We start from the raw sequence: 144179 nt of genomic DNA on the forward strand, positions 1-144179 counted from the left end.
GGGCGTAAAAGCTTGGAGTCATTGACACTTCAATCCATAAGAGTTAATCCTCAGAAGCTTCATTCTAATTGCAAACAAGTAATTAAACCATAGAGTCATCTTGTGCATACATGTGACCCGACAACTAATTTGGCACACCCTAGCTTGGTTTGACAAAATACAGATATTTTAGACAACACATACAAGGAGAATAGAAAGGGAGCAATGGAGAAAAAATAATCCAACCGTCGCATCATGTGCTTCTTAGGCCACATTTGGTATCACTGAAATCATAAACAGCTATTCTCTTTGAAAATACACGTTGTAAAAGCCAAGTCAAACAATAATTTTATCTACTTAATTCAACATTCAAAAGTGATTACATGTAGCTTAAATTTGGTTACTTCTTCACTCATCTCTCTTTAGTTCATAAAGGAAAATGAAGTCTCAACACATATACATGAAAAAGATGCTCAATGAAAAGAAGGTTTATAACTATGTAAATTCATGTGATAACAATAAGTCTTAACCCGACTTTTCTGCTATTTCGTTATTCTGAAAATGTTAAATATCGAGTTGCATCAATGAAAATAGTAAAAGTTACAAGAAAGGCGAGCGCACACACACACACAGAAACAACAACGGGAGGCTCCAAGGAAGCAGAGATCAATCATACCACAACCAGTTTTATATTTGTAGTAGTATGAAATCCAATACTAACAGTAATAACAACACTTAAAAAATCAAATCACAACACATGGAGTAAATAGATCTAACAAAAAAATAACTAATAACTATCAAGCTTCTTTTGTATAAAAGATGCATCTTTTATCTGATAATCCAAAGTTAGAAACCCATAATCAATTTTGAACAATAATTTAAAGGGGGAGGACGACTTACGAAGTGAGGAATCGAAACCTTAGCCGACAACACCTCTCCACTGGTTTTTCTTTCTTTTTTTTCTTCTTCTTTGTTATTCTTTTTAGAGCATAAGGTTTAGATGAGCAGAAAAACTCCAGCTGAAGTTTTCGTTATTTCTTTTTAGTGTGATTTTTCTTTTTCTTTTTCAACATAATTCTTCCCTAAGGCTGAGTCCAATGGCTCTCTATCCCTTTAAAAGTAGTGTTAAAGTCAATAAAGTAGAGCTAAAGTCAATAAAGTAGCTCTAAAATAGAGCTAAAGTAGAGCTAAAGTCAATAAAGTAGAGCTAAAGTCAACATATTTCACTCTCTATCTCTATTTTACTCTCTAACACTACTTTTAAAGGGATAGAGAGCCATTGGACTCAGCCTAACACTAACGAATACTGAATGACAAAATATACAAAAAAATGTTACATAATATTACCAACGGCAGATGTATATGTGTTACTAATGAAAAACCTCATTGGTTGCAAATTAGTCCAAATGGTGTAGCTCTACGGAGTTATGTATTAGGAAATTGTGACATAACTAATTGAGCTCAAACCCGACCGGTATAAGAAATAGTTTCTTAATGCTCAATTGATGTTAAATGTCAAATTGGATCAATTAGACATGGAAAACAAATTCCAAATGGTCTAATTGTGAATACAAGTAAGGTGGAGGGACTTAGATATAATTAATAGTAGGAAAAGACTTTCTTGAAAGTTCCAATGGCTTTATTGTAAATATGGATTTGTTAATGGGCACTTTTCATATTAAATAAATATATATTAAAGGGTTTTAATATAAGATACAAAATTGTATAATGAGGACTTGTCTTTTTAAGATAAGATTTGGAATCCTAAGTGGATCCACTATCTCAAAGTTTCTCTATATAAGAGAATAACTTTTTGGAGAAAGGGACCATTAGTCTTTCCAGAAAAAATATAACTAAAAGTAGAAGAAAAACAAAAGTGTTTTGTGGGTGAAGATTAAACTTTGGAAATTTGGATTGACTTTGGAAAGTTTTTATTTGAATCAATCTCTTTTAATTTTTTTTGATCAATACTAGCTTTAAAGATGGTATTTTGTAATCTAACAATCAATTTGCCAGATTAGTGTTGAAGTGGGAAAATCGGTTATCAACTAGGCTTAAGTCTTTGGAAACCTTTTCACCTGGTTATTCCGGTTTGCACCTTGCGCACCCTAGACGAGACTTAGAAACTTATTCGAAATTGCCTGTTTTTATGTGTCCAAATCCAGTGGACTATTTAATTTCCTGGGCCGTAACGGGCCGGGCTTAAGTCCATAAACTCATACGCTAAAAAAACCTAGGGGGTCTAGGGTTTATGCACCATCATCAGCTTTAAATCCCCATCGTTAACAAGTCTTTCTTTCTTGTTTTTTTTTACTTGCTCTAGTAGTTTTCAAGAGAGAGAGAAAGATGGCATTGGAGATACAGAAGAGAGAAGACATACAAATGATGTTAGCAGCATCTGTTCATCTTGGTACCAAAAACTGTGACTATCAAATGGAAAGATACGTCTTCAAAAGACGCTCTGATGGTAATAACCTTGTTTGTTTTTTTTTTTAAATATTTTTATTAGATCTGTAATATGTTTTTTGATACGTAGGTATCTTCATTATAAACCTTGGGAAAACTTGGGATAAGCTCCATCTGGCTGCTAGAGTTATTGTTGGTATTGAGAACCCTCAAGACATCATTGTCCAATCTGCAAGGATATATGGTCAGAGAGCTGTGTTGAAGTTTGCACAGTATACTGGTGCACATGCAATAGCTGGAAGGCACACACCTGGAACTTTTACTAATCAACTTCAGGCGTCATTCAGTGAACCTCGGTTACTAATCCTCACTGACCCAAGAACTGATCACCAGGTACGACCCTTTCACAGTTTCACTATTACAAGTTGATGGAACTGGCCTTTACTTACTTTTTTGTCGTGTAATTACTTGCAGCCCATTAAGGAAGCTGCTCTGGGTAATATCCCAACTATTGCTTTCTGCGATACGGATTCTCCAATGCGCTATGTTGATATTGGCATTCCTGCCAATAACAAGGGAAAACAGAGCATAGGTTGTCTATTCTGGCTGTTAGCAAGGATGGTTCAGCAGATGCGTGGCGCTGTTCTTCCTGGGAAAAGATGGGATGTGATGGTAAAATATTTTCTTGAACTACTATTTTTATACTTTCTAGATTTCATGTGTATATCTTTGTTCCCTTTGGGGTAGTATTAGTAAATGCATAACTGAACTGTGGAAGTTCTATCTGTAATTCTCTGGAGTTCAATAGAGCCATTTTTTTTGCTGTGGGGTTGTCTTTGCTTTTTCGTTTGTTGGGCACTTCGCTTTTTTTGGAGTGTCCGGCTTGTGCTTACCCGAGTAATAACTTCTGGGTCTACCTAATGACTTCACTCCCATTCTAGTCCTTGGCAACCATGGCTAGACTCTTAGGAGTATAGGAGATGATGGGAACGTATTCATTTTTGGTTTGACCCACTCATTGCTTGGTATAGGTTAAAGTCTAGTGGATTACCTGCTTATGAATGAGGCAGCAAGTAGTTTGATTGATGAAACTCTGACTCGTTTTACTATCATTAACTTTTAACTGAGAATTTTTTTCCAGGTGGATCTGTTTTTCTACAGAGAACCTGAGGAAGCCAAGGACCAGGAAGGAGATGAAATTCCTGCAATTCCTGATTATGCTGCTCCAGGTCTTCAAGGTGCTGATACTCAGTGGTCTAACCAAGGTGTCGATACCCAGTGGACTGCCGATGTTGGTGATGCCCAGTGGAATCCAGATCTCATTCCCATTCAAACTGTAACTCCTGCTGTGGTTGAATATACACAAGCCGCAGGTAAGGAAGAATCCTGGCTTTCTTTTTGTACTGTTTAACTTGTTTGTGTATGTGTATTTAGCTGTGAAGGGAATGATAACATTGTCATTTTAACTGTCAAACATGTTTTTATTTTATTTTATCAGGATGAAACGGTGTCTTATCTGTCTAGTGTTTCCTAGCGTATAATTTTTTAAAAATTTCAGTTGCCTTCTCCTATTGTGCTTCCCTTGCGGCAAATGATTTTGAGTTGTTTTATTATTTTTACCATGTATGCATGTCAGATGTTACTTTTGCATTATCAACTGTTTTGTGACTCAATTTCCAGCAATCAGCCTCATCCTAAATATATTCAAATGTGACTCAATTGTGTCTCCGTCTTGTTAGTACGGTTTACATATAGACCTCTAGGAGTCTAGGGAGTATGTGTACGAGGTTGTGTGTACAGCTGCATTTTGGCTTGTCGTGAAATTTTTTGGCTTGCAATTTATACCTACTATAAAAGAGCGTATGTGTTACATTGTTTGACACTGTAATATGTTATATGCATATAATAACTAAACTAGAGTGTGTATCAATATAATTTTGTAAATGCTACATTATGCTAACAGCTTTGTGTTTTCTTTTTAATGATTCTTTTTGTTATTGTTATCTACAGTTTCGCAGGAAGCAGATGAATGGGCTGCAGCTCCAGCACCAGCACCAGCACCAGCACAAGCCCAGGCAACTAGTCTTCCTCCTCCTAGCTGGGATTGATTAACTTAAATGTTGGGTTTCCTTTTCACTACGATAAAGTTAATTTAGATATCATTTTGGCTGATTTTCATACATAAAGTGACGGTAGTTTTCTTATGCATCATCTTTGAACTGTTGGAATGATGCATCTTTGGAATATTATGACTTGTTTAAATGCTGGCTTTTGTAGTGGATTATTTGTATTTGTCTGATTTTGAATCCTAAGTTTATCTGGTTACTTGTGATCGAGGCTTCTCTTAATGGTTTCCATTTCACTTTAGTTATGGTGCAGTACACAAAAAGAAGGTAGGCTCGGATGGGATGTGTTAGGTTCCAATTAAAGTGATTGACTATCCATTGCAATATTGCGTTGTTTTCATTTCAATCTCAGTTCCTCCACAGAAATTGTTCAATTGGGCAATTGGGCATTGGACCTTCCATCGGTTTAGGGTATTCAAATTATTGTACTCGTTTATTTTAGATTTTCTTGGACGAGAAATGAGGTCGTTTAAATATAACTACTATATTTATCTTGAGTAGACATCGGCTCACATCGCTTTACCACAAAGAAGCCTTATCGAGGGCGAATTCATTGGCTGGGCAAAACAGTGACACGATTTGAAGCTTAATTGATAAAAACAATTCTGGAAGTTGTCGCACCATTTCTGAGCTAGATATTCGCCGGTTGGCTAGTGCCCAACCAGTCCTACGAAATATGAATAAAATTTTCACCCTACTTTTGGAAAATGTGAAGCCAATTGGATATACAAGAATGCATTATGCATATCATGGATATCAGTAGCGCAGTGTCTTTTAGAGTTTTTGTCACACCAATTTTACCCGTAGCAGCAACCAGATAAAAAGTTAAACTGCAATGACAATGTGCTTAGAGTGGAAAGACAATGGCCCAGTTCATATAATACTATCCACATATAACAGACCTTCAAGTGTGACTTTTTCAATTTCGGCAAATAAAACAGTTGCTAGAAGAGCCACGGACATCAATTGTCGTCAATATAGACCGACTTCCCTAATGCAGTTTTTTTTTTTTTTATCTGTATTTTGCTGGAATCCCAAAACGAAAGGAATTTCACAGCTTTTCCATGAAGAATTTATTTTAAATTGTTAAATCTACAATATTGACTACTTTTGCCAGTCACCAGTTGCTTCTCCAGGTGGAGAGTATGTGTGAAGTTTTATGGCTCTTGATGAATCTACGACATCGACTACGACAGCATGCTGAATAAACAACATAGTGCCCTGATTTCTTGATTAATTCATGCAGCAAGCTCAATAAAGCAATCCCCTAAAATGGTTACCAGAATCAAGTTGATCATAATCTTCATAACTCCGTCACATGTTGTTGTTGTTCAGTGGTTACCCTTTTTTCTTCTATGTTTCGTAAAATGTAGGTAAGATGGGGCTGAACAAATCTTTGTTCATTCCTATGTTCAGCTAAAAGAAGGTTAAAAACAACATCTACAAGCACAGAATATAGGGGCAAAGCTTTCAAAAGGGCGGATCACTCGGCTTTTTAAAAACAAATAATTTGGTGTTACAAACACCCTTGATTAAAGCCACGTCCATCCTAGTCAAGTTGATGTGCACCAGCACGACTTGCATCAGGTGGATGTCTAGGAATGTTGGAACGCCCAGGGAAGCCCTTGCAGTCTATTGACATATTCTAGCCTCGGTCTGAGAAAACAATAAACAATTTGAGTTTTAAGGCCCTAGTCCCTAGAAATGAATTCCGAGGATCATAAAGCACTTTTGGAGCCTAGATTACCATCATCTGACATGAATCCGGCGCTTCCTCCATTTTTAAGCAGCAGACCCACTACTGAATCATTGTCGGACAATGTTATCATTCTGTGTCGTTCACATTTTCTCTTAAACAAACTCACCCACCCACACAAGAATTTAATGAACATGACCTACAAGTCTACACTTGTATAAAGGACATCCAGTTGAAAAACAGTGAGTCAGTAAATATTTACAGGACGGGAAACTCCATGATCCATAACCTTGTGGATGAAGGAATAGAGAGCTCCAAAAAGAAAGAATTTAAATGTAACTATTCATTGTCATACTTCTGTACCTGAATTTGACGGATATTTCATCACCAATCAATGTTGCAGATGTGAGAGCCAAAGAAGGGCCTTCCTTAGGGAGATATCTTACAAACAATTCCATGCTCCCTTCGTTCTCACTCTTTTCTTTTTATCTCCTCTTCTGAGGATCAATATCCTTAAGAGGGATGTTCAATGAGGTAGGAGACTAATATTTGATGAGAATATAAATCCTCTCGGCTGATATCAATGCCACAAGGTCTCTCCATAGTTTACCCACTGCACGAAGCTATCTGAAAACTCGCCAAGATCATCAAAATTCTGGTCTGTGTCATGCGAAAGTTTTATATCATCCTGTGTTATTCCCTGCACAAGGGGCAGAAAGAATTCTCACATGTAATCCGAACAAAGACTCAGTGAGTTGTACATTAAATGTTGATGCACTTCGCTCTAAGGAAAAGGAAAAAATCTATTAAATGATGTAGTAGTTCATAACTTCATACGAATAATGTTTGTTTCACACCAGACTTTACTGACATTTGTAATCAGACCAATTAATCAGTTTATGCAACTGATAGATTCTGAATGCGCTAAAGTCAACATATCTTCAGCATCAGAGATAGCAAACTGAAATTTCAGTTAATCAGGTTCAAATTGAGAAATGGAATAAGGTAGATTGGGTATCTGGATTCTAAAGGAAATTCATAACTAATGGTTAGATCTAACTCAGGTCAGCTCCAAATTAAGCAGGAAGCTTTTAGTTACATGTTTAGCTGTCACAGATATGAGCATATTGATTCCAGTTTTGCGTTGTTTCACTTTGTCAAAAAGGCGCACTACAATTATGTCTAGTAGACCAATCTCGGATAGGGTAGTTGCTTACAAAGTGAAAATATTAAAATCACAAAATTTCATTAAAACATCCTTAACGACAAAGTTCTATGGAATCTTGTGTCCTTCATATCTCAAAATATGATCAATCATGTTAATACAATCATTGGATAGGGTTGTTTCCTGTACTACACTACTCTTCTACCAAAGTAGATGGAAGTAAGCCATGTAAAACATGATAGATATAAAAAATTGAATAAAAAATTCTACGTACTTTATATCATCGTGAACAAATAAAAGTAGCACCAACCTTAATGCTTGATCCATTTTCACTCGCAGTTGGCGTTGCTTCACCGGTTATTCCATTTACAACATTCTCCATTGACATGCCTGTGACTGGAGAGTTCATGAGAGTTGACCTGCACCAATGAAAATGCAGAGGTTCTACTTAATTCTTGACACAAATAATATGCACATTAAACCACCTATCTTTTTTTTCTCAAGAACCAATCTCAGTTTCATTATTGCGTTTTGGAAATGGCAACCTCCTCAGATATTCAATAATCCTCAAGTGTAACTACCAACAAACACTGTCAGAATCTTCAGGGAGTACCCTGTTAAAGATCAGCCATACCAGTTCTTCAAGTGAAACCCACTGCTGATCAGGTTTAAGCACCAGTTGTAACACACTAACACTTAAAAGTTGAAGCCTACTTTATTCTTTCAGTTTCATCTTCTTGTTATCTGTACAATAATATCTAATCAATGGAGAGGAGAAATCATAGAGATGGGATCTGCAGGTATCTGGATGGAACCTAAGATATCCTAAGTTCCAGATTAGGACGGCCACCCTTGGCCAGTCCTCATTACCTGCTAAGGTGAGTAGCATATAGCAAAATAACTTTACAGATTTACAGTACAAAAGAATCCCAAATGGAATCTATGTTTTGTCAATAGATCTGACACTTGAAAGCAAAATTATTAAATTTCACAGAAAGGGGTTGGAAACTGAATTTTATTTTGGGATTCGCTTAACATAACTATAAACAAATACATTGAAAAAAGTTTTAAGAAGAAAAAAATCTTATAAAGCGCTTTCGGGATTAACTCTAACGAAATACATTACCTTTCATATGGCTCTTCCTCGCATGAATTTCCAGAGGAAGAAAGCCAGTCAATATCAACAAAATTCGAGCAGCTAGCTGATTCCTCGTCAAAATATATATGATCACTTTGCACATCTGCAAAGAGATGCTTGCGACTCATCGAAGGTGTGTATCTACAAAAGTGAAAAAGAACAATATGCACATTTTAGTGGCCTATGAAAGAGTTGGAGCTGATGCACACTTTTTTCCAAAACCCAAAAACATCACTTTTTTTCATATCCAAATCAGCATTCATGCACTTATAGTCAAATATACACCGTCAAATACGAGATTATGCATTAAGAAAGCAGAGGTATGGAATATATATTTATGAGTCATAATTGTTCCACCAGTAAATGCGATTTCTATCACAAACAATAATGAAATGCTCCAAGAGAAATTATGTTTATATATAGTAAGAAAAAGAAGGGGATACGTCCTAAGGAAAACAGAAAACAAAAATAAGGATCAATGATCCAACAGAGTGAAGTTGGTAAGAAAGACAACGACCATGGAGTTCAATACCACCAGCAAGGAAGGAATGGAGGATCCTTGTGAAAGATGAAGAGTCAAAGTTTAGAAAAAGGTCTCCCTACTGACCGATATTTCTACTATTGACCAATCATGCAGAGTATATGCATGGGAATAGAACTGAAACCTCAGATCCATTAACTTTACTGTATCTCAAATAATACAATGATCCCCTGGGGTACAGCAACCAGAATAACCCTTATCATGCAATCATACTTTGCTTTGAGTAAGTTTGTGAAATTATTTACCAGAGAGTTTGGAATGATTAATTGAGAAGAAACAAAAATAATTAAATAAATAGATAATAGCAATGATAGGCATAGTGAAGTTAGCTGACCTGGAGTATGATACATCGCTTCCGCATGTTGAGATTTCTGGTGTCGAATCAGAAAGACCATCACCACCATGAGTTCTTTCAGGCAAGGATGTATTAGCAGGTGTCTTCCCTGAATTTGTGGCTGGCATTGGAGTACCAAGAATATTGCCATCTGATAAGGATCTTTTAAATAATGACCTATAGAGACATTGAGATCGCCGATTAATAAACCGTTTTGGAAGAGAACCGAAAAATAAGCTTGATAAAACATAGTCTGATTCGTTCCTCAATGTCGTTGGGACAAAAACTGAATTAATGTTGGACAAGAATTCAAACTTTACACGTTTACCTCGCAATTTCCCCAGAAAAAGTATGAATACCCCTTCTAGCATTGTAGTGTTGGTCTGAATCCAGTTCCCATAGTTGAGGTTTACCCGGCTGAGGTTGGAAATGCCCCAGGAACCTGCTTGTTTGCATACGGAATAGGGCAAATAAATATTAGATAGATCATTTATATTAAAATAAACAACTAAGGAAGTCCTAAGATTAAGTTGATTGAATGACTGTTGCCCATCCAGAATCCATGTTTATGTACCACTAAATTCATTCTTTTGTATGGAAAGAAGAAAGAGACAGATAAAGAGGTCACAGCAAGCATTGAATTGGCTAATTCTCAAATATAAATATCCATGTGGATCATCAAGGTATGTTTGTGCATTGTATAAATGAAGAATCAGGTAATTAGAAAAAAATAACTTTACAGAAAACATACACATTTATTGCATCCTGCTTCTCAGCATCCATGTAGGCATTGCTATAGTACCGCTGAAGTGTTCTGAAGAATTCCTGTGACTGGGTAGCTGCTTTCCATTGACCTCTTCTCTCGGAGAATACCTATTTAGCATATTAAACAAATATCAGAACGCAGAGCTAGAAACCTGATTAATAAAAAATGAATTAAGTATTACAGAAAACAGAATACCAACTATAAGAGAATACCATCTACAAAATATAGTTAGTCTATAATTGCGTGTTCAATCACAAAATGCCATCTGGAAGAGAATACCATTTCCATATGGTTAGTTCAAAACGGCCTAAATCTCAGTGGAAAGCAACTCTGAACTAAGCATATGGAGACAAAGTAAGCATATGCTCTGAGATAATGCATTTATTGCTCACAGTGAGGAAATGATACTCTTAATAGTTCATAACACCACCATTCCCTTATCCTGTTCTTATAATCATTAGTAACTAGAATGGGAGAGGATATATTTTAACGTGTGACAACCCAGAAGAAACTATGGATCACATCATTTCCAGTCAGATTTTATATAGTGAATTTGGGAATTCATCTTTCAATAAACCACGGATTCAACTTTGGGTAACAACCTCATCTAAGGCCAAGTGGCTGGTGGAGCATATACCCAAGGCAAAAGTATGAGCCTTGTAAGAAGGTATGTTTGACTACAAAGAAAGCGACCCAGATATCATCATACTTGACGTGAAAGAGGTTTTATTTTCTTTTATTATGATGGGCAACGGGGACTTCAAATTTAATACAGCTGAAAGTACAAGGTTCTGTCTGCAACCCTTGTCTTTGGAGGCTCAAGCGGAGGCTCGTTTACTTATGTTTTCTCATATGAATCTCGTCTCCAGCCATTGGAGATCCCATTTCTGTACCAACTCAAGATAAGCTTATTGGACTCTATGGCGTTCTATTATGATGTAGCTTGTGTTGTTCATTTCTGGTGATTAGTTTCTCCATTTGCTTGATTTGCCACTTGTGTGTCTTGCTAGAGGAGTAAGAGGTCTGATGGTAAAGGAATGTGCGGCGATTAGTCTCTCCATTTGCTTGATTAACGAGAACAAATCTAAACACATTAATTACTTATGAATACAAAAGGTTGTAACAGTTTGGACTCTATGGCGATTAGTCTCTCCATACAGTTTGGACTCTATGGCGTTCTATTATGATGTAGCTTGTGTTGTTCATTTCTGGTGATTAGTTTCTCCATTTGCTTGATTTGCCACTTGTGTGTCTTGCTAGAGGAGTAAGAGGTCTGATGGTAAAGGAATGTGCGGCGATTAGTCTCTCCATTTGCTTGATTAACGAGAACAAATCTAAACACATTAATTACTTATGAATACAAAAGGTTGTAACAGTTTGAGTAAGAGTACTACCTTGTTGTGGGCTGCAGACCCGCCATACTGGTGTGCAAGAGTGTCACCCATGGTCTCATAAAACCGCATTAAATCATTAGCCAAAGGAGCATCCAGATCAACTTTTGGAATATTTATTAGTCCCACGGAATGCAGCTGATGTCCAAGAGCAGCCAAACCATATGCATATTGAGCAACATTTGTGCGATCCAAGCAATCTATGCAATTGGTCCTTAGGACGCCCTTTTGAAACGTACATGGCTTCATTACATGGTTTCTACTAGTATCAGCGTCAGCATTATCTTCATCTGGTCCTATTTCCGAGTTATCTTCATTGTCCATTTCATTGCCCGAGCACGTTTGCAAAGACAAATCAGCTACATCACTATTTCTGCTATACAATGCATTTTTATCAGTCCTAAAAGTAACTAAAATTGCAACAAAGAAGTACAGAAGCGCTAGAGCTGTTCCAAAATGCTATATTTCTCTTTCTGTAGTACCGTATCTCCAAAATTTTGGAGTATGTAAGTATGTAACAATTCCAGTACAGAAAAGAATTGTCGTTGGCTAATTCCACTTGAGCCCCACAAACACATTGCAGATCCATTGTCAAGGATCTAACGGATTATTTTGATTGATGGGACAATATTTTTCCTTAAAAATATAAGATTGGATTTGTAGCTCAGTCGACTATTTACAAATTATGGGACATTGGGACTTAAGGAAATGGATGTGTAACAGATGAATGAAATGCAGAACACGGCCGTACTATTTTCCACGAGACAACTCCTTCTAACAGTACTTACCTGAAGTGAGGATGTTCTAAAGGCCCATCAAGCCTCAATTCCGGTGTTACTTGACAGTAGAAGAAACCAGTTAGGTTCAGCGCAAAAGAAGCCACTTTGCCCAATAGTGCCAACACATTTGTAGCTTTGCTGAAAAGGAAACAGATGCTTGAGTTTTTCATCATAATGCTATGTTCAGAAAAAGAGTATCAACATCAGCAATTTGGAAGCCAAAGTAGAAGGTGCAGCCAAGTACCTCCTACAGTGTTTGTGGAGATCCCAATGAAGAAACTTTAGGCGGTTCTCTTCTGATAGATCTTTATTGATAAATTCAATTGCATTAGCAAACTCTGCACGGAGTATAGACTCTCGAGGCTTCCTCTCACGTGTCTGTCAAAGCCAAACACGATGAATAAGATGGGATTATCATATCAAGTGCATCAATTTTGGCTGGGATACTTCAGAGTTCAAGCATTTCATGATACACCAAGATAAAGAGTCCGAAATATAGCAATAGTAAGAAAATGCAGCGCATCAATTGGTGTAACAGTGGACCAGTGGACCAGTGGACACCCAAAAGGCCATAACCAACCATTTTATCTCAAGAAACAAATGAGAGAGGTTCACATACTCAAAGATGGTAGCTATAGTAGGGAAGATATTATGATGATCTAGAATGCAACGTAATAAACGATGGCCTTATGTGAAAGAAAGTTGATAGAGTGACTTCAGAACTATTGACGTGGAAATGAGTCACGTCATAGCTGAGTCAATCCCATGGGTCGCATGCATTAGGCGAGCCCCCATATAATTTTGGTCCAATTTGAATTGTTTTAATTAGTAGCGGGTCACAAGTCTTATTCCTATCGGCTTTGCTTTGTCGTCAGTTAGTATAAATAAGAGGGATTGTAATTAGGGTTCAGTTAGTTAGTTTTTTCGTTTAAGAAATTATGAGAAGAAATAAAAAGAGGGACTTTTAGGTTTTCTTTGGTTTGCTTTTTTAATTAAATTGTGGATTTTGCTAAAATGTTGCTTCCGCCAGTTTAAGAATCTACATTAACTATACTAGACTATCATTCCAAAAAATACCTCACACTGTAAAGGCAATTTAATAGAACAAACCTAGCAGAAGCACATCTTGGTGTGGTTTGTATAGATCAGAAATGAAAACCTTCCATAAACATAACGTAGTATTCATTAAAAAAATTAAACAATGGATTTGTAAAGTTAAAAGAGTGTGGACTTCATGGTGCATCCAGAGTTATTCGATTGAATCCATCGAAAATTTGTAGTTTCAAAATGGCAATAAAGCGTTCATCCTTTAGAGTGATTTCAAAAAAGAAGGAAAAAATCCAGATAAAGTGAGTGTGCACGAGAAGTTTGAAAGAGGAAAGTTTCAGGTTGCATCATATCCTTATTAAAGTTTTTGAAACAAAAAATCCAAAAAGCAAAACACAAAAGCAAAACATAAAATTAAAATAAAAAAAAAAAAAATATGTGTGCATGAGAAGTTCTGAAAAGAAAGAAAGCAGACAAAATAGCATAAAGTTTCAAGAGCAGATTCGGTACATTTGGTTGGAAAATATGACTCTAAGATAGAACTGAGTGGAGGAACAACATACTGACATTGGTGTTGATACATATGAAAGTCTAATTATATCAACGATAAGAAGAATTACCTTAATCAAATTCAAGATAATTATAGGGTTCCCATATCTCTTCACTAGGTTTTCAAAATGAAGCCTGGTAGCTTCATAATTTTCGTCCTTCTTTGACACTGAATTAGGAGAAAGAATGTTAGCATAAAGATGAAAAGAGTTGTCCCTCTGTGTAATAAAATTAATTAGCACAAGACTTACACATTATATCAGGCTTTATATTCAAGCGCGAAGTTTCCTGTGACCAGAAGAGGGGAATGGATCCCCTGTTCTGCACTATCGAACTTACTTGTGTTGGATTTCCTTCAGGAACATCTTCAAACACAATCTGTTCTGTCTCAACATCATTAGCTACTCTACCTTTCTCATTTACACCTCGCTTCAAGTATCTGTAGCAGAAAATACAGTAAGGAGAAAACACAAATTTTCAGTATATATGTCAATACAAGAAGTAAAGGAAACCACGGGTATTTTTAAATGGCAGGTATTTTTCCCCCTCCTCATGTGTGTGACAAAACACTTGAGACAGTAGGTTCACCAGCAGCATGAGATGGGTTAACACAGGATTCAACCCAACCAGCACATAGATCTAAGGATGTATTATCAAGAAAAAGTATATATTTTTGGCTATTAAGACCACCACACAATTGAAGTGATTTAAAGATCACAAGTATGGAATTTGAACGTATTCAATAGTACACAAAGTATAATTGATAGGACTAGTTACATATACCAATATATCCTTCACAACAAAATAATTTCCAACCTGGTTCCAGCATAGTGACGTGAACGCCTAGCAATTAGTGTCAATCTGAAGTCCTTCCCAGATATTGAAAGTTTGGCCTGCAATCAAAAAAATGTTCAGACCTATCACTATCAGTTACAAAATCCTTTCTACAAGAACAAAAGAAAGATGCCATAGAATTGTGTGTCCAATGACTCCTCGATTCAAGGCTCCTCCAAATAAGCACAATGCAACAGGAGGAATTTTTTTATCTACCAAGAGAACAGATTTGACATAACAAATAATGTCTTGCCATTCAGGTTAGTAAACATTTTGAAGAGGGTCATTTCACTTGATGTTGGCATAAGAACACCATTTTGATCATGGCGTGACTCAATGATTTCATTATATTAGTTTATTCACTAAAGCAGCTTCTATCATTCTCTAAAAGTGTTTACCTGTTTGAAAAAACCATATACCAACGCAACAGTCCATAGAGTGTTCTTGAGGTGATTGCGGATACCTCGTGTCAAGAACTCATTCCAGACGAACATTGTATCATAAAGGACCTGCCCTGTCTCGCCATCAGACAAATTCTTTTGAAGACTACACATAGCATGGTATGAGTAGCTGAAAAAGAAGTCCTTTGTAAGATCCACTGTGCATAGGAGCTTCTTGTATCTATGCCATCAATAAGAGAAAACAAAAAAAGCACAAATTACATGAAAACATGCCCACCAAGATCAAAATTAGATTATATAAAATATGAATCAAATGGCTAACAAAATAAAAAACAACAAGAAAAAAAGAAAATAGTGTAGCCCACAAACCTTGGTGATACTTTTGCTGTTCAAACATGTTATAAGGACATCATGATTCCCTTGACAGATGTACAGATACTGATAACTAATGCGGATGTGGTCAATACCTAATGTTTTTAATGTAATTATCATAAAGATGATTATAAGAACTATACTGCAGTATCAATTTCTTACTGATTTGCCGTTAAAAGGGTTTATCTAAGAGTTTGCATGTGTAACTGCAGCAACATATGATATAACTATTGAACTAGTAATAATACGTCCAAGTATTTCTTGCACCAAAGTCAAACCAAAAAGTAAAGAAAAAGATTGACACTATACCAATCATTTCTCTAGTTACATAGAAGAATGAAGAATTATGAAGAATGACATCTAGAGTTCTCTTTATAAGTACCACAACATTGTACATTTACATCAAGAATGAACAAAAGACCTGTTCTCATATCTAGAATTAGCCATATTGGACCGAACAGTAGAGTTTGGAAGCGGAATCATCTCGCTCTTGGTGACAGAGTATACTGTGTGGCCAGAAATTGCACCGATTTGTCTTCTTTTCGTGATGACCAGCATATAATAAGGACCCAAAAATTTGATGAACCCTAAAAAGAAGATAACAAAAACAACATGAGTATGTAAAAGACGACGTGGTGGATAGTGTTCTCAAACATAAATGTGATTTGACATACCAACGATTCCGTAGCACGTAGTAACAAATTTAAGTCCCCCGGTAGACATGTTTCCTTCGTGTATCCGCTTCAAGAGATCGTAACATTCACCTTCCGAGTAAGTAGTAGAATCCTCACGAATGTTTAGCTCGGTAGGATCTAGTCTATCAATCTTTAACACTCTCCATAACGTCCTACTCTTATCTCTTCCTACCATATAAAATTTCTGTTCCAAAATAATAATATGAACTGCATCAGTATTAAATTCACAGCTAAAAACACCTCATAATTCAAGTCAACTTTTTCATACACATTCAATCATAAAACAGTAATCATGTGAACAGACATAAAACTAAAGTATAATTAATTAGATCTTGGATCAAGAAAATTAATTACCGATCGAGTTTCGTAAAGTCTGAATTTCTGCAAATAATAGTTTCTAGATGATGCCTCTTTCTCTTCCGCCATACTTTAAAAACCCAAAAAATAAAATAAAAATAAAGATCCCGAGCCTGTTTCGGCTCGGGTCAGACTCAAACAAACATGCAAATAATAACAGACAAAAAAAAGAAAAAAACACTCGGATCTTAAAATAGATAGATAGCTATTTGTCGTCCAACACCTATTTGAGTAATGGTGTTGGGTTGCTTCAAGTATAGCATTATTTTTTTTTACTACTCTAGTTTACAACTCAATAATAATAATAACACTTTAAACACAACTCTCTCTTCTTCCATTCAACAGATCGAGCGAGAGAGAGATAGAAAGTAAATGAAATGAAATGAAATTCTCGTTGGGAAAAAAAAAAGGAGGTGGGAAAAAACGGAGGACTTGTTGTCAGAAAGACAGAGGAGAGAGAAAATGAGAGTTTGAGATTCTACGAGGCAAAAGGAAAACCACAGACCACAGAAAAAGGGAAAATTAATTGGGAAAAATTCAATTTTCTCCTTTCTAGAATACTAGACTAGACTTGCATTATTGCCAATTATTTTTATTTGATTGATGATGTAAGAATGTTAATAGATTGGTTTGACTTTTTTTTAAAGAAATAGATATCTTTTGAGTTCCTCCTTCTTACTTTGACTTTAATTGGATCTATGGATATTCTCGTGATGTTGTAGACTGAAAGTCGGGTAGCTATACAGTGTTTTTCTTGTTATCTTGCAGTTGTAAAATTTGGCATGGTTTTAGATTTTTCTTGTTATCTTTCAGTTGGAAAATTTTTGGCATGGTTTTTTTAGACCCCTCTTTTTCAAAAAATAATTAGTATTAGGTGTAAATGATTTTATATTATATATAAGTCCTTTGTAAAGAACTATAGAAGTTTAAGCTCATTGAGGTAGTCCCGTTAGCTATAAGAAAATATTAAGGAAAACTTAATGAAGATTATTTGGTAAATTGTATTCAATTGAAATGATATTACAATAAGCAAGTTCGCTTAATTTTCAGTACATCTCAATGACTATTCATGTGATTGAGTGTAATATAAGCAATCAAAACTAATGCTAACATTCTACAGCCCATATTTGATCGAAACTAAACATTATTTGTAATATAAGCAATTAAAACTAATGCTAACATTCTATCGCCCATATTTTATCGCAGCACTTATTCCAAATCCACTGTCAAATTGTAGTGGAGTGTAAATTTCACATGGTTAATTACATACAAATATTGATATTACCGGTATTTACTCATCAAATGAAAATTGTTATACATCTCAATTATTTGTGTATTCCGATCATATGAACTATTTTGTGATTACATTTGAACCAATACACTGAAGAACTTAAACAAGCTGTGTCTATGTTGGGGGGAGTTTTACCCATGGTTTTAGTGGTTGATAAACAGAAAACAGAAGAAATGCTGAAGATAGTTCGTGATTCGAACGAACCCATTATTTCGGAATTTCAGTTTTTCAAAAAATTGAAATTTCAAATATAGTATCGAAATAATTGAAATTCCAAATGAATTTGAAATTCCGAATTCTATAGGGTTGAAACCAGAGAAATTTCGAAAAAACACACGTCTCTTAAACCAGAAAAAAACAGAGTGAAAATTTTGTAATTTTTTATTTATTTTAAACAGTTATGTGCACCGAAATAACCGTGTCAAACTTTGTCACGTTACATGTTAGCAATATTATCACGAAATTGCAATTTGGCTGAATCTATGACAACATACGAGAAATGTGGACGGATGAATTTGTAATAACCAGACTTAATGGTGGCTAGTAGCTACGAATAAAAACGTTTTACAAGAAGGTAAAAATGATTAAGAGCATCTCCAATGGGGAGGGCGTAAACCGTATAGAGTTACAAGTATAAAAAAAAAACTATTTCCAATGGGTGGGTACCATAGTATACTATAAGTAATAGACTATTAATAACTAATAAAAATGATGGGGAATTTCCCATCCAATTATTAGGCGGCACTCAAAGAAACATTCATAATAAAAACAAAATCGGACGTTACTTAAAATACTTTTGTTGCTTGTGTACGGTTTTACGTAAATAAGTCTCTCTCCACCGTGACTAATCTTGCAAAGCAAATCCATGTAGTTAGAATTTTTTTTGTCAGACTTTAAAAATGTGTATTGTTTTCCTTGCTTTTAGTCCTTCTTATAATAACATCTTCTCTTCTTCTTCTAGTACTAGTTTTGATCCTAGGTGTGGTTCATTTGTACCCCCATGTTAGATAACAATCCCAACATCACTAGATCTTTGAATAATAATTTTGAATTACAAAAACAAACACCACCTTCAAATCATATTGATTTGTATTCTTAGAAATTTTGTGATCGATAAATCCAAAGTGTTTGAAGGTTTGGGTAGACGCGAATTCATATTAGAACATTCTTACTTGTTTGTTTTCAAAAACTATAATTGCATTGTTGAATTTTTTTCGATTGCCATTCCTAGTTTGAGATTGGGAATTGCCTGAAACAGATGGATTGAAGAAGGAAACCCTTTTTGGTTTTTTTATTTTTTATTTTTTCAATTAAATGCTACTTTAATCAACATATCTCGGTCGAAAAGTCAGACGTCATCTTAAGTGACATTTCAATACATTTTTCTCTTAAACGACACTCAAACTAAACATCCATCCTTGTTTTAGAATATACTATGTTCTAATTTTCCCCATTGGAAACTATTTATAATGTATATTTTGGTTAATACATGAGAGTGTAGTGTGGGGGTGGGGGTAGTAGCACCCATGTGGAGGCTATGTGGAAGTGTAAAATTACACTTTCTATTGGAGGTGCCCTAAGAAACAATATGCTTGTATTTAGCCAATCCATCTATTTGTCAGGGGTTGAAAAAGTCAAATTAAAGTCCATATGTGAAATTTGATTATGCGGTGAGTTCTGGTGAAGTGGTGAGTAAGATTTAAGAGCATTCTCAATACAAGTCACTATGAGGAGAAATTGAGAGTTTTCACCTTTGAATACTAAAAAACTCTTGCCCAATGCAGAGCAAAGTCAATAACTTGTAATTAAGTCACAACAAGGGTAGCACTTGCTACTAAGATTTTCACTAAGTTGTGAGCTTAAAACGGAATGTTTTATTTCGTCTCGTGTGTTTTTTTTAAATTTGTTCGTTTTTTTTTCTAGACGGGAAATATTTCTGTCCCACGTGTTTTTTCGGTTTTTTTTTAACTTCGGACAGAATGTTTCAGTCTGTCTAGCGTTTTTTTTATTTTTACATTTAGACAGAATCAAACATTCTGTCCAAAGTTTAAAGTCACATCTACATTGGGCAACCTTTTATTATTTAAAGAGGAAAAATAGTCCTACGTGGAAGTGAAAAAAAGTTAGTTGCATTCAGGAATAATTTGGTAATCATAATCATTTTCAATCTAATTCATTGCATTATTGAAGTGATATCATAATTCAAGAGGCTCATTTCCATTTTCTCAAGTGCAGCTTGACTAGTCCCAAACATGGCCTCAAGTTAGTAGTTTTCCAAAACCAGATGCAGTTACGAAACCCAGTGATTGTCACTCACCACAGGCCACTGACTAAAATTTCAGCTTGACTAATGGTTCGTTCTTATTAATATAGAGCCTTGAACAGAGTTGATTGGTTTAAAATTATTTCCTGATATGTTAGGTTGGCTACTTGGCTATACACTGTTTGAGCCTTTGAGGCTTTTAGCAGAACTTAATCTCCCAAGAATCCAAGAATTTGGATATTAAACTCGACCTTTCTATAACCTGCCTGCAGATTTGAGATTTTTACTGATGCTCAAAAGTCAAATCAACCATTTACCAGTAATCGCCACAGGAGCACACTCCTTCAACAAAGTGGTGAAAGTGATAACAGTCCCTCATTATGATTTCTCTATCTGTAAGTTTGGATATGAACTTGGTTGCCTCGTGGCAGTCCCCGCACTCTCAGGTCCTTGATGATTCTCAAAGGGGTTCCATTTGGTGTACTGATTAGGCCAAAAGCTATGGCCAGCTTTTCGCTGTGTCCACAGAGGCTGTCCTCCTTCTCGTCTTCTTCCAAATTCTGCAGCACAAAGTTTGTGTCTGGGACATAGCCAAGCTATCCATCATATCTTAGCAGATATCTCATCTACCAATGGGTGTGACGTGTCTCCGACAATGAAGCTATGAACTCTACGTTTCACCTCTATCCAACTGCAACCTGGAGGCTTTGTCACCCCTCTTTCCTTCATCAAGCGTCTTATCATTGCTGCATCTCCCCATCTTCCTGCTGCAGAATAGATGTTTGCTAAGAGTATGTAGTTCCCAGAATACATGGGTTCCAGTTCAAAAAGAAATCCTGCAGCATACTCCGCAAGCTCAGGGTTGAAGTGGATCCTACAAGTACCTAACAAAGACCCCCACACAGCTGCATTTGGTTCAAAAGGCATCTCCTTAATGAGTTCCAGGCTTTCATCAAAATGACCAAGTTCTGCATGGAAAAAGAAGCAGAGAACAAGAGGTGGAGGAAACTTACCTTGGTGGGAGTGTTCAAGTTGGTATGAAAAGCAAATGGAGGTGAAAGAGTTGTCATTTGTAGACTTGTAGTTGAATGGTGTTTCAAAGTTGGATAAAGTTGGGAAGAGAAGTGGATATGAGAGTTCATCTTGATTGTGCCGTTTTTTTCTAATAACGATTTTAACTGACATGACGGACGGGTTATTGACCCACATTTAGATAATTGGGCTTTTTCATTTAGGTAATTGGGCTTAAGATATACTGAATCATCATAACAAACCCAATTCAAGGTCCTTTCACACTACACCAGTAATCGAAAACAAACGGCAAATGAAAATGAAAGTAGCCCCACGCAACTAATAGATTGTCAACCAAGTACCAATAGCTTGTGCATATCAAACAATCTCCTGATTCTTCCAGTACATGTTGAAAGGGCTGAATCTGCAAAAAATGGATACAGCACTTCCCTAAACAAGCAAATAATAGGCTTATGTAGTTTGTTTTAATTTTAAATCTTTTCATTTAATTTATTTATTTTCAAATAAGAAGCAAGTAGAGACCAGATATATAAAATGAAATGAGAAAATTTACATTAGGCTTTCATTAACAAAATGCATAGCATTCAAATTCCTTCCAAAGCAGGATACATAATGAAGTCAAGTCCCCCAACCTATTTCCCAACCCCCAAAATTGTTAGCATACTCTGAAGCAGAAGGAATACAAGTTATCCATTGAAAAGCGCTTAACAGATAACTTTCATAAATGAAATGACCCCCTTCAATCCAAAAATCCGCTTCAAGGTAAATTTTGACACGGATGTTTTGGGCAACAGTTTGTTGAAACTGTGTACATCAAATGTGCAGCTGCTCAAGACTAAACGTGCTTGCAGCTTTCGTTATGAGTTCCTTCCGAACATCTACCTGATTCAAAATTTTAAAGACGGGTTCATTAGGTACAAGGCATTCAGACTTCTGCTGGCTATTTAAGAAGCAATATGAATCAAAGATTTGCTTGCACTTTGAGTTTAGTAAAAGGATAGCTAAAAGGTTTTTCTTACTCATTCCCCCATGTGAGACAAGAACACCATATTTGCTTCCGCAGCATCTTCAACAACCAATTGCTTCAGCATCCTTTTTGCATCCTTTTTCCAGGATCCATTGTTGTTTCCCATAATTGTAGAGGCATCATCTCTCCTAAGCCTTTTTTATTGCACATAGACGAGATAAGAAACTCAATTGGGTATAGATAGGAGATAAACAAAACTCAATTGCACATATTCATGAAATAAATGAAACTCAATGACAAAGCATGTCTCTTCACTTTAAACCTCAAAAGTTTTCTTACTTTTAAACCTTTGGATGTTATATGACGCATTTGAAGGGAAAGTACTCTGGAGAGTTTTAAGCTGTGCCTCGTCATAACAATAGTGTGCCTGTTTACCCCTCTCAACCTGATACACTCAGTATAGACATGAGGAATTTAGAGATGGGCCAAGGCATACAATATTCAAGTATATATAAAAAAATAAAGATGAAGAAAACCATACCTTATACAGAGGAGGAACACCCACATAAATGCATCCTTCATCAAATAGAGCTTTTTGCATTACAAGGAAAAACTTAAATCATTGTTTCAACTGGTACTTGATGATTATGAATGAAAGACTTTGCTCTACCTGATATCTATAAAAGAATGTCAACAAAAGAGTTCGGATGTGAGCACCATCCACATCAGCATCAGTCATGATGATGATCTTATGGTAGCAAAGGCTTCATTCTTAAAATCTTCACCCTAAAATGAACAAGAGTAAAACCATTTAGTACATATAATAGAAACAGGTTGATGAAACAGGAAAACAACTCTAGGAGCAAATAAAATGTTTGTCATAACCTTCACACCAAGTCCAAGGGCAAGAATAAGATTTTGAATTTCTTGATTTTTGTACATAGCTGCCTCGTCCTTCCTTTCAATGTTCAAAATTTTACCTCGTAATGGGAGAATGGCCTGCATCAATAAAACTATAATATGAAATCTTCTCAAAATTCTGCATTCGACAATTTTATCAATGTAGGAAGGAAATTGATTCCACATTGGAATGTAGTCTCACGTACACAAATTATATGGTGGAACTTAAAAAATCACATACATTCAAAAGTAAGATATTGACTTGGCCAAGCAAGTTCAACTGTGTCCAAACGATAAAGTAAATAGCTACCATTAAAGGCGGCTATGCACCTTATGTCCTCGTTTGATTTGAAAAACATGGGGTTGTGCATCTCAGTTCAACTATACTGAGCCTCCTGGATAACACTAGACCATTGAGCCCTGCATCCATACGAATCGTAGTATGTAGTGATGTTCTTTTCCATGACGGTCTAGACAGGTCCACTAGTGGGGTAGTTTAAGGATAGGAATTCTTGGATAGTTGCAACTCCGTAAAATTGAATGTTTTTCTCAAGCCACCAGTAAGTTGATAGTCTGGCATTTTGTCAATCGCTTCTAGTGCTTGAACTAAACAGAACACACAGCTCAGAGCAACCCTCAAAGACACCAATAAAACATTAAAACACTAACAACTCATGCTTTTATGTAGACGGCAATACTACTACATCGTTTGGAACTGGAAAGGAAACAAATCAAACCTCGCCATAACAACCAAAGATTTAGCGACCTCTAAATAAGAATCTTGAACCTCAATCTTCAATTGAATTAAAACCTTTGTTCAACAAATGAACTACAGAAGACAAGAACGATATAGTTGAATACGTTGAACCTCTAACCCCAAATAAAATCTTAACACATTTTCTACAACAAACAGTGTACTAGAAGAAGAAGCACTAAAAGGTGCAAGGGTTCTACGTAAGATCCTCAAACCAGGCACGTTTGTCTATTGGCTGTTCCATAAGAAACAGGAGATGAAAAAAGGGAGACATACAGATCAAATGCTAAACTTACACTCGTTTCAAAATGTGGGATGAGAAGAAGAACAAATCCACAAATAGTTTGTAATTCAAACTTATCATTTTATTATTATTTTATTATTATTACTATTTTTTATTGTTTTATTTTGCGTGTGTGTGTTGGGGGGGGAGGTTGGTTTGTTACACCAGACAGGATTCCGGGCAGTACTGGATCTGCCGAGCACATACGGTTCTTTCGAAGACAACTCTTTCCACGAAAATATGTTTTGCTTCATCAAATGAGCCCAGCAAAGTCAAGTCCGCTGGTTTACTTTTACAATAATGCAGGATGATGGTAACAATTAATTATGGAACACTTACAAAGAGTAACTGAGAGTTCACCTGTAAGCGCCTATCACGACCTTGTTTTGCACTACCACCAGCTGAATCGCCATCAACTATAAAGATCTCTGGTAGAATGTATGGACAATTTATAAATATATTTTTCATAAGAAAACACCATCAAATGTAACAAGCACCCCATGATTAACAAGCACAAAGGTAGTTATGATTTTATGATCATTCATCAGTTGAATGATTTGTTTCATCAGACTTAGACTGAAATAGCTGATTTTAATACCAATAATTTCCCTTGTGGCATTTATAAAGAAAATAATATTCATGTATCCAACTTCTAAAAGAAATAAAATTTTCAGCTAATCAGATTGATCATCCTAGTCAATCTATTAATTGTTCAAATCATCCTTGACATTTATTACACAATTATCATCCTCATCGTAGAACAGTAATCATGAGCGAGTAGAGTAGAGGAAGCAGAGCATACCAGATTCTGCAGGATCTGTAGCTGAGCAATCAGCCAGCTTTCCAGGAAGAAAAGATGATTTTAGAACACTCTTTTGTCTCACCAATTCCCTTGCTCTCTTGGCTACCAGAGCTGCCAAAATAAGGAAACAACATATAATGCATCAAACAAAAGGGTACCGCTAATTGAGCTTCAAAAAATTAGTAAAAACACTTTTATAGAAAGCTACCTTAAGAGCATTTAAAGATTTGGAGAGAATCAAATCTAGTATATCTGGATGTAGTTCTAAGTACTCGGTGAGATACTCTTGTACCGATAGATCGACCACTCTTCGCACTTCTGGATTACCCAACCTTGTCTTTCAGAATCGAAAAGAAGAGGAAAGTCAAATAAGAAATGATAATCTCAAGCGAGCTTTCATCACCATGTAAGAAATGAATATACATTTTGGTTGAAGATTATATGCATGAATAATCTATTGAATAAAATGACGAAACAATATGCCCTTCAAACTCCGGGTTTGGGACCTTTACAAAGATTACACATGTTAATCCCTCGCTTACATGTTCTCCACTCAAGCTAATGTCCTTTTCCTGGAATGGTACAAACCACAAACCAAAAACATTAATTGTACTCAAGAACATACTGGAGAAAGGTGATAGACATAAAATTAGTTATCCAGTTTTTGTTTTTTCTGAAGTTTTAATCAACCACTTAGCTGGAATTCAAAAATTAAAACAAATTCAATCAGTACTTAGCCTAGGAATACTAAAATTTATGTTAGGCTTGCCATTTTAGTTTATTAGTCCATTTGCTTTGCTATGAGTCTATGACATCCCAGGGACACGCAACATTCACTTTATGTAAGTTGAAGCTCTCATCATTTGATTGCCTAAATACTGAGAAAATATGATTGCAACAAAGAAAACCCTATCCATATCACTGATCTTACTTAGCTATTAATACAAGTGGTGACATCATGCAATCATTAACCACAGCTGCCTCAAAATTCTGGTTGGGCCAATGAAATATAAAAGGATTCAATCATAGCTTACAGTGAATACATACAGGGCAGAATGAGTTTTGGATACAGGGCAAAATGAGTTTTGGAGACTGAAACCCAGTGGACAAATTTAAATAGCATAGGGATCGTAATCAAAAAGTTATTGACAAAAGATGATTGGGAGATATAAACTGAGGGGGGTGGGTACCTTGATAAGTTTTGACTTCTTCCCAAGGTTATTGAGTGTTCTTGTCATTGAAGCTTTAACACCATCGATATGTGTACCACCATCAACTGTTCTTATGCTATTAGCATATATATCCAAGCACTGTATTTGAATATGCATCCGAACACCTAAAAAATGACAACAACAAAAGAAATAAAATAAAATTAACAATTCAAATGAACACACCATTACATAGACAATGGAGAAGTTTTGGTCAAGTACAACATTGTCCTTTCTATCTACCACTAAAATAGTTTTGGTATGTGATAGTAAGGTAATTTTGAAAGAGTGTGCGCTACATTCTATGAGATACTTCCATCAAGTTTGAGGATGACTTATAAGACTTCAATGCAATGTAATTTGGCATAAGCATCTCACTGCAGAGTGCTGACATACCCAATACAGCAAGTTAGCAATTGCCCTATTGAAGTATCAGTTTGTATAGTCTACACTCTATTGGAATGTACATGTCATTCCAATAGAGTGATGAGGACTTAAAGTCTAAATCGGACCTTAGAACGATGGACGGAGCTTAGAACGATGGATATAAATATCTTACCATTGCAGAGCTAAATCGATTGTAATGCCTTCTACTTCTTTTCTGAAGCCAACAGTATCATGAATTGGTTTCTGGACAAAAAACACCATTTAGCCATATTGAGGTAAGCATGGCATGGGCGAAAACTTTGATAAAATGTTGAATGCTCTACAACACACGTTGGAACCATGGTGTCTTAACCTATCAAGAGAGAGAGACCTATGTATATTGTTTGAAGCTAAGTTACATTGACAAAGATAGGTGTGTCCATATCCGACACGGATACAAAGTCTCTGACACGGCGAAAATATTGGCGTAATATCAAAATTGAAGTATATCACATGCAATATGTGTCCGACACGGACACGTGAATATGTAGCCGACATGGATTATTCTCAAAATATGGTGTGTCTATGGTATAACATAAAATCGCACATTTAGAAAAAGAAAAAGAAGCTCCACAAGATGATGTATAAACTATCTATAGTACTGTTTTTTTTGGAGTCATGTTTTCTTCATTCTTGATAACTAGAAAATTACAATTAGCTGCATTATCAAAATATTGTATCTGAGTACGGCTTGACTCAATAGATCTTATGTATAAAATAGTTTGAATGACTGAAATTGTTGCTCCATTCAATGAAGTGCTAATAAGCTAGCCACTAGCCTACTAGTGAAATCTAAGTAATCTTTCTACTGCCATATAAGAACATGCCCAACTAAATTATCTAAACAAGGTTAAGAACAATTGGAAAACTTGATCTTCTATAGTTCAAATATATGTATTGAATAACTGACAATTGGCATTTAGCCTCTTTCTAGATAACCATTATGTCTAATGCCAAACATAAGAGTGAGACAAACAAAAACATAAAGAGTAGAAAAAGATAACCAATCAGGTGGCTACATGAAAGATTTGTGGATGTTTTGGCCGGGGAAACAATAATGAGATTTTAGGTCAAAGGTCTTTAGTCCTAGACCATCGTATGAGGATAAGCATGACTCGGAAGCAATAATTAGTCACAAGCTCTTACATTTTTATATAGAGAAAATAGTCATGGTTCTACCGTTGTTCATTTTCGTCCAACATTATTGAAATTGTTTGGGGCATGAGATGTTGATAAACATGTATAGGCATTTAGGCCCTCAATGGGCCTAAATTACATAGTTTTCTCAAACATAAGTTTAATTAAATAGTTGACCTATAAAATTAACTTGTAATGATATTCATGATCTTACTACTTAGGTAATGTCAAATCCACGCCTACCACCCAAGGGAGTAAAAACTTCAATAAAAACTACTTAGATAATATTTGTCATCTCACTACTATGAATTTGCTACTTATGTTGATTTAGATTTGTTAATTAATGTAAATGATTTCGCAGTAATTGTGAGATAAAGTTTCGGTAGTATCTCACTTTTTAAATACATGTTGTATAAAACGCTCACAATTTTTTAGTTTAATAAAATATTGCGAGTATATCAAAGCTTTCTTGTTAACTGACCAACGACTGAAGACTTCCAACAAATCATGTGAGACCGACTATATTCAAAGAGAAGCAAGTATATCAAACCAATCTACTAAAGCACAAGATGAAATACACATTCAGCCGAAGTAAGCAATAATACAAAAGTACAAGCATGGAACCGGATAAAGACATCATAGAAAAAACAAAAACTCACCAGTAGGTAAAGAGATCTTTAAAGAGGAGTTTTGTTTACAAAATCACAGTCCTTGGAATGAGCCTAATTGGAGCCGGAGTTGAAAACTGCGAAGTGGAGCAAAAAACGACATGAAAATCCTTGCACTTTACACTCTTCTAAAATTCTAAAACACAAATTTATTAATTAAGAACTGAGATATAAATTATGGAATTCTTAAAGACCTTGACATATGGAGCTGAAACAATTAAATGAGTTCTTAGATGTCGAAGAGATGGTATAATCCACCTCAAATTCCCAAATACTCGAAAATGAAATCAAATTCAACCAACAACTTTAACAAAGAACACACATACCTTGAGGTGGCCTCTAGTGTATTTAATTTGAATGATAACAATGTTTACGACAAAATTGCCTGAAACTTCATAATTTTATGTCAAAGTCGATACATATGACACGCCTCTTATGGTAAAGATCAATCTGGATAGTGACCAAGGACACCCAGGTCATACATTGCCTTCCAATATCAACCATGAAATGTTGAAAACATATAAAGGAAAAATTCAGCTATTCAACTAAATCAATAAAATTTGGGAACAAAAAATTCAACCACAAAAAATTCAAAATAAACTTCAAATTTAATAACAATACTGAAAATACCACAAAGCAATGCCCCTAAAATCCTTACCAGCTCAATAAGTGTAAAATACATTTTGAATAAGCTACCAGCTCAGTCCAAAGCATAAAAGATAATTGCAAGAGAATGAATGAATGATTCACTTACATCTTTTCACCCATTTTGAGCCTCTTGCAGCTCTTTTTCACTCTTTCTCTACTCAACTGTAAGTCCTTGGTTCAAGGTTTTTTTGATGTGCTTAACATCTAGCGTGAACATCCTATAATAATTATACGCCTCAACAATCTACAATGCAATACATTACATATTGAATCACATGTAACCATTCTGAATGTACCTCCCAAATGCTAACTGCAGATGTCACGCAATTTTTACCAAATGAATTTATTCTAACACAGTGAATGTGCATTTGGAAGCAATAGATTCCGTACAATAAAATGCAAGCAATAGATTTGACAAACCTAGAATGTGCATCTATGGAATATCAATTGCAATGGTTTAGATTAGCGAAAATATCCCAAGGTCGTCATGAAATGTGTATATATATATAAGACTGACGTGGCAGCTCCTGTTTTGGGGAAACAAATTAACACAGTAATAACAGTTTGAACTAACCTCACATGGTAACCAAGAATTATTAGAGTCCATTAGCTTCACAAAAAATATAAATAAAAGTATTATTTTTTTAATCTTTCATAAATTTACAATCAATGTTTTATACAATTTTAATTATAAAAATGTTTTAACTACTAAATGGAAGGATTGATCTCATCAACAACTTTTTTTAAAAGAGAAATAAAGAAACCAAACAATTTTTTTCGGCATAGGAAAGAAATCACAAACAAACGACTGAAAACTTGGAAGGAGAATAGGACATAAATGAAGGAAAAATTACAGAGCAAAACACTAATTTCTTTTGCTCTATTTATCTCTTTTCTATTCAATTATTTAATTTATTTGTAAGAGATGTAACTTTACCTTTCAATTAAACCGTCGTTGGAGTCAGTTACGTTCTTCGTGAATCCTAGCACCAAGAAATGTTTTTTCGATAAAGCCCAATTCTCATCGACATCTCTAATATCCATTCTCTCGACGGTGATTCCACGTAACATGCAACCCGATTCGACTATTGCAAGTCATGCACTCTAGCAGTTTTGTTCTTTCGCGGATCTGTTGATTCTCATAGTATTAGTATCTCCTAAAGTGTCATCTCCTTCAGATAGAATTATTGGATCCACAATCTTTATAAGTTGATCTTGCAAACCGTTGCTAGCATAGTTATGGAGGTTTAAACTGTTTGTAAACATCTCATCAGTTGGTCTCCTTCCTGTGGACATTTCCAACACCAGAATTCCATAACTGTATACATCACCTTGTATGGATGCATTAGCTCCCATACCATATTCTGCAATATATACATCAATCACTAGTTTTTAGTAAACCATTTAAATGAAAAAAATATATATATGTATATTAAGAGCCAGCAGCAAAAAGAAAATGAAACAAGAAAAAGAAATATAATAGTAATACCGTAATGCTTTACATCCATTATATTATAGAGAGATTGAAAAGGTCCTCACAATCATCAGTTAAGATATTAATAAAAGTAACCAAACTAGCTTAATTACCACCACATCCACAGTTCGTTCATCCTTGATATTTTGAATTTTAACTCAACTAACATTGACTGAAAAGAAATTAGATCAAGTTGATAGTTTTTATTCTCTCTAACAACTTTTTATTCACACTAACAATTCATTTTTCCTCTTTTAAGATATCTAAATAACTATGATAAACATCCAACAATCCAAGTCCCTCTTGTACCTAAATTAGCTCGTGCAACTGGGGTGTTAATGGCGTGGAACTTAACACGGAAAAAAAAAAGACAAAAGGATTTGAGTTTCACTAATATGTGGTTGCATAGAAAGATTATAACTAATGCAGTATACCATATATTGATTTCATGCATTTATGAATTGGAAAAAGGACTAAAATCGATCAAAATATGTCAATATTGAAATTCCTACCTGGAGCGGCATAGCCAATAGATCCCTTTACCCCTGTTGAGATACTTTGATCATCATGCAAGTTCTCTATTGATCCCGAAAGAAGTTTTGCTAAACCAAAATCACCAACATGAGCTACCATATCATTATCAAGAAGCACATTGCTTGGCTTTAGATCACGATGAATAACCAAAACGTGGCACTCGTGATGAAGATAGGTAAGCGCAGAAGCAACATCAATGGCGACATTTAGTCTTTGAAGTAGGTTCAAATTCGATTCTTCATCTTGTTCATTGATTTCTTGATGCAGCCACTTCTCTAAACTTCCATTTGGCATGAACTCAAAGACTAATGCTTTAAATTCATTTCCTTCGTAATCCACACTAGAGCAAGAGGTTAGAATCTTAACAAGATTTCTATGGCGGATATTACGCAATGATTCACACTCTGCCACGAAACTCTTTATAGCTCCTCTCAATTGAAGTTTGAACACCTTAACAACAACAACGGTTTCGTATTGGTTAAGCATTCCCTTATACACACTGCCAAAACCACGAACCAACAAAATTAGTGGAGAAAATCCACCGGGCCGCTTGAGAAAGATCTCCATATGAGACCTTGAGATGCCGATCACTAAATGATGGCAAAGAAACCATTTTAAGTTTACTTTTTCTCCTCAAGTAAAATATTAGAGAACATGAAGCCAAAAGAATGAACACGGCCACACTGATCATAGTTGCCATTTTGGAAGGATCGGACCTTCCATGCTTTTTTACACTTTGCTTTTCATATTTCTTAATTCGGCATGGTGGCAATTGTAGTTCAGGTATACCCCCACAGAGATCAGAATTCCCAGCTACTGAAAGATTGCTTGCAATTCTAAAGATTCCGTTCACTGGTACCTCACCTTCAAGTTTATTGAATGATAGATTCAACCGTTGGAGATATGGAAAGTTCTCCAAATATTTTGGAATTCCACCAGACAAGTTGTTCCTTGATAGATCCAACCCTTGGACATTCTTTAAAGAGTTCAAAGATTGAGGAACTATCCCTTCAAACAAATTTCCATCCAAATATACATTTTCCAAACTCAAACACTCACCAAGAGTACTAGGTATTAAACCAGACAACTTATTTCCAGACACCTTGATATCAACAAGATTTTTTAGTTTTCCTACTTCTAAAGGTAGGGAACCAGTTAAGGAGTTCATAGAGAAGTTAAGATAAAGCAAAGAGGAAAGGAAAAAGATCTCTTTAGGTAGGGTACCATTTAGGTTGTTTTGTTCCAGACCCAGAAATTGCAATTGGCTAAGAGCACCAAGACCTGAAGGAATGTTTCCTTCCAATCTATTGCTTCCTAACAACAACTGACTCAATTTAGTATTGTTTTCTAGAGAAGATGGGATTGGTCCAGACAATTTGTTTCTGGACAGACGTAACCCTTGTAAACTATGAAGTTTTCCAATAGAAGATGGAATACTACCGAAAAAGTTATTAGACCCGAGATCTAATATAAACAAACTGACCAAGTTCCCAATCCCTTCTGGGATAATTCCAGATATTTGATTGCGTCCTAGATACAATATCTCCATTCGGTTGGAGAGATTGGTAATAGAGTTTGGGAAAACACCTCCAAAATCATTTTGGTCCAAGCTCAAGAATTTTAGATTACTGGAGTTGGTCAAATAAGTGATAAAACTCAAATCATGAGCTTCTCCTGTTCCTAGATGATTGCCTCCAAGAATTAGTCGTTCAATAGTTTGAGGGAAATGAAAATCCTTAGGAACTGGTCCTTTAAAATTGTTTTCTGAAATATCAAATAGTTGGAGTTTAGAAGCATTAGCTAATGAAACTGGGAGTAGTCCAGAAAGTTGATTTATACCCCCATAGAAACCGACGAGATTAGGAAGAGTGATGCCCATGTCTGGTGGAAGACTACCACTAAATTGGTTACCAGTAATTCCTAATTTATTTAGGGATGAGATGTTGAAAATTGTTAAAGGGACCTCACCAGACAGTCTATTACCTTCAACTCTGAAATATATTAAGCTTGACAGTCTACCAAAGCTGGCTGGAATACTTCCAACCAATTTATTATCATATGTGGATAAGACTTGAAGTGACGAAAGATTACCTAAAGAAGGTGGTAGCACTCCTGTCAGATTGGTTCTTCCAATAAGCAAGAATTCAAGCTTTGACAATGAGTCAAGCTCTGCCGGAATATTCCCTGACAATTTGTTCAAACTTAAATTAATGCTCCTGAGTTCAGTACATTGGGTTAGATTGACTGGAATTTCTCCTTGGAAAGTGTTATTGAATAGATAGAGTCTTTGAAGACGAAACAACCGACCAGTTTCTTGTGGGATCTCGCCGTAGAATATATTGTTAATAAGGTCGATCACCCTTAGGAAAGTGAGGTTTCCAATATGAGGTGATAACGATCCAGCCAAACTCTGGCTGGAAAGATTCAAACTTATGACTCTTTGATGACGCTTGCCGCATTTAATGCCTTGCCACTGACAGAAATGGAAAGATTGGTTCCACGAGCTTAAGCCGCCTTCAATTCCATCTCTGATAGCGATTAGAGAGTGAAGATCAGTCTCATTTCCAGAGGTGGCCATAGAAGGTTTTGTTAGTGAGATCAATTGGTTAAAGAGTAGGAAGATGATGTAAAAGTTAAAAACTGTAAATGGCTGGAGGTTTGAAATCATCTTTGCGAATTGTATAAACTAAAAGATATGTGGTGTAGTTATATATAGGAGCATTGCTTTTTTAAATTCTGATTCTGATTAAAATAAAATAACCCGTCCGGTCCTTTTCATGCCAGTTAAAATCGTTATTTTTTAAAAGGTATAAACATTTTAAAGATTCTGATTACCAAATTATTATTCCACACGGCAGCCAAAAAACAAGGGATAAAATTTTAAAATGGTATTTTCGGTAATCCAGACAAAAGATAAGGGATAAATCTGTAAATTAGGCAGATGCAGCACCGGTCACGTTAAGTAGAAAGACGAGTTATTAAGATTCACTCATCGTTTGTACCACTACTCTTTCTTTCCAACCAATCAACGAACGTCTCGACGACTCAGAATTAACCAAAGCCCTTTCAGGTCCGTTCTCTAATCCTCCCTTGCTTTTAATAACAAATACTTCTATCTAATCCATCTCCAGAAAAAATTTCGTTGAAATCAACCGATCAGACTATTTTTTTAGGGTTATTGAATTTTTACTAATTTTGTTCGTAACTGGAAATCTTATTATTGAAACTTTTTTTGAAATATACCGAAATAAATTACCGATTGATGGGTGGGTTGGTTCTGAAATATAAACAAATTGTACTGGAGGAAAACAAACTAGTTTTTTTTTTTTTTTTTTTTTTGAGATTCTGACTAGAATATTTGTTTTATATTGCAGGAGAAAATATCGTGTATTTTTTTTTTTTTTAAAAATCTGTAATTTAGTGTTGAGATTATACATGCATGGCGGTATCCGAGGGGGTTTCGTATCCTTCAGTTTCCAGTCATAACGAAATTGACAAGTGCAGTTATGATGATTACGGTGATGATGATGCTTGGGATGTGTCTAAAGGTGGGAATGTGTATCCGTCTGTTTCAAAGGTGTTGAAACAACAAGAATACACATATCAATATTCTAATGAACAGGATGATTTTATGGAGGGGGGATATAATTTCGAAGATGATGGGTTTGATGATTCTATGCCGTCAAATGCACCTCCACCAGTGAACTTAAAAAATGTTTTGAGTGGGATATTTTCGATTTTGACTGGCCAGAATAAAGGTCAAGTTAATGGGAAGCTGGAGAGCAGCTCAAACGTGTCGTTTCTGATGTCTGGGAAGAATGGAGATAGTTTATTGCATCCATCTGTTTACATACCAAGTGCTCCTCCACTTCTCGAGCCTCACGGATATAATGCTTATAAAGAGGTATTGGAAGCTGATCCTCCGGACTGGATCCCTGACAGTGCCACTAAGGCCTGCATGCAGTGCACTGCTCCTTTCACGGCCCTTACTCGTGGCAGACATCATTGTCGGTTTTGTGGAGGAATTTTCTGCAGAGCATGCACCAAGGGGCGGTGTTTGTTACCTGTTAAGTTCAGAGAGAGGAATCCTCAGAGGGTGTGTGATGCCTGCTATGATAGGCTTGACCCTCTTCAAGGAATATTGATAAACTGCATTAGCAATGCTGCCCAGGTTGCAAAGCATGATGTGACTGATTGGACATGTACAAGAGGCTGGTTGAATATGCCAGTGGGGTTAACCATGGAATACGAGATATACAAGTCGGCCAACACTTTGAAACATTATTGCCAGGTGCAATCCTGCTCATTACCATTCTTTTTCTTTGTTGATTTCATTTGTTCTGAAAATTTTGTGCTCGATTCCTTTCACGAATGGTCTGAAATCTCACAGAAACTTTGTTGTGTCACCAATCATGCATTTTAGTTAGTCTTGTTCTTGATATCCATTCTGATTAGCTTGTTAAGTAACCAACTCAAGTTTTGACATGTTGTTTGGACTTCAAAGTTGGTTATGGTTATAGTTATATGTCCTGAAATTTTGGGACGTCTTTTGGGAAAGTGTATATTGACATTGCAGTCATATCTGAGTTTAGGAAGTGAATAGGGAATAACTGAATATGCATGCTACAAATTTTACATGGATTTGATTTCTGATTTCAATTTTCCTTAAATTGGACAGGTTGCAAGATTGAATCCTGAGAAATCCATACCGTATACTGTTCTAAAAGGTGCTAAAGGTTTAGCTATTTTAACAGTTGCTAAAGTTGGCATGGTTCTGACGTATAAAGTGGGAACTGGTTTGGTAGTTGCTCGAAGGTCAGATGGGTCATGGTCTGCACCATCTGCAATATCATCTGTTGGTTTGGGTTGGGGTGCTCAGGTAAGCATATAATATTTATTGTCTTTATCATTTGTGTAGAATTCATTTGTGGTGCATTGTTTTATATACGCAAAGGTATGTTGTATACATGCTGCACATATCCATTGGCACCTTATAAAACTTGTTTTGGTGTGGATGATGCTGGTAGTAGTTATGTTATTTTCAATTTTACTTGATGACCCTGTTCGATTTATCATTTTTTCTTCAGATGCTAAGATTCATTTGGCCAACTTAATGTACTTATATACCTAAATAAAGTAAAATAAATTGCGCTGACAAAAACTTTGCAATGTGTTTCATTGAGACCCTCCACAGAATCAAACACTCACATCTTTCCTCTATTGCAAGTTATTCTAGCATTTTCCTTAGATATGGTGTCTTCCAAAGACAATATCAGATTCCTTAATTTTCTACTGTATTGCTATAAGCTTATAAGGCTTGTGTGTCCTTATGTTGATAATTATTTGATAAGCGAAAAAAGAGTGATGCTTCCAGTCAGAATAATACCGGACAAAGTGGATAGAATACTTGGAGTGCAAAAAATTCATTCAAAGCATCCGTTTGTAAACTTAAAAAACACATGTTCTGGATTATATGTTTTGTTCTCATAGGATACAGGATGCGGAATCTTAGTTTCCACTTTTCTACGGTAGACGAAATGTCAGTCACAGCCTATCTACTAAGATGGTCTGCCATTTTCCAACAACATAAGATTAAATCTGGTTTGCAGGCAATTCAGCCATCACTTTAAGGATAAATTTCGCCACAATTAGATAATGGGAGCAGAATCCATTTTATTCTATCTTATAGAAAAAAACTCAATCGAGAGTGAAACCAAATAAAGAAGCCTTACGGTAGGATTTTATCCTGGATTAATACAGTTGAGAGCTATTTATTCAAATATTGGTTCTTGTAGTTCAATTTTGAACTGGATGTGAAGCCTCGTTATGGAATTCTGTAAGAATTTTTGCATATAGTTACAGGACGGATTAAACACTAGCTCAGGGGGTTCGTCTACATGTGCAGCGCGGAGAATGTATGTATCATGTGACCTTGGCTGCATGAATGGAAAATGCTGTAAATTATTTAGAGAAATGAAGAAGAAAGAAGTCGATGGCTCTAATACACTTAAATAAAAAGCTTGTTTAGTATTTTAGTCTAGTGTTATTGTGACCTAATTAATTTAGTTTCTAATATTGCAAACATGATAGTGTTTAAAAAATGATTGGTTAGTTTCTTTTCTTAGGTGGCTTGATATTTATTTTTGACAATAACCCTTTGATTTGACAGATTGGGGGTGAACTTACAGACTATTTAATAGTGCTTCACGATATCAAGGCTGTGAAAACATTCTGTAGTCGTTTGCATTTTTCTCTTGGGGCTGGATGCAGTGCTGCTGCCGGACCTGTAGGGAGAGTTTTAGAAGCAGATCTTAGAGCTGGAGATAGAGGATCAGGCATGTGCTATACTTACAGCTGCAGTAAAGGTGAGATGAGATAGCTTCCGTTTAGTTTTTTGTGGACTAGTTACATTTTCTTTTACATCCATACTAAAGAATTGATGTATGTGATGATGTACTAAACAGGTGCATTTATTGGAGTTTCTCTTGAAAGTAATATTGTTGCGTCGCGGATGGATGCAAACCTATGCTTCTATGGTGATCCGTATCTCACCATGACTGATATTCTTCTTGGGACTGTTGAGAGACCCAAAGCTGCTGAGCCTTTGTACTCTGCTTTGAGAGACCTTTATTCTAAGCTGCAGTACTAAAGGTTACTTACATACATGTCATAGTATCTTGCCACCTGCAAATCAAGATGTAGACTGGTCTCCTACAACAGTGGTGTCGAATGTTAATATTGTGGATATTGTTTAAAGTTCAAAACATGCTTTTTATTTATGTTTTATCTTTTCCTTTGCACGGCTTGAAGTTGCCTACAGTACAGAAGGTGGGAAAAAGAAAAGAAAAAAGAAGGGTTTAGTCATCTCATATGGAAGTGTATCACGTTCCTGGTGGTTTTTTTTTTTTTTTTTACTGCCATTAGCAGAATGTTAAACTGTGGAGAGCCTTTATATTCTTTGTGTATATATACAACAGATACTGAATAATAGAAATTGCCTGGTCGTCCACATTTTGAAACTGTTCTCGATCAGATGTTAGGCCTCTGTCACGGAGTACCGCTTTTACGTTCTAGGAGGTGATTAACCAGTTTTTCCAAAAACATTGTCCAAATTATGCCAGTGTTTAATGTTATCCGTGTAACACAGCATTCTAAGCAATTTTGGATTCAATGTTGGCTCGGATTATGTTTATTGCTGTATCTAAACAGCATAGCATTGGCAGCCTACAGAGCGTCGTTATTCCCACTACAGTTTTACTGATGGTCCAGTGTAAGTCGATTAAATGAACAATTAACCCCTACTTTAGAAAGATGCATAACCACAATAGAAGCCACAATAGAAGGATAAAAAAGAAAAATGCAACTACAGCCTACAAGCGCTTTCAATACAAGATGGACGACTTTGAAAGGGGACCCTAGGCAAATGAATATAAAAACTTTGCTTCCTGGAAATTTGTCTTTCACAATGTAGCTCGGTGCTTCTATTTAAAGGAGTAGATCCGCCATCATCTCTTCTTGTTGGAATTGCTACGTAGCAAAGGTGAGCACTTTTAGAGTTGAACAATTCAGTAGATATGTTCTGAATCACAAAAGTGGAGGGGGAAGAAAGGCCGTGAAGTGTCAAACTAAGTAACAAGAACCCACAAAATTGCTCTAAGAGGACCTTAGACACTACAGAGACCCTCCTGGCTTTCTCAAGATACTCATTTGTTGTGGTTCATCCATTGAAGAGCAATCTCTGTTCTAGCTGCAGCCTTGTATGTGGGACTGTTGCCACCGCTGCTGTCTGATGGTGAAGTAACTGTCTTGTGCAAGACACCAGAAGGTGATGAAAGTGCTGTTGCTTGGGGACTAGTATCCCTGCTCCCTTCCCAATCATCAGTCATCAGATTAAGAGCCCCGCCGCTACTGAAGTTCCTGCTATCGTTAATGCAGATATTACTACGAAGAGCTGATTTGGATCCCACTTGTGAAACAGTTGTTCTTGACTGTAAGACTTCACCTAATGGTCCACCAGGCGCTGAAGTCATCCATGAAACTGGTGTCATCCAGCTTAATGTCTGAGATTTGCTTCCCCCACTATTATCAAATTCAGAATCAGTAATCCCAAGGCCCATTTGAATCTGATCAGTGTCCTCCCCAACTCCATTGTCACCTGACATTGACAACGAAAGAGTTGATGGTGAGAGTTTGCCACTATCATCAAAAGAGGATTTGTTGGTCCCTGTTGGGTTATCTCTTGCAGTTGACCAAGCATCTATGAACTGTCTCGGCATTTGTCTCTCATTAGGACTATAAGATTCTAATTCAGGGTTGAGAAACAAGCAACACGGATCGCTTTGAGGCTGGGATTCCAATTCCCCAAAGCTGGAGCTAAAATCTGTATATGAGCTCAAGTTGTTGTTCTCCTGATAATGCTGCGGAAAGAAGGTGGTGTTCGTACTCGAATTCCCTTTTGCTTGCATCATCTCCCGCAAATCCTTGTTTGGAATAGAAACATTTTGTCCTTTGAGCATCCAGTCCATGCACCTGCAACAACAATAACAAAAAAGAAAGCCCAAATGTAAAAATTACCAAAACTACACAATATTAATACACAGGAAAACAGAAATATAAACTTTAATGTAACCTGGAATCTTTGTAAGGTCTAGCTGTGGCCATTGTTTCAAAAGGAATGCCCTTGAGATCAGGTTTTGAAAGAAACACTGAAGGCTGAGGATAGGGTCTTGGAGATCCAAGTTGATGAGAAGTGGTTTTTGCTGAGAGTTTTGTAGGTGGAATAGAGCTAGTGATATTGCTATTGTTGATCTCAGTTTGTAGTTCCACAGGCTTTCTTGAACGAGGGCGGCTTCGGTGCATGTGTCGCTCGCAGTATTTCTGTTCAGGCGCAACATCTCTTGAACACCGCCATTTCTTCCCATCTGTTCTTCTACATCTACCTGGTTCAGGATCTCCATTGGAGAACCTCAGATTGTAACAAGAACCCCTAGCCACTAGACCAAACAAACAAAACAAACCCAAATCAGATCAAGGCAGAAGAAACCAAAGCAAATTTATATCAAAGAAATGCAACCAGATAGTGAATCTAACAACCCCATGGAGAGAATTGAACAGAATGAGAACAACAAAAAAATGCCATTTTATTAAAACATAGATAACCACAGGCACAGAGTGAATCCAAAAACCACATGGAAAGATCTGACCATAATAAGAACAAATCTGTTTGATAAGCATATAAAACAGTTAAAAAGAAAGAAAAAAGAGCAAACTCAAATCTAATCATGACAATACAAGAAACCCCATTTATTAGTCAAACATAAGTATATATTAAATCCAAAACCCCCATAAAAAGTTTCCAAAAATGAGAACAACAAAACCACATGAAAAATATTAATTGAAAATGGACTGTGAAACAAGTACAGGCCGGTAAGAAAAAAACCACTGACCAGATCATTAAAGATGAAGCACACATTGATGAACTTAAAACCAAAGAAAACAAAAACTGAGAGAAGTACCAGTAACATTGAAGACCAAAAGGAAAAGGACCAAATAAAATGGGTTGAGATAAATTACAAGAAGAAAAAGGAGCAGTAGCAGCAGTATTTGAGAGATATCTGGTAGTTGGTATGAGTAGATCAGGTGGAACAGGTATAGAAGCCATCATGTACTTGAAGATCAAAGCTTGTCTTTCAAGTTCCTGCCACTGTGCCATTGTAAAAGGATACCTCAAAAATGCTGTTGCAGCTGCTGCCATTCCCACTGTTAAAAAACACACCCAATACTTAATTAGCTGAAGTTCTACAAAGATCTCATCTTTAACATAGACACGGAAAGAAACACTCAAGAGTCAAGAAATAAACATAGCTAATGTGTTAACATAGATAAAGAAAGAACAAAAAACCAGACATTATATTACCTGGGGACTTGAAGGCAGTGGAAGTAGTAGTTGTGTTACTGTGAAAAGGCTGCTGCAAGCCCAAACCACAAAAACCAGGAGCAGCAGCATCAACATTTCTCTGCACTGTACTACTACTACTTACCTTATCTGAACAAAATCCATTACTTGTTTCTGTTTCCATGCTCATAAAACCACTTTTCTTAGACAAGAAATCAACTTTTCCCATTAACCTTCAAAGCTCAAAAAGAGCACAGCAAAACACTCAGCTTTTTATATTTCTTAGCTACAACTGTTGTAAAGACTCTGCTACCTAGCGAAGAGACTACAGAGAGAAAAGAGAGAGAGTGAGAGCTTAAATAAGTGTGTTTTGTTTTTGAGTTGTTTTTGAGATTGGGTTTTGTTATGGCCGTCATAGACACCCATACTTTAGTGGTGTTTTGCTTCCATGCTTCCAACATTCGCACTTAGATATGAGTCAAGACAAATTTTGCTACAGAGCCACTAGTAATGTTTTTGTCCTTCTGAGTGTGAGCTGTTAAGGTTGGTGTCAAGGAAACCATATCTGATGGTCCCAGGGTTATTTGTGTCAAGGGGGTCTGTAGACTATAATACTACCAATTCTCCAATTTCTACGGTAAAAAAAAAAAAAAAAAAAAATCTTAAATCATTACTGTAGATTTTATCGTTGTCTCCCAAATTCTGCTTCTTCCAATTTTCGTTGGGGGAAATGCGTAAAGGTTATCGGTCTTATCTGTGCTGAAATTGACATATTTACCGAATCTGGATTGACTTTGATATTTTTAGAGTGTCTCAGTCAACACTCAAGCATAAAATGCCCAATTTTATTGAGTGCTACATTGGTAGAAATTTTGAGATTGTTCATTGTAGGGGTACCTGCGACGTATATGAAGGTGCCCGACCCGGTAAGCTTTAGAAAATTGTCATACTTAGATACGGAAAATTTGTATATCACAAGCAATAATAGAGCAGTACCTAGTATAGATAGCACGAGTATGAACACACATTACTCGTTCAAAGCTCTAATCATAATCAAGATACACAATCTTTTACATGAAGCTACTTACACAGTACATAACTACATATTACCAACTTCATAATTTCATATTTCCACAACTAGAAATTATTTTTCCAATGATTCACAAGTCTGGCATCAAAGCTTTTTCGAAATCTAAGAATAATTGACCTAAGTTGTTAGTGGTTACGACTTACGAGCCCCCATCATAATGCACCTTCTCTGGGGAGTGGGGACCATATATAACTTGTAAATGTGGATTTCTTGGGACAACACACACACCAAATAAAATAAGCAAAAAAATTAGATCACCTCAATTACTTACTTTATATATTGACCTCGAATAGCGTGACGACCGATCATTTCTCCCCTTCTTATCTAAACATCTTAATCTGTTCTCTCTCTCTTGGGTGCTCTCTCACATCTGTCTACCCAAGTTGCTTTATAAAGGCACGTCGTAGAGGGTAAGTAGTTAAGGCATCACGTCAAGTAACCTGTTGCTTATTAGCAGCAAGCCCACAAAAACCAAGTTGTAAAGTACTCTCTACCTATGAAATGAGGCTGTGACTTATGGTGTTTGTTATCGCTGCTTGTGGACCCCAACCCCATACATCTCCCAACGCAACAACCTCTCTTATTTAATGTTGGGATAACGGCGTGTTTGACGGAAAGCGACCAGTGTATAAACTGTGACCGTCAGTCAAATCTGTGTTTTTCCCTAATGAGGTAATTATTGCTTTTCATCTAGCGTGTTACGATCAGTTCACCTGATTGGACCAAGGGAAGGACCAAGGGAGTTGGGTCACTGGCTGAATCAAGACTCCAAACATTTAAGGGTGTGTTTGTTTAGTGGCAAATCTGTAGTGGAAAAATATTAGATTTGCCAGCATTTTTCCACTAGAGTTTTGCCAGGCTAATTTGTAGTGGAAAAATTTCAGTTTGCCAGTGTTTATTTGCAAAAATTTCTAGTGGGAATATATGGGATTTGCCAGTTTTGCTAGTGTTTGTTTACATAGTTTTTTTTTCCTATGGCAAATAATTTTTCAACTTTTTGGAAATATATATTTTTTTGTTTTCAAACTCAATAGTCTAAAAAAAAACTAAAAATAAAATACAAAATAAAGATAATTAAAAACAATACAACTCAACATTAATACTAATAGTGTCTTTGAAACAACTATAAAATAAAGTCAAAGTGCAATACTCTTTAACAACCATTGTTATCCAAACACATATAAAATGTCATTGTGCCTTGGATAAATTTTATTTCTATACTTTCTCATACTCGGATCACGTGCTATGGCTTGATCCCAAATCTCGTTGCTAGCTATGATCTTCTGTTCTTCATAACTCCATTCAAACCCCTGTTGCATTGTTACACTAGCAATATTGCGTGCTATCCATTGTAAGGTCTTCACTTTCATTGAAGTTACATGACTAATAGTCAAGTCGATACCAAATGTAAATGTGTTTTGGAGTGTTTCTCTTGCACGCTCTTTTGATATTGGAAGAAATCCGTTCTCATTCTTATGACCTAGAAGTAACTCGTTATGGAATATACCGATAAGAACATTGTCCATCTCAGTTGTCCATCGCATTGCCATATCTAATTAATAAGCATACAAATTTAGTTAATATACTTAAAACAATGACAAGTTAAGAAAGTGCATTAGAGTAATTAGTAAAACAAACTTGGTTCAAATGTCATTACAACCACATAAACATAAATTTAATTAGAAGATTCCACAGACATATCAGATTAGTACAACTACAAGACGAATAGTAATTTGATCATTACAGCAATTAAAATAACTAAAAACATCATGACCAAGTAGCGGATGTAGACCCAATCGTCGCGTTGCTCAGCTACATGACCTCTCATATTTTCTATGTGAGGTGCATATGGAACTTCTATGTGAGGTGCATGCGGAACGTGAGAAGCTAGCACTTGGGGAGGTAGTGAATTTGTCAAATTGGTCTCTTCGATGGGTGCATATGGAACTTCTATGTGAGGTGCATGTGGAACGTGAGGAGCTAGCACTTGGGGAGGTCGTGTGCACCTACTGAATAATGGATTCAAGACCTCTTACGGCTGAAGGTGAGTGACCAATCTATGTTCAACTTCTTCTATGGACTTACATCCATAGTAATCTGCGTTACTATGACCATTCACGGGCTTCTGATCATCCCAATTTGTGTACACTCCGCGATTCTTTCCCTCGAGTACTACGTAACACACAGGTTTTTCCATTCCTGTCATCATATTAGAAAATGGCCATAGAACATACAATTATTTTTACGACATACAAAATGGCCATAAAACATACAATTAATTTTACAACATACAAAATGGCCATAGAAAACAATTATATATATATAATAATGCAGGCCACATGCATAGGCAGCAACAATTATATATCTACACACTTAAGTTCAAGTGTATTTATTTCTAAGTTGCATTAATGACTTTTATTTGTGCTCTATCTATCAGCCAATGTTTTCCTTCAACTTTTGGAGGTCTGGATTGTGTCTGGAATCCAAGGGACGCCTAGAGAGTAGTGATGGATATTGGGCTATTGGTTCACTTTTTCCATCCAAAGTGGGAGCACGCGGGTCTGCATCATTTGTCTGAACAATATTGGAATTTCATTTTTAGAAGTTCGCATCCAAGGTTGCGACTTTAGAATGGTGGTAAAGGGGTTCATTAGAAGTTCCAAGGTTTAAATCATATATAAATCTTTGTACTGTATTAGCTTCAACAGCTTCTTAACCTTGAAGTGATCAGCGTTGTGAATTGCTCACAATTGGAGGAGCTAGTGGTAGCGGATGGAGATGAGAGTGGTGCCATTCCAGTACTCCCGAGGTTACGTAATCTGGAATTGTATGGATTACCAAAATTGAAGAGCACTTGGAGTCAGCTATTCATGTACAACAACTCTTGGCAGTATGTTAAAATTTCCCGTGTCAAACTGGACCACCTGTTTTCAACTAGGTTATTACAACACTTTCAATACTTGGAAGAGATCAGAGTGTCGGATTGTGCGAAATTGGAGGAACTAATTGTAGAAGAAGAAGAAGCATGTGAAACTGTCGCACTCCCAAGGTTGAAGGAATTGAACTTATGGTATCTACCGAAACTGAATAGCATTTGGAAGGGCGTGATGGTTTGTGACTCTCTTCAAACAGTTGAAGTAGAGGATTGTCCTGAATTGAAAAGGCTCCCTCTGTTCAACCGAGAACACACCACACACACACTGCAACACACACACACACAGCAGCACCACCTACAACACACCACACACTGCAACACACACGTACACAGCAGCACCACCTGCAACACACCACACACACACTGCAACACACACACGCACACATCAGCACCACACTCTGCACACAGCACACTCAACACTCAACACTCAACACTCGCGACTCTGCACTCACCGCACATAGCCACAACCGCGACACTTTGCACACAAAGACTCTCTGCAGTCTCAACAATCGCACTCGCACCACCACCACAAACATTACCAAGACACTCTCGCGACTCAACACTCGCGACTCAAAGACACAAAGCTCTCGCACACCACCACCACCATCGCCACCCACAAAGACACCGGTGCACTCAACACTGCACTCAAGACTCGCACTCGCACACTCAACACTCAACACTCAACACTCAACACTCAACACTCAACACTCTTTCGGCCACCACCACCGCCAAAGACCAAAGAAGAATTGACAACTACTAAACCGACACGCCAAATTGAAGTGAAATAAAGTAGTTGTCGAAAACAAGAACTAGAAACAAAGTCCAGAAATGTAAAGCCGCAAAATAAGAAAAAGTGCCAAAACAGATGTCATATATAATCATACCACTAACAGTAAGGAGAATTAAATCCAATAATCTAACACTTGTACCTCAATACAAAATATCCAGCTAAACTCACACTTGGCCTTACAAATCAAATAGATGCATGTAGGACATAAATAAAAACTTATTAAAGTTGCAACTTGCCAACATAAAACCTTAGAAACATCTTCTGCTCAAAGACCTGCTTGGTGATGCTTCCTAAACAACCAAGCAGCCTTGATATCCTCTTCAAGGCCCAAGAATACCTCCATTAGTGGCAAATCAACTGCCAGCAAGTCAAGTGAACTTAGGTAAAGTTCCGGATTCATATCCGGAAGAGAATGCAAAGCATCCTTCAACATTTCTATTGGCTTTGGGGCAACTACTACTGGTACAGGTTCTGGTGGTTTCAAGGCCTTGGCTAATTCAACTACCGCATCAGGGAACACCTTAAACGAAGGGGGTTGCGGTATATCCTCAAAGAACCAAGACTTCCTAGATTTCTTGGCAGTAGGTGTAGTCATATTCTGAGCACTCTCAGTTTGAGAAGTAGCAGCACCATCAGCTTCGCTCTCAGCAACTTCGGGTGCATCACCCCCACCTCCTTGGGTTTCCTCAATATTATCTAAACAAGTTATAGAAACATAAAGTTAATTTCATAACAAGTTAGATGCACAAAAATCAACTCTATTTACTTCAAAATCAGCTAACCTCCCGAATCTGTTTCCATATCATCGAACCCAGTATTACCCCCTTCTCCAGTTGCATGGTCATTCCCAAAAAGAATACAACATTCATCATAGAAGGGAAACATCTTCTACTTAAGACTACTTGCCCCAGGATGAGCCTATATCCCACAATATATCAATCAATATGACACCTAAAAATTTACAAAGAAAATATATATAGAATATTTTTTTACCTTTATGTAACTCTCCCATGCATTATCATCCGCATCAATTCTCTTGGTCTCTTTGTTGAAAGCTAAACCAAACCCACTAGCATCGACTGCATGTTTGGCAACTAACCAAGCAGCCTTCATTGTTTTCAACCTTGATCTTACATTGTCAGATACAAGATTCATGCCAAGTCGTGAATTGATTTCATCAGCAGTACGTTTCAAGCTTTCTTTCCTCCACCCATTATCAGCCCTCCTGCCCCCATTAGCTAACTCTTCTAACAATACCTCTACCAAAATGGTTTCCATGTTGGGAAACCATCTAATTTGGGATGATCTCTTCCGTTTTCTATTGTCAACACCATTCAAAGGAGTACTCACACCACCTACCATACCTAGTTTGAAGCAATGAACCAACGATGAACATAGCAAACAAACATATCAAATAGCAAACAAACATAACCAATAAACAATATTACATATCAATCAAAGTACAAAGCCGTAGAAGAAGGCCGAGACAATAAAATATTATAAGTAGTTAAACCATTATCCAACAAAACAAGAACACCATAATAAAGTCATAATGTCTATTACAAAAACACCCTACTAAAATCATAATGTTTATTACACAATCTTAACCACGATTACTCCACATCGTTATCTTCCCACATTGCAATTGACAACTCATCCCTAAAATTAGTCCACCCAGTGGCTGGTTGCATATCAATATTCATATTTGGATCATTAAGAGTGTTGTCATCCTCTTCCTCCTCATCATCGAGCTCCTCATCACTCAAAGTCTTGCTAGGATCTTCTTCTCAAAAAAATTGTGCAATGCACAACATGCAAGGATTACCTTTTTGTGTGTGTGGGGCCGTGGAAATTTGGATGCCTTAGATAAGCAAATCGCTTCTTCAAGATACCGATTGTCCTTTCAACAACAGTTCGCAGGGACGAATGGCTTAAAGTTATATTGTTATTTATGATTTTCAGGTTGAACTTCACCTATCTCTCTAAGATGATACCGCGACACCGGTAAGGCGTGAGAAACCCTGGCACTAAAGTTTAACCCAAAGATCCGCAAGATAGTACTTACCATTTGGAATAGTAAGTTTATGCCCTGGACGAGACACTGCACTCCTTAATAACCTTCCATTGTGGCAAGATCCCTCCCACCCTGCAAGCACGTATGTGAATCTCATGTCAAATGTGCAAGCTACCAACACATTTTGGGTGACTTGACCTTTCCTATTATGATACCTAGCCTGATACGCCAATGGCAAATTAATTTGAAAGTGTGTACCATCAACCGCACCCACCACATCCTAACATAAAAAAACTTGATTAATATTGACTAAACTACCAAACCTTGTAATCAAAATGATCCTAACAAATTTTCCAAAAGTTGACTCACCTTAAAATAGCAATGCCAATGATGCGTGTTGGAACACTCGCGAGGAGAGTTCTCAGCGGTAGCATTTGTTACTAACTCTCTAAATAGACGAAGGATTGCAGCCAACACAACATGGAAATAGCGGTGTACTATTTCTCCCAAACGGAAGAATTGAAATGTTTCATTCCAATTGCGCATATCATGCCCAACTGTGTTAAGAAATAGGGCCACTTGCTCTTCCACCGTAACATGTCTGCTATCGGCTAGGCCATGACCACGCAAACGATTGCACAATCGACAAAACACTGACCGTCTCATCCTCAACTGCTCATGGCAGAATCGGTCAGTGGTTGTATACATCCTACGCAAAATAATTCTCCGCACTTGATCATAATTCATACGAGGAGCTCTAGTAAGAGTTGGTGGAGCCCTACGCCTAGGCCTATACCTCCCCATATACCTTCTCCTATACCACCATGTCATCATCATATGGGCACCCATAATTATAATTAGAAATGCCACTAACCTACGCTCACGTTCAGTCATCATTCTACAATACCTCAAAAAATAAAAAAATAATAAGGTATACAAATTATTAATTGTGTGTCCAATATCCACATATACAAAATCATATATCAACGTTCTTAAAGTTATATAGATTTCACAATATGATCTATGAAAATATTTGGCATGATTATTAACAATTAAAGACATATTAATTTCAGCACACTCAGCACCTCCACTAGCACACACAAACAAATTCAAAATAATTTCAAAAGAGATAGAAGTAACGAGTTCATAACGGACACAGTCCCAAAACACAAGAGACAGAGTTCATAAGTTCATAAGTTCATAACAAGTTCATAAGTTCATAACACAGTACCATCAACTGCACCCAAGATAGTAATATCTAAAATAAATTAGCACAAATAAGTTTTATTTTCAAAACATGACCACCCCAAGATAGACCAAAGCCTCACAACCCTGCTTGGTCAAGTGTCCCATCTTTCTTCATTATTTTTAACTTTGATCGGACATTGTCAGATACAAGAGTCATATTTAGTCGTCGATTTATTTCATTAGCAATTCGATTCAAGCTCGCTGTCGTCCACCCATTAATGGCAATATAACTGTTCCTTCTCCCACTAGAAGCCTCCTCCAACAACACCTCAATCAAGATCGCTTCCATATTGGCATTCCATGTAACTCGGGAATTACCACGCATTGAATTAACACCACCACTTGCCATACCTAGTTTGAAACAAATAATATTCGAGGCATTTATGCGGTGAATGACACATAAAACCCTCTAAAACAAATCTAGTATTCGAGGCATTTGTGTTCTTAATATCTGGTAATTTTCATGCATAATTGAACTAAAAATCTAATTTTCATGCATTACAGTGGCATAGGAAAGGCATGCTTGAAAAGGTAATGGACCCTCATCAGATATGAAGGTATAAACTCGGGGTCGCTAAAGAAGTTTGTTGAAGAGGCTGAAAAGTGTTTGGCGGATTATGGTGTTGATAGGCCATCAATGGGAGATGTATTGTGGAATAAAATCGAATACAAATACAAATACCCAAAACAGTTCATAACAGTTACCAAAACAGATGTAAATACAAATACCCAAGTTCATAATTTCAACTATCGAGCCTTAAAATCGAATAAAAACCAACATATCTAAAGCAACATAATTAATTGCAAGATTTATAAACATAGGCCCTATAAGTTAAACCCTCCACGCGACATCAAAAACTTTGAATCATAAACATTCTTATCTACTAACAATAACTAAACGGTACTCAAAATTATAATAACAATAAAAAAAGAAGTAAACATACCATTTGATGATCAACTAAAGCATACTCAATCATCATCCAATCAGTCCTAAAACACCGTCTCTCTATCTCAGAATCTCTTTTATAAAAGACAAAACTAGTTTTAGTCCTCGTATCCGAATTAAATCCCATTACTACTCAAGATTAGCCTTTGCTTTCCAAATTCAAGTGCCTAATACTCATAAGAATGCAATCCATGGAAGTTGTGGTTTTTTTCTTAATCTGAAAAAAGATTTTCTTACTAAACATTGCCTAAACTGAGTTTTTACAGGCCTCAATTTCAAATTGCTAAAGTAAATTTTTTCCCGATACACATTTGCTTAGGAAGTCATGAACTCATGAATTCTCTATTGGTAGAGAAATGCTACGAGGACCCATATCTGTGACTGCCCAATAAATATATGCCACATTCCTTCGCCCCTCCAAAAAAAAGATTTAAAATAATGTACTACTGCCCCCTCGTATTACCTCCCCCCTCCCCTCCCCAAAAAAGACAAAAACCCCTGATTCCTAGCGGTGTTTATATGCCAAGTCGTGTTGGATACTAGCCGAGCAAACCGAAAGTAAAATTTACGACCAAAACACTTGTTCTTCCCGGACCGGTAAAGTCAAAAAAATTTCAGTTCATACACTTGTTTTTCTTGTTACGTTAAAGACTACAAAGATGAATAACTATCTCCAACCAAATATTTAATGATGTGAGGAGTAACCAAATGAAGTTTGAAGTGGCGATCAAACTTCAAGTTTGAAGTGAGGAGTAACCAACTGATGTGAGGAGTTTTAATTTCCAAATAGACTTTGAAGTTTGAAGTGGCGATCAAACAACCGAGTGGTCGGGCAACTAAAGAGTCGAATTAAAGAACTTGTATATTCAATCAAAAATTTGCTGACATTCACTACCACAACTCTACAATGATTCACACAACAGCCCAACAGTCCAACATAGTTCTAAAAAAAAACCAACATATCTAAAGCAATCGAATTTGTACCTAACACAATTTCTTCAATCTTTTTCAATTTCTGAAAGTTACCAACAAAAAAAAAACGTGAGAGGACAGAAAATTTTAATGAAGGAGAGATAGAGAGATGAAGAGAGAAGTGAGAGAGGAGAGAGGAGAGCAGATGAAGAGAGAGAGAGAGATGAGAGGAGAGCGACAAATTACCTTTTGAGTTCGAGCTGGGCTTGAGAGATGGAGAGCGAAGTGTTGCGGCTGTGAAAGAGAGAGAGAAGAGATGGTGGCAAATTTTTATTGCCCTAGTGGGAAAATAAGGGGTGGCAAAAGAGTTTAGGGGGGGAGCTGGATTCTATTTTCCCACTTCTAGTGGGAAAATTTCATTTGCCGGCAAATAACAAATAGTGTTTGCCACTACCCTTAAATGCAGCCAAACACTGGCAAATGGTGCATCTAGTGGGAAAATGTTATTTGCCACCCCCATTTGCCACTAAACAAACACACCCTTAGGGTATGCTTGATAAAAATTCCCACTTAATTAATTGGGCGAATATTGGATAAATTTGGAAATGAAAAACTTATAATAACACCTTTTCTGTGGCAAAATTTATCTAAGAGAGATGGATAAGTTTTTTGCCCCACTGATGCGAAGAAAAATAAGGCGTCAAAAAAATTTGCCAGGTCCCAAATTGCATCCAAGGCAGCGACAAATATTTTTTAAGTGGAAAAATAATATTTGCCAATGGAAAACAATGTTATCAGGGGTAGACCCTTATATCAGCTTTTTGGACCATGTGTTTATGGACTTATGGTGTTTTAGACTTTAGAGTACACAATAGGTGTCACACTCTAAATTTCCAGAAAATTAAAAATAGAAAATTATCCACACCCTATTTCATCTTCTGAAAATTTAGGATGAAACAAAACCCTAATAACCCATAACTGAATCATTCTCAGCTTGAAAGACAGATAGTTCCGTCATTTCAACCGGCATAGTTTCTTCCCAAGTAAGTCATTCATTATATTAACTCATTATAATAACTTAGTAATTGAATTAAATCTTACCGATATCCACTGCTGTATAAGGGTAGGACATCAACCCTACACAAAATATCATTAAGTCATACTCTCCTGCAAAACAAAGTTAGGTTTCCCAAACCTAAACATTTAATTTGTACATCTACTTCTCTCACTATAACCATGAGAAGATACAATCTGACATAATATATCACCCCACCGTATCAATTATATCACGTTAACAATATTTACATTCCTTCGTAAGAAATTATATGCATCATATCATAATACACAACCAATCATATCCAATAACTCGTTCATATATAAAGCTAATATTTTTCTTTAAAACCACTCGTCTATTTATGAAAACGAGAAGAATCACAACCAGGGAGTGCATTCATCCCTCGTGAGTATCAACTCACACAAACCACATAAATATTTCTCAGAAGAAATCATATACATCATAATATATAAATATTCATATGCAATAACTCCATCACACGTATAATCAATATTTTACTTTACTTATTAATTATCTCGTTGACTTATTTATTAAAAGACATATCCCAACCTTTAGTTCCTACTCCACGATTTGCACTACACACATTTGTCAAATCACACATATCCGTGTGCCTCACTCACACCGAGTACCACTACAAAACATATGTCCCAAGCGGGATATCGCCTCCAGAAAATATACTTTCATCTTGTAAACTCGTAACTTGTGAGTCACAACCATCTCTGGGCTTTCCATACACATAATCACAAAGCCTCATTTGGGCATAACAAAATATCATGTCATTCATAGCACATTTAATGAATATATACCTTATGTCATTCCCGCCACATTCAAGGAATACCCATCATAATACTAACAGGTTATTCATGACACATTCAATGAATACCTTAGGTCATTCCCACCACATTCAAAGAATATCTATCATAACACTAACAGATCATTCATGGCACATTCAATGAATACTTTGGGTCATTCCCGCTACATTCAAAAAATATCCACCTACATGCCCGTACATTCAAGGAATACAGCCCACCCACAAAGCGAATGCCTTAGTTCCTCTCTAAGGCGGCTTTTCACATGACATCAATAGTCATAAATATTTCTTTTCTTTTCATCAAAGAGGCATGGAGAGATCTAAAGATGTGGGCGACACATTAAATTTTCACCGGACATTTTTACACCAGATTTTTAACACTCAAGAGTTCTCATTTATTATAATATTTTTATTACAAAACAAACATTGTCTCAAACAATATAATCATTACTAAAGATTCTAAACACAATAACTAATCAACTCACCTCATTATCAATTATATAAATCATAGATATCAATAGGTTTAATCAGGAATAACGTATTAGTTAAATGTCTCGTGAATACATTTTAAACAACCATAATCACGTACACCATTAAGTACTAACATTGTACACATATAATTATCACAATAACACTACAAGAATACTGAGTATTAGCCACGGTCATGAGCTGTGGCAAAAGACCTTTAGCCACGGCTTATAGCTGTTGCAGGACCGTTGCCAATGCGCCTGTGGCTAATCTTTGGCCACAGCCCATGGCTGTGGGGAAAGGTATGTTTTTGGCCACGGATCTAAGCCGTTGCAAAGAAGTCCATTGGCCACGGTGCTTAGCTGTGGTAATAGTGTTGTACAGCCGTGGTCAAGTCACTTTGATTGTATATTATCATTGAATTGGCCACGGATCATAGCCGTGGCAAACCTCTTCATTTTTTTTTAAAAAAAAGCAGATTTCTGTCCCTCCGAATTACACCTGCAACTTTATAATGTTCTACAACCAGATTCCAATGTGACATGCCAAAACCATAATCCTTAATTATTCAACATTTGATTATGCAACTGAAAAATGTGTTAAAAAACTTTACAAACAGTGTGCCCTATATGGGATTCCAAACTACATAAAAAAAACAATTTAGTACAACAACAAAAATTCTATGAAGTTGGCATATACTACCAAAGAAAAAAAAAAGGTAAACCCCAGACTTAGTTTGATCAACTCTATCACCAGCACAAGTTTAATATGATCCGGACATCCTAGTCATCCCAATGCATCACTTTGTTGTGTTGTTTGCAACACTACAATAAGAACACAAAGCAATTAGGATAGTCAATTCAAAGAAAGTTACTTCCTAAACTATAAGAATAGAATCTAACCAACAACAAAATATATCAAGTTTAGACTCTAAATCTTGAAATTCGATAAACAAAAAAAATGTTCTGAAAATAAAACAATGTCCATTGCCCAAGTTGGTCCATCAATTGCATGCATTACTACAATGCATAACACACTCCAACAAAGCAAGAAAAATGTGTAGGTATTTGATAGGATATTGCGCTGTTATGGCCACTAAGGTTCCAATAAGTGTGTAGGATCATACTCACTAGAGTTTGGCTTGTTTAGAGCTTTGGCTTTCATTATCACACTTAACTTTTGCTCTCCAAGCAGCTTGTATGTTACATATACAGAAAAGTTCCCAGGGAAACCCGTTATATATATATATATTTGAAGGCATTAGAAATGTACACTGTCATGTGGCACACTCCATTCTAATCATTGAACCATCTCATCAATTGCAAGGATTTGATAGTACTATAGCATTAGCTACTAGTCTAATATGAGTGTGAAGATGTATATGGTATTCAGATCAGTAATGAGAAGGTTGTTATAGTTACAGTTCTAAATTGAAACAAGTTTGTAAGAATGGATACAAAAACTAATGAACTGCATGTGCATTTTAGCAAACAAAGGAAAAGAGAGATCAGAAGACAAGTATCAAAAGTGAAGCTTACATTGTTCACCATCAAAGCTTCGTAGGTTAAAGTGATATACGGATCACGACCATCTTTTCATACCTGCTCACTCTCCGAATCATATCACCAAATCCATTAGGCCCACCTACACATCAAGCATAAATTAATGACATTAACCACATTCAACGATCTGAAATATTTGAGACTTGCGTAATTAATCTAAAGAATCTAAGAAGACATGAAAGGAAGAATAAATATAACCTTTGGTGAGTATACACCATGAAGCGTATTATTGCCGTCGTTAGCTATCAAATGGTAAGTGATTCCATTCAAAGTAAATTTAGCTCCTCCAATTCAAGTCGACCAAGAAGTGAACATAAGTGTTCTATAATATTCTGCAATCAAAATGTTCATTAACAGAGACATTAATTCATATTTAGGTTTGCCTCTATAGGTTTATACCCCAAATTCATTAACAGTGCCCTTATTTAAAAGTTATTTAAAACAAAGAAAACCTTTTATGTAAACTTAATAGAGAAATCTCCTTGCTTGAGTTCATAGAACTCAACTTCGTGCTCATGTTCATGCTCAGAATTGAAACCTTAATAAAAACACTAGCAACCAAGGTAAGACAAATAACAATAAAAGATACTTTGAACATTTTAGACAAAAAAGTTAGAGATTATTAGAGAGCCGAGTGTATAAACAAGAAAAGTGTATACATAGGCAAAGACTTAATAGAGAAAGGAAAGTAAGGAGAAGGTGTTGAAGTAAACAAATGTGAAGTTTTCTACATCTATGGATTGTTTAATGTAGTTTAAGACTTAAGACTTGCTAGTCTTTTTTTTTTTTTTTCCGACTTACGAAACATTGCAGGCATGTTTTGTAATGATGAATCATAAAGGTTCTTTTCAGTGTATTTACCGCTTCCTATCAATAAAAAAGTAAATCAAAACAAGATCGACAATAGTAGCAATGATGAATCATAAAAAGTACTGATTAAGCAATTTCAATTGCCTAGTCTCACTTTCAAAACTCTGTAATTAAAAACAAGCCCCAATCAACAATCAAATATATTAAAATAAAATATAAAATAAAATGAGCTTACTAGATATGAACCATCTTCAACGAATTCGCTTCCAGCTGGCACCCAAGAAAAATGTAGTTAGTTAGTCTCAATTAATTAATATGCTATTTGTTTGAACTTTGAACAATATTGAGCATGAGGTTATCTTAATCGTCCTATTTCAAGGAAGCATATGGGCATGAGTTATTTTGCTTTTGGATATCTTAACCGTCCAAATCCGAAGAAGAATTATAGTGGTCGGGGACATTTTACTAAAGAACGATTAGAAAGAGTTGGAGTCTCAGGATACAAATCAAAGCTTCATCGAGTTCTAACACAAGTTTGAGCTTGTGCTACTAAATTTGCTGCATAATTTCACATCCAAAGTGCTCCCTATCCTATCAAGTCAATACATGTAAACAAAAAACAACAACCTTTATAAAACACAAAAATCCCTAACCCTAGACATATAAAAAATTGAATGCATAAATTAGGTTGGTGGGGGAACAAAGGTAGCACCTTTAAGCATAAAACAAGAAAAAATAAAGTATTTGATAATGCGAAGTAAAACTTGAGAAGAAGAAAATACCTATTGATCAAATGAACGAGTGTCAATCAACACTGGTGCGGTGGTTCTTTCATTGAGAATAAATTGGTCCTCCTTTGTGAGAACAAAGAAAGAGAAGATGAGTTCTTAGAGGAGTGAAGAGAGTGGTGAACGAGAGGCAACGAGTTCGTTCCTTCAACCGTCAGGAGTTATTTCAGTCTCTAAATCTTTTAGGTCGTGCTCCCCTTACTAAATCAATGGAAATTAGAATACAAGTTCTAATCTGACGGTGTACAGAGAAAAGGACACGACCGTGGCCAAACATCTGTCAAAACTTAAACTATACATGAACTTTGCCACGGCCAGTAAAAGATTTTCCCACGGTGAAGAACCGTTGTAGCCCACCCACAGCTATTGTCCGTGGCTAAAGCTTTACTGTCTCTGTGGCCAATGCTCAATTTTCTTGTAGTGTAACTAATAACTAATAACTAATATATAATATAGTATAGTGTAGTGTAGTGACTGCACTTTTGCTCAAAGCTGTCTACGTATCCATATGTAGGGAGAATATAATGTCTCGATAAGTATAGTTTTGCATTTTAAGTAGTGTTTATTATAATTCTTTTATTATGATTGGGAATGTCTTGCTATTCAAGTAACTTCAATATTATCTTCGCCACATTGGGCATTCTTACAAAATTTCAATCAAACTTCTATTATTAAATAACCTAACAACAAAAATAAGTCGATGAGTTTTATCAAGGTTTGGTACTTTCTTTTTATAGAGAGTGACGCAAAAAAATTGAATGAGTGATTAATATAATTTCCATATCTCATAGATGTGCATAGTTGATAATATTATTTAGAATAATTTAATATAACGACAGCCGTTCGTATGACGGGTTCGAAAGCTAGTTCAATGTTTTTAGTCTGTTTAAGTTAACCTATGGGCCTCAAATGGGTCTAAAAACACCCAAGGTCCATACCTATATCAATGGGTACATTTTAACAATGTTTTCAGGCCCAAAAATGATTCTAAAATACCCACACAAGTTCTAACAAACAATTCAAGTAAAAACAATTTTGAAAAATCAACAACAACCAAACAAATTATAGAACAAGCTAGACTTCATAATATAATAATTATTTTCAATTCAAATAATATAATCTATGTTGTTTAAAAATTGGGGTTGTTATAGTAGGGGTGATAATTTGGCCCTTAGTCCCTCAACCCGCCCTTCAAAACTGCATGTTCAAGCCCTCAAAAGTTGGCCCTCACATATTTGAGGGGCGGGCTGGCCCGGGACTCATGCTTATAAGGGGCAGATTAGGGCCTAGGTTCTGAAACATGAGTCCGGCCCTCACTTGGGCCTCATACATTTTCTTGTTATTTTATATTATATCTACGCATTATACTCTAACTATCTAAGTTGTATAAAAAAAATCACTAAATTAGTTTTCAATATGAGATAAATTAGAACGTAACATAACATAATTTATATGTTTTTTGTAATTGATTGAATGATAGGTATATAAGTCATACATAAAAACAAATCTAACCTAACAACATAGTTAAGTATAAAAAATGTAGATGTTTTAAGAGTATCATCGCTTCTATCATCTTTACATAAAAACAAATCTAACCTAAAAGCATAAGAATTACTTTTGTATACTTAGTTCAAATTAATATACATAATAAAAGTATGATAAAAATAAATAAAAAATCACAAAAAAATAAAAATAAATTAGTGAAGTATAATTAGACCGGGCCCGACCCGGTCCTCATTTGGCCCTCAAAAATGAGGGTCAAGGGGCGGGTTAAGGGCTTGAGTTTTCATGCTTGACCCTCCGACCCTCAATACAAAATAGGGGCGGACTGACCCGACTCTCAATTATAAAGGCTTTAATGGTTTGAGGGCCGGGATAGCCCGGCCTGACTCTTTTATCACCCCTAGTACACACATGAAATTGATGAAACTATTTTGAAGTATAAACTATCCAACCAAATAAAATGTGCCGAAAGCCGAAATCATGTCTCCGGCATTGTGAGTTATGCGGAAGTATCCAAAAATCATTATATTGTTCCCACTAAAAAGTTGAGGGGCAACTAGCACCCTTAAGCCAAGTGTAGGTCCACCCTCGAGCTCCCCCAAATTTTCTATCTTAAAGCAAGTCCAACGGGGGTGCTATATGGCCTTATATGGTTGGTAAAGACCATATAGCACCTTAAACACCAAATAACCATTATAATAGGCCTGCTAGAAAGGTATTAAATTAGGTTGGCGTGATAAACTCAGCTAAATTTGTGACATTTGTCTAGCCCCAGTTGCCATAATTAAATTGTAGAGATAGACGACACAATATTTACTAACCGTGTGTTAAAATGTGATAGACTGTAGAAATTGTGTCGTTTGTGCAATAAATTATAATTTATGTCTTACAACTAATAGATAGACGTCATAAAATGTGCCGACCATATCTATTTAGCACCTCAAGTAGAAACGTCCATTGGAACAATTTTAAAGTTTTGGGCATCCAAATTTAACTCTCCATGCTAAAAGTGCTAAAAAAACTGATGTGTCACCTTTTTAGCAATTGATTTTGGCAATTCTCTATAAAGCAAGTCCAATGGGGAGTTCCTAAATAGAGTTGTTAAAAGGGTCACATATGTTTTTTGACACTTTTAGCATGCAAGTTAAATTCTTGGGACAACACACACCAAATAAAACTTGTATATTTTGACATGCTAAATTGATAAGGACGACACAATTTCTACTGTCTGTCGAATTTTAACACACTAATGATAGAAATTATGTCGTCCGTCTCCCACAACTTATTTTTAACAGTTGTTAGATGAGGCCACAAAATTAATTGGGTATATCACACCAACCAAATTTAGAAGCCTTCTAACAGTTCCATTAGAATAGTCATTTAGTGTTTGGGGAGTTATATAGATTGTTATAGCATATATAACACCCCTATTCAACCTGCTCTTAGAGCATCACCCAGTGCCAGTGGTTCATTTAAATTGTCATTTTAGGTGAATTGAGCCCATAATATACTTCCAATAGTTCACTCGAGTTTTGAGTATTTTTTATATATAAGCACTACACAGGATTGGGCGGGATGTTCAAATGGGTACCCGACCCCGTTTGAACTCGACTTTTCGAGTTTTGAACTGGTATCAGGTTATCTGAACCCGAATCGGTTTAAAGTGGGTCAGGTTCGGAGTTGGGTATTTTGTTGAGAAGTGTGACCAAACCCTATCCTAACCCTATATTTCGGGTACTCATCTAGTCCGGGTAGGATAAAACCTGGTATAAATGAAGAAATAAGATAATAAGAAATTTTATTTGAAATATATATCTACATTTTATTATTTCTTTGGCTATCCATCAATCCTTCAAACAAAATAAAACTTCTAATGAATTTGGAAGTAATTATCACTTATACTCGGACATAATTATTTGATATGATTTAAAAATAGATAGACTCGGAATGAACTATAGACACATGATCACGTGCAATTACTGAAAAAATTGGAAATCCCGACATAAATTTTTTCATAATCTAATATATTAAATAACTCATCATTGTAAACATGAATGAGGTCATAATTCAGATATTTATCTAACTCATTCTTTTATATGAGATTAGTAGTATGCAATTGAAACCAGATTTTGGGTTCGATTTCGGTTCGGGTTTGGTTTCGGTTTCGGGGTTTTTAGTATTTTTAATGGGTTTATGACTAAATTATCGGGGTGGGCTCGAGTCGGTCCGGATTTAGAGAGTGTGACCAAACCCTACCCTATGTATTTCGGTTTGGGTTCGGATTCAGGTTTTGTCGGTAGGACAGTCAATGGATCGATTTGGGTCGGGTTCTGAAAAATCCGAGCCCGAACCGATAAGAAAGTTGGGAATCTGAAACCAAACCGAACCGATAAAAAATATTGCAAACCGAACCCGAACCGAAAACTATAAAATCAATTAAATCTTAAATTAAATCAATTAATTTCAATCACATAATTGATAAACATATACAAAATTAATCATAAATATTACTAAAATGTCATCTTATCGGTTCGGGTTTATATCGGTTCGATGGAGGACAAACCCAAAACCAAACCAATAACTTATCGGTTTGGTTGGGTTTCGGGTCGATAGAAAATAAATCAAATTATCCCAACCCAAACCATTTTTTATTGGTTTGGTTCGGATTGGTTATCGGGTTATCCAAACCCATTGACAGCCCTATTTGTCGGGTTCGGACAGGGTTCGGTGCGGATATTTTGTTCAGGTTTTGAACGGGTTTGGAGAAAGATGGACATCCCTAATATTAACAGAAAACATTAAGGTGGTTCCTATTGCGCTGCCGGGTTCTTTTTCATGCAAGCAGATGGGGTTTGATAGTGACATAGTGTTGCTTAATATTGACTCAGACGTAACACAACTGAAAATCATGGCAGGAAGGTTTGCTACCAAACTCAAAATGCTGATGGCTACTACCAAACTCAAAACTTGAAGTATCTCAACGAATTTCGGACCGTTTTATCAATATTGGACTGGTTGAGCCGAAACAGATCAAAATTAGAATAAAAGCATACCATAGTCAAATGCGGAGCCCACTCAAAAGTACCCAGATCCAGATTGGCTGTTTACACTTTGCACGACCCATTAGGCCATAACCCACTCGTTTAGAAAGCAGTGATTACAGTCCAAAGACAAAGTCCAATAATAATTTCGCTCTAAATCTGTCTTGATTTTTAATTTCAAATTAAAAAAAATTTAGACTGACATCATTCTCATTTTTTACTTATAATTTTGGTTTAAAAACACATTTTTATTAATAATTTTGGCTCAAAAACAAATCGGGTTAACATCATCATATCTAACTTCAAATTTATATATGAAAATTTAAATTTACACAATTTTCTTTATCAATTTAAATTTACATAGTATTTTGTATTGCTAATATAAGCCTTGTGATTTTGGACTAGGGGCGAAATTAAAATTCAAGTGGTTTTAAAGGCGATTTTTTTTGGAAAATTAGCTCAATTACTTGTTTAGAAAATTGGAGTCTATATCCCTCGCGCGCGCGCAAGCACACACACACACAAGTTGCGGAACTTGGGTCACGATAAGTTGATTCTCCTCTTTCCCTTTACACTATTAAATTGAAAGCCGTGTTTCTCATTTTGTTTTAAATCACTTGAAAAGGTTTGCTCACTAGCTGGATGCCTGGATGAAGCGAACTACTGTATTTAAGGACAGAACCTTCTCATTTAATTTCTTTATGGTAAAACTTCATTGGTCATTATAAATTTATAACTACTTCTAATCTTTAGAGCGCAGCATTTATATTGTTATGGTGGAATTGGTACGATGGTAACACCTAAATGCTACTACTGACCTAAATGCTATACTTTAGATTAGACAAGGACGAATGTTTAATGGCGTATGAACTTTGTGTAACTAGGTTAGCGAATATTTTATTCATTTAGATGTAATATTATCTTTCTAAAGCCTGTTTTACTTCCTTCCGAAAAATTAGTCTGATCGTAGGCGTTTTAACTTTTAATGACCATAATTCCCATATAATGATATCGATTTTGTTTTTGGTACCGTCTTTGTGTATACCACTTGCAACTGTTAAGTTTCCAAGTACTGATATAATTGATATCGATTGTTCTTTCTTTTGATAATTTTCATATCTTGTTACGTGTTTTAGATGTTGAGCTGTGGAACCGTCGAGCGTATGAAGCTCCGGTATCTCACCAGCAAGCTTTAGAGTTCTAAAACTTTTCGGAATTTCGATGATTTGTCGATATTTCGGCCCCAAACCTTTTCTCCCCTTTTTTTCTATATACACCTATATAAAGGAAATAGATTAGGGTTTTGAGACAACTTTGAGAGATTCATTTCTTGGGTATTGTGGGAGCTCTATTGAGCTAGGGTTTGAGTGAGGCCTCTTGTTCTTGATTCTTGATACCTCTTGTAAACTCTCCAATCTTTGCTATAAAGGAAACTTGACTCTTGTGTGGATGTAGGTAACATTTACCGAACCACCTAAATCTTTTGTGTCTCTTTGCATATTTACTTCCTTATTTATTGTTTGCTTTGCTATGGGTGATGATAAATTAGTGGCTTTTCTTTGTTTGAGTTTGTTGTGATAACTACCAAAGTTGGGTGGGTGATTTCCTTGGTGTGAGCTCCAAGTTGAAATCATTTGGGATAGAAAGTAACTAGATTGAGGTGTGACTTTTCTAGTGAAATCTCCCAACAAGTGGTATCGAGCTACAGTGGATCAGAATAGAGCTACATGGTGTGTGAGGAAAAGACTCCACCTTTAGCATTGGAGGCTAGGTGTTTGAGGAAATTCCTCCGAGAGGTTCTCCATCGTTGGTTTTGATTCAAGAAAGTCATGACGACGACCGACAAAGAAAGCTACATGATAGAGAAGTTTGATGGAACAAACTTTGGCTATTGGAAGATGCAAATTGAGGGACGTTCTCTATCAAAAGGATTTGATGGAAACATTGATAAGAGAAGCCCGAGGAGATTCCGCAAGACAAATGGGATTTGCGGGATAGAAATGCCTTGGCCACAATCCGATTGAGTCTTTCGAAGTCGGTAGCCTTCAATATTAAGACTGAGAAGACGGCGAAGTCTCTCATGGAGGCACTTACTACGATGTATGAACAACCCTCGGCCCCGAACAAAGTCTATTTGATCACCAAGCTATTTAGTATGAGAATGTCGGAGGGACATCCTTCAAGGATCACTTTAAATGAATTCAACCAAACTAAGGACCAATTGAGTCGGTTGAGATTACATTTAGTGATGAGGTGCTAGCTTTGGCGATACTTGGACAAATGCCTCCAAGTTGGAAGGCTACATTTGCGGCTATTAGTGGCTCTGCGGGAATGACCAAGTTGAAGTTTGAGCACGTTGTTAGTATGGTACTAACCGAGGAAATTCGAGACAGGATTGTCCTTCATCTTCTGGCCGGCATTGTTAATCGAAAGTAGGGGAGAAATTCAAACAGAATCGTGGTAAGAAGAAGTGGAGAGGGGAGATCGAAATCTCAAGCCCCCAATTGCAAAGCGTTGAACACAAACCTCGAGACATAAGTGAAGTGGTGTGCTATAATTGTGGTAGGCCCGCCACTATAGCCCCAATTGTCCCAAGACCAAGAAACAACAACAACATTAATAAGAATAAGAAAAAGAATCAAGAAACTAATGTTGTTGAGATGGTAGATGACGCTTTGATATGTTCGATGGAGCACAAGAAGGAGTCTTGGGTACTTGATTCCGTACAAGATCTTTCCATGCTACCTCACATCGAGTTCCTTGAGAACTACACCGAAGGTGACCTTGGAACGGTCTTTCTCGGTGATGACCAACCTTGTGACATTGTCGGCAAAGGGTGGCGTGCATGTCAAGATGAATGGCTCGTCATGGTTATTGAGGGACGTCCGACACGCCCGGATTGAGGAAGAATTTGATTTCGTGGGGCAATTGGCAAGTGAAGGATTTATTTATCTTCACCGGTGATACTTGGAAGGTCTCGGGCGGTTCATTGATTGTTGTAAATGGTAAGAAAGATGGTACTTTCTACATGACCGCGCACATGGTTGTGAGTCGATTGTCGCGGGCACATGGCAAAGAGGATCCGAATGTTTGGCACCATGAACTTGGTCACATGAGTGAGAAAGGAATGAAAATCCTTCACTCTTACGGTAAACCCCCCAAAGTTACCGCCGACTGAAATTGACCGTGGAGAACCGTGGTATTTGGAAAGCGAAGCGGGTGAGTTTTCGAGAGAATGGGTCGACCAAAGCAAGAAGGCTCGAGTTGATTCATACAGATGTCCGGGGCCGCCTAATGTCTCTTCACTTGGCGGAAAGTCATATTTTGTGACTTTCATTGATGACCATACTAGGAAGGTGTGGGTCTATTTCTTAAGACACAAGTCGAAGTATTTGAAGTATTCAAGACTTGGAAGGCCATGGTTGAGAATGAGACAAGCTTGAAAGTAAAGAAGTTTCGAGATCCGACAACGGTGGAGAGTATGAGGATTCAGGTTTTAAGAAGCATCGGTCGACAATGGCATCAAGATGGAAAAGACTTTGCGGGGACACCTCGTGCCAGAATGGGGTTGCAGAGCGGATGAATAGAACACCGACAGAGAGAGCTAGGTGTACGCGCATTACAGCAAAGCAGCTTGCCCAAGCAGTTTTGGGCGAAAGTGTTAGCACATAACGGCTTACCCGATCAATAGAGGACCATCGGTACCTTTGGATTTTAAGATTCAGAGGAAGTGTGGAGCCGGGAAGGATGTGAACCTTTCCCATTTGAAGGTGTTTGGTTGTGTGTCCTATGTCCACATTAGTGACCAAGCTAGAAGCAAGCTTGATGCTAAGTCACTAAAGTGCACCTTCATCGGCTATGGCGGTGATGATTTTGGGTATCGCTTTTGGGATGATCAAAATCGGAAAATCATTCGTAGTAGAGATGTTGTGGTTTAATGAGAAGGTGATGTACAAGGACGAGATGAAGCACAAACCAAGGAATCGGAAATGAGAGCCGCACGCAGTATGTTGAGTTGGAAGACTTCGATGTAAGTGGTATAGTGGAGCCCCCAAAGGAGGATGACGATAGTAGTGACTCGAGAGAATAATGAGGATACTACACCACCGAAGTCCATCTCCACCTCGCGGCCCCAAGGAAGACATCCATGCCACATGTACCGAAAGTGCACGAGATATCCACCCTCCACCTATGTGAATTATTTGCTACTTATCGATGGTGGCGAGCCTCAATGCTATGATGAAGCATTAGAGGTGAGTGATGCAAGCAAGTGGGAGCTTGCTATGCAAGATGAGATGAAGTCCCTCATCTTTAGTGGCACGCGGGAGTTAGCCAAACTACCCATGGGCAAGAAGGCTCTGAGAACAAATGGGTGTTTAGAGTCAAAGAGGAACATAATGGTTCCCGTGAGATACAAAGCGAGGTTAGTAGTCAAGGGTTTTCAGCCAGAAAAGCAAAGCGTTGACTTCACGAGAGATATTCTCCCGCTGGTGAAACCGAATACTATTCGGTCGGTGTTGAGTATTGTTGCTGTGAAGATTTGTATCTTGAGCGGTTGGATGTTAAACCGCCTTCCTCCATGGTGACCTAGTTGAGGAAATTTACATGCAAAGAACCGGAGGGTTTCATCAAGAAGCGGTAAAGAGAAAATGGTATGCGTGCTCGAAAGAGCTTGTATGGTTTGAAGCAAGCCCCTAGGCAAAGGGTACAGGAAGTTTGATAACTTCATGCAAGGAAATGGCTATTATAAGTGCAACGTACACGACCATTGTTGCTACTTCAAGAGGTTCGACTCACCTACGCCATCCCGTTGCTATATGTTGATGATATGTTAGTAGCAAGTTCGATATGTCGAAATGGGAGATTGAAAAAGAAGTTAGCAAAGTGAGTTCTCTATGAAGGACTTGGGTGCAAATAAACAGATTCTAGGGATGAGGATCAAGAGATAGGCATAAAGGTATTCTCGAGTTGTCTCAGCCGAAAGTATATTGAGAAGGTATTGAAGAGGTTCAACATGGGTAGTCGCGAAACCGGTTTGCACACCTTTGGCAAATCCACTTCAAGTTGTCCAAGGAACACTCTCCCAAGATCGTTGAGGAAAGAAACTTCATGGCTAAGGTACCATACGCCCGCCATTGGAAGTCTTATGTATGCCATGGTTTGCACGCCCCGGATATAGCCCAAGGGGATTTGTCGCCGATGATTTATGTCTAATCTCGGCAAGCAACATTGGGAAGCCGTGAAGTGGATATTGAGATATCCGAGAGGTACTACGAGAGAAATGCCTATGTTATGGAAGGGTGTTGTGAACCCGCAAGCGGTATGTGGATGCCGATTTTGCAGAGAAGTAGATCGCGCGTAAGAAGCACTACCGGTTATGTCTTTAAAGTAGGTGCTACCGCAATGAGTTGGATTTTCGCCATTAAGATTGTTGCTTTGTCTACCACGTAAGCGAGCACGCGGGCCGCTGGAGGCAAGCAAAAGAGATGATCGGTTATAGGGATTGATGAAAGAGCTTGGGATGAAGCAAAGAGAGAAGTGTGTTACACGCTGATACCGAGTGCTATACATCTTGCTAAGAATTCCGCCTTTCATTCTAGGACCAAGCACATTGGTCTCCCGGTATCATTTTATCCGATCTCGTTAGAGGATGAGGTTTCGCACTTGAGAAGATCCAAGCGGAGTGAGAATCCGCGGATATGTTGACCAAGACCGCGGCTCTATCGAGAAGTTGAAGTCAGGTTCAACTTCGTGGTCTTCTTGCTTGAAGACCATGATAGATGAGCCGAAAGTGTTTCTTTAGTAAATTGATTGGATGGAGTTGTTACAATTGAGATGTGATGTGCATGTAGAATCTCGAAGGTTCCAAGTGGGAGATTGTTGAGCTGTGGAACCGCCGCCGCATGAAGCTCCCAGATCTCACCAAAGAAGTTTTTAGAAGTTCAAACTTTTCGAATTTCGACGATTTGTCGATATTTCGCCCCAAACCTTTTCCCCCCTTTTTTCTATGTACACCTATATAAAGGAAATAGATTAGGGTTTTGAGACAACTTTGAGAGATTCATTTCTTGGGTATTGTGGGAGCTCTATCGAGCTGTAGGGTTTGAGTGAGGCCTCTTGTTCTTGATTCTTGATACCTCTTGTAAACTCTCCAATCTTTGCTATAAAGGAAACTTGGCTCTTGTGTGGATGTAGGTAACATTTACCGAACCACCTAAATCTTTGTGTCTCTTTGCATATTTACTTCCTTATTTATTGTTTGCTTGCTATGGGTGATGATAAATTAGTGGCTTTGCTTGTTTGAGTTTGTTGTGATAACTACCAAAGTCTTGGGTGGGTGATTTCTTTGGTGTGAGCTGAGCTCCAAGTTGAAATCATTTGAGATAGAAAGTAACTAGATTGAGGTGTGACTTTCTAGTGAAATCTCCCAACATTAGAAACTCATATATTCATGTATTATTACAAGTTAAAACTGTCCCAAAGGAAATCTTTTATTACTATCAAGACAAAGTTTTTACACCTCTAGATGTTAAACTGTAGAGAAAAAAGGGATTTTTTCTGCTTTTCACGATCGAGAGGCCTGGGCCGTATAGCGACCCGCCAGCTCCAAGATGTTTTGCGCGACCAGCAAAAAGCGGCGCCTTCAGTTCAGTCTCCAGTTGATTTTGGCGACCAGGCCAAAAGCGGAGTGCCAAGGCCAGTCTTTTGTTTGCGGGCCTCGCTACAGTAACCACAATTTTTTGGTTTTAGTATAAAAACAAAATCAGTTTTTTGGAAAACCTAACTTTTCCAAAACCAAGAAAGAGAGTGATTACAAGAGAACAATTCTTTGTGAGTTGAGTGTTCATCCTTTGTGAGTGAATCGAGAGAGACTTGTAATCGCCATCTCGACATCTAGTAAAGCTTGGAACTCGCGAATGTGGAAGTAGGCAAATTGCCGAACCACCCATATATCTCGCCTTGTGGTTTGTTCTTCTTTTACATTGATTGTTTTATTTCATATGCTTGTTATTCGATATCGAGAAGTGTTGGGATATTGCTTGGAGGGTGTTCAAGTCTTGTCTATCGAGAAAGATCAATCTTTGTGTAGGATTGATCCGCTTTGGTGGGTAACGCGTTGTTTCCGCAGCTTAATTATTCACAACAATTGGTATCGAGCGTAGGTATACGACTCCAGGATTTTGAGTTTAGTACTAAAAATTTGTGTAGACAAGGTGTTCGATTAAATTCGAGGTGAAACCGTTTCTTTTGGGTTATTGTGTGTAACTTGAAAGATGGCTCCCAAGATGTCAAACGCAAGGTTTGAAGTAGAGAAGTTTAATGGGAAGAATAACTTTGGGATTTGGCAAGTCCAAGTAAAGGACATCCTCATCCAACAAGGTTTTGCACAAGGCTTTGAAGGGGATTAAATCTAAGGCGCGGCGAAAGTATGAGTAATGATGATTGGGAAGAGTTCGATCTTCAGGCTTGTTCATCAATCCGGTTATGTCTTGCTAACGAGGTCATGTATAGTGTGATGGGAGAAAATACCGCGCCGTATTTGGCTCAAACTAGAGTCTATGTATATGACCAAGAGCATGATGAACAAGATGTACCTTAAGAAGTCGTCTTTATCGGTACATGATGGTCGATGGTTCAACGATGCAAAAGCACGTTAGTGAGTTCCGTCGACGCCTAGCGGATTATTTGAATGTTGGTATGAAGATGGATGATGAGGATCAAGCGGCATGTTTAATATTCACCTTGCCGTAAAGCTATGAGCATCTAATGACTACATTCATGAACAGAGAAGTCGCCGATCTTGACGAAGTTCGAGTGCACTTCTTTCTTATGAGTTGATGAAAGAAGACACGGTAGAGAATAGCATTGATGCAAGTCGAGGGGCTAGTGGCAAGAGGAAATTCGTCAACGTAATTATTCAAGTAATGATAATTCTAGGTCCAAGTCAAAGAAGCCTTTAAAACATGTACGGTGCTACAATTGCAATGAAAAAGGACATTACATAAAGTAATTGTCCTCACCAAGAAAGAGAACAAGAGAGATGGTCGAAGAAAGGTAAGGCAAAATTTGAGGCAAATTATGCTTCGTGCTCAAGAGGATGAGTTCAGTCCGCGGTGTCCACACAAGACTATATGACCGAGAGGTGGATTCTTGATTCGGATGTTCCTATCATATGTGCCCGAATAGAAAGTGGTTTACTTCTTATGAGAGCATTGATGGTGGTTCCGCTTTTAATGGGTAATGACGTTGTTTGTAAGGCGGTAGGAATTGGAACTATACGGTCAAGATGTATGATGGTGTAGTGAGGACTCTAACCGATGTGAGACATGTTCCCGAAAGCTAAAGAAAAGTCTTATTTCTCTTGGTACCTTGATTCCAAAGGCCACAAGTTTGTGTGGGGCGAAGGTGGAGTCCTAAATATTGTTAATGGCTCTTTAGTTGTTATGAAGGGTCAAAAATATGGAACCTTGTATACTCGATTGGTAGTACGGTGATAGGCGATGTAGTGGGGTGCATGTAGTAATGATTCCGAGTGCACTAAGATGTGGCATACGCGTTTAGGGCATATGAGTGAAAAGCGGTTTGTCCGAAGTTGGCAAGCGAGGGTTCTTGAAGAACTTGAAGAAGCCAAGTATGGGGTTCCGCGGAGCATTGCGTCTATGGGAAGCAAAGCAGAGTCAAGTTCAAGTCAAGCAACACGACAACAGGCATCCTTGATTATGTGCATACGGATGTTTGGGGACCCTCCGGTGGCTTCCAAGGGAGGTAACCGCTATTATGTCTCATTCATTGATGATCATACTCGCTATGTGTGGGTGTATATGATGAAATCGAAAAAGATGAAGTGTTTGAGACATTTAAGAAGTGGAAGGCAAGGGTTGAGAATCGCACGATAGGAAGGTAAAGACATTACGGCCCGACAATGGTACCGAGTATACCTATGGACCTTTCAAGAGTTATGTGCGCAATTGTGGAATTGCCGCCGCATTAATCGATAGGGGGCACGCCACGCCAGAATGGAATGGCGAGAGGATGAATAGAACTTTGCTTGAAAGAGCAAGATGTTTATTGTCTAATGCAGCCTAGGCAAAGAGTATTGGCGATCAAAGTGTCCATGGCGTGTTACCTGCATAATAGGTCACCAAGCATTCAGCTATAGATTGCGGGACACCTTATGAGGTGTGGTCGATAACCCCAAATTTTATTATAGTATCTTTGCGAAAGTGTTTGATCGACAGACTTACTACCATGTGAGGGACGAAAGCTAGATCCTGAGCTAAGAAGGCCATATTCTTAGCTTCGCGAAATGGGTAAAAGGATACGATTGTGGTGTCTAGAAGCCCACAAGTTCCCGGTCGCCAGAGATGTTACTTTTGATGAGACTTAGTGTTATCTTCAAGAAGGCCGGAAGTAAAAGTGGGCGAGAATGGTGAGTCCATAGGGTTCAAGCTACCGAGCTTGAGTTGTCCGATGCAGTGCAGATGACCGGTTAGATCATGATGAGGTACCAAATCATGGAACCACAAAGAACAGGAAGAAGAGCATGAGCATCCATGAACTTGTAGTGGCCGACCCCCCAGCCCGCGAGACAAGTTAAAGAAGTGCACAAGTATGGGCATGAGAAGCCGGTGAAACACTATGGTCGTGGATTTAGTGGCATATGCGACCGAATATCGAAGATGATGAGCGGATAGCTTCAAGGAAGCCATTAGAGATGCTCATTACGAGATTGGTTGGTAGCTATGCAAGCGAGATGGAATCTCTTGATAGAAATCACACATGGGACCTAGTTTTATTGCCAAAGCGGCAAAAGGACTATCGGCGACAAATGGGTGTTCGAGAAAGAAAGAGGTCCTTCCCCGAGTCCGACGAAAGATCGGGTACAAGGCAAGAGTGGTAGCAAAGGGTTTTTTCACGTAAGGAAGGCGCCGACTACAATGAGGTATTTTCCCCGGTGGTCAAACATACGTCCATTCGTGTGTTGTTGAGTTTAGTTGGTTTCACTTCAACTTGGAGTTAGAGCAACTTGATGTGGAAAACCTTTCTTGCATGGGGACTTGGAAGAAGAGATCTATATGAGACAACTGAAGGGTTTGTCGTTCTTGAAAGAAGATCATGTATGCAAATTGAATCGGTCCACCGTATGGGTTAAAGCAATCGCCTGCAATGGTGGCAAGCGCTTTGACACATTCATGATGCAACATGAGTACACCCCCGGTAAGTATGACTATTGGCGGTCTACTTTAGAAGGCTTCGTGGTAATGACTTCATCTATCTCCCCGCTTTATGTGGATGACATGCTTATTGCTTCCAAAACCATGGTGGAGATAGACAAGTTGAAATCTCAACTTAGCTCGAGTTTGAGATGAAAGACTTAGGTGGAGCCAAGAAGATATTGGGCATGGAGATTGACAGAGATAGGAAGAAGTTTACGGATAGTTGTATCTCGAAGAAATACCTCCGAAAAGTAATTTCACGATTTGGTATGGAGAATGCAAAGTCGGTTTCTACACCTTTAAAATTTGGGCATTTTAGGCTTTCACCTAAGTTCTCTCCTAGTTCGGTGGAGGAACAAAAGCATATGGCTAATGTTCCTTATGCAAGTGCCGCGGGTAGTTTGATGTATGCTATGGTGTTACTGCGCCCGGACATTTCACGTGCGCGATTAGTGTTGTGGAGCGGTATATGGCAAATCCCGGAAGCAAAGATTGGGAGGCGATGAAATGGGTACTAAGGTACTTGAAGCGGTACTTTGGATGTGGGATTAGCTTATGGTGGAGGCACTTGTTATGTCGGTGGGTTTGTGGATTCGATTATGCAGTGGGTGATCTAGATAGACGATGATCAACTATCGGTTTATGTGTTTATGATGCATGGTGCACCGGTTAGTTGGAGGTCTATGCTACAGCTACAGCTTGCTCTATCTACTATCGAGGCGGAGGCGAGTATATGGCGCGGCAGAGGCAAATGAAAGAGGCACTATGGCTTCGGAGGTCTTCTAGATGATTTGGGTATTGAGCGCAAAACGGTGTTGTTGTGTATTGGATAGTCGAGTGCTATTCATTTGGCGAAGAACCAAGTTCATCATGCTCGGACCAAGCATATATATTGATGTCCGTTATCACTTTATACACGGGATGTCGTTGAGGATGGTGATGTAGCACTTGAGAAAGTAGACACCCATGACAATCCTGCCGATATATCTTGCCGAAAGTTGTCACCGGAGTTAAGTTCCAACTTGTTTGGACTTGCTCCAAATCCTACATGTTTGAAAAAGAGCCCTGGTGTGGGCATAGCCGCTGGGGCGATGACCGCGAAGTCTTCCTTCTTGGCCGGAGGTATTCCTACTTTGGATGTGATCTTCTTTGGATGTGTTCGGCTTGGTTTTATGTGTTAAAACCTCACCGAGGTGGAGAATGTAGAGAAAAAAGGATTTTTTCTGCTTTTCACGATCGAGGCGCCCTGCGCTGGCGAAGAGCGCGACTTCGGCGCTCGAGGCTCAAGTATGTTTGGCCGACCGGCTTCAAAGCGGCAGCGCCAAGGCCAATGCTTAGTGATTTTGGTGCAATTCGCCAAAGGGAGCGCCAGTCTTTCCGTGTCTTTTGTTTGCGGGCCTCGCTACAGTAACCGCGATTTTTTTGTTTTTAGTATAAAAACAAAATCAGTCTTTTGGAAAACCTAACTTTTCCAAAACCAAGAAAGAGAGTGATTACAAGAGAACAATTCTTTGTGAGTTGAGTGTTCATCCTTTGTGAGTGAATCGAGAGAGACTTGTAATCAGTTACTCCGGACATCTAGTAAAGCTTGGAACTTCGAAGATGGAAGTAGGCAAATTCGTCAACCACGATATATCTCGTCTTGTGGTTTGTTCTTCTTTTACATTGATTGTTTTATTTCATATGCTTGTTATTCGATATTGAGAAGTGTTGGGATATTGCTTGGAGGGTGTTGAAGTCTTGTCTATTGAGAAAGATCAATCTTTGTGTAGGATTGATCCGTTTGGTGTGGGTAACGTTGTTTCCGCAGTTAATTATTCACAACATAAACCATCATTTTCCTTAGAAATAGATGATCTGTGTGCAACGAAAGTTATCAGAATTGTTGCATTAGAAAATTCGAAGTGCTAGTATCTTACCTGGTTTATTTTCTTGAGTGAAATTGCATTCATGGAGTGACAGTATGGCAAACCAAGCCTCAACACGTTTGTTTTTGTGTCTGGGAGATTCTTTACCCCTCAAAAAGGTTGTGTTGAATCCCTGGGCTGTCAAAGTCCACACCAGGTGAGCTCTAGAGTCGTACAGAGTGTCAAAGTAGCGCCCCCCGCAACACTTGGATTTAAGAATTTAAGAGAGAACTTGAAAGCAAAATGTTAATGCAGTTAAGGGAACTGGGAGTGTGGGTGAAGGCAGGGCCGGCTCAAGCCAAAGTGTGGCCTTAGGCGAGGCCTTTATTTGCGAGGCCTTTATTTCTCAGGCCATCTATAATCACAAAAAATTCATCGTATATTCACAATTTTATTATAAATTAAATTAAAATCTAGTATCATGACTCAAATGTAAAAAAACGACAAGAACGTGAACCAAATAAACATCAAAACTATAAATAAATAAAATAATAGATTCATATTGAAATAAAAAACAAAAACAAAACAAATTTCACAAAACCGTGAGTATTAGATGATGAATTGATGATTAACTGTTTAGAACTCAAAAGTGAAATTGACAAACGGTTAAACTTGAAATTGGTGAAATAGAACAAGTGAGAGAGAAAGATTTAATGAGAGAAGTGTAATGACAATTTCTTTAATTAAGACCAGTTAATTAAGATAGAAAAGAAGAAAATGCATAGAATGTGGAGATTCTTTCACTAAACGTGGGATTTTCCATTTGTTTTTATTCTTCCAATGAAACAATTTGATTAAATGAGCACACTCCTACAAAAACTGAAATTACTATGCGCTTGTAGTCATTGGATTCATATTAATACATCGAGATGTCATTTGTACGGTGGACTATTGGATTGTATACACTCCACATTAATTCACTCCGAAATTTAGTGCGTGGATAGAAAACCCATTTGTAAACAAATTGACTATCATATCCTTTTTTGGTATTTTTTTTCTTTATAAATTAAGTAATAATAAACAAATATGTGGATAAATTAGAAAATATGAGGCCTTCCAAATTTGAGGCCTTAGGCGGCCGCCTAACTCGCCTAAGGGTTGAGCCGGCACTGGGTGAAGGTACCTCTCGAAATAGAAGCAGCACCATTTGCTGCAAAGATGTTTTCAGAGCTTGGTCTCCCACCTTTGTTGATTGAGCACTTAGATGAGGTTGGGCTTACTGTTCCCACTGATGTTTAGGCCACAGCTATTCCTATGATTTCACAGAATCACAATGTCATAATTCAGTCCTACACAGGTTCTGGAAAGACCCCCGCTTTTACCTACTTCCCATACTTTGCTAAGGTTGGTCCACTAAATTAAAGTTTTCTTCCGAAACTGATGAACCTGATAAGAAGAACGGTATAGAAGCAGTAATTGTGGCGCCCTCTAGAGAGCTAGGAATGCAGATTGTAAGAGAGGGTGAGAAGTTGTTGGGACCTGCAGAAATAAAAAAGGTGGTTCAGCAGCTTGTTGGTGGAGCTAATCGTTGCAGCGAGGAGCTGGGGATCGACATGACCCGCTTCTTGTCCTCGCGGAAAATATTCTGCCACTGGATTCCATTCCTGCATATCATCAGGAGCTGTTTCCACTTCCGCATCAAGCGTAATGACTCATGGAACAGTTGAGAGCTGAAACACTATTACTGTGTGTCAAGAGCTCAACACAAGATTGATACCTTGAGAAAATGTGTACACACTCTTGATGCGAAGTCTGTTATTGTGTTCATGAATCACTCGAAGCGGTTGAAAGATGTTGTATTCAAGCTAGAAGCACGCAGAATCAAGGACTCTGAGTTGCATGGGGATATTGGAAAGCTTGCAAGGTCGACAATTTTGAAGAAATTCAAGGGCGGGGAAGTGAGAGTGCTGGTCACAAATGAGCTGTCTGCGAGGGGGTTAGATGTTGGCTGAATGTGATCTTGTGGCTAATCTTGACCCACCAACGGGATCCATCCATTGTGCTCATCGGGCTGGAAGGAAGGGTCGACTAGGTCGAAAGGTTTGTGTGCTCAGCATATGTGAGGAGCCAGAGGTGTTCATTGTGAACAAGATGCAGAGGCAGCTTGGTGTGCCCATTCATCATTATGAGTTCACATAGGGAAATCTTGTTGTCTCAAACGAAGAAAAGGAGAAAGAAAACACTACGTCTGAGGTGGGAAGGTGACGTAACTTAAATGCACACTCTATCTTACGGAATTTAGCAAAAAAGTTATATTTTTAAACTTTAGCCATTCGTTCATGATGTGATTTTTTCTAAATTCTGATTACACTCTTGTATCAAGTGGTGATAGTTAAGTTTTAATATCCCGAGCGTCACCCGTTCTTTAATCAGGATGAACGCCACTAGTCTGTCTAGTTAAAGATCAGAACATATAGGCGTGCATGTGGGTTGCCCATGCTTTAGAGGCCTTATGTAACTTGTGAGCTCTATTTATCAGTAGACATACTGGTTTTTTTTCCGATAATCTCAGTAGACGTACTGTAATATCTTAATTGTTTTTGAACAATATGTTCAGAACTTTAAAGACAACTTCAAGCGGCATTTCTTCAACAGTACTTGTCGAATGTACTTGGATTTTGGATCCTCAGATTTTTGTCCAATTTGTCTGTACAACACTACAAATAAAATCATTGCAAAAGTTCTTGCCAGTATGCTAACCTTCGCATTATTCAGAGATCATGGGTACCACTTCTTACCAGCCAGTGTGCTTCTTTCCAGATGGACAAATTAGTGGTTACATCATTGTTTCACACGATTCTTTGCAACTGATGCGTACAGACAAGGAATCCTCATGGCTCTCAAGTAAGACATGTCCAAGGCTTAAGTGGAATTCACTGACAGATATCTTCAAGGATCTTGAGGCTTGCATCAACTACAAAAACACAAGGGATACGGGTTTTGCATCTTAGATTTTACCCTATGGTTCCTGTTGAGTTTTTTCAATAAAACAAGTGGTTATGTTTGGGGTGTCTTTGTGGTGGTTTGATCCCTTGACCTCTTTGTGGGATAATTGTTTAAGTAGAGAACTTTAGTCCCACGTAGGAGAGGAAACACTAGTAGCACTAGTAGATAGTGTTTATAAATGAAAGTCCCATACTAAAGGCGTGCCCTTAGGGTACAAAGACTTTTGGGTTAAGAGGAATGACTCACACAAAGCCACACATGCGCGTGCCGAACCAGGCCGGGCTTGGGCTATCTTTGATCCTTTATTTTCTTTTTGGTCAACGGTTTCCGGATAGAAACAGAAACGTGATAGACTTGTACAATCCGGATCTACTAAGTGCTTCACGTTTTTCCTTTTGAGGGCTATCATAAGATCAAATGGTAGATGACAAATCTGTTGTGTCTCAATGCCATGACCTATAGATTATTGTTCATGAGATACTTTCAGAAGAGATGAAAATTGACGGGCAATTTCAGGTTGTTGTCGTCATTGATAAGCTTCCTCCCTCTTGGAAGGATTTCAGGAACATACTGAGGCATAAGTCTAAAGAGTTTTCGATAGAGAGTCTTATTATGAGACTCCGTATTGAAGATGAATCACGAAAACAAGACCTTAATTAATGAGGAAGTTGCCATGTCATCTGCTAAAACTAAGGTTAATGTGTTAAACCAACAAACCAGTAAGACTAAATATAGTTTGAAACCTAATAAGAAGGCCATGAAGAACAAACTTATTAACAAGAAAGCTCCACAAAATCAGAACCAGAATCAGGTGCATATGAATCAGAAACCACCCATTGATATGTCATAAGTTGTTTGTTATACTTGCAAGAAGAAGGGGCATTATGCTAGGAACTGTAAGAATCGTAAAGTCAGTGAGGCTAATATTATTGATGAACCTTTTGTTGCTATGATAACTGAGGTCAATTCTGTTTAATGTCATCTGTGAGGGGTGGTGGGCTGATACTGGTGCTTCTAGGCACGTTTGCTATAATAGGAACTGGTTCAAGAGTTATACCACAACTACGAATTAGGAAGTTCTACTTGGTGATAATCATACGACCAAGGTTCCGGTAATCGGTGATGTTGAGTGTTGAAAAGAAAAATTTTTTGGGAACTTACGGGAAGAAAGTATAATTTTGTTAAAGGATGTGCTTCATACTCCTGAGATTAGGAAGAATTTGGTTTGTGGTTTTATTTTGAACAAGGTTGGATTTCAGCAAGTCATAGGTAGTGATCGATATTTGATCACTAAGTCTAGAATTTTTATTGGTAAGGGCTATGCATATAATGGGATGTTTAAGTTGAATGTTGCTGATATGAATACATCTTCTACTTCTGCTTACATGATCTCTTGTTCTGTTAATGTGTGACATGGTAGATTATGTCATATTAATAGGGAGTATGTTAAGAACATGAGCATAATTGGTTTAATTTCTGACTTGGATGATGATTTTGCACACTGTGAATCTTGCACTAAGGCGAAAATCACAAAGAAGCCTCATATATCAATTGAGAGAAGTACAAGTCTGCTAGACTTGGTACATACCGATATCTGTGAGCTTGAAGGAGTTCTAACTAGAGGTGGTAAAATATATTTTATTACTTTTATTGATGATTGCTCGAAGTTTGCATATGTTTATTTGCTGAAGAATAAAAGTGATGCGTTTGATGCTTTTAAAACTTATATATTTGAGGTTCAAAATTAGCATGACATGAACATTAAAGTAATTCGAAGTAATAGAGGTACTGAATATGGTTCTGCTGAGTTTGATCTTTTCTTGCAATCACATGGTATAATCCATGAGACGACAGCTTCTTATTCACTTGAAATGAATGGAGTAGCTGAACGTAAAAACATAACTCTTAAGGAATTAACGGTTGCTATGCTACTTAGTTCTGGAGCACCCTCAAATTTATGGGGTGAAGCTGTTTTGACCGTATGATATGTCATGAATAAAATTGTTAATTCTAAGATGAAGGTTACACTTTATCAACTATGGAAGGACAAGAAGCCTAATTTGAGTTACTTTAGAACATAGAGATGTCTGGCTTTTGTAAGGAAGCATGATCCCAAGATTTCAAAGCTTGAGAGCAAAGCTTATGAGTGTGTCTTTCTAGGCTATGCTATGAACAATAATGCCTACAAGTTTCTAGATATGAAGACTAATGTCTTGTTTGAATCATTTGATGCTGAATTTCTTGAATACAGGTTTCCATACCTATCTAGAAATAGTAGGGGGTCTTCCTCTAAGGCACCTACTTCTGATGTTTCTGACTCTTATATACCTAGATTACATGACAAAGACACTGTTACAGAATCTGAACCGAGAAAAGGTAAGAAAGCAAGGGTTATTAAGGAACTGGGACCCGATTTTGTCACTTTTTCTTTGGAAGGAGATCCCTCCTCCATTGAAGAAGCTCTCGCATCTTCTGACTCTGAGTTTTGGAGAGAAGCCATACAGAGTGAGCATGATTCTCTCATGGATAATAGAACTTGGGAGCTTGTTGATTTGCCTCCTGGTTGCAAGACCACAGGAAACAAATGAGTTTTAAGAAGGATGTTTAAAACCGATGGTTCAGTGGACAAGTTTAAAGCTAGGTTGGTTATCAAAAGTTTTCGACAGAGAGAGAACTTTGATTTCTTTGACTCTAAGGCCACCAGTGGCTATGTGTTTAACATTGGTGGAGGTGCTGTATCTTAGAAGTCTAAGAAGCAGACTATTATAGCGCAGTCTACCATGGAGTCTGAACTGATTGCTTTGGCTAGTGCAAGTGAGGAGGCTGGTTGGTTATGAGATCTTCTTACTCATATTCCGGTTTGGCATAAACCGGTACCAGCCACTTTGATACATTGTGATAGCACTGCTGCTATCGGGCGTGTCCACAGTAAGTTTTATAATGGTAAATCACGACAGATTCTTCGTTAACATAGTACTGTCAGTGATTTTATATCTAAAGGTGCAGTAACTATTGATTTTGTGAGTTCTGATGATAATCTAGCAGATCCATTTACCAAAGCTTTGGCCAAAGAAAAGTTGTGGACTACTGCCAGAAGCATGGGACTGAAGCCAATTGAAAGATGAACATCTATGATGGTAACCCAACCTAGGGACTGGAGATCCCAAAAACTAGGTTCAAAGGGAAGAACAAGTCATAGAATGTTGGTTGTGAGACATGCATTGTTACTTATCTATCCCGTAGTTGGATAGTAAAATGTATGAAATCCTGCAGCGATAAATAAAGGTTGAGGTTTTATGGGAAAAACTCTTAATGAAGTTCTATGGTCCTTATGGGCGGAGTGCATAGCTACAGGAACACTCTTGATAGACTCACCTAGTGAATGTGAAAGTATAGGCCGCTTTCTATAAGAATGAAGGCTGATTCTCTAGATCATTCACGAATCCAGAAGAGCACATGGCCTTTAATGTGCATAACATGAAAAGAGAACATTGGATATGTTATGCGTGATTATAACTTATTGTATACTCAAGACCTAAGTTTAAGACTTAGTCACTTATGACTCTTATACTTTGAGTAATTTTCACTACGTAAAGGTTTAAGTTGTGGACACCTTCATCTATGCATAACATGTTGATACTGATATTGATTGCTCTTAAGTATATTTTCTATTTTGTTTTATCAAAAATAAGTGGGGGATTCTTGAGTTTTTTCAATAAAATAAGTGGTTATGTTTGGGTGTCTTTGTGGTGGTTTGATCCCTTGACCTCTTTGTGGGATAGTTGTTTAAGTATATAACTTTAGTCCCACATAGGAGAGGAAACACTAGTGGATAGTGTTTATAAATGAAAGTCCCATACTAAGGGCGTGCCCTTAGGGTACAAAGGCTTTTGGGTTAAGAGGGAGGACTCACACAAAACCACACACACGCGAGCGCGCGCGTCGAACCGAACCAGGCTAGGGCTAGGGCTATGGCTAGGTTTGATCCCTTATCTTCTTTTTGGTAAACTGTTTCCGGATAAGTTTGGAAACAGAATTGGATATGGATTGGGAAACAGAAACGTGATAGACTTGTAGAATCCAATCCTTATCAGGAAACTGGAGCAGTTCCCTACAATCCGGATCTCCTAAATGCTCCACATTTTTCCTCTATAAATACTCCTATAACAGCAGCCTATTAGATATGCGAAAAATGATTTTCTATACTAAGTTGAGGGCTATCATAAGATCAGTATCGTGTTTCTTCTTTTCTTCTTTGGTTTATCTGCAGTAAACAAAAGAGAGTATAACTAGTTGTTGTATCTTGGAGGTTGACGCGCTTTGTCTGCATAAAGAGGAACAGATGCGAAACAACCTTAAAGAAAGCGTTTGATCCGTGCCTCAGCCAGCTTTCTTTATATTCACAGTTTGTTTTTGTTGCAGCAATTGTTACCAACAGTTCCTAAAAAGCTTATTCTGCTTAGTGATCCCTTGTTTCATTTCCGTTTCATTGTTGGCAATGGAAAAGTGGAAAACAATTGAAAACGCCAATAAAGGTTGCCATGGAATATAGACAGTCAATATTTTTTTCCCTCCCATAATCATCATTTATTCATATCATTTTTGCATGAAATTGTGAATATTATATTAATAATAATAATAAAGTTACAATATAGGGGTTAAACACCACCTGTGCCGGATTAAGTTCCCACTTTGAATTAGATGCAATTCATTTATATCTTGCGGGAATGTTAGTTTCTAGCCCTGGGTGGAAGTGGGATCAGATCCACATCTTTTCCCTTTGGACTTGCTTCCTCTCTTCTTCTGAACCTGCCAATCTACCTCTTTAGTATAATCAGCCCAATTCACAGAGCTTAGCAATTTTTTAGATTCAATGCTAACAAGATTTCTTGTAGGAGAACATGTGGGTTCTTCACCTTCCTCATCATCCTCATCGAATTCCTCTTCAACAACTAGATCAGCCCAATTGACCGTTCATAGAAGTGAATTAGTTTCATTCAAGACTCTATTGCCATGCCAGAAGACGAGGAGGTGGACTCAACCATTTTTGTCGTTGAAGAGGAATATGAGTCTAAAGATCTACTATTAATGGTCTTTAATCCCATAACTTTCTCAATAGGAGATCTAAAGTTAGGTGCTGTATATTTTGTAGTATTTCCCATAGTTGGAGAAGTTAAGTTCTTAACAACGTTAGGTGCTGTGTATTTTGTAGTATTTCCCATAATTGGAGAAATTAAGTTCTCAACAACTAAATTTGCATTCAAAGCCCTAACTGGGGAAAGATTCTCCTTGTCAGCTATGGGGGAGGCCTCGACTAGAATCAATTATGGCCAATTTAGCTAGAGAATGGTTCCCCACTAACAGATCTACTAATCCAATTAGATTGAAGATTACTTGGTTCAGAAATAAAAATTCCCAATTAGGTTGAAAGCAAAGTGGAAGGTAGAGTTCCAATAAACTGGAGAGTTACTATAAACTCTCGAGTGCTCATATGGCTCTTGAACTTTGAATATGCAACGACCAAAATACCAGCGGTCTATGTAACGATCTAGGTTACATTGACACAGGCACGCACGTCGGTGTCCGACACGGATACGAGGGTCGGATATAGCGAGCAGTTAAAGATCGACACGGGGACACGGATAGGAATAACTAATTAATTTTTTAATAATTATAAATTTATTAAATTAAATGGTCCATTTACACTTTTATGGTAGAGTAGAGTTTACCTGCCCATAAGTAGAGTTTTGAGTTTTGGACCACGTGTTCTTAAAATAATAGTATGTGGGTTTTAGTCAAGAGTCACGACCCACCCCCTCAAATGCAAACCCTAGATCTGGTTTGCAGTTTCAACTCAGCCGCCACCACTTCAAGAGGAAGAAATGAGAACGAGGAAAGTCGCACACCAATCTTCTTCTTTTTTTTATTTCTTGGTCACACCAATCTCCTTCTTCTTCTCTCTTTGCCGTATTTTGCCGTTTTTAGCCGTGTCGACACACGTATTTTTTGAGAAAGTGCCGTGTCCATATAACCTAGCTAATTATTTTTATAAACAGGCAAAATTGCGAAACAGCTCAAGTTGCAACTCTTTTTCCCGACTTGTTAAAATGGGTTTTATTTATTTTAGGTTCACATTATTTATGAGTTACAATCTTGCAACCTTTATGTGGAAAATTACCATAAAAGATTGAAAAGATGCATATGGCAGCTTGGGTCTGATATTTTGACAAAAGTTTCCTCAAGACCTAATAAGAACATGTCCGGCCCACTATGGTAAATCGTGGAAAACACGGCCCAGCCCAAAATTAATCTTGATCCAGCCCATTAAAAACCAAAACCCTAAAAACTATTTCATTGGCCGGGTCATATATATACAAAGCTATAAACAAGCTTCCAGTCTTTGGAGAAATCTCAAAAGCATCACACCATGGTAAACCCTAAACCCTAAATTTCATTTCCGTTCCGGGTTTTGATTTGCTGAAATGTTTGTTTTTTGACAGGGTATCGATTTGATAGCTGGAGGGAAGAGCAAGAAAACAAAACGGACTGCTCCCAAATCTGATGATATTTACCTCAAGCTTCTCGTCAAGGTTTCACTTGTTTATTAATGTCTATGAATTGCTCTTTTAATCTTTGTATGTTATTCATGTTTTAATAAAATATATACATAAGTTTCACTTGAAAATATTGTCAGGACTTTATCTTAAGATGACCAAGAGATTTCGAAAGCCTTTAGTATAACTTTCTTTTACAGTAGCTGACATTCCCAACTTGTGGAAACTTTTGAACTCATCTTAAGAGGCAAAAAAGAGAAATTCATATATAAAGGATGGTGGAAGAGTTGGGATCTGGTCATTTCTCACGTCACTTATTAGTCAAATGTCGCGATATATATAAATACAACCTTTAGAAGTTCTAACTAGTAGACTTCATTGCTAATCTGTAGTATTTAGAGTGTAGCTGGGTTGTTGACTTGTGCATGTTCCTTTTCTGTTACAATCTTCCTTAGGACTGTTAAATCTTTTTGTTTTTTCATTTGTATTGTTAGACTATGAGACTGGACTGTATGTTCTATACGTTAAAATAATTTGTCCCAGTTCCCTGTTTTTCTTCTTTTCCCCTTAATGTTGGTAAACTTTGGGACTTTTTCAGTTTTTCTATTTCTAAACCTTGGTTCTGATGCTACTTCTTTGTATCCCCTCAGTAGTTTTCTGCAGAGCACTTATAGCTCTATACGGTTATTGAGTTTTGTCTGTCTTTGCCGTGTTAGGAACTTTTACCAATCTGCCACAACCATAGTGAAGGTTAATTAGTTATATTGAGTAGTGCATAGTTGGGAAACCTCTCTCTCTTTAATATAATGTTGTGATGAAATGTTTCTTATCTGTTTTCTTTTTTACATTTGTTTTTATATACTGGATAGTAGTTTGAATTTAACTTGTTCTCCATGTGTCTTCTTCCTGTTTGTTACAGCTATACAGGTTTTTGGTTAGGAGAACTAGCAGTAATTTCAATGCTGTTATACTGAAGAGATTGTTTATGAGCAAGGTCAACAAACCGCCATTGTCACTCTCTCGTTTGATCCGGTTTATGAAAGGCAAGGTAAATGTCATTTTCACATATTGATCTTGTTATATATCTCTGGCTTGAGTGATATTGATATGCTAATTTATCGCCTGGTTTCTCTTTTATTATGCCAATATGTCCTTGACTATGGTGCTAGTTGGACTTGGTTACAAGTGATTTTGCCTTAAGGTTACATTGTCATTAGCCAAATAGTACCTTTGTCACTCTTTATGTTTTCTTCCTTTAAAAGTTCATTCTGTCTCACGTGATGAAAATTCATGTGAGTTATTTTGCCATATATGGAGTAATGAAATAAAGTTTTTTGCTGATTTGGCAGGAAGAGAAAATTGCTGTGGTTGTTGGGGCTGTCACAGATGATACGCGAGTCTATGAAGTACCTGCGTTGAAGGTGACTGCTCTGAGGTTCACAGAGACTGCAAGAGCAAGAATAGAGAAAGCTGGAGGTGAATGTTTAACATTTGACCAACTTGCCCTGAAGGCGCCCCTTGGACAGAACACGGTATGATAACTTTGAAGATTCCTCGATTTGGTTTTTTGTTAGATATGGTGCTTTATGTTGGTTAGATATTAATTCTGAAATGTTTCACCTTGTGTATGAAAGTTTTGGCTTGAAATGCTTTCATGGTTTCAACTTTACAAGTACAACTATTGTTGCCAGTGGTTTTTTTGCACTGATTTGCAACAGTTATTAATTGTTAAATGCCTGGCCAGTAGTGAAGAGTATCGTCTCCCATTTTTTGTTCAGTGGAAGACCCTGATTTGGTGCCTTTTGTTTTGGTTCAGGTTTTGTTGAGGGGACCAAAGAATGCAAGAGAGGCAGTGAAGCACTTTGGCAGAGCTCCAGGTGTGCCACACAGCCATACCAAACCATACGTTCGTTCTAAGGGCCGGAAGTTTGAGAAAGCCAGGGGCAGGAGGAAGAGTCGCGGGTTCAAGGTCTAAGGTCTTAAATGTCAGGTTGTTATGTTGGTTTACTTGTTTTGTGAGGAAAAATCGTTTGAGTTGCAATGTAGTGTTCAGTTGTGGATTAAAGTTGGTTGAGTTGAATAGTTTACTTGGGTATTTAATTTAGCTCCAAATCTATCCCGACATTTCTGTGATTTGAATTTAAGGTTCAACTATTAGAACTAATTTATTTTGAGACACTTGTATTGTCCTCTATACAGGGTTAAATGTTCTTTATTAATCTTTGCTTGGCTCGGAATTACTTTCAATTTATAAAGAAAATTTTCAGGGGAGGGTATTGTATATTGGTATGGCATTATTGAGTAGTCACTCGGTCTCACAATGTACATTCTGAAACCAGTGAAATTTATTGTATTTTGCATTCAATTCCAGGGCCCTACAAACTACAGAAGTTATGGTCGCTTGCTTGATTAGTTACCGCTCCTGAAGTTGGGCTACTTTGTGCTTTGTGAACAATGAGGTAAACAACAATACATGAGGATGCAAGTGGAAAACAGTATATGAGATGTAATTGATTCTAAGTTTTATTTTAATAAAGGGGTAGGGGACCTCGTTAAAATCCCAACCAAAAAAAAAAAATGTTGAATGAGTTGCGTCCAGAAGGTGTAAAAACTTATTTTGTGCATTTCCATGTCGAAGTAGATTTTTGGGATTTTTGAAGTGTGAGAAGTTGTGAAATAGTGCTGCCCAAGATCACGAGTACGCTCCAGCTTCTCCAGTAGCACTAGCCCCAGCCCCAGTGTTCTTTCCAGTAGAGCCCATGGTCCTCGTGTATATATAAGGTGACTAGTCACTGTGCACGTGGTACCCACGTGGGGGCCATATTAGATTTTTTTATTATTATTAATTTATACGTTTAAAATTACTATTGTACCCTTAGATGCAAATCTTTCTCCAGCCACAGGGACCCACTGAAGCCCACACATTTATAAAAAAAAACTATTTTTAAAATAGCAAAATTACCATTTTATCCCTCCAAAAAACAAAAAAAATATTAAAAAATATTAAAAACTGCAAAATGACAAAACTGCCCCTGTGACGTACGTGAAACACTATTCATCATACCCCATCTTTTTCTATATAGTAAGATATTGACGGTAAAGGGAATCTTTGACTTTTGCGGGCTTATCGGTTTCAAAAACTTGAAATCTTATGAGAATGGGTCTGAATCAGAGACGTGATTTATTAGTCCTATACTCCTATTGAGGCTAAAAGTGAGTTCAGTCCTAAACAAAGTATGCAATTGTACGAGCTATAAAACACAAATCATGAGCAATCAAGGTCTAATAAAGAAATTTTATTTGTCAATTTTTTTTCAAAAGCCCATGTAGCAATGGGCAGCAGTACCGCAGCACACAGCAACAGATAACGCAAATACGTGAGAATTCATCTATAGAGGAGGAACTTCAAGAAGATGTTCCAAGCTTCACTTGTGAAATTTGCATTGAACCATTCTCTTCCAGAAAAAGATTCCAGAACAAGAGCTGTTCTCATAATTCATATTGCAAGGATTGTGTAGCATATTACGTCGAAACAAAGATCCAAGAATACAACATGGCGGAAATTTTGTGTCCTGGTATAGATTGTAAGGAGCTTTTAGACCCTCTTGTATGTCGCTCAATCCTTTCAGCAAGAGTTTTCGATAGATGGTGTGACGCGTTATGTCAATCAGCATTATTACGTATGGGAATTCGTGGACGAAGTAAGTGTCCATACCCTGCTCAACGGTGTTCATGTCTGAGTGTAAATTTAAGCACATGACTAAGTGTTCAAAGTGCAACAGAAAGTTCTGTTTTAATTGTAAGAAGCCATGGAAGGAGGGTCATGTTTGCTTAATAGACGTAGACTTTCCAAAAGAAGATGGGCATGATATTCTTGTCGTGAAGCTAGCGGTGGAGAAAATGTGGAGAAAGTGTCCTGGATGCAATACGATTGTGGAACGTATTTCTGGCTGTCAATCGATTCGGTGCAGGTTTGCTTGTTTATTCTTCCCCCTTTTTTTTTACCACTTTTTATTCGTTAAAATCTGTGATATAGAAAAGCACTTCTTAAAATAACAAGAGATAATATTAGGGGATCCAAGGTGATTCTTGAGATATGATATGATTGATATATATTTTTTTTGATAAACACATCTTAAAAACCATCATATATTTAACACTCCAAGCATTGCAACCTGATGTTATTTATCTTTTCTAATCACGTTTTTCTCAAGGAAAAATAAGAAAGTACATCTGATTTTGTGTGGAAATTCAATTTGACTGCAGATGTGGGACTCAATTTTGTTATGATTCTGGACTGAAGTATGAGCGCAGATGTCCCTGCTCCACTTGTCGCAGAAAATTGTGGAGGGGCATAGTTTTTTTTATTGTTTGGGTCGTGATCAGTTTTCTTATTGTATTTCTTATCCTTATCCATCCCTTCCTACTGTTAAAGTTAAAGTGGGTTCGACTATACAATTCGATCTTTCCAATAGGTTCCTAAGTCTCAAAGTCACGCTGTAAAGATTTGAAAACATATCTCTTTATAATTTACTTCAAATAATATCAAATTGCTGAAAAAGCAACCCAATGTATGTAAATAAAAAAAGTTATAGATTCCTCCAAGTATCCTAGGAATGACTTTGAACCACCACAATGGTTTGTTTCGAGTTTTTGCTGATTATTTGAATTTTGCTCGCTAATTTTCTGCAATAAAATGAATACAATATCAAAAGCAATGCCAACAAAAATGAATACACGAGTGATTAGTGATTAACGTATAAATGAAAGGTCACTATCTAACAATTGAACTCATTCAAAATCCAATAAATTAAGTACTCCCTACATCATCCAAATAGAAAGACAGACCAAGCTAAAGCATAAAATTACAACGAGTATATAGTTTTTCTTTAAGAAATCAACACAACCCTTAAGTATAATTCAATACACAGCAGTTTCCTAATTAGCACAATAAAGTATATTACCTTGAAATCTTTTCTTCTAAACCAATCACAACATGCATTCCATTTTTCTTGTGCCAAGCCACTATAAGGGTTTGATTGTGCGACTCCATCATTTCTGAAACTCCTATAATGCTTGTGAAGATTACACCTAAATCCTCTTAAACGTGCCCCTAATATTGCGTCCACAGCGTACTTCACATGTGGAAGGTGCATATCCACATCCAATTTTTCCTACAAGAAATGTAGTTTAAAGTTACATAAAATAATTATGGTATATCATACACCTAAAACATAAAACTCCATAACCAGAATACGGTCACATAATGGTTTTCTCACTTCCTCTCCCACTTTACTCCAATCATGGCCAGTAAGAGGACCGTCTTGACGCGTAACTAGGCCAATCTCCCTGACAAATTGAGCACTCCACTTCCCCACAAGTCTAGTATTACCTGGTTGAATTTCTATCCTCGGTTTCTAACTAGTAACGTCTTTGTAGTCTATGACTTTCTGATTCACAGCCTTGCCTCTTTTCTTCTTAAATGGAGCTGTTAAATAAAAAAGTATGAGCTTCATGACATTTTATTTGAACTAACCAACGAATTACACAAAACCATTAATTATAATCTTACCGACACTTGAACCATTCACCTCGTTAACCACAGACTAAGGTTGTGAAATAGATTGTGCCCTCGAGGGTCGATTTACACCGGGTACCATAACTATAGAAACAGATATAGCATGAATATGAAAGAAAGAATTTATGAATGATAAAAATGATGGAAGTTTAGATGCTTTATAAATTGTACATACTTGTCCTAGCATGAAACATATCCAAAAATGAAAGCAAGATATATATGACAAGATCTAAGATAAAACAAGATAAAATCTAAGATAAAGCTCTCAATTCAAGTTTAATATAGTATTTCTACTCAATGGAAAACAAGACAAAATCTAAGATAAAGCTCTCAATTCAATAACAAAATGGATAATGAAGTTACTAAAAAATATTCAATCTACGTCCGTGTCACCATCACTCGATATGACAGCCTCTTCCTCTGAACAATAATCCATTAGTGTATCATCCTCTTCATCAGTTTCCTCATCAACAATGGTATTGTCATGAAGGCAACTTTCCATAGCAATCACGACTTCATTGGCATCAACTTCATTTGGGTCGTCCATATTGTCTATTTAGTTGTATGGGTGTTATAGGTTCATTTTGGATTCCACTACTACTAGCTTCATGTGTTTCATCATGTTGGACATTATCCAAATCCATCCCAATCTGCAAATCCATCCTAATCTGCTCTTCTTGTTGATATGCCTCATCAGTGCCTCCTGCTTCAATCTCTTCTTCCTTCTTTGGAACATCAAACACATTTCTAGGCTTTGTCCTTTGCACAACTTGCCAACTACTACCCAATTTGGTATCATCGATGTAAAAAACTTGACATGCTTGTGTGGCTAAGACAAACTGGTAATCTTTATACCACGTCTTGGAGGTATTAATACTAGTGAAAAAACCAGCCGTTTGTATCCCTGTCCTTTTATTACCAACTTCATACCAATCACATCTGAAAAGATAAACTCTCTTCCCGAATAGATAATTGACTTCAAAAACATCGGTGAAAATACTGTAAAAGTCAGTCTCTTTTCCTTGGTGTTCTCATTTTACAGCAACACCACTATTTTGGGTTCGAAAATTTTTCTCTCTATATTTGGTGTGAAACCTAATCCCATTAACAATGCAACCACTATAACGTTTTACACGTGTATCAGGTCCACATGCCAATGAATACAATTCATCGGTAGCTTCAGAAGAGTTCTCACTGCGTAATATTTGCTTCTATTCATAAAAATGTACACCAAATCAGTAAAGCATAATTAGCATATTATTCCGGTTCATAACAATAACATTGAAATAAACAATACGAGCACTTACATGTTTTTCAAACCAACTAGGAAACAATGTTTCTTGTCTCTCAGGCAAGTTGCGTGAGCTTTCCATTTGAAGCTCTGTCATGTGTTGACTATATGCATATCAAACACATAAACTTAACAAATTAAAGTGGCTTATAATGTATAAAACAGAATTAATAAGTTAAATGTAGTAGAACTTACTCTAAATAAGTTGATAACTCCTCCGTATTATTCAACACATAGTAATGAGCCTTGCCTCGATCCTTTGGTTCAAGAATGATATTTGTATAAGCTCCAAATGGTCGAACATTTTCTGTGAAAACATCAAATCCTGTCTTTTGATTCTCATTACCACCATCATAATTTCTTTCTTCACGATTGAACCGAGTTTCAATTCCTTGAAGATACATGGAGCATAACATGAGATATTAATTGTCAACGTACGCTTCAGCAATTGAACCTTCGGGGCGAGCCTTAGGTTATTTCGAACATATTGTTTTAGCGTGTGTAGATACCTGTTTACAAATCACACACATATGATTAATGTATAATAAAATATTTAACTTTAACATGCTAATTTCACATTAAATGAATTGGAAGTCATATGCCTTACCTTTCAATATGATACATCCACCTATACTGCACCGGTCCTCCAAGTATCGCCTCACGCGTCAAGTGGACAACCAAATGAACCATTACATCGAAAAATGTAGGAGGAAATATTTGCTCGAGCTTACAAAGTATAACTGCAATGTCTTTTTCCGTCTTCTCAAGTACTTCCAATTTTAATGTCTTGCAACATAACTCTTTGAAGAACAGGCCCAACTCAACCAATGCAATGGCGACATCCTTCGACAAGAAATCACATATTGCAATCGGGAGAAGTTGTTGCAAAAGCATGATAGTCATGACTTTTCATTCCTGTTATCTTACAATCTTTAGCATTTGCACATCGAGAAATGTTAGAGGCATAGTCATCAAGAAACTTCACCGACTTCAGCCATTCGCAAAAAGATTTTTTCTCTAAAGATGACAATGTGTAACATGCTAGGGGTATTACAGACTTATCACTTCTTGGGATTAGATGCAACTCTTTTCTTATACCCAATGTGGCCAAATCTAATCAAACTTTTATTGAATATTTTGTTTTGCTATCTATGTCAAGCAATGTCCCCACAACATTGTCACAGATGTTCTTCTCAATATGCATAACATCAAGGTTGTGTCGCAGCTTAAGAGTGTCCCAATACGGTAACTCAAAAAATATGCTCTTTTTTGTCCAGTTCAACTCCATCTCAGTATGCTTTCTCTTCTTTTTAGGCTTCCCAAATTTCTGAAGGGGTTTCACATAGTTCACTTGTGATAACAATTCATCCCTAGACAACTCTCTAGGTGGCAACCTGCTCTCCCTATTTCCATCAAATAATTGTTTGCCACGAGTTCTCCAAGCATGCCTTGGCGGTAGAAAACGATGATTGACCATATAACACAACTTTCGTCCATTCTTCAAATATATGGAAACTGTATCCTTATTACAATTAGGGCAAGCTAGTTTACCCTTGGTACTTCAGCCAGATAAATTAGCGTATGCGGGAAAATCATTTATAGTCCATAACACTACAGAATGCAACCGAAATATTTTCTTTGCCACTGCATCATAAGTTTCTACCCCATCTTTCCACAACTCGTTAAGTTCATCAATCAAGGATTGTAAATAGACATCGATATCATTACCAGGTGATGAAGGTCCTGGAATAAGTAACATCATGAAGGTGAATGGTTCTTTCATACACTTCCACGGTGGTAAATTATATGGTATCACCATTACAGGTCACATGCTATATTGGCTACTCATATTGCCAAATAGGTTAAATCCATCAGTTGCAAGAACCAAGCGAACATTGCGAGGATCATTGGCAAACCACTCATGTTCCTTATCAAAATCGCCCCAAGCTTGAGAATCTGCTCGGTGCCTGAGTAAATTCTCCTCCCGACCATGTTTTTCTTTTTGCCATCTCATATCTGCAGCAGTAACCCGCGACATAAACAACCTCTTGAGCCTTGGTTTAAGTGAAAAGTAACGCAACACTTTTTGTGGTATTTTTTTAGTCTTGCTTTCACAAACTTTATACCTCAGCTCCCCACATTCAAGACAATTTTGAAGACTATCATTTTCTTTCCAAAACAACATGCAATCATTTTTGCATGCATGTATTGGGATATAACCAAGTCCCAGATTACGCATTAATGTCTTCGCCTCGTAATGAGACTTTGGCAGTGTCTCACCTTCAGGCAATGCTATTTTAATCAACTGGAGAATCATAGTGAATGATTTGTTACTCCAGCGATTGATTATCTTTAAGTGAAGCAATTTCACAAGATAATCTAACTTAGAAATCTTACAACCTGGATACAAAGGTTGGCGTGATTCCCTAAAAAGGTCATCATATGGATCTACATTTTCTCCATTGATGTTAAAGCCACCTTCACCTTCTGTCGCATTCAATGCATCATCATCTCCAAATTCCCCATGTTCCACGTGAGGCTCCAAATTATCAACATGTGTTGAAGCTTGTAAATCTTCAATCATGTCATCTAACCCATCAAAATTTACCATTTGAACACCATTGCCATCATCGTCATCACTTAATTCCTCAAATTCTTCTCCATGATACACCCAACGAGTGTATTTTTTGTCCATGCCTAACCTCTCTAGATCATCATTTACCTCATTGATGTGCCTGTAATTCCTATTTTTGTACTCTTTGCATGGACACCTAGTCCTACCCGCACTGTCTACATGATCACGAGCAATATCAATAAAATCCTGAATTCCTTTTTTATACGCTGGCCAAAACCTATTTGGCAGGTGTATCCAACTCTAATCCATTTATGTGTTTCCTGCTATAAGATAATAATTGTACAATTAGTTTTGACATCACAAAATCAGAAAACCCAAACATTTAAACTAATCAAGAACCATTAACACCATCCAAATTCCTACACCAGTGCACCACTATTGATAGAAATTAATTCAGGCATCTATATAGAGCTAAAACTTAATGATAAAAGAAGAATCAAATGAAAACCGTACACATGCCACACCAACTTATCAGATTTGCTTCGTCTTAGCTACCAACAACTAACAGTAAGCCGTGACAGAAGGGACACGGAACCAGTGAAAGCTGGTGGCTATGACTTATGACCCTATAATTAGTGTGTGATAAGCTAGTGTACATTTTTTGCAAAAGAAAATTAATAGAAATGCAAAATCATGAGGAGCGAGCCTGTATGAATAAACATGACCTATATATTCTTGTGGTGAGACAAAAACTATACGGTCCAAGCACTATAGTTTAACCACAATCTAACCGATACAATGAAACTGAAGCAACATACTAATCCAAGCATAAAACCATATCTAGGCAAGGTAAAACAAATTCCTCTAAACAAAGGAAACAAACATTCAATCCATGTACATATATAATATCATAAAGGCTTGGATATAGTGCTCATTAAGCTTACAAAACAAATAAAAGAAACCAAGTTCTACCAATCCAAATAAGTCTCAAGAGACATCATCATGCAATTGATTATAAGTTTTCTCTTAAGTTTAATTAGATACTTAGTTTTGTAATATCGCTAAAGAAAGGCTACCGCAAGCCTCCACCAGCCTCGAATGTTCGAAAAGCTTTACGGGAACTTATCTGGCGGGTTATTCCAAATACAGGGAATGCCTAGATTGGGTCTTGTTCAGTTAAGATTTCCCATAGAGCCTGTTCTCTAGCATGTTCTCTAGCTTGTATTTGTCCCATAGAGAACATGAAAAGACAACCTGAAATAAGTTTACAACTTCAACCTGTTTTCCTTGTTGCGAGTGTTTAAGTTGAGGACCTAAATCAAGTTTTCAAACAAACATTACTTGATTACCATCACTCTATTACATTAAGTTGCAAAGACCAATCAATCAACTAAATTAGCCAAAATAAAATAAGACATATAAGGTTCTCACTTGTAAACTCAAAACCCAAATTCACACACGCACAAGTCATAAACAAGGCACCACTTACCATCGCTGAAATCGTACAAACCTTAATTGGCCTAGTTTTAATTCATGTACGTTAAGGAATTTTCCTAAAGAAAAAGTGAAGGAAAGATTCATACCATACTTTTCTACTTTAAGCAGCACTTTTCTATGCGCGCGATGTCCAGACCCAAAAATTGACTCAATATTTTAAAGGGTTAGTTAGACTTACCCCCCCATTACTAGTTGCAATTAGTGTTACCCCCTTTTTTTTCAAAATATTTCCCCCATTTGAGTGATCCAACGGACAGATTTTTTCATCTGAAAAAAAAATTCATCTCATAACCGTTGGATCTTTGCTAATATTTTTGAAAACGGGGTAAGTCTAACTAACCCTATTTTAAAAGTCAGTAATTTTTTTTTAATATCTTCTTAGCAATAGGGCCATGGTTGGGAAACTAAGGTCTCCCTTCTGTTTCAATATGCTCCAACAAAAGAGAACCATATATAAAAGCTGACTCAAGCATGGAATGAGCCACCACTTTTCTTCCTTGATATCAGCCAAATAAACTTTACATGTATAATCATGCAATTTGTTCTTTAACTGATAATACCAATATTTTTAAAATAGTATGGCATGGTTCGTATATTGCATAACAAGAATATTAAAGGGCAACGCTATTTCCATAGAAAGATTGATATTGAAATAGAATACATGCCAAAATTCATTCAAATTTAAATATAAAGATTCGTCCTTTATATCGCAAATCAAAAACCAAAACAAAATATCCAAAATCAAAAGTAAGATATCTTACCCACTGCAGAGAACCCCAATTCGAGCAATTCTACCTGGCTCCACAAATCACTGCAAAGAACACCAAAAATCTCACTTTAAAGCTAAAACAATCAATCCAGACAAGAAGAGAAACAATAAAAAATGATTTCAATTAGGGTAGGGAACAAAAAAACGAAGCTTTTTATTTTGTTGTAGCTTCAATGACTTTTCAATTCTTCTCACCTCAGTAAAGTCAGAAACAATGGAGGTCGAGGGTGGAGGAGAGATAAGATTTGAAGATGTGGAGAGCGGATGAGTTTTGGAGATGGAGGAAAGAAGTTTCAGTTTAGATGAGAGAGACGGAAATCTAGGGTTTTTGTTTTGTTTATTCTTTCTAATTTTGTTATGACTTGCAGCGGGAACATGAAAAATGGAGCGCGAAAAATATTTGCAGCCAAAAAGAATATATCCACCCAAACTAAAGCCTATTGGCAACACCGAGAACGTCGCAACAAGGGCATACACATAGTCTATCCCGGAATTACCAGTGACGGCAAAAGGGTTGCAATAGATATTTAATTTATAGCAGCATCGCACTCGTTGCCAACAATAACCATTTTCAATTTAATTATTTTTCATATTTTTCATAAATTTAAGCGAATACTTTTGCAGCGCTCAATGCGTCGCTCTAGGTATTTCCCAAAATGAAAATTCTATTAAGATAGATGACCTTTAGCAACGCCACACAGTGTTGTAAAAGATGACTTGTTGCAACAAATTTTAGGCGTGGCAAAAAAGTGCGCTCTATTGTAGTGAGGGTTAGATAAACCCATGTGAGGATAACTCTACTAATGAAGATGTAACTCAATTGCTTAAAATTTAATAAGTTTGATTTTTACTTCAATTACAAAATAGTTAGATGTGTAAAACAAACTAGAGGTTGAAGAAGTGCTTAATAGATAGGGTGCTAATTTAATTTCTCATGCTAGTAGAATCTCTTTAGAGATTCAGAAATTCTACTAGGGACCAAAGTTTAATTATTCACTTTGATTTGTTTATGAATCAAAGTGAATATGAAAACTAACAATTGAAATATGTCTTTCATTAATAGTAGTTTGAATTACATAGTAAATCAATCATCTACACTTCTATCTCTTCTATCTTCTTTAGTCATTTTAGAATAAATTTGTTATTAGTAACTTTTGTAACTATAATTAAAAGAAGTAAAGTATAGTGTAAAAACTTCCACCTAAAACCTTCTCTCATTTAAGGTTTGTCTTGAGTAGTCTAGTTAAGTTGTGAACAAGTGTTTCAATGTTAGGCATGGGACAATTCCTTTACTCGAACTATATTTCAACATGAATCGAGAGTAAGGTAATTGATATAAGTGTGAGTTGGAGTAACGTCCAATTTAATGCTTATCAAATGGCGCCGGTGCCATCCTAACATCTACCGAAGCGCGACAACGGAGCTCGTCTACGTCACGGGGAATCCCCCCTCTTCTCTCCCTTCCAATTTTTCTCTTTATTTTTTTAATTTATTTTTGTCTACTATTATTTTTTAACTTTTGTTTCTTTTTTGGTAACAGGTTTTTATATCTAGCACTAGATTCCAGTCGCGGGACGCGACTAAAAAGGTGGCGTGCGTGAGTCCCCCAGTTTAACAGTGTCGGCGCGCGACTTGTGATTATTGTTTTTGAGTCGCTTGCTACAATTATGGGGAATTAGATTCCCACGTTTGAACGTCAAGTCCTCCAAAATTCATATGATATCACTGCCTACTTGAGGCAATGAAACCTGTTCTTGGAGGGGATATTAGTGTTCCATATCTTGCGAGGAAGTTCTGAAATCATTTATATATCTATAAGGTGGAGTTACGGGATGCTTTTCAGGTTCTATTTTCTACCACTCCTCGACTCACTTGCTAGATGAGTAACTTCTTGCATGATATAACATGTTTAGACCTTGTATACGTATAATAGTATGTATTATAATATTTGTTTGCATGATTAGGATTGTTTAGTATATATATATATATGGTTTGGATGTTTTGTATAAGTATTCGATTTTGTCAAGAAAGAGGAGAACATCTCAATGAGTATTGACAAATTAAAATTGAATCTTTATACAAAACATGCGTTAACTAGTGTCGTATATATTGTGTAAACAGACGCATGTTTCGTGAGTTGTCGTATATAGCATGCTTATAATTTGAGTTGTCTAAGCATATTTGTAATATGAGATTTGTTTTTACGTCGCATGTTAAAATTTGTTGATTATAAGTTGTTTGCATGCTACGTATTTTTGTACCTTGTATAACTTGTGTTTTAGTATGTGTTGTATTACAATATTTGTTTGTATAATTCGTGAATAGTAAAAAAAAAAAAACCATAAAATATCTCATATTCAAACAGTGTCTAGGAAGCTTGCAAAAATTAAGGTTCTCAATCTGTCAAGTGACCTGGCTGTTTGTGTATGCCAACGTAATCCTTGTTCAACTATTATCATTAGCAGAGGCTCAAGCTTATGTTGTCCATCTTCATCCTCACGTAATTGAATTAATCACGTAAAAATTCATTCCTTGTATGCCTTAGCTAATTTTATGCTTGCATGAGATTAAAGTATGGTACTAATAAGGAACTTGAACACACATATCGTAGAAGAAAATACGATAAACAATTACGTAAATTATCACCTCAAACAAGCTACTCCTCTGACACTAAACCTCAAAAAGCGAATCCGTTGCCATTAACTCCTTTAGTTATGGCTGAAACAACTACTATAGTCGAGAAGCCCCGAAAATTCCTTTCGGACTTCTACACTGCTTTAAAGGAAGGACCTTTTTCCTGTATCAAACTTGCAGACCTTAATGTGGACTTTCGAATCCTGCCAAACGACTTCAATTTGTTACCTGTTTACCATGGTTTGGAACATGAGAAACCATATAATAATCTTCGTCGGATCCAGACAGTCCTAAATACTTTCTATCATCCCAACGTTTCCGACGAACAAGTCTTGCTACGGTTGTTTCTTTTCACTCTAGCCGATAAAGCTTCGGTTTAGCTAGCAGGCGAACCGCCTCATTCTTACGACACATGGGAAAAATTAGTACAATCATTCATGATTAAATTCTACATTCAGAAGAAAACCAAAGAGATGCTTCAGAAGATTCAATTCTTTCATCAACATCCTCAGGAATCCTTTACGGAAGCCTAAGAAAGATTCAATGATCTTCTTCTCGAATGTCCCCATCACCAACTCGACATTGGTGTCATCGTTCATTCCTTCTTTAACGGTCTTTCCGATCATCAACAAGAAACGCTCGATATCATGAACGGTGGTAATTTCTTGGATAAAGGCACTAATGAAGCATTCAAATTCCTTGAAAAGCAAGCATCACGAAGTACCTTTTGGGGAAGAACTGATCCTTCCCGCTCATCACACGTCACTCCTTCAAAAGCCACATCTATGTTTGAAGTCAAACCTGATCCAGAATGAAAAACTTTGATCGAGTCCCTGACCAAGAAGGTAGATGCTCTTTCTGTGCAAGTGAATGATACAAAACCGCAACAAGTCATGAACGCCGTCAGCAATTCCCCATGTTATCTTTGTCAGAGCCTAAACCATACTGAACTCTCTTGTCCGTTACTTTATGAATCCACGCAGTATCAACCTGAAGAAGTTTGTGCCTTCAACATTCCTAATGCACCGTGGCGACAACATCCAAATTTTTCTTGGCGTAACAACCAACAACAGCAAGGACCTCCAGGTTTTGCCAATCAACCAGTTAGGCCACCTCCAAACTTCAATTCATATCAACAAGGATATAATCAGCAATTCCAGCAAGGACAAGCCCAATTCCCGAGTAATTCTACTTCCAATTTCAACCGTGGCATTGTGCCCGCCAATTCAAATTTCTCCTATAAACAACCCATCAACAATTACCGTGATCTCGTTCTAGCAGCACCACCTATGCAATCTCCAGTTGATAAACTCAACGACAATTTTCTGAATTACATGAATCAACAATCTCAAATCCTGACATCCATTCAACAATACCTTCAGCTGTTAGCCCAAGACAAAACTCCAAAAGGTGTGTTTTCTGGACAAACGGTTCCAAATCCGAATCCCACCAACACAACCTTTGAACTCAACAATGCACCAGGTACTAGTAATCAAAAGCAAGGTGAAGTAAACGTAGTTTACACTATTCAATCTAACAAAACCGTAGACAATCAAATCCTTATTCACCCAAATGAAGCTGAGAAAGAAACTGTACCTGTATCTGCAAAGGACCGTAGAAGATACACCGTTCCATGCACTTTGGGAGACAAGTATACAACTACTGCACTTTTAGATCTAGGAGCAAGTGTTAACTTACTTCCTTATTATTTGTTCCAACAGTTAGGTCTCCATGACCTCAAACCTACTACCATGAAATTGCAGTTAGCAGATCGCTCCATCAAATACCCAAAATGCATTGTGAACAACGTCTTCGTCAATGTCCAAGATTTTTCTTACTCGGTTGATTTTGTCATTCTGGACACTGAAGTTGTTTCCGATTCCATTCCTATCATCTTAGGGCGCCCTTTCCTCACAACTGCAAAAGCCATCATCAACTGTTGTGATGGATCCATAATATTGTCTTTTGGGAATCAATCTGTTGAGATTAACGTCTTCAAGATAACCCAATCATTGGATGAAGAGATAAACATGATCGACAGTTCGAATGATGTCATACCTTCCTCATTGGTTTCAACACCAATGGTGGAAGAAAATAAGGATCACAATTTTTATGAAGACATGACAAAGGAGGAATTTCTAAACCTCTATCCAATTGATCCTTCTGATCCACCAATTGAAAACTACATCGAGTATCTTTCAGTTTCTACGGATATAGAACTCCAAGAACTAGCTAAACGCCATTCCATCACATTGCCATCTCTAGAAACCCTCCAGTTTTCTACCACCAAGGTTTTACATCCTCCACCATTTAAAAAGAACGTTGCATTTGCACTCGACTTTCTCCCCTCTCCGGCACTTCACGAGTTTTTCAATCCTTCTAGCGAGAACGCATTACCCAAGAACAAACCACATGAGCATTTCATTTTCAAATATGAAATAGCTGTAGAGACCCACTCCTTCAATGGGTTTAAAGCTAAACCCACTGTCTCATTCTTTTCGTCTCCACCTTATAAAAAATATCTACCTCCTGCATGTTCTTTCCGACCATTTTTTTCCTCACCATCAACTACATGGATCCCATTGCGTTTGAGAAAAACAAAAGTGCACGCTTGTTTAGGTTCTCAGTCTACTAAACCTCGAAGTAACAAATCTTGGTGTCTAAATCTGTTTGGAGGTGATAAATGTATTAGTTGGACAGACCCACAATTTTTCGGTTGTTGATATATGATAAGCTGTGTATTGATTTTTGAGGACCCCACACGTTGAATTAAAATCTCAAGAATCTGACTTTCAACGACTCATCTTTTTCTTTCAGTGTACTCTATTCCACTCTTATTTAAAGGGAATGAACCATTTTGGTACCCAAGCCCTCCTTTCTTTTCTTCTCTCAAAATTATCTTGGAGTGTGTGGTTGCAAGCGTCTGAGCCTTAGTTCACAACAACTCTATTTTAGAATTGACTATAAATGTCTTCTGATAATCGATCAAATATGAATTCTGGTACAAGATGGGTACCCAAAATTTCCCCTTCTTCCTTCTCTACTCTTTTCTACTCTCTTCCAACTGACATTCAACAGCATACATTTTTTAACATCACCCATTGTGTAGTTTAGAATTTGAAACGAGCTCGAGACTTTCGACACCATTATTTATTTTTACTCGTCACCGCCAGCCGCTTAATGATGGTCTTCTTCCCACAGTTTTCGGCTGGTTTTACTGACTGGGTTACAGTAGATTCCATGTGTCATGCAAATAAAATAATTCGTTCTTTACGGTTTTGGGTATGGCGACGTTGTTCAAGGTACCTGAAGAACGGTCCTTGCTACCCGACTAACAATAAAATGATGCGACACTTGGACTGATTTGGAGCTACAAAATGGAGCAAACTATGGTAGGCCATTATTAACTGGCGTGATGCTAAAGAGTGGCACTTCACACATGATGATCCTCGATTGGATGCGCCCTGAATTTACATGTTGGGCTGTATATATATGTATTTGGTGTGCTCTTCCCTTTTTGTGGTGTGATATTTGTTTGTTTCTTTGTATGTTGTTTGTTTTCTTTGCTTAGTGTAATATTTTCAGTTTTCTTTTGGTATATTGTATATTGTGTTCGAATAACATTTTGTTGCAGTTTGTTCATTAAATCTTTGCTCAAGCTTCTCAGGTATCTTCCTTCTCTCTCTTACACTTTGAAGACAAAATGTCTTTTTGTTTAGGGGTGGTTAGAACCTTTTTTGTAAAACTTTAGCGTATTATTAGCTTGTTTATAGTTTTACTTTCTTTTCTTTTCAACATATTTAGTGACAAAGTCTTATTTCCTTTTTTGTGATGAAAATTGTCTAGAAATCTCACCTTAGCACTAGGATGAGAATTTGTTCCTTGAAACTTAGGTTAATACGTAGGTAATAGTTTTTATATCTTTTCATGAACATTCATGCAATGAGTATCATGACTGTACTTAGCAGTAAGTTTTTAGGACCCACGGTTAGACTACTTAATTTCAAATCCAGTGAGAATCTAGCCTAAAAGCCTCGACATGAGTGATTTATGAGTAATGACACAGAAAAGTAGTTATTTCGAGTAGAGAAATTACATGTCTACTTACTTGATCACCATCCGAATCCTAGAAGAGAATTTAGGGTTTCTTTGGATCGATATAGCCATAAATATATACCTGTACAAATTTTACCGCTAGTCTCCCCATTGAACCTTTCATTTAACCATTTTCGTTTTTCACCAATATTTCCTTACCCATCTATTAACCCCAAAATAAAATAAACCAACCTATTTGATGAGTATGAGAAATAGGATGAATGCAGAAAAGTGAAGAGAAAGACTTGTCCAAACAAAAAATCAGTTACTTGCTTCAAAAAGGAAAAGAAAAGAAAAATAGAAATAAAAAAAGTCATTGTTAGAACTCCCAAAAATCAAATCAAAATGAGTCAATAAGCCAAAAAGGGCTAAGCATGGAAAATATATTTAGAAGCAGCAAACAAAGGATTTCTCTAGTGTTAAATTTTTTGAAGACCCTGTTCTCTCATACTTATCATATTTTTGATTTTCCATTCCATTTTCTTCTATACTATCACCTAAGCCCCATAATTCCTATTAAAGACCTCTAACTCAACTAGGAGTAGGGTAGTGTGATAATAAGTAGTAGTTGTGATCGATCAACCTCGACTCTTCAGAATGTCATTGAGTATATGAGGAAACGTGTGCCCACTACACACTGGAGTTAGCAAAACTTGAGTGGAAAAATTATGAGAGAATTTGTGTTTCGACACATGCCTGTGAGAACTTACTTAAGGACGCTCTCCAAAGGATCCAGAAACGGCCCTGCTTGTACAGTTCATTGTAAAAATTCACTGCATGCATGATCCTATGTAGATGTTTTAATTATAGTGAATTTATTAACTCAAGTTTCAATGGAATTAGTTATTGTTCCCCGTTAATGAGATGCATAAATATTTGAGATTAATTAAGGGAATAAGTCTTTGTTACTGAGTCATTGTAGTATAAATGAAGTTTGTGAGAATCTTCTCTGGAAAACTCTCACGAGGCAATAACTCGTCCACTATCATATGCTTGATTAACCAATGAAATTAAATTTATCTATGTTACCATTCTGTAATGAGGTAGTACACTAGTTAATCATCACGATTAACCTAGGTTGGTATTGGTGTCCAATGAGGTAGTACACTAGGTTAATAGGCACCACCACATTATGTAATGAGGTAGTACACTAGTACATAGGAAAAACATTGCATAAGTGTCCAATGAACGTTACTACCAAGCAAATGGCCTGAATTTTAGAGGATGATCGATTTCCATGCCATGGAGATCACCAATACCAAAGAAAATCAGTCTATTTCTAGATTTCTAATTAATATCGCACGCCAAGTAAACAAGCTTTAAAATGTATGGAAAACCTGATTGTAAAAGGTGAACAAAAGTTAGTGAAAATTGAGACTGCTGGAGACAATGATCTCGGGTAACTGGTTTAAAAAGGTTGTAACCGGTTTTCCGGTTTCTCTTTTTAGGTGGGGGGTGTATTGAGCTATTGCTAATGGACTTGGTTGTTGGGCTTGGGCTGGAGGCTGTCCAATCCAATTTGGTGGGTGTAGGATACAATACCCATAAATTTTCGATTCACAGTCTAGCTGACTAGGTTCAACCACCGGTCTGGTCCGGTAGACACTGACTATGGCTAATGTTCTTTTAAAGGTCATTTGTTTGTATGTGATCAACATGGTGCTTTTCATTGGTATACTCTAGTACACATTAAGCAGTTAAAATCGGTTTTCGAAGTAATCGGTCTAGGAGCGATATGCGATTAATCGATGTTTAATCGGTGAAATCGGTTTTATATGATTATATAAAATTATATGGTAAAAAGTTAGATATATATAGAATAGCAACAACATTAAGTCCTATAATTAAGAATGGATGTAGTGAAACATTGGTAATACCAATGTAGTCAAGGCGCAAAGAGGCATGTGCCTAAGGCGCGAGGCGCGGAGAGACACACTTTAGTGCCTCGCCTTAACCAAGGTGCGGGAGCTAACATAAGTCGCATTCCTTTTGTTGAGGCAGGAGGCGTGCGCCTTATCAACATTTACAATTTTTTCATTTTTTTGTACAATTTTTGCTATATGTGACACATTTACACTCGATGCAATTGTTGTATAGTACAAGAAATTGTACAAATTTAATAAGTTTCATCTTGGAGTACACTCTAAGCTTAATTTTGACTAGTTTTTGTTAAGTTGTATGGATTGAGAGAAGACACAAAAATAGATTAAATGAAGTTTTACAAGATTCCAAAATTTGAATAATGTCTTCTATTTTGTAAAGAACTCCTTTGGCTCAATTCGATTGGTTCACTCTTTTAGTTTATTGAAGTTGAGCTAGATTGTGTTGAAAGATACGAGTTTATATAGAAGTTGAGCTAGATTGTATTGAGAGATACGAGTTTTATTTTGCTATTTACTGAAAGGCATCAATCAATAATGCATGAGCCTCCACCATTTGTGGAGTACCTCCAACCAATGTTGGAACTCAACTCCATAGCGAACCTTCTACAACCCAAAGCCCTTTTGCCCTTAGGCAATGAAACAAATTCCCAAGTACAAAACTTGTCACGAACCTCCACCATTTTCTGCATATCCACCGACCAATCTCTGTAATGAGCATCTCTAACAGCTTTCTTGAAGCTATTTGGCTCATCATCTTCAATATTCAATGCGTAGGCAACCGAGCCCGGTTGACCATAATGCTTCACTGGCTTATCATGCCCATACTTTATAACTTGTTTCACACTTCCCTTTGGCTTTGATCTAGCCAAAGCTTGTTGCTTAGGTTGTTGTAATTCTACTTCTTGTTGAATAGTTATTTCACTAAGAACCTCACTCTCTTTAGCATCCTCAGATGCTTCTATCTCAATCACTTGAGATTCTATAGAATCACCACTATTTCCAGCCTTCTCCGACCTGCTAAAATGTAGCACCGAAGTCTCATCAAAGATAACCTCACTGCTGACCAGGAACTTGTGGTTCTCAAGACACCACAATCCGTATCCCTTTCCTCCCTTTGCATAGCCTAAGAATATATATAGCTTTCTTAGCTTTAGAATCAAGCTTACTATCCTTCATATGGTAGTAAGCACTAGATCCAAACACGCAAAGTACCATAATCAGCTGGTTTCCCTGTCCACACCTCATAAGGTGTCTTGCAGTCTATCGCCGGAACTAGTGATCTATTATACAAGTAACACACCATGGCCACTGCATCTGCCCAAAACTCTTTGCCAATATTGGCATTGGAAAGCAAACACCTAGCTTTCTCAAGCAACGTGTGATTCATTCTCTCTGCTAACCCATTTTGCTGCGGCATGCCCCTCACTGTCTAGTGTCTGGCAATTCCCTGTTGCGCACAAAACTCTTGGAAAGGCCTATAGGTATACTCAGTACCATTGTCAAACCGTAGAGTCTTCACCTTCCTATCTATGCGATTCTCAACCTTTGCCTTCCACTTCTTAAATGTCTCGAAAACTTCATCTTTGGACTTCAAGATATATACCCACACATAGTGTGTATAATCATCGATGAAAGAGACATAATACCGGTTACCTCCCTTAGAAGCCACTCTAGAAGGTCCCCAAACATCTGTATGGACATAATCTAGGATGCCTCTCATCTTGTGCTTGCTTGTACCGAACTTGACTCTGCACTGCTTACTATAGACACAATGCTCATAGAATTCCATACTTGGTTTCTCCAAGTCTTTCAGTAGCCCTCGCTTGCACAACTCAGACAATCCCTTTTGGCTCATATGTCCAAGGCGCATATGCCACAATTTTGTGCACTCAGAATCATCACTACATGTACCCACTGCTACATCACCTATCACTGTACTACCCAACAAAGTATACAAGTTTCCATGTCTTTGACCCTTCATAATGACTAAAGAGCTACTAAGGATCTTTAGGACTCCACCATTTCCCACAAAATTGTGACCTTTGGAATCCAAGGTACCAAGAGAAATAAGGTTCTTCTTTAGCTCAGGAACATGCCTCACATCGGTTAAAGTCCTCACTTCACCATCATGCATCTTGAACCGTATAGTTCCAATTCCTACCATCTTACAAGCAACATTATTACCCATCAAAACGGAACCTCCACTCAAGTTCTCATAGGTAGCAAACCATTTCCTATTTGGACACATGTGGTAGGAACACCTGGAATCAAGAATCCACGTATTGGTCATGTGTTCATCTTGTGTAGACACGGAAAGACTTACATCATCCCCATCGAAGCCGGAAGCAAGACTTGCTTCACTAACATCCTCATTCTCAAACTTACCACTCATCTTATTACTCTTTTTCAGGCTAGGGCAATCACATAGATAATGCCCCTTTTCCTTGCAATTGTAGCACCATACATGTTTTAAAGGCTTCTTCGAACTACCCTTCCACTTGCTTGTGGAAGTCATCTCATTCAACATCACCCTCGCCATCTTTTCTTTTGTTTCTTTATCAAACTTCTCTACTTTAAATCTAGCATTTGACATCTTGGGAGCTTTTTTTTCAAGTCACACACAATAACCCAAAAAATATCTCACTCAGGAATTTTATCGAACACATTGTCTACACAAATTTCAAGCACTATGGTTATTTACCAAAACTCAAAATCCTAGGTCGTATACCTTGCTCTGATACCAATTGTTGTGAATAAGACAATGCAGAAACAACGTTACCCACAACAAATAGATCAATCCTACACAAGGATCGATCCTACACACTAGACAAGACTTCAACACCCTCCAAAGTAATCCCACCACTTCTCAATGTCAAACAAATAAGCATATAAAGTAAAACAATTAATGCTAAAGAAGAACCAACCACAAGACAAGGATATATCGTGGTTCAGCAATTTGCCTACGTCTACACTAGTGAGATCCAAGCTTTACTAGATGTCCAGAGTAACAGATTACAAGAGCTCTCAATTTATTCATAAAGAATGAACACTCAACTCACTAAGAATTTATCTCTTACAATCTCTCTCTTTCTATCTTTTGGTTAGGTTAGGTTTTTACAGAAAAAAACCCATATTTATACTGTTTCAGAAAAAACTTCCGAAACAGTGTTTTCAAGTTGAAATATGGTGGAGCGTGGGTCGCGCCCTCGGCTAGGCAAAATTGAGTGTGGGTCGCGCTTAAGCGCCTGGAGGTCGCCAAAGACATGAGCGCGCCACGCGCCTTGTCTAGGTATAAATCGAGCGCGGGTCGCGCCCTTCACACCAAAGAGAAAAACGTCCTTTTTTTCTCTACATAATAGACAAAAAGATGGTTCAATTTACCGTGTGGCTACATTATTAGAGGAGCTTTCATTGTGATTTACAATGGAACAAGGTTAGCTAATTAGCTCAACACCTATCCGTACTGTATTTAGTTTCAACGTGTTTCATTGACTTTAATTGAAGTATCATAATGATTTTAGTCAAAATTAATATTCATATTTGGGTCATTATTTTATTTTTTGATGAAATGATTTCCAGGAAATTGAACATGCTTGCTTTAATAAAGATATATTAGAAATCTGATGAAGAATGTGATGACTACTCTGTGTCTTTAGGAGACTTTTGTTTCAGTTGCACTATAGACCAAATTTGTTCAATATATGGAATTTGATTGATCCTATCAAGACTTGTTGTTATTCATCTAATGAAGCCATGGTGGTTCTCAATGTCAGATTTGATGCATCTTACTATAGGAGCACAATAGAGGAAGCTGCAGGAGCAATTATGAGGAAATATGGACAATGTTGTTGATACAGAAGGTTCACCTGAGGAGGCAGAATGGATGGCTGTTGTTGAAGTTGCTGCTCTCTTGATCAGGAAAAAGGATATCCAAGTTTTCATAATGGAGGGTGACAATCAAAACCAAAATGTGAACAATGCCCTCAAGTTGTCTGACGAAGCTGGCAATTGGAAGTTAATGAATATATTTGGTTGTCTAAAAGACCATAGAACCATGTTAGTATAGTTGTTTTTAGGAATCAGGTTATGGAGTCCCCACCCAGTTGTATTTTGAACTCAGGACGTGCTTTGGTTTTATTATAAATGTAGTTATTGTCATGGAAAAAAAAAATGCCAAGTTGGTCTTTAGGAATCAGGTTATGGAATCCCTTCCCTGTCATATTTTGAACTCAGGTCGTGCTTTGGTTTTTTTTTATTATAAATGTAGTTATGATCGTGGAAAAAAAGAAGAGAAAAATAAAGTGAAAAGAAAAGAAAACTATATGCAATGTCGACATGTATATTATGCAATCGACTCTTTGCTCCTGTACTATTTCTTGATTGTGTCTACAGTATGTTATTATTTTTAATCAACTAGAAACAATGGTTGAATGTTTTTTCATGTGCATGTTGCGGCAGCACGCTGTATAAGCAGTGCTTTGTCGTGATTTTTATATGTTTGAAAAGTTAGGTATATACTAGCTACTGTTACAGAGATTGCTTATTGAGGAATTATTATCTAGCTAAATTGTTGTGGCAATACACAAGACATCACCAAATCGGTTTTAAGGCGTCATTGGGAAGATGTTTACCATTTAACGTTTTCAAATTAAGAGTAGATGGAGTAGTTATGAACTTCCGATCTGAAGACGTGGTGAAAAAAGAAGAGACAATGAGTTTGCTAGAAGAATTCATAGCCGGTGTTGGATTGAGGATTTGAGGTACTACTAGTGTGTCTACAAAAATTTGGGGTTTTCTATTTAGGTTGTGTCAACGACAACAATAATAGTTTCAGCACGGGAATTACCTATTAAGCTACAAAGCGTGGGGAATTTATAGGATTAGGAAGGTCACTGTTGGTTCTATTTGACTTCTATGTTTTTGTTTCATCTATCAAATATTATGTGCAAGATAGGATTACTGCTTCTTTTATTCTAAGTTGCGTACTATATGGTGTGGTGAATATATTAATGATTTTTTTAGTTGACAGGCATGTGTTATGTGTATGCTTGAGGTATTAAATGTTATTATGAAAGTTGATTTTTATAAAAACTCTATCAAGGATTAATTCCCGAGAGACCTAACTAAGTATAAATATTGTGATGTTAATACCCAAGAGGGAGGAAATGTTTTGGAATTACAATCTTTCTTTCAGATGCATGAAATGAGAGTACAATTCTTCATAACCTTATGCATGTTTCCTTTAAAATATTTAGATTTGAAAGAAGAGTCCTATTACTGACGGACTCCATATTGTGTTGGGCAGACCAAAAAAAAAAATTATTACAAGTGTGCCATTGGTCTCAAAAAGTCCAAAAAATAATAATTATTACAAGTGTGTCATTGGTCCCAAAAAATTGAATTCGAAAACCCCAAGCTTAAACGACCCGGCTAGGTTGTTCATTGTGCAAACCCAACGATGTGGCCACACCGTTTGAGACTTAGTCCAAATGGTGGGGGCCACACCGGTCAAGAGGCCAAAAAATAGAACTTTATATTTTTTCAAAGTTCAAATCCCAAACGGTGTGGCCATATCGTTGGGGACTTAGTCCAAACGGTGTGGTCATATCGTTGGAGACTTAGTTTAGTTCACCGTTGGGGATTTGAACTTTGAAAAATATAGCCACACCGTTATCGTTTGGATTTGAACTTTGGCCAAAAAATTTGGAAAGTCCCCAACGATGGCCACACCGTTTTGACCGTTGCCTCAAACAATGTGGCCACATCGTTGGGTTTGCACAATGAAGCGACCGGGTCGTATTTTTGGGACCAATGATACACTTGAAATATTTGTTTTTGGACTTTTGGGACCAATGTCACAAACGGTTATTGTTTTGGGGTCCACATCAATATGGGGGGTTTTTGGACCTTGAAAGATATAGCAATGCTAGTCAAGAACTCATTTTCAGCTGGATTATATATTAGGACACCAAAGTAGTTTTTTTTTATCTCAATGTACAATGTTGCTACTACTATTTAGAACATGTAGGACTGAACCTCAACCGTTTTTCGAACCTGGTAAGAGAAATTGTAACAGATTTTTTGTTTTGTTTTGTTCTAAGGGTTGTTTAGTTCATGGCTTAAATTGTTTGATTAATGTTTACCTCTTCGTAGTCTTTTTAAAGTTTCATTTGTAAGAATATGGGGTGAACATATATTCATAAAAGGTTGCTAGCCTTATAAAGGTGAGTTTGGTTGCAGATCGATATTTAAAGGGTTGTCGTTTAACTCGATACATGTCACACCAGTTGAGAAATCTCTAGGCTAACCTTGGCACAATGAGCGCAATCTTTACAGGTTTTGTAATCCCTTTTGATCAATTACATCTACTTTGTTATAAGGTTACTTGGTATCCTCTATGCTAAGTTGGCAGTGTAAAACTATGGTTATTCTTCTTTTAGGCATATTTTCAGTTAGTTGTTGTTTTCCCTTTTAGGCATTTTGTTCAGGAGGAATGTATTAGTGTCACAAATTCAGGGGGATATGATGTGGTGCATATCCATATAATAGCACAATAATCCACTAAATGAAATTAAAGATCGCCACGGTGACCTTTATTATAGCATTTGATTAGTACAATCTGATATTAATTAGATTGATAAGATCCTATCAAACCAAACCTCATGAAAGCCACCTAAACATGCCATAGTATAAGCACACTCATATATTGCAGTTCCACTTTTAGGAGATTGTGGTTATGTTACCATATCATATATGTCTGGTATGGAAAGGTTTGCCTTAGTGTAATACTTGCTTTCTTCTTTCTATGCCAGTTGTTTTAAGAATAGCAACCACCGTCCTTTACTAAAGTCTAATCTTCTGGAAATTTGACAGACGTAGTGTGATGTGATATAGTTAGGCTGTAAGGCATTACTTCCTCTAAAATGTGCTACTTAAGTCTAGAAGACTAAAACTACTAATGCATACTCATCACAAAACATACTACGTTGGTGCTAGGATTAAATATTTCACCACATTGAGATGTACCAAGGGCTACATGCTTTGCTTAAAATTACATAACAATTTATTGATTATGCACTTATGCCAATCTGCTCATATTAAACATATCTTTATCAATATCATTGCATACAAGGATAAAGACATGGGGTTTGGAAAAATTACTATGTTATATACTTATATGTGACTATCAATATACGATTTTCTAAAACTACGAGGTTTTGCCCCTACAAAAGTTTTTGAAAAAAAATGTACTACTACGCCCTCATGCACTCTCGCCTCCCCTTTGATTGCATATCATGTGTTATTTTTTGGTAGGGGTCCACTTTGGGTTTTGCCTTGAATGGTAAGAAAGTATTAGTAAGTTTGTTTTCTATCTTTATGTTCTTTTGATACTCAGATTTCCCATTATGTTTAGCTAATTGCTCAAATGAAGCATGGTTGAGAATACTAAATTTGGTAGTCGTGCAGGACTATCTTGAGAACTCTACAAAAGTATGAATTTTCAAACTGGTAGAACAGACTCTAGGGATGCAAAGATTACGGCAGAGCACATGGCTACATTCGAGGGGCAGAATGGATTACAACTATTTATGGTCGTATGAGTGCCAAACTATGAAGGATCAATGCAGAAAACAATTGTGTGGTATAATAGAGGATGATTAGACTATGCAGATGGTGTTTAATATTTTTTAAAAAATGTACACTTGAATAAGTTTTTGGTCGGAGTGTGTCAGAGAGTGTCAGAGAGCTTACGACTTTGTTGAGATCATTTATTAGTTATGCACATGCGTTGCTCTGTATGTGAAAGAGAAATATATAGTTGAATATGAGGAATTTTGACATATTTTTGTGTTTATGTTGATATGGCAGTTCATTTTTGTGTTTCTAATAATATGTTTAATGACAATTTTCCAAGGGAACCAATGTTTAAATCCAAAGGGTACGGTTTCAAGATTGTGAGGTAGTACTGTAGTAATCAGTCATGGTAGTATCATTCGAACAAAGTGAGGGCAACTAAAGCAATGTAGCCCAGATAAGATGTTACAAAGCTCTCCTGACTACTAAAATTTTGAACCATTTTTATGAAATCACTCAATATGTTAGTAGTGGAAATAGTGCATTCAATAAAGCCTTTGTCATATATCCAATGAATGAAACTTTTCAGTATCTCATGTGGTTTGTATTGTTTCATTCATGACTCAGTGCCATATCAAACCTTTTAACCTTGGCTCTTTAACTAAAACATAGAATGGCTACCCTTATTTACACATAACAAAACATCAATAATCTCTCCTCCCAACCCTTCCATATATCTCATAGAGCTTACCGTTTGCAACATTGATCATGGACTTCCACTTGATTCAAAAGTTAATTAGTACTCTCTCTCATCTCCTTATACGTACAACCATAAAATCCCTCAAACCATCAGAAAATATTAGCTTGACAAGTATAATTTCGTATTTAAAATGGTGTATTATCATACATATTTTCAATATGATCTTCACTTTCCATAAGTAAAAATTACTTGAATATCTCATAAACTATGCATAGTTATGAATATTTTTCATAACAATTAATTTAATATAATGGCACCCGTTCGTAGAGAGTTTATGTAGGAGCTTAGTATGTGGTTCGTGGAATAGATGCTTGAAATTTCTAAACTAAAATTTGGGAATTCAAATCATTCGCTATCAATGACGGTTTCTTCTACCACAATTTTTAAATATTAAAACAAAAATGGTAAAATATGGGACACATTGAATATTCAAAAAAAAAAAAAATCGTTTTGATCAAAACTTGAATCATTCAAATATTTTGGAGTTAAATTTTTTTGACACGTAATAATTCAAAAAATAAAAAATAATAAAAATATGAAAACGTCCCCGTTAATATTGGACACATTGAATATTTCTATAAATTTGTGTTTTCATCAAAATTTGAATAATTACAATATTCTATAGTTAAAACTTTTTGGTACATAATAATTCAAAAATTAAATTTATAAAATATTAAAAAAAATCAAATCAATTATATGAAAACGGTTCCGTTCGTTGAACGGGCTCAAAAACTATATATATATATATATATATATATATATATATATATATATATATATATATATATATATATATATATATATATATATATATACTAACAAGAGATGCACGTGCTATGCACGCGATGTCAAACAAAATTTACCAAATAGTGTAAACATAATTTGGGTGAGCACACTTACAATTGACATATTGCCTGAGCATACACACTGGCAGCCATTTAAAATTTGAATTGAATGGAACTCCATTCCTATTTGATTTCCAGACATACGTAAGCAATAAACTTTTAAGTATAGCTCCAAATCACATGTACTTTAAGTTTTTCATCCTAGCAAGTGCATGTTGCAAACGACAAAGATAAAAGGTTAGTGCATCAAAAGCATCTATGTAACTTTATTCACTGAAATCAGTATCCAAACCTTAGGTAAATAGGTAATATGCAACCGCAAGTATTGAATTGGAAAAATGGGACATACCCTCCATAGTTGAGTCATTTGGTTTGTTAATCAATCATCCAAAATGGATTTACAATGGCATATGCGGCACAACAACATACTCAATCTACATAGGATATTACATCAATAAATATATGAATTAAAGTACACCAATAATAAAAAGAAGTAGGTCGCTCTGACTTGTCCTCCACTATAATAGTTGATATGTTGTAACCATCTACTCGCAAGCAGCTACTCGCAGGTAGAGTGAAACAGGTGGGGAATCTATGGAAGTACGTTCTTCTTATGAGTGTTCATGCATTGGGCGTTGGCTTGAAATTGGGTCCCAGATACGACCATAAACTTAGCAATTGTCAAAGGGAATGATTCTCGTATAGTATCTGCATTATGAAATGGAATGTATCATACTCACATATATGCAAGAAATCATCAAGAATACAACCCATTGAATCCATTGATACTCTAATATTAATCGAGTATCTTAGGGATGAACTTAATTCAATTAGAAAATATTTCATTACTTATTTAAAGAGATTAAATTTCATATTGTTATAGTTATCTAGAATTATAATTGGATGACCTTTTTATAATTCATTGAATTAGATATTTTCTATTCTAACATGGAGATTTTAGGCGTTGGATTTATCGCCAATTTTCTCCAATAAGCACCACCAAATATAGTAATATACCATAATTGTTATTTTTTTTATTGTACATTATTCACGAAGATTATAGATGAAGATTAGTTAAGGGAGGTGAAAAATGATAAATACAAAAGAGTTAATTAAACGATATATATATAGAACAAAATAGTGTGTAAAGAACACATAAATTTACTCCAAAAATTTATAAGTTTTTTTAGAAATATTCTTGACATAATCATATTGCTATACAGACATCAGTCCTAACCTCTTCCCCAAGGCATATTTTACCAGCTACCAACTTGGTTTATAACTGATTTAGTCTTTATTCTCATTCCAAATGAACTAAAGAAGAAAAATATCATAAAATTGAAACCGCCAAAGCAGATTCCATAAAGGATAGACTCTTAGAGGGTTAAACCCTTTGGTTACTTTGCCACACCAAAAAAAAAAAAAAAAAAAAAAAACCCTTTGCTTGCCATTAAGTCTCTTAGCTTGGATCCACTTTCTTTCATGTATATTGCAGCCTTTACTTCAGTGGGAAGGTTAATACTTAATAGCAACCCCTGCCCTGAGGAAAAACAAAATTTGGGCTAAACTTGGGGCTTGATAAAAACACCTTTACAAAATTCGCACCTAATTAGTGGAAGTCGTCATTCATTGATCTTGGCTCGAATAAACTCAATGGTCCACTTATTGATAGTCTTTCCTCTTGTCTAGCACTAAGATCTATTAATTTTGATAAGAATAATCTCAACAATCAAATTCCCGAATGCTTCAAGAATTTGCAGTCCCTCTCTTACCTCTCGTTTTCTAACACCAGCATTCACAATATTTCAACTGCTCTTGCTGGTTTGCAGCAATGCAAGAACCTAAAAACCCTTGTGCTCACCCAGAACTTCCAATCTAAAGTGATGCTAGCGGTTGAAGATCTAAAGTTTGAGAACCTTATAGCTCTTGTAATTGCATATGGTGGCCTAACCAGATCTATTTCACAGTGCGTGGCTAAGAAATTCCACCAAATTGCAATTGTTGGATATATAGTTGAATCACTTGAGTGGAACCATTCCAAATTGGTTAGGCGGGATGCAATCCCTATTTTACTTGGATTTGTCGAACAATTCTCTTTCTGGAGAAATACCAAGTAGCTTGACCAAATTAGAAAGCCTCATTGACCGTAACATCTCGTTGGAAGAACAATCTCTCGACATCCGGTTTTCCTTTGACAAAACCAGAAAGTTATTTGCTAGGGGTCCGTAAAGATAATCAGATTTTGAGCTTCCCACCATCTTTGGATCTTAGCTATAACAACCTCACTGGACCTATTTGGCCAGAGTTTGGGAATCTAATTTGATTTTCAGCTTATACTTATGATTAATTTCTATGGATTCATTGTTGATTGTTAGACTGTACACTCTGACGCCAATTTAATTCTTTCTAAAAGTGGTTCCCTTTAAAATTAAAGAGCATGAGATATATATTGTCCGCTTATTGATCGTAGTAGTTAATATTCTTCACAAAAGATTACACAATACACAAATGATAATTTCATGAAAAGAAAAAGTACACAGTACATATGATATGCTTAATGCCGTTAATGGTGATGAATCAATCAAAATGCATGGATCTTTGGTGGAGTTGCATTGGTTTCTTGTCCCACGAAAGCAGATCTTTGAATCATCAAGTATTAGCTTGTCCTTGTATCAATCAAAATCGTAACTCGCTAAGACCCTTTGACAAATCCTGTAGTCCAGTCGAGGAAATCACCTTTTTGCGTGGGATAAACGGTGCAAAATAAATCATCCTTGCCTTCAAACTTTTTAGTAACTTTGATGTGTAAGCCATTTGGAAATACTATCCCTGCAGTCTTGACTCTTCGCCTCCTCCCCGATTTTAGTCCACGAAATAATTTCATATTGTTAAACCCGGTAATGGCGTTAATGCATTATGCATGTCTTATCCACATACACACAATTTTTTATTATTATAAAAATGGCTTGAATGATTATTACCTATATTTTGTTACCAATGAATGGAGAACAACAAACATTTTCAACTTTGTGAATTCTGCTCCAGCCATGAAACTCTTGCTACAAGTCCTTACATGACTGCAATCTTTAGGTGGAGCAAAATTGGGTGGATATACTATCTAGCAGTGGAACAGAAAAAGAATTGCTTGTATCAGAAAGGCAACCTCAGAAACCTGCGATCTTTGTACTCCTCGTAGTCTCAGGGCTAACAGGTCCAAATGCTGAAAAAGGAGTGATTGCCCCACTCTTGCCCGATCTAGAACTGTTTTCAACAGATAAAAATTGAAGCATTCACGTAAGTAAGAGTTGAATCAAGACAGGAGCATATCTATTGGGAAAAAAAATTGACTAAAATATGCACTTTCGGGCAAATACACACGAACCATGACCTGCATATCGACAAAAATATAGAAAAAAGACTGTCAAATGGCAGGATTTCCAATAGAGCAAGATAATCAGTAATATTAACACTGAATGAATGGGTGCTTATGTTGGATACTAAATGATGGTTTTATTATTGTTATCTTTTTCATGTTGTACACATAGATTTTCTCAACCTATTTTGCATTTACTAATGAATATATACTTGCACCAAGCGAAAAAAAATAACAATAAGAAAGTTAAAAATAAATTAATATAAATCAGGAATGAATATACGCAAAAAATGTACTGAAAAAGAAAAGGTGTATGGTTGCTGATAATAGTCTCTGCATTCAACATTCACGAAATTTCTAACAACCCGAACTGAGTACACTACACCTGAAGTTTGCCAAAAATCAAATATAAAGAAGACAGAATTTGGCCTTTCCAATTATTTAAGACATAGCAGAAAGTCAACAATTTCAAGTGTTGAGTGCAAGGTGCAACATCTATAGGTTCACTGTTGAAATACTAACATGCATGTATATTGCTCTCTCACAACCCATTCTAATTTCACTGTACTGGTAAACCAGATTACACTGTTGTCAACAAATTATTTCATACTGAATAGTGTGCATTAAGAGTGGTAATATTAGTGACCAAATCATGGATTGACTATTTAGACCAGAATCGGGCAGATCTGTGTCCCTATAGCTCAGCATTCACACTCTTCCTAGTCCATATTTTCCATCCATTCTTTTCACTCTTTCCTCCCCTGTGATATTATATTAGAAGTCTAAAAACTTCAAAGCCCAGGACTCAAGCCTATAGACTACAGCTGCAGCTATGCAAAAACATCTCAAATTGATGACTTATTTGCACTAAGATTTCTTGCACTATATGGATGAAAAAGAAGCCACTGGCTTTGTAAAAAACAGGATAAACAATAGGACACATTAACATTGTGACACTACAAATATGTTGGCCGTATGAAATTATCATAGAGAGGCTCCATATTTCAACTTAAAACCATGAAACACTTGCGTACCACTTATAGTGTTAAAGCTTGTATCCAGAAAACCATATTGTTTCGCACGGAATTCAAGAAGTTTGTCGGCAACTTCTACTTCTGTTAATACCACATTTTCATGGATTTTCTCTTCCAGCCAAGCCCAAAATTGTGAGAGAGCAGCTGCATCCCTACAAATGAAATATAATACCTTATACTCATGTTGTTGAGATTCTCCATATTTTGTGTACACGTTCAAATCATGGTTCAAAACATCCTAAATATTAGTCAGATACATCTATCTTTTGTCAATACGGATACCAATGTTTTGAAAACCGAACCGGTAATCGAACCGATTTTTTGTTAAAATGGTTCAACTAGGTTCAACCATGGTTCGACTCGGTCGGACCGATTTATGTTTATTTAGTAATTTTTTTAATAATTACAATAATAAAATGAATAAATACATGTTTTAATTCAATATTAATTGGTATTATGTATCAAAATAAATTTCTTATACAAGAAATACATATTAGTATGTTGGTTTGGAGTTTTGATTATCTTGTTTAGGTGTTAGGTTCAACTCCCCACATTATCAATTTTTCAAAAAAAAAAAAAAAAAAAAAAAAAAAAAAATTATATAAGGATGATCCGGTTTAGAACTGAACCGGTTCAACCGGTTCGCCGATTCAACCACGGTTTAAGCTTAGACCGAGGGTCCGACCATAAACTCAAGTTTTAACTGAACCGAACCAAAAATTTACCGGTTTCGGTCGGACCCCGGTTCAACCACCGGTCCGGTCCGGTTTTCTAAACACTGACGGATACCTACAGATATATAAGAGAGACATGCTACACCTTTTCCGCGATAAGAATCTCTTTTAATAGGAGTGAGCTGTGTGCATGAACCATGGTTCAAACCAGGATCATATATAACACATTCACGTAAAAGGTATTATGTACCTCAAGTGTGAACTCTGCATCCGTTCCAGTTCAGCTCTATTTTTCACTGCCTTGGCCATAGAGATGGGGGAAATTTTGTACACTGCAAAGGGATGTGCAATCTGACCATTTGGCCCTTCAAGTGCTCCACTTTTGTTCTCACTTAAAAGTTTTGCAAGATATTTATCACAAGCAGATCTTTAGGTGTTGACAATTGCGGCATTCACAGATGAAGTATCCAACAAGAGCTGTACACCTTTGGCTGCTAACCTAAAAACAATAAACCTTTAGAACAGATTTGCAATGAATTGAATCCTTGTGTATGCTTCCATATAGATAATCATGTTTAGCTGAGCAAATGTATAATTTCGATAAGTAGGAGCATTCGTAGCTTATTAATCACTTAACTAATACATTTTAAAGTAAGCATATGCTTCAACCAAAGAAATTGTTTACATTTCAGACATTTCAATAAATCAAGATTATTGAATCCCTAATTTTTATTATTGACAAAAGAAGAAACTATTAAACTTAACGAAAGGCGATAATATGTCAAGCTCTTCAGATACAAAAATAAAGTAAAAGCAAATTTATCGAACCAAAAACCCAAATCAAGTAATAATGATCAATTACTCACCAGGCTTCGCAATAACCTTCTCCTGCGGCTTAAACATAATCTAATAAGAAGACAACACCATTACGGGACTGATATCAGGATTTATAGACATGACGAACTAAGTATCAAAGATTACAGTGGAAATAGTACCTGAACTATCTGAGCTTCACCTCCCAAAATCTGGAAAGGGATAACAGCTGCTTGTGGACTCTGCAATAAGTTTCTCACATAAGTTATACCTTAAACTAATTAGGTTCCTTACATACGGAGTACAGACTATATCAACTCGTCTATATTCATTGATGGGCCTCCAAAACATAATCATTAGTATTTTTGTTTTTTCTTCTTCTTCGTCTTCTTTTTGGGAGAATATCTTCATCTTCTAGAGAATCACAGATAATTTTGTTTACCAGTGAACTTGCCTGAGAAACTGCCATAGCGGCCAAACAGAGTGCAAAGAAAACCTGCATAATGCCGGAAAGAATAAACCTATAGCCGTTGAAGGCTCAAATTCGATTCTTGAGAAGGAAAAACATAGGATCTATAGTTTATTATGGCAACTTTCTCAATATCTTTGTTAAGATGGTGAAAATGAAGGGGCACAATAATTTTTTTTTTTTTTGTTTGTTCTTAAGAATTGGGACTGTTTTGAAGAATTGGAATTTTTTTTGGTTGTCCAGAAGCAGCTAGAAGAGCATGGGGTAATGGGCATGTTATTATGTTTGGGAAGAGAATGGGGCTTATTAAAGTCGGTATTAAAGTGATTGGATTTTTTATTGTTCACCAAAATAGGGGAGATGGAAGGGGAAAGGAGCTGTATTTATGGTAATTAAAGTCTAATTTATGAATAATTAATGTAGGCGTATAATTTGTTTATACCAGAGCTGTATATTGCGTGCATTTGTTTTTCTACTTGAATTTACACAAACACCCTCTAGTTCTCTATGTTAATAAGGGTATAAACAGTAGTAAAAATTGAAATGATGAAACAGTCTTTTTTAAAGACATTGAATAATTGGTTGTGCATTTGTTTTTCTACTTGAATTTACACAAACACCTTCTTGTTCTTTATGTTAATCAAGGGTATAAACAGTAGTAAAAATTGAAATGAAGAAACATTCTTTTTTAAAAACATTGAATAATTGGTTTGAATATTTTATCTAGGATATTTAGTGGTAGAAAAAAGGCTGGTCCAATTTAAAAGCTCATGTTAAGCAAGAAATTTCTGCAAGGGTATATCTAGGGTAATTACAAGGAGCTCATGTTTAATTACAATAGGGTAACTACACGAGCCCAATACACCCCACCAAAAAATGCCCGACTCAAAAGAAATCGGTTACAACCAGTTTCCTTCTTCCCCTCTTCATAAACCAGAGCATAAACAGACATGCACAAACCCAGTTTTGAAAAGTCAACTCAAAAGTTCGCATACGCCCACGGATAAAAACGTCTTGGTAATGGTTATCTTCTTCAAAATTAAAGAAAATGTAAAAGATTATTATCTGCTTTTCATCTCACTTGCTTCTTGTTTAAATTTCATTGAACTTGGGAGGAAGGTGTGGGAGAACAAGTACTTCTAGCAGAGTCTTCTTTACATTCAGATTCAGTAGTATGTGGACTTCTCATGAATCTTTTCACAATTTTGTGCAACAAAACTGGCATGAATATCTTGAAGACACGCCTATTCTCTGGTTCATAAAGAAACTGAAGAGACTAAAGATGGCTTTAAAAAATGTGGAATACAAATGTTTTTGGGCATATAGACAAGAATATTCAGGACCTTCAAACTGAAGAGACTAAAGATTGCTTATCGGACTTTGTTTTTCAATAGAAACACGAGATCTTTGCAATCAATGGAGCAAGAGATGGTTGTTGAGGTATACAAGGAATGCCAGAGGAATCGTGCTGCTGAGAGAGGTATGTATGCAACAGATGGATGTCAAGAGTTTGTTCGTGACAATTCAAAACTTGACGGAATGTACTGTGAAGCTTGCGGTTGCCACCAAAATTTCCACCACAAAGTTTTCATACAGGAAAGATGTCTAAGTGGTCAGGCAAATACGAAACAAAGTAGAAGCAGTAAGGTAAAAATGGAGTCACAAGTTTTAGTACAGGAAGCTCATCAAGGTGCGAAACGAAGTAGTAGAAGCAAGGTAAAACTGGAGTCAGAAGTTTTGGTATAGGAAAAAGCTCAAGATGATAAGGCAAATGCAGAGGAAAGTAGTAGCAGCCAGGTAAAAGCAATTTCAAAAAAAATTCAGCAAATTTGTTGGACCGATTAGAGAGGATCGCATGACTTTAATCCCAGACGAATTCGGTGGGTCGCATAACTTTATCCCAGAGACTCGGGTGGGTTGCATGCGCAGACAACTTGGGTGGATCCCATAACTAAATACCAGATGACTTGAGTGGGTTGCAGACTTTATCTCAGACGACTTGGTGGTGTCATGCCAGGGCCAATTTTCCAGCAAACATGAGAATTTCATAGATTAAGATTACATCAATTTTGAGTTACGAATTAAGTTGCAACAGGTTACCCTTGATGTAGAGAGGAAGGGGGGCACAAGTTGCAATGACAAATTTGTAATAATTTTTTTTTGGGGGGTCTGCCCAACACAAAATGGAAGGTGCCCGCAGATACCAAAAAGAATGGGGAAGAACTCATGCGGAGTTTATGAATCACTATCACCAGTAGACTCATAAGCAGCTACTCAAATCTATAATATACTTGCTCAGGGACCTCCCATTTGGTGATCCATGGGGGTTTGTCAAGTTAAACTATGCGCTCATTACTTTTGTTCTCAGTATCACACACCGCAAGTCCGCAAGTATGGTTTTGTTTGTGAATCTGGCAATTTCTTGTGAAATGGATACTATCTGAGAACAGAAGTCTCTTTACCTCATATCATATTACAGTTAGTTGTGAAATGTTTAGTGTGTAGATTCTCTTTTCTCTGGTTCCTTAGTCGACCTTACTCCTTACTACTATATATATTTCATAGCAAGCCACAACTAAGACTTGGTTTTTTTGGACATATCAAATTGACTGAATTCTGGAGAGTTCTGTCATATATGGGCATAGCTACTGAATCATTAACATGCACCTCCCTCTGTTGTCTATCTTGTGTATAAAATTTGCCATACATTTGATTGGTGTCTTATTCTCTTCCTAACTAAATTAGATTGGCTGAAGAAAAACCATTGATCCTCCTGCTTGATTGACTGGTTCCATTATAGATTTATGTACAACACGCGACTCGTTGAAGTGAAGAATAGTGTCCATTTGTGCATCATATATAGCTTCCTAAATAGATTCGGGGCTCGAAGAACACCCTTGAAAACCTCTGGTTCCCAATTTGTCTCTCTCAAGGTAGGCAGTAGCAACTTTATGGATGGAACAAAAAATTTACAATTATCTATTATAGATTTTAGGACTTTCGCTTGAGTTTGGTTGAAAGACTAGTCGCATACAATCTCAAATCATCACGATTCACGCAGAACTTTCAAAATCACTTTGCCATTCCAAAATTGGTCAACATAGGCCCTCGTCACTAAGTTGTACGCATTCCTGAAATTGGTTGATTTTTCATCAGTGTTATTAGGTAATGCAAATAACAAAATAACAAATTTATCGAGTAAAAAAATGGTACATTGTTATTTTAACGCTTACACAATGAAATAAGTCTATTCCTTCGTCGAAGAAAAATCAGTGTTGCTTTGAAGAGGTTTAACCTCTCTTCTCCGACTGTTTGAAAGGAAGAAACCCACTTCCAGCCACATTTTAATGTTGGTTAAAGTGCCTTTCTTACTTTTTAGTATGGGAGAACAAAGCATAAACTGCTAAAGTAGATTCGATTCTAACATTGACAGAGAGACAGAGAGAGTCTCCAACTCTCCACTATCTCCTTTGGAATTTGCATGCATAACATCCGAAGTTCCACTCTTTAGAGTCTTATATGTAGGGAAATGATGGTGAAAAAGTATTAGCAAAAGTTATGAATAATATAGATTGGGAAGACCAGGGTTAGCATAGTTGTTCGGGAAATTTGGAATGCAGCGTCAATCACTTAGGTTGGCATCCAGGAGCCGAAAAGTTAAGTATGTACTAGACTACTAGAGAGAGGAAGTTTTCACTATCCTTCTTGCTAAAGCAGGATAGTAGAGGAGAGAGAGCTCAAGGGCAGCGCAAAGGCGGGGAATTTTTTTTGAAGTCTAAATCAACTTATTATTTACACTGCAAAGACGTGAGTATAAGCTGAAAAGACAAGCCGCTTGTTCACCACAAGAAAGTACGTTATTGTTCGACAATACATTATAATAGCAGACAATTCATTACAATAGCATCCACATAAAGATCAAAACTTGTGTCCAACTCCAAGATTCTGAAAAACTGATAAGATTAAACAACGAACACATACTAATACCTATATTCTGTTCCTAAAACTAAAGCCACATGACAAACTCTAGTCATGGAAGACACAAGATAGTATGACTGTTCTTGACTCGCCATCACCACCAAAAGTCTTCCTGAAAAGAGGCATACAACGTAATTACTATATCAAAGTGAGGATACCCAGAAAAAAGAAATGAGAAGAAAATGAAAACAATAACAACGACGATAACATACGACAAGGGAGGTTCAGAGAGTTGTTTAGCTTACCAACATCTAGTCTCAGAAGGTGCCCTCAGTTGGTAGAAGGAGGTCATCAAAGCTCCACAGATCCTCCTGCGTTACTGGCCTGTTAAGGAGGCTCTCGAGTGACGTATCCCAGTTTTCATCAAAATTTGGAATTTCAGGGAAGTTCTGCAACTCAAAGGCTGGCAACTCCGCAGGCAGCTTTTGAGTACTTATTTCTTCAGTGGACCCTTCACCCTTGGAGACAGACACTGGTTTCACATTTAGGTTAGCATCATCCAAAGAGAAGGGCAATTCATTTTCTAAGGTAGTTGAGAGACCTGATGAAATTTCCGGGGTCTTTGATTGATAATCTCCCCACCCGAAGTCTGAATGATTGATGGTATTACTCTCTTGGTCAGATTTAAAATGAAGGGAACCTCCGGAAGAAGGGGTTAACGAGTTAAACTCAATTGGGTTTTGGATCATAGGAAACGAAACAAACCCCGATTCATTAACTGGGACCTCTTCCACAATTCCAAGACATTTGGAGAAACGACCATCCAGGTTGCTCAAGACATTGAGGTTCTGGTTAAGATTAGAGTCCTTGAAGATTTGATTGGCTTTGGGGAGAAGCTTCTGAGGATTGGACTTCACTAGCTTCTGTTCAACACCAAAGAGATCTTCGTCATCCAACAATGGACTGGCTTGGCAGAGAGGTTTCTGAGGATTTGAGTTCACAGTCTGCTTTTCAGCGCAAAGGGGAACCTCACTGGGGAAATTTAACTTTGCTTTTTCACCGCGAATTCTCCGCGCTTCAGTATCATAAGCCCTTGCAGCTTCTTCAGCAGTTTTGAAGGTACCAAGCCAGATTCTAGCACCTTTACTCGGGTCTCTGATTTCAGCTGCCCACTTACCCCATGGACGCTGACGAATTCCTCTATATTGGTTCTTTCTCTTCTTCTTTGCAGATTCCTCAGCAGGTACATTGCATTCCACAGTAGCAGTTCTTTCTGGAAAGAAATGGAACAACAAAAACAGTAAAACTGAAATCATACAAATATTTTTCTTTCTGAGATTAATGACATAAACAAAACTTCAACAATTATGTGTATTCATTAGATAAAAATTGTCATATTTCAACTAGCAATCAATATTAGAAGACAAAATCTCGCAATTGAAGCTTCACATATAATAAACAACTCAGCCAAGACACAAAAATAATGAATAGTAAAAAATAGTAGAACATACTTTTTGAGGCAGTAGATTTTGGAACAAAAGAAAAGGGGTCAATATAATCAACTCCTTCTTCCTCCTTTTCATAATATTCATCCTCAAATTCTTGAAAATCTGCTTCGAAATCATCATCATCCAAATATAGCGGTGTTGGGAAATAACTCTTCTTCTTCTTTTTCAAGTGGGGCCAGAGCAAATTGGCAGTGACTCGGCGAGACCGAGTTGGTGGAATGAAATCGGAAATAATAGCTCCACCACACATATTTTTTTTAATTAGTAGTTGATTGAGATTAGAGATAATTGATTGAGGAAAAAAAAGCGAAAGGGGTGGGTTTTATTAGGTGAGGGAAGAAATGGGGTTTGAAGTTTGGTAGGTGGAATACACGCGTGTCTTTGTTTTTGCTTACACTTTACACAGATTCTCTCACGATATTTGACACTTTGCCGTTGTACACTACGTCCGTTTTAGTTTTTGTAATTTGTTCATTAACCTTGTGTTTCTCGTTAATTACAATCTTGACATACAAGTATATATCCTCTGTTCTTCTTCGTTTGGTTCCCTTTCTAAATTCTGACCGTTAGATGGGAAAAATAATAGGGATAGATAGATGATAGATCAGATCACACTTACTGGGTCTGGCCCCACTTCTAGCCCGCGGAAACTGTTTCCTCTTTGCATGTTTATTTTTCAAGAGTACTTCACTTGATCAGAATAAGATGGAAAGAAAGTAAAGGGCAAATTGATATACATGCATATATATTTTTTCTTGTTACTGAAATCTTAATTAAATCCCACTTTCAGTTTTGTTTTGATTTGTTTTTTCTCTTTTTTCTTTTTTGCCTTTTTGTTTAGATTTGATATATATTGCTAAGATTTTATAGTTTGCATTGCATGCCTTGGATTTCTTATATATAAGAAACTGTAGATGTGTATGTATAGCAATCACTTTTTATGCATGAGAGAGAGAGAGAGAGAGAGAGAGAGAGGGCAACTGTGAAGTGAAACTCATGCAACTGTCTTTGTCACTTAAGTCTGAATTGTTTCGCGTGTGTTATTCTGCTACTGCCATTAGTTAGCCGAACATTCTTGTCCCATGGTATTATTTTCGATTTTATTTTTTATATACGTTCCATGGCTTCCATCTAGGTCTGCAATTCTGCATTCAGTCAAGTCGGCCTTGAATCAGTAAGAAATATTTTGTAAACAAAGATGTCCCATGCATAACAAATAAACAAGAATGTGTCTTGATTTGAAAAAAAAAAACATATATTATTCATTCTAATTGCGGAAAAAATTAAGAATGTGGAATTAGAGTTACGTTGTACGTTGATGTAGAACATAGAACTTATGGTTATTATTTGTCTAATTGTTTTTAGTAAATCTAAATTATTTTCGTTTTTATTATTCAAGTACAATTTAGAAGTGTCTATAAGTCTAGTTTATGAGTTCTAATAGTTTTAGAAGATTACTATTATGATATAAAAGGTTAAGAAGGTGTTTCAATCTTAGAGTTGTAGAAGGTTTCTAGATGAATTGAAGTTCTCTATATAAAGAGTTTCATAGACAAAAATTGTAATAAACTCTTCAATATTATCAATAAACTTGTTTTCAATTTATCTTCTTAAGAGGTTCTAATGAACTTTTTATATCGCTTCCGTTCTAGCTCCTGTGATTTCTAAGTTGTTTAGTAGGTATATTAATCCTTAATTTTTAAATTTTGGCATATTTTATAATTTCAATTATGATGTTGGTAATTTTGATTTTGCTCAAGTTTTTCTGTATATTTATGTTTGATTGGACTATGTTTTAAGGTTTGAACCTCCGAAGGTGCTCACAGTTTACTAACCAAAGAAAGCAGGAAAGGACCAGTTGTTGCGAGTGAAAGAGAATAACTATGGTCAATAAACTGAACCTTTGCAAGAAAAAACGAGGCTCTTGTGTTTGGTCTCTACTTCAACAGGACATTCTCTGGATAGTCATAGAGCGTCTTGATTTGATCGATTGCCATTGCCTATCAGCCGTTTGTAGAAATTGGAGATCAGCTTGCAAGAATTATTGCACACTTCGTAGTTTCCAAATGCCCAAGGATCGTATCCCATGGCTCATGTTGAGAAAAACACAGCCTAATTCTATGGTCGAATTCTATCGTCCGACAACTAACAAAACTCACAAGATTCATCTACCACAGCTTTTTGCTACTTTTTGCCTCTATTCCAAAGATGGGTGGTTGCTGCTCCGTCCTTACACTAACCACAAGTTCTTTTTGCTGAATCTGTTTACCAATGAAAAAGTTGACCTACCAGAGCTGCATATGGATCGGGAGATTTTCATACTCAAAGGAACTTTCTCAACGCATTTGAAGTCTCCCAATTGCGTTATTGTTGCTACAAGTACTACTTTATGTCCTCTTGGCCCAACATACAGAATATATGGTTGGACTAGTGGAGCTACTACGTACTGGAAGGAGTATAAGTTGAGTGGCCCTCATGCCTATATATCTGGTATCTGGTTGTCTGATAATCAATTTTATCACTTCAATAAATTTGGGACTGAAGGTTTTGTTTTCGATATGGATCTAAACTTGAAGAGCAGCATTTCATTAAGTAAGAGGACCAATTCATCATACAACATGATAGTGTGTGAGAATGAGCTTTTGGCTTTCTCAGAGGATGCTTTGGATGTTTATAGATTTGATCCTTGTGTTATGGATTGGGTCACTGTAGATTCTAGGAACCTAATCTGCTTCTTGGGAAAAGTGAACCGTGATACTAGTTTCATGATAAGGGAGGAAGAGAGCCAGGTGCAGTCGCTGCTTAATCACTTTATTAATAATGGTTGTTACAAAGAACGGAGGCAAGGACCTGTCATCTTTGTGTATGACAGTATGGAAACTCCATATGCCAATCAGACTAATTGGATAAATGTTGGATAAGCTATCCTTTTGTACATACTGATATTTAGTGTGATGCCATTACTTGTAGTTGCTGGTTCAAATCCTGAGAAGAGTTTATGCTTTTTTCGTCAGTCTGGGTAGAAGTGCTTGTTCTGCTCTCTGTGCTTTGAACTTTCTTTTTAATGATCTGCATGCTTTCTAGAAGAATAGCCTTTTCACTTTTGTTGGTTTAGTTTTTCTGTTATAAAAGTTACAACACCAATATAGCATCCTGGAATAGTACATACTAGATTTTGGACCGGGCATACACCCGGGATCTATTAAATATTTTGTGTGCTGAAAAAGACTTTACAAAATGTTTCACATAAATTTTCAAATCAGAATATATTTTTATTGAAAATAAACCGAAATACGTTAATGAGCAACGATTATGGTGCATACGTATTTGGAAACTAAATGATCAAATTGAGATAGTCTCTTCACTTTGTGGTTTAGGATATTAATCTGTAATTTTCAAATAGAATTATCTTAAACTCAATTTAGCTTGTATAATAGTTTTATTAGATTTATGGTGATTTAGCGGTAAATCATCACCGCTTAGCTTACGTACTAATGTGTATAAATCACTAAAATATCTATCAAATCACTAAAACAGATTGATTGTTTCCATATCCTCAAAGAATATACTACTCCCACTTGAATTTTTTTATCATATGAACGTGTTCTACGATGAATTGATGAATATAAAAAAATTATATTTCAAAAAAATGAGTTCACCTACTTAGAATACTCCCCCAAGTATTTTTCTCTTTTTCTAGATGATTGTTTGTATACATGCAAAATATTCTTATTCAATTCCAATATGAATAACAAAGAATATCATGTCGTTCTATGTCTTTCGTCAATGTGAACATGACAAAATGTTAACGTAAGATTGGGTGGGTAAAATGAGTAATGACTATTAATTTTCAAATTTGAACAATCTAATAATCAAATGAATGGAAGAAGAGTGTGTCTTTCAAATAACATTCTCTTTCCAAATTTGAAGCTTCTAACACACACCTTGAGCTTACAATAAAATGCTAAAATATTCCATCTTATTTCACATTTTTCCTTATTTCTTATAGTAGATTTATCGATTCTCAATGTTTCTGCAAGCACATTGCAAAACAAAGTTCGGATGAAGAAATAGTACCACTAAGTTCTTCCAATATTGCACTAATGTTGAAAGGGTTAAATTTGATAATATCAATAAGGTGTCACAAAAATAAGTAAAACAATAATTCACACAAACACTTTTCACTCTTTTGGACCAAAGAATTATCATCCATCAATTATCAGTAGAACAATTGTAAGAATTTTTAAGCTTTGATATATTTTACTCCAAAATTATTAAAATTCCTACAACGAAAAAATATTTAGGTAGCTCTCTTTGCAACCGAAGTTTGTTGCGTATCGAATAAAGGTTGTTAAGCTATTGCAAGTTCAACTGTAGTTCCATCGCTTTGAAATGTTCATCACAATGCAAAATCAATAATAGCTTTCTTATGCAATACCAAGAGTAGCCATATAAGACATCATATTATTATACAACTTGACAAGATCCTACTCCATGATGATATATACATTCTATAAGCATCCACACCCATTTATAATGTTAGAGGGGTGAAACATACTTGGTAGGATCATACTCCAAATATATGGACATTCTATAAGCGTCCTGACCCATATCTTTTAGCACTATCACATTTTCTTGCACTCAGAATGAGCACAAATTTTGAATATTTATTTTTAGCACTATCCCATTTTTCTGTACTCGGGAAAAAAAATAACAAAACTTAGGAAACCAAAGACATCCGCCTCGATCAATTAATTTAATCCTTGCTCCTGAATGATGTGATTTCACTCACCGTATCTTGTATTTGTTATAAGAGTCAGTTCCAATTTCTATTCCAGGAGCTGAAATGAAATGTAAGAAGGTTGTATATATTTAGTTCAAAGAAAGCCAATATATTGTTTATAAATGAAATTAGTTAAGTACATATACTTAAGGTTTTGCTTACCATTTGGGCAATAAAAGAAACTGTTCCAGGTGCCAAATACAATTTTGCTTTTGAGTTCATTTGTGTTTCCTGATGATATCCGAATACAAAATCTAGATTTTTATAGTTAACTCTTATTGTGATGGAAAAAGCTCTATGGATTCACATGTAAACATACTCTATTGCTCAATATACATTGAATAGAAAAACAACATCACATGCATAACCATACATTACATCTACCTGTCTTCCAAATATGACTATCGGTGATCATTCGATCCTTTCATAGTGTTCTTAAATCGATAGAAACACAATTCTCTACATTAATGAGAAAGAACTTGGGAGAGTTTGCACCTTGGCATTTGATCTCGTGTTAACTTTGGTATTTTCTGAATCGAGTGTATGTATATTAGAGGTTGTGTTTGGATGATTATTAGATATATCATTAGATTGTCTAAAGAAACAATACCATACAAAGAAGCATAAATCAAATGTGCAAATAAAAACACCCCTTCATAATAAGCCGGTGTTCTTTTTACAGGTTTAGACTTTTAATATGTATTATCATATTGTAGCCTATATGTATTTGAAAATCAGAATGAGATCCAAGAAAGAAAAATGAAAAGGAAGAAAAGTGCATATGTTAAAAATGTGAGAGTGCGTGATAGGTATTCGGGCACTTACTCGGGAAGTATATTGGTCTACTTCTTAAGAAGTTAATAACCAACAACAAATGCAAATTCTAGGTATATGAAAGGGTTATGCGAATAACATTTTGAGTGTTCTAATTCGGTATATCTCATATAATCCTTAAAGAATGTGGGGAACCGTCGGAAGCTGATTTTACATCCTATAATAAATTATTAACTGAAGAATATGTAGAAATAAGTCGGTGCTTTATCATAGACACTAAAAGTGTATGATTTGTAATAGGGAATTAGCTTCTACAAATCACCTATTTTTTAGCATTTTTTTTTATTTGATCAAATATATATAAGAATTGGAACACTAAAAGTGTTTGATTTGTAATAAAAAATTAGTGCTACACCGTAATGGATATACATTACTTTTACAAATTCCACGGTGTGCTAATATCTTGGAATTACAATAACAAATGAACAGTTGGTAAGATCTACATCTCTTGGACTGTTAGATCGATAATCAAGGTTGTCGAGCAAATCTATTTTAGAAAATATGCAAGTATACTTTAAATGGATACAAAAGTTACTTTACAATTACTAACAAAACATTTTTGAAAGTAACCCTCTAATGTCTATACAGTTCTTCTGTTATTTATTAGGAAAAAAAAACAAAAAAAACAAAAATACATATAGTTCTTATATTCGTCTTAATAACACCCTCCCTATCATCTAGGTACCCACTCACTTAGATTGTTAGATCCTAAAGATTTGCCTTCCATTTAACTTTTGAGTTGAAGAGCGTTATCTTGTTTGATCTAAACTCCTATAGTAAGCCTTGAATTTGGCATCCACGTGATGAAGCAGCCTTTAGGATCACTCTGGTTATAGACTCATAGGTCAGCACCATTTAGATTCTTGAATACTTGAATATAACTTGATGGAAAATGACAATCAATTCCAAGGGAATACATTAAAGGCGAAGAGCGACACCGTTTAAGTTTTGAGCTGAAGAGCGTTATCTTGTACGATTGAGGAAACCTCTATAGTCGATGGAGCAAAACTTCCAAGATGATGATCATTTGATCATTGAACACTCGAATCATTGAAGAAACTTCTCCGACATATATTACGTTGGAAGAAAATAGTCCATTAAAATCATTGTGCAAAATCAAATGGCTACTGTTTAAAAAACAATATTCATGTATAAGGGAAAACAGAGCATGTAATAATTACGTCAGAAATAGGGATGGCATTTGAGTTTTATTGCTTTCTATCAGATCAATCTGAAAACCATGTCAAACATCACCTAACAAAAATATATATGGATTTAAAAAATAACTAATCATGGCTTACCTCACCAAAGCCGTTGAGAACTCTACATGAAAAAAAACTCACACTTCTATAAGAACTTTGAAAATAATAATAATCAATACTAAGTTTATTACCAATTGGATTTATTGTGTTAGTGGATTTACAATACCATTGAAGATTTGAGCCTAAACTATATTGGTAGTTTGGCTCACTTCGGTTACAGAAGCGTCAATTTTATTTCTGGAATAGTTACAACCTCTTTGTATATTTGTCTATACACTAACAGGGTTGGTACAATTTTTCCAAACTCTGTAAGTCTTGATATCCAAGTCTTTTACCTACACTGCCAAACTCCATGAGTTTATTATATTTTTGTCTGTTTTTACATTTTGTATCTCCCCCACAAAGTTTGGTCAATTTCAAGTGCTCTGTGTTGTGTGGTACGTAGTACTGTATGCCTATTGCAAGGTTTCAAACTTTCAAATGCTTCCTTTACTTGATGCTACAAAGTAATATATACGTAGAAGCAGTAGATCAGTTACTCACTGTTTGTTGGATAATTCCCTAAAGAATATGTTATATATTTTAGTAGGTCAGTTCTATAGATCATACAAATTAGACTCTCTTACGGAAATAGAAATACAATCAAACTCTCGGGCTTTTTATATATGGTTGAAAGAGTTTGATTGTTTGACTATGATACCAACTTTTTGTATATCTGTCTAGGTCTAAGTGAACTGTGAGTATACACTAATAGGGTTGGTACAATTTTGCCAAACTCATTAAGTCTTGATATCTAAGTATGTTACCTACACTGTCAAACTCCGTGAGTTTGTTATATTTTTGTCCGTTTTTACATTTTGTATCTCCCCCATAGAGTTTGGTCAATTTCAAGTGCTTTTTGTTGTGTGGTACATAGTATTGTAGGTTGAGGTCAGCCTAAACCTCTAAATACTTGAAAAAAAAATCATTGCTCTAGCATGAGCACCTTGTTCCTAATGGAGAACACTGTGTTTAGGATGTACCAAGGTGGATTCACCCCTCAGCTTCCTTACTATCTGAACTGCAAGTGTTGAGTCTTTCATCTCTGCTGAATTTTTGTAGTTGTATGCGCACCCATGCCTTTTTTTATTTGTAAAGTACCAACATACCTAGTTCTAGTAGCAAACTGGATATATATAGGTGTAATTCCTGGAAAACATGCATTGCAAGGAAAATCCGCAAACATGCATAGTTGTAAAGTACCTCCATATTGTACCAAGCATGATAGGTGTCTCATCTATTATTCCTTGCTTAATGGTATCAATACTTGATTTTATTCATTAAGTTTGTCTCTGAAATTGAAGTTAAGGCTTGTGCTGTGATTACATAATCATCCTCTTAAGACGCTATTGTGGTTTTGATTGGGTAGAAGTGTGGAAGTCTACGTTTCATATCCATTTTTTGACATGATTTTAGTTTGACATTGTTGGACTCTATTTTGTGTGACATTGTTTGATTCGCGCTTTAGTATGACATTTTTGAAGTTTTAACTGCATTTCACGCCCGCTCACATTAGTACATTACAGTGCACATTTTGCAAATTTCTGAATAATGGGTGTGGCCTGGAAACGTAGTTTCTCGCTTGTACATACACAACTGATTGATGCATTTAAAAACTAAAACTCGTTGTTCTAGACTATCACCATGATCTGGGGTGAGACAGTTTGCTTTTCTTATTGCTTTTTTGGTTGTTTCATACTTTGTTTAGTGTTTGGGTACTTCATCCATGTCATAAAAGAGTAAATGAACTCTTCTAGGTGCCTTCCTCTAACAATCTCCAAGTGTTTTGCAAGAGGACATTGTTGCAGCAATTTTTGAAGTTTCAAGTGACCTTTGTCGGAGTATCTGTACTCTGTAGTAAGTTTATATTACGTGAGTAGTTTCCTTCCAAATGGGGGCCATCTGTTTCAGGAATTAGGTCGGGGTACGTCTTGAGGTCAAATTGTTAAGGTTATTATGCTGATTGTTATCTTAATCTGAATATGTTTCCAAATGCACCTATACATTTAGTTTTTCAGTTTGTGAGAGTATATAAGAAGTGTGTTGTTGTGCATCTTGCAGGAAAATCAACTGTGATAACTATTGGGGGACTGGTTGTGGGTGTTGTGGTGGGATCGGCAGTTGAGAACTGGTTGCATGTGGACATTGTCCCATTTTTTGGCATACACTCCCCTGCTGTTGTAGTAAGCAAATTCATTATCTTCTCTCAGTTATTGGTTTCCTTGTATCTAAGGTAGGGTTGGGAGGAATTATTGTAACTCTAGTAGTTGTAATTATCACTTTAATTGCTTGACTCTGTGTTGTCAGGATGGAAAAAATTTCGGTAACAATCTATACCTATTTTTTAGCAGGACTCTTATATAGTTCCTAAAAAATAGGCAATCTTTTCATAATACTTTGTTGGATCTTATTACAGGAAAAGCAAAGGCGAAAGCCGGAATCTAATCGAAGTGCATGCTCTGATATATTGGAATCATTACAGTCTCTCAAGTTTGAGTCACCCCAACGTAAGGTTTCTCTAGCCATGAGCAGTTTACAGGGCTATTACCGTCTTAAACCATAGAATAACAAACACATGGAAAAGGAAACAGAGATGGCGTTCTGTGACACGATCGAGCTCACTACTTAGAATTTGGACCATTTTCGTTTTTGAGCCACCTCCAAATTGACATAGAAAGTCTAGAAGCCCTGGTCAACGACATTTTCTCGAGAAGAAGGTGGATTAGATGAGGATGTGCGGTTGTTGAAGTAAGGGATGGTGAATATGAGAAATTGAAGAAGTCTCTCTCGCGAAGCGTCAAAATTTGAAACCGACATTGGCTCTCACACCCTCAATATGCCATTGATGGAGGACAATGGTGGGGGCAAAGTGTGTTTTCATCTATAAAGGGAAAGGTCTAGCCCCGAGGCCTAAGTCCAAAGAAATCGAATTGCCCTTGCGGTAGATGTCGATGAGCCCCTAGTGGGACTTGGAGACTCTGTAGTGACCAGTTTATTTGATGGAGTCAGGAAATCGTCTAGCACATCAAACTTGCAGGACCAAGACTCAATTCAAAAAAGCAGAAATCATAACATAGTTGTTGCATTCATACACGGTTATTGTTTGATTGTAAATTTTTAAGTACACGTGGGAAGTTGTTTCAATTAGAGTAGTATTATTCCTTAATTACACGTAGGAAGTGTTTCAATTAGAGTAGGAAGGGTTTCAATTAGAGATCCACGTGGCGTAGCAGACTCAAAAGCTTTGATATTAGAGTGCCACCTAGGAGAGAGAAAAATCTCACCTAGAGGTCTCTACTTTAGTATATAGATAGTAGATATTGTTTGCAAAAGAGGGTGGGTTTAACCGCCAAGCAGAGGAAATAACTCTTTCAGTCAACAGTCAACATACTCCATTGGACATTTTGCTACAAATATGTACCGACATTATGGTAACATTTAGTGCAAAATGTCATCCATTTCGAGATTTTAAATACCGAGATCAAAACCAGATAAAATTGGCGAGTTGGTTCACTTAAGGTAAGTTGACTTGACGTCTTTACCATATCAAATTTTATAAAACCGACCGTTAGATGAGAAGCAAAAAAGGTAACAATATAATTACCTTTTTAGGCCTAAAGAGTTGAGACCCCACTTTAAACTCGCGCAAAAAGAAGTCTTCTCTGCAGTTTTCATGTTTCCGTGTTTTTCTCAATTCATATTTAGACTTGAACCAAAAACTAACTTGTCTTCTTCCATCTTCACTCCATCAGCCAAATAACAATTGAAGGTCTGTTTCTTTTTTGCATCTAAATTTTCTTGCCCACTTAAATTCTTTCTGTTTTTGTTGTTACTGAAATTCTTTAAACTGATTTCTCTCTTTCTTTCATCACATCCATTTTCCTGATTCAGCGTCACGGTTTTAATATATTTGATTCAGGTAAATTCAATTTTCATTGCTTTATTTATCAGAATCAATGCATGTGTATATTGATGTCTAAAAAATTGTTAGGCTCTTTTCTAGGAACTACATTTTTTGTCTATTTGCTCAAATTTTAACTACTAAATGAGAACTTTATACATATTAAAGTTGAACAAAAGAAACTCGGAAATTTATTTGATGTTTACTGTCATCGTTGGTTCCACTTTATGAAATAGCAGTTCTTTATGTTGTTATTGTTAATTCGTTGTAATTTTGTTACATAGATATATGCCGCGATTCTGAATGCCCAGGTTGAAATTTTGATGTCATCTCTTGGTTTGTTTCTGAACTCACATATTGGTAAACTTTCTCAATATGAAGTCTTGAATAATGATGTAGAGGACTTGTTTTGTGCTTGTGCCATTAATGTTCTAAGATTATGTGACTGGAGGTCTAGATTATATATGGGAACCAACTCAACAAGTCCCGTGAGAACTTACAATGTCAGTCAAGTTTTTAGCCACTGGCTTCTGAGTCTGGGATCCTGTCAGAGAGATGGTTGTTCTATGTCTCTCATTCTTGTGAGAATGTGGAACTAGTTGCAGTTTGGTCCTGTCATTTTCGGTCCTGTAATTATTGGATTCCTACATTGTTTTCTGCGTTGCTTGTCAATGTCGACAATTTTTTTTATAATTTTAATTGTTCTGTTATTCAGAGTAATTTTGGTTTTGCTTGAATTTCTGTATTAATTTATGTTTGATTGGGTTGTGTTTTCAGGTTGAAAACTACAACCGTAAAAGCAGCAAAAGGATCTTTCTTTGTGATATGGGCAACCAACTGAAATTTTGCACGAAAAAACGGGGTTCCTCTCTTTGGTCTCTACTCCAACAGGACATTCTATGGCTAATCATAGAGCACCTTGATTTCATCGATTGCCAGTGTGTATCAGCCGTTTGCAGAAATTGGAGATCCGCTTGCAAGAATTATTGCACAATTAGCAGTTTCCGAACACCTGACGATCAAATCCCATGGCTAATGTCCCAAAATTCACAACCTAATTCGATGGTCGAATTCTATCGGCCGTTGACTAACAAAACTCATAAGATTTATCTACCGGAGATTTTTGCTACTCTCTGTCTCTACTCAAAAGATGGATGGTTGCTGCTTCGTCCGTATGCCAACCATCAGTTGTTTTTGCTTAACCTGTTTACCAAAGATAAAATTGACCTGCCAAAGTTGATTGTTGATCCGAAGAACTTCATTTCCAAAGGGACTTTTTCAACACAATTGAAGTCTCCCAATTGCGTGATTGTTGTTGCAAATAATTATAATTGCGATAAGGGAGCAATATATGGTTGGAAGACTGGAGCTGCTACATGGAAAGAGTATGATCTGAGTGGTCCTCCTGTGGCCTATATATCTAATATCTGGTTAACGGATAATCTATTCTATTACTTCTTTTCACATGGTACTAAAGGTGTTGTTCTTGACGTGGATCTAAATTTTTTGCAAAACATTCTTTTCAGTAAGAGGACCCATGTTTCATACAACATGACAGTGTGTGAGAATGAGCTGTACGCTATCTCAGAGGATGCTTCTGATGTATATAGATTTGATCGTTCTGCTATGGATTGGGTCACAGTAGATTCTTCGAACTTAATCTGCTTCTATGGAAAGATGTTCAGTGATACTGGTGCTATGATCAGAGAGCAAGGGAGGAAGGCGCACTTGCTGCTTGATAACTTGATTAGTCGTGGTTGCCAGAAAGAAAGGAGGGAAGGACCTGTCATCTTTGTGTATGTTAGGATGGAAGGAGAACATGCCTATCGGACTACTTGGATAAAGGTTGGATAAACTATGCACTCGTATTTATTGAGGCTTTATTTATTGTTCTTGGTACTTGTTATAAGTAGAAGGTTTTAATTGTTGTTGTTGGCTTATTCTAAGAAGAGGGATATAATTTGTTGTTGTTGGCGCTTATTATGAATAAGTGTTTTTTGGTAAAGCTGGGAAAAATGTTTGTTCTGTATCCTGTGCTCTATATATACATGGAGCTTTGTTTCAATGATTTGCACGATTTCTAGAATAATAGCTTCTAAGTTTCATGGCTTAATTTTTCTGGTATTACAAACACCAATAGCTTCTTAGAATTTGAAAAGATGGTGGTTATACCTACAAGGAAGAAGTACAATGTTTCAGTTTGGAAGACGTGTTTGATGTATCAGAAAATGGCTGCTCTATCCAAATTTCATTGTCTAGTGGCTAAGACGGCAACCAAGAATCTGCTTTTCTTGCAGTTCAGATGGAATTCAGTATGTGAACCAAGCAAAACCTTGCATTGGCTTAAGTAACTGATTGATAATAGAAATAAGAAGCTTTTTTCCTAGCTGAAGTGCTGAACAAATCTGCAATTCACTCGTCAACAACAGGTCAACAGTTCAGAGACTCGGACTTCTTTGAAACCAGAATTGAAGTAGCCTGGACAAGATAGTTCATAGAAGCAACAAAGGCACAAAGCAATATGAGTATTAAGTTGCTGACAGTGCCCGACTATTAATTAAATTCATCAAAACATGACGCCTGATTGAAAACTAAAATTACTATGCATTTTTTATGCACCAGAGCTAGAACCTGTAGTGGACTTTTAGATTGTCTATAGAGAAGTTGCCATTACGAAAGATAGCTTTCTTTTTCCCAGGTTATAACAACACACAGGACAAGGCGTGATAAGAGTGATCCTAAGCCGATGCTCGAGTGTACGTGAATGCTAACCTGCAAGCAAGTCACAGATAGAGACATAGAGTTGTATTTTGCAATCTAGATAAGGCTGATCGCATACTTGAGCAGAGGCTGGATAGTCAAGGAAGACATGCTCGAACGGAAAAACAAAGAGAACTTGAACCGATTTAACACTAGAAAAATTAATCAAACTAGAAGAAAATAAGAAGAAACAGTATGACGTTGTCCGCCAAGTTACTAGATTTTGAGAACAAATGTGAACACGTCCTGGATCATCAATAGAATATTTGTTTTTTGTATTGTTAATCTTTTATTTATGTATTTTTAATTTATTTTGTGTATTGTTTTTTTTAGTTCTTGCTAGTTTGTTCCAATAAACTAGAAAATAAAAAAAATTAAAAAGATGTACACGTCACGACATCACTACATGACTGCCGAATGTGGAGGGAACCAAGGGAAGTACATTCCTTGGTTAGTACAGTAGGTTTTAGGGGATAACTCTCAGACGCCAAAACGAACGAACAAGGGAGTTAGGGACACGGCCCATTTTTCATTTTTGTTTGTCTTCACGTACTCCTTTACTTTGATTTATTTTTCAGCACCGTCACAATGACCCCTGCTAGTTTTGTCATCAAATAAATCTCGTGATGATTTTCTTGAAAAATTTAGAGAGATTAACTGGTAAGACCTTCCAGAACATCTTACATTATTTCTAATCACAACCAAACTGACCGAAATCAAATACTATGTTCGGTTTAGCGTTGTCTGTCGTTCAGGGCGATCCATTTATATGATAAAATATTCGGATCCATCTACCTTGCTAACTCCCATTTCTCATGCTTCCTAGTACTACTGATTCAAACCATCGTTGTTTTATAGCCTTACAGAAAAGAGAGATAACGGTTTCCCATTACAAGGGTCTCAAAACAAATTCTGTCGTGGATCAACTGAAGGATGGCTGGTAACTGTGTACAACAGTTTTGAATTTCGTCTTGTAAATGTGTTTCTGTCAGTTGGTAATGAGCTGAGATTGAGCTTTCTCCTTTAATCGGTTTTTATTTAGATTGGGGAATTAACAACACTTTTTACTTGGAAAAGGCTGTTTTATACTTTTATCGACGTACCAAGTTTTGAACTCTGGTTATGTTATTATATGGCAATCTATGGTCCATTTTCAAAATTAGCCTATTTCAAGTCTGGGAGCAAAGATTGGACTTGGGTAAGTAAAGACTACTTTACTTTTGTTGATGTTATTTTCTACAAAGATCAGTTTTATGCTGTGAACAATTGTGGAGATGTTTTCACTTACAAGGTCAATCTTCTTCACCCCACACTGTCAAAAATTCTGGCACCTCGCACCCTGAACAAATTAGTTCCGGCAGGACTAGGTGAGGCCAATGGGGAATTGTTGCAAATTATCAGGATAATGGATAATTCAGACAACTCAACTTACTTCTACCATGGATTCTTAGTCTTCAAGCTGGATTTTTGTTGAATTCAAGTGGACTGAGATGAAGAGTCTTTGTGGACGAACAAATTCTTCTTTTTCTCTGTTGGCTTCGGAATTCCCTGGATGTAAGGCCAACTGTATCTACTTCACGGACGACTACTTCGAAGGGTATTACTATAATGGACAAGAAGCACCTCATGAGATGGGGATCTTTAACTTAGAAAATGGGAAAACAGAACCAAACAAGATTTTGAACCCGTGCATCTTCCACCCGGGATCTTAAGGTATCTTTTCCTGATGTAAAAGAAATATTTTAGTTTTTATATTTAAAAAATTTATGGTCTAATTCAAACACAAAATGTGTATGGCTTTTTGGCGTAAGACTCTTAAGAGTATAAGCAACTAACCCAATCAATGCGGCAGTGACCCAATATTAATTTTACTATCATCATTTGAAGTTTCCAAGTTGAAGTAGAGTTTACCAAAAAAAACTTTCAAAATCATTATGCTTATTCTTGTGACTTGCATTGTTTGAAAAGATAGTCTGCAGCTAGATATATCATCCCTCCAAACCCCAAAAACATTGCACGTATATATTGTTCTAATTGCAGTTTTTTAGTACCGCCGACTTGTTTCATGTGTTTGAATTGAGACTATTGAGAGTCATACCGGATTCGACTTACATATAAATCGACTTTAATAGCTGGTACTTTAATAGACTTTGGGCTTGGCTATTGTAATTGGTCCAAACTTAGTTGTTATTAGAGTGAAGAGTATGTGTCTCTTGAGTTAGAGCATGTGTCATAGTGTCTCCTATTTCGACCTTTTTTTTGTGAAACCCGTATCTAATTTTTTAGTTGAAACTTGAAACTGAAAATGAAGTTATTACTTCATTTCTCTTTGGATTAATTTGAAGTTATTACATTCTTTTTGGATTATTAAATTCCTTTTATGTTCTTCATCAATTGCATTCGTCTCCTTCAATAGTTCTTTTTCATTCTTGATAGTGTTACTGCAGGTATTTATTTGATATATTTGTTTTTAAATACATTTTTTAGTGTAATTAGTAAATCTGTTCTAGAGAATTGGTAATTGATTAAATCTATAGTAATGTATTATATTGTTGCATTGTTTATTATTTCCTTGGAAATATACTACTTCGTTGACCATCCCACTTTAGCACCTCTTTAACATATCCAATATTTTAGTCCACAATAATGTGATATAGGTAAGGGTTCGGTTGTTGAATTATTTAAGTAACACTGATGCTATGGGATGTTTTGAGAAGCCCATTTTTTTTTTTTTATTGAGATTTTTAAACTAATAGGCCAGATAAGTTATTTATGTTCCTGTGTGGGCCTATTATATTAAAGAAAGAAAATTTTGTTATCCAATCTTTATTATACTTGGTCATGTGTAATTGTGTATATCATTGTATATTTGCATGTATGTTGTTTTGAGTAATCAGTATACATGCTCCAGTTTCTACATCCAAAATAAAGTCAAATCATTAATAAGGTATTATTCGATCTCACATTTTAATGATTCAACTACATTGTCCAGATAATTTAGATATATATCTCAATCCTTGTCTAGATGTTGTTCTTAAAACCGCCACATACAATTGTCCATGCGTGAAAACTATAATAGATTCACATGAATTTCCTAGTACCTTGGAAAGCAGTGGAATGTCTTTATGATTTTGGCAAGTCTCGTGCTATTGGTATTAGAAGAGAGCTTTTGGAACTTTCAAGTGTCCTTGTTGTTGTCAATCAGGTGGAATACCACCTAGCTTGGCAACAATCTCAGTTGTTGCGTGCCTTTTGCCAATTGAACAGAGTATACCTATCCGTGAATTATAAGTTTTAAGGAACTTAAGCTTCTAACTTTAATATTATACCCCTCTTTGTAGAGCTTTTTTCCATATCTCATGGCCTTCACTTTGCAGGGATATTAACCATTAGGTTCCCCTAGTTTAGCATGGCTAAAGAGTATTAAGCGTAAACATCTAAGATTGAGTATGGTGTCAGAGAAATTGTTGAAGACTCCTGCACAAATTGCTCTTAGTTGGGGACTCTAAATGGATGAACAGTGTTGTGCCTAAGAGGCATGGATGATGGAGAATCTCTTTTGCTTTGATGGAGAATCTCTTCATTTTTTGATTGGTCGATTCCTGAGGATTCGTTTGTGAAGTTCTCTGAAATTGAACAGGCAATAACTGATCTCTTGTAATACTTTTCTAGAATTGTAGGTAGATTTTGTTCTTTGCGTGCTCTGACTACACTTAATCAATTATTGCATGTTGTCCACTTATGCACATGAAACCATTTATTATTTCTTATTATTCAGAAAATAGGATCCCAACATGTTAGTTATTCACTTGTGCTTATTGACTCGTCTTCTATTTGTTCGGTTGTGCTTTTGGTGGTGTTGTTCATAAAATTAATCTATAATTTCTAGACATCAAAATTACGTATGTCATAGTAGGTAGTACTATTTATGTCTTGATGTGGTGGCCAGACACTATATATTAACTTTGTTTTTTGTTTCGAAGTAACAGTAAACTTAACAAATGGTAACATGACAATATTTTGATGCATTGAGCGAGAAGGTGTTGCAAAAGATTGGTTTGGGAATTGATAAGGTGTTGCAAAAGATTAGTTTGGGAATTGATACACAAGGTACTGTCCATAAAGAGTCCAATTCAACAACTGACTTTATAACTTAGTTACAAGGTTCTTCTCTGGTTAGCTAAAAGAATGTATCATAATTCGGAAGCAAAAGAACAAAACGAGGTTCTTCTTTGGTTACAAGTATCACGAAGACCCAGTTTCTCATCATATCAAATTTTGTTTTTCCCTTCCTTTTTCTTTCTAAACCATCACTTTACCCCCGTAACTCCTAATAAAAGACCTCTAGCTCGATTAGGAATAGGATTGTGTGATAGTAAGTGGCAAACGTGATCAATCGACCCCGGTTTCTTTTTATGTCATTTGAGTATGTGAGGAATATAAGTGTCTGCTGCACTCGAGAGAACGAAACTTGAGTGAATCTATTAGAGAGTTTGTGTTTTAACACATCCCTGTGAAAACCCACCTTAAGGACGCTCTCCAAAAGCCTAAAAACAACTCTGCTTTTGTATTTCATTGCTCATGTTTTGTACATTTATCTTTAGATGATTAATTTACTATATATATGTTATTCTAAGTTCAAAGGAGCTTGCCCTTATTCACCGCTAACGAGATGTATGAACTTCTGAGAATAAATAAGGAAACAAGATACTTTGCACTAAATAGAAAAAGTTTGTGAGTACCTTCACTGGAAAACTCTCACGAGACTTAAAGCTCGTCCACTAGGGAATTCCTAGTGATTTAAGGCCTTGTTGAATATGGTCAATGCAATCGCACTCTGCGAAACGAGATTAGTATAACGTATAATAAATCACTCATTTGTGATCTTAGTTTTTTTTTTCTCTCATTATTGCTTGAGGACAAGCAAGATGCTATTTGGGGGTGGTGATCAGCTTCCAAATGTGCATTTTATTATCCGTATATTGTCGTATTACAGTCTCTTTTACGCTTAACGAAAAGACAACTCATAGCTTTTACTATCTTTTTTAGGTTAAGGAGTATTTCAGACCACTTATTATAAAAGCTGCGTCTTAACACCAAAAGGAGCCTTAATCACGCTTATTATGAAGACCAGAAGCTGCTATGGAAAAGTTCTGAAAAAATCAAAGTTAACAGTCAAAGTCCTCAAATCAAAAGACTAAAGATTGAGGCCCTTATCTCAAATTATGAAGACTTCTCCCTAAACCTACATTGGTCAAGAAGGCACCAAAAAGCAAAAGAAAAAGCTATGAGGTTGTCTTTTCAGTGGGGAGGTTCTGAGTCACAATGCCTATAGAGAGAAGGTAAGGAGAACCACGAGGATCCAGCAAATCAATGAAGTAATAGGAGCTCTTCTACCCAAGTCATGGTCGGCAGAGGGAGGGGATCGAATTGTAATCACAAGCGCTGATCTCAGAGCTGTTGATTCCCCCCACGAAGACGCATTGGTCATTACGGTAGCGATGGCCAATTACATGGTAGTCAAGAGGGTGTTAATTGATTGCGGTAGCGTCGTGGATTTGTTATTCAAAGGAGCCTTGGAGTAAATGAGGATTGATCTAAGGCAGCTCATATCTGCGCAGACCAATTTGTATGGATTCAATGGGAGTATGACAGGACCTATGAGAGAACTCTTGCTACCCGTGATAACGGGTCCGGTGATGGTATTTACTCGGTTTATGGTAGTGGATTACAACTCTCAATATAATGCAATTCTTGGGAGGCGTAGGATTGTAAAGTCTCAAATTCTCGTTAAGGGTATTTTTGTAAATTTTATATCAAACCTAGGGACATTTATGTACTTGGTCGGTCGGGTTTACATTTCAAACTTACATAACTTAATGAAAATTAACTCCGACTCATAAGCCATGTTAGGTAAGCAACTCATATGCAAAAAAATTAGACAAAAATGTCGTTTAGCGGCTTTTCCGCATTCGAAGCTGGCACGATTTAACAGCTTACATGCATGAGTGGGTTATCATTATAGCATACAATGGGATATGATGTAGGAAATTAAATAAAGCTTGATGGGCAGAAAAATAATTACGACGTTAAGTCAAATTAGTTAGTGGGTAGAAGTTTAGTTATGGCTTTAGGCCTAGTTTAGATATTGTGGGCTTGAGCTTTAATTAACTTAACATGTAAAGGCTAAATAATTCTTAGTCACCGTACTTGATAGAAACTAAGAAGAATAACAAAATAGCTATCTTCCTTACACTTATAGAATAACACCAAGAGATCGAGAAATTTCTTTTATCCCATACTAGTTCACTCACTCATATATCCACCTTAAGATTTCTACAACCCATCTCTTGTAAACACTAAAGTTAAGTGTGAAATTTCAAAACATGACGTAGGTATGGCTATCGGGGTTTCTTTTATTCGCGCGACAAGGCGAGATTGAGTTCCGTTGACTTCCATCTAATTAGTTTAGAGGTGATCGAGTCTAGTCTTCTTCCCAAATAGCTAGTTTAAACTCATTTCAATGGAGTTGATGTATTACTAAAGGTATTTGAATGGGGTGGTTTTAGATTTCGGCAGTAGCTATTTGGAGAGGTAATGGCTTAATGAAATCAATTGAGAAGAAAGCTAAATGAAGAAATTCTTACTGATTTGGTAAGAAACTTTTATATCCTCTAGTTCTATACTTTGTTTCATATGCCTTGGAATTATAAAAGCAATGATTCTAAGTTTATATGTATTAGAGTAAATTCACACCCATTCATTGATGAAGTTATTATGGTGGGAGAGTGTTAAAATTTGGACTTGGATTGGGAGGTTATTACAAATGGAATT

General features: G+C 36.7%; 9 protein-coding genes, 4 long non-coding RNA genes and 2 pseudogenes across 22 annotated transcripts in view; 6 read left to right on the forward strand and 9 right to left on the reverse strand.

The window, feature by feature from the left end:
• The window catches only part of LOC147512561 (uncharacterized), a 2775-nt gene extending 1784 nt beyond the window's left edge, over positions 1-991 (reverse strand). For all 3 annotated transcript variants that reach the window (XR_015217233.1, XR_015217232.1, XR_015217231.1), the window contains exon 1: positions 880-991. This is a non-coding gene — a long non-coding RNA (uncharacterized LOC147512561). The remainder of the gene's footprint in view (positions 1-879) is intronic.
• Positions 992-2177: 1186 nt separating this feature from the next.
• Positions 2178-4719, forward strand: LOC147512562 (small ribosomal subunit protein uS2y-like). The gene is made up of 5 exons (XM_086595594.1): positions 2178-2446; positions 2516-2778; positions 2860-3057; positions 3527-3758; positions 4396-4719. The coding sequence occupies exons 1-5, from the start codon at positions 2326-2328 to the stop codon at positions 4491-4493; spliced, it is 912 nt and encodes a 303-aa protein (XP_086451720.1). The 5' UTR covers positions 2178-2325; the 3' UTR covers positions 4494-4719.
• Positions 4720-6391: 1672 nt separating this feature from the next.
• Positions 6392-17125, reverse strand: LOC147512563 (phosphoinositide phosphatase SAC2-like). 2 transcript variants are annotated; one of them, XM_086595593.1, is made up of 16 exons: positions 16574-17125; positions 16199-16403; positions 15946-16111; positions 15150-15372; positions 14734-14810; positions 14169-14356; positions 13989-14086; positions 12566-12699; positions 12331-12459; positions 11546-11915; positions 10137-10258; positions 9714-9827; positions 9386-9562; positions 8499-8651; positions 7683-7791; positions 6392-6907 (listed from the first exon to the last, which is right to left on the reverse strand). In XM_086595593.1, exons 1-16 carry the CDS (start codon positions 16643-16645, stop codon positions 6788-6790), a joined length of 2457 nt encoding a protein of 818 aa, XP_086451719.1. In that variant the 5' UTR covers positions 16646-17125; the 3' UTR covers positions 6392-6787. The 2 variants fall into 2 exon arrangements, with proteins under 2 accessions (XP_086451719.1, XP_086451717.1); XM_086595591.1 differs by having other exon boundaries at positions 11546-11918.
• Positions 17126-21692: 4567 nt separating this feature from the next.
• On the reverse strand, positions 21693-29978 carry LOC147512564 (DNA gyrase subunit B, chloroplastic/mitochondrial-like; annotated as a pseudogene). Its single transcript, XR_015215022.1, has 12 exons — positions 29893-29978; positions 26636-26706; positions 26059-26204; positions 25411-25440; positions 25076-25205; positions 24869-24982; positions 24427-24494; positions 23015-23128; positions 22800-22915; positions 22468-22574; positions 22182-22323; positions 21693-22040 (listed from the first exon to the last, which is right to left on the reverse strand). The product of XR_015215022.1 is annotated as a DNA gyrase subunit B, chloroplastic/mitochondrial-like (transcript).
• Positions 29979-30057: 79 nt separating this feature from the next.
• LOC147512565 (uncharacterized) lies at positions 30058-33631 on the reverse strand. Its single transcript, XM_086595595.1, is given in 3 exon segments — positions 30058-30319; positions 30942-31474; positions 31476-33631. Coding segments are annotated over 3 exon segments (2949 nt in total). The 3' UTR covers positions 30058-30059.
• A 262-nt stretch (positions 33632-33893) lies between these two features.
• LOC147512566 (RING/FYVE/PHD-type zinc finger family protein) lies at positions 33894-37974 on the forward strand. The gene is made up of 5 exons (XM_086595597.1): positions 33894-34033; positions 34338-35254; positions 35642-35842; positions 37133-37328; positions 37428-37974. Exons 2-5 carry the CDS (start codon positions 34403-34405, stop codon positions 37610-37612), a joined length of 1434 nt encoding a protein of 477 aa, XP_086451723.1. The 5' UTR covers positions 33894-34033; positions 34338-34402; the 3' UTR covers positions 37613-37974.
• A 262-nt stretch (positions 37975-38236) lies between these two features.
• Positions 38237-41333, reverse strand: LOC147512567 (uncharacterized). Its single transcript, XM_086595596.1, has 4 exons — positions 40880-41333; positions 40537-40722; positions 39593-39956; positions 38237-39492 (listed from the first exon to the last, which is right to left on the reverse strand). Exons 1-4 carry the CDS (start codon positions 41085-41087, stop codon positions 38667-38669), a joined length of 1584 nt encoding a protein of 527 aa, XP_086451722.1. The 5' UTR covers positions 41088-41333; the 3' UTR covers positions 38237-38666.
• A 4904-nt stretch (positions 41334-46237) lies between these two features.
• LOC147512568 (uncharacterized) lies at positions 46238-47395 on the reverse strand. Its single transcript, XR_015217234.1, has 3 exons — positions 46667-47395; positions 46456-46591; positions 46238-46369 (listed from the first exon to the last, which is right to left on the reverse strand). It is a non-coding gene; the product is annotated as an uncharacterized LOC147512568 (long non-coding RNA).
• Positions 47396-47700: 305 nt separating this feature from the next.
• On the reverse strand, positions 47701-48536 carry LOC147512569 (uncharacterized). Its single transcript, XM_086598742.1, has 2 exons — positions 48057-48536; positions 47701-47967 (listed from the first exon to the last, which is right to left on the reverse strand). Exons 1-2 carry the CDS (start codon positions 48534-48536, stop codon positions 47701-47703), a joined length of 747 nt encoding a protein of 248 aa, XP_086454868.1.
• Positions 48537-53343: 4807 nt separating this feature from the next.
• LOC147512570 (DEAD-box ATP-dependent RNA helicase 47B-like) lies at positions 53344-75255 on the forward strand (annotated as a pseudogene).
• Positions 75256-82282: 7027 nt separating this feature from the next.
• Positions 82283-84746, forward strand: LOC147512571 (large ribosomal subunit protein eL18x). Its single transcript, XM_086595598.1, has 5 exons — positions 82283-82351; positions 82422-82511; positions 83395-83523; positions 83825-84007; positions 84292-84746. The coding sequence occupies exons 1-5, from the start codon at positions 82349-82351 to the stop codon at positions 84448-84450; spliced, it is 564 nt and encodes a 187-aa protein (XP_086451724.1). The 5' UTR covers positions 82283-82348; the 3' UTR covers positions 84451-84746.
• Positions 84747-85690: 944 nt separating this feature from the next.
• Positions 85691-86958, forward strand: LOC147512572 (uncharacterized). The gene is made up of 2 exons (XR_015215023.1): positions 85691-86446; positions 86742-86958. It is a non-coding gene; the product is annotated as an uncharacterized LOC147512572 (long non-coding RNA).
• Positions 86959-116364: 29406 nt separating this feature from the next.
• LOC147512573 (uncharacterized) lies at positions 116365-118010 on the reverse strand. Its single transcript, XR_015217235.1, has 3 exons — positions 117925-118010; positions 117309-117557; positions 116365-116536 (listed from the first exon to the last, which is right to left on the reverse strand). It is a non-coding gene; the product is annotated as an uncharacterized LOC147512573 (long non-coding RNA).
• A 4144-nt stretch (positions 118011-122154) lies between these two features.
• Positions 122155-124192, reverse strand: LOC147512574 (ethylene-responsive transcription factor RAP2-12-like). Of its 4 annotated transcripts, none has more exons than XM_086595603.1 (4): positions 123770-124154; positions 122860-123531; positions 122564-122790; positions 122155-122426 (listed from the first exon to the last, which is right to left on the reverse strand). In XM_086595603.1, exons 1-3 carry the CDS (start codon positions 124014-124016, stop codon positions 122576-122578), a joined length of 1134 nt encoding a protein of 377 aa, XP_086451729.1. In that variant the 5' UTR covers positions 124017-124154; the 3' UTR covers positions 122155-122426; positions 122564-122575. The 4 variants fall into 4 exon arrangements, with proteins under 4 accessions (XP_086451729.1, XP_086451728.1, XP_086451727.1 ...); XM_086595602.1 differs by having other exon boundaries at positions 122155-122430; XM_086595601.1 differs by having other exon boundaries at positions 122564-123531; positions 123770-124192.
• A 10121-nt stretch (positions 124193-134313) lies between these two features.
• LOC147512575 (F-box/kelch-repeat protein At1g57790-like) lies at positions 134314-136698 on the forward strand. 3 transcript variants are annotated; one of them, XM_086595606.1, is made up of 4 exons: positions 134314-134453; positions 134576-134603; positions 135363-136015; positions 136112-136698. In XM_086595606.1, the coding sequence occupies exons 3-4, from the start codon at positions 135411-135413 to the stop codon at positions 136437-136439; spliced, it is 933 nt and encodes a 310-aa protein (XP_086451732.1). In that variant the 5' UTR covers positions 134314-134453; positions 134576-134603; positions 135363-135410; the 3' UTR covers positions 136440-136698. The 3 variants fall into 3 exon arrangements, with proteins under 3 accessions (XP_086451732.1, XP_086451730.1, XP_086451731.1); XM_086595604.1 differs by having other exon boundaries at positions 135363-136698; XM_086595605.1 differs by lacking the exon at positions 134576-134603 and having other exon boundaries at positions 134318-134453; positions 135363-136698.
• The last annotated feature ends 7481 nt before the right edge of the window (positions 136699-144179 follow it).

Source organism: Coptis chinensis, chromosome 3 (assembly GCF_015680905.1).
Source record: "Coptis chinensis isolate HL-2020 chromosome 3, ASM1568090v1, whole genome shotgun sequence".
Taxonomy (NCBI): domain Eukaryota; kingdom Viridiplantae; phylum Streptophyta; class Magnoliopsida; order Ranunculales; family Ranunculaceae; genus Coptis; species Coptis chinensis.

Coding starts and splice junctions, on each gene's coding strand:
- LOC147512571 (XM_086595598.1), top strand. Junction 82,512..83,394: donor ACCTCAAGCTTCTCGTCAAG/GTTTCACTTGTT, acceptor TGTTTGTTACAG/CTATACAGGTTTTTGGTTAG. Junction 84,008..84,291: donor CGCCCCTTGGACAGAACACG/GTATGATAACTT, acceptor GTTTTGGTTCAG/GTTTTGTTGAGGGGACCAAA.
- LOC147512569 (XM_086598742.1), bottom strand. CDS start 48,536: ATGGGTGCCCATATGATGATGACATGGTGGTATAGGAGAAGGTATATG. Junction 47,968..48,056: donor ATTGGCATTGCTATTTTAAG/GTGAGTCAACTT, acceptor TTTTTATGTTAG/GATGTGGTGGGTGCGGTTGA.
- LOC147512575 (XM_086595604.1), top strand. CDS start 135,411: ATGGGCAACCAACTGAAATTTTGCACGAAAAAACGGGGTTCCTCTCTT.
- LOC147512566 (XM_086595597.1), top strand. CDS start 34,403: ATGGCGGTATCCGAGGGGGTTTCGTATCCTTCAGTTTCCAGTCATAAC. Junction 35,255..35,641: donor CTTTGAAACATTATTGCCAG/GTGCAATCCTGC, acceptor TAAATTGGACAG/GTTGCAAGATTGAATCCTGA. Junction 37,329..37,427: donor TACTTACAGCTGCAGTAAAG/GTGAGATGAGAT, acceptor TGTACTAAACAG/GTGCATTTATTGGAGTTTCT.
- LOC147512563 (XM_086595591.1), bottom strand. CDS start 16,645: ATGGCGGAAGAGAAAGAGGCATCATCTAGAAACTATTATTTGCAGAAA. Junction 12,700..13,988: donor TTATCTTGAATTTGATTAAG/GTAATTCTTCTT, acceptor TGGCTTTGACAG/ACACGTGAGAGGAAGCCTCG. Junction 8,652..9,385: donor AGCGATGTATCATACTCCAG/GTCAGCTAACTT, acceptor TCACTTTTGTAG/ATACACACCTTCGATGAGTC.
- LOC147512562 (XM_086595594.1), top strand. CDS start 2,326: ATGGCATTGGAGATACAGAAGAGAGAAGACATACAAATGATGTTAGCA. Junction 3,058..3,526: donor GGAAAAGATGGGATGTGATG/GTAAAATATTTT, acceptor ATTTTTTTCCAG/GTGGATCTGTTTTTCTACAG. Junction 3,759..4,395: donor TGAATATACACAAGCCGCAG/GTAAGGAAGAAT, acceptor TGTTATCTACAG/TTTCGCAGGAAGCAGATGAA.
- LOC147512574 (XM_086595601.1), bottom strand. CDS start 124,016: ATGTGTGGTGGAGCTATTATTTCCGATTTCATTCCACCAACTCGGTCT. Junction 123,532..123,769: donor AAAATCTACTGCCTCAAAAA/GTATGTTCTACT, acceptor ATTTCTTTCCAG/AAAGAACTGCTACTGTGGAA.
- LOC147512567 (XM_086595596.1), bottom strand. CDS start 41,087: ATGGGAAAAGTTGATTTCTTGTCTAAGAAAAGTGGTTTTATGAGCATG. Junction 40,723..40,879: donor CACTGCCTTCAAGTCCCCAG/GTAATATAATGT, acceptor GTTTTTTAACAG/TGGGAATGGCAGCAGCTGCA. Junction 39,957..40,536: donor TACTGCTCCTTTTTCTTCTT/GTAATTTATCTC, acceptor TGTTTGGTCTAG/TGGCTAGGGGTTCTTGTTAC.